This window comes from Equus caballus, chromosome 5 (genome assembly GCF_041296265.1).
Source record: "Equus caballus isolate H_3958 breed thoroughbred chromosome 5, TB-T2T, whole genome shotgun sequence".
Lineage (NCBI taxonomy): Eukaryota > Metazoa > Chordata > Mammalia > Perissodactyla > Equidae > Equus > Equus caballus.
In genome coordinates this window covers 59009326-59131221 of record NC_091688.1, presented here as the reverse complement: position 1 = coordinate 59131221, position 121896 = coordinate 59009326, and the positions used below count along the sequence as shown (strand labels likewise).

Genomic DNA, 121896 nt, shown 5'->3' with positions numbered 1-121896 from the left:
TTGGAAGGTGGGGCCAGTCCCCTATGTGATTGTTTGAGAAGCACAAGTCTTCTGCAGCTGATAAGCCCTAGCACCCACAGGGCCACACACACCATCAACACAGTCCTGCCCCATGTGCATGCCCCAACTGCCTGAAGCAGACCCAGTTGCCCCCACTGCAGAGGCCCTACACCCTCCACCAACACCCCACACACTCCACCCACTCTTCACATATGCCCTGTCCTGCTGAGGTCAACCCACTTGCCAGGCTGCAGAGGATCCAGGCACTGAGCATATGCAGGCTCACACTTTGCCTGAGGGCTTGATCTTGGGTGAGACCAGTCCCTAGGGTAGGCTGCCTGCCATAGCTGAGCTGGATTAAATCAGTGCTCTAGTGGGTGGGGCAGACCCTGGGCTAACAGACCAGTGGAAGAACTCCAACGGTGTCTGCACGCCTATACTAGGTCACAATAATGGTTGCCACCAATGTCTCACTCCCTGGGGAGGTCTCATCTCTCACCGAGATGCACAAGAGACTATCAGGTGAGTCTGTTTTCACCAAAGGACTGTTCATCTTTCTTTCTGGTGATTTTAGGTTGCTTTCCAAAACAGGTGAATTTGTGTGTGGGCCCAGTAAGAGCTGGCTTTTTCCCCCCTTACGTCCAATTGCTTTTTTGGGGATATTCTCCATTGTTATTAAGAGCCAGAAAAGCCAGATGTTATGACACTTGTCTTGGTTGTGCTGAGTCCAAAAGATGCTTATAGCAGTAACACTCCCCTGCTCAGGTCCCCCACTCCTCTAGGGAAGCCTATGTACCTTAGGATTGTTCCTGGCCAGCCATGAAGCACTGTGCCTTGGGAAGGTGGCTCTTTTTCTCTTCAGAAAGGAATTTCTTCCTTTTCCACCTCAGTCAGGACTGTCCCTTGCTTCAGAGTTTTTTTTTTGATCCAGTTTTCAGTTCTCTCTCAGGGGGTAATTGTTCCAAGAGTAATTGTAAATTTGTTGTGTCTGTGGGAGGAGGTGAGTTCAGAGTCGGCCTACACCGCCATCTTGCGTAATATATCATTTTAAATAGAGTATAAAAACCTTATAACAGCCCTCCTGGCCTTTGTGATATTGTTGTCATATAATTTACATCTTCATATTATTAACCCTATAATATTATTTTTTCCTTTAAACATGTACTTATCTTTTAAAGAAATTTAAATAATGATCCAAAATCTTTTACTATGCGTGGGATTACCATTTCTAGTGCTCTTCTTTCTTTCATGTATATCTAGATTTGTATTTGGCATCATTTTGCTTCTGCTAATAGGGCAGATCTGTTGGTGATAAATTCTTTCAGACTGTGACTGTTGATGTTGTGAAAGTCTATATTTTCCTTTCATTTTTGAAAGATATTTTTCTGACTTAAGAATTCTGTGTTGATAGTTTTTTTTTTTCTTTCAGTACTTTAAAGATGATGGTCCACTGCCTTCTGGCTTGAAGTGATTTTTCCAATAATAATCTGCTGTCATTCTTATCTTTGCTCTTCTCTGTATTATGTATTGTTTTCTATGGCTGCTTTTAAGATTTTTCCCTTTGCTACTGGTTTTAAACAATTTCATTATGATATGTCCTTGTTCAGTTATCATCATGTTTCTTATGCTTGGGTTCACTGGGCTTTTTGGATCTGTAGGTTTATAGTTTTAATCATATTGTATACTTTCTGGCCATTATATCTTCAAGTATTTTTTTTTCTGTACCTTCTGCCTTCAGGAGTTCAGTTACATATATATTTTGGATCTTGAAGTTGTTTCACAAATCAATCATCTACTCTTCATTTTTTTTAGTCTTTTTTTCTCTGTATATTTTATTTAGAATACTTTGTGTTGCTGTCAACTTCACTACTCTTTTTCTTTGCAACATCTTATCTGTTGTCAACCCATTTTAATGTATTTTTCATCACAAAAATTGCTGTTTTCATCTTTAGAAGTTCAATTTGGGCCTTTTATATCTCCAACTCCCTACATGCTTAATATTTCCTCTAATCGCTTGACTATATGGAAATTAGTTATAATATCTTTTTTCCAACTTTATTTATTGAGGAATAACTGACAAAGACAATTGTATATATTAAAAGTGTCCAATGTGATGACTTGATATATATATATACATATAGAGTAATTACCAAAATCAAGATAATTAATACATCCATCTTCTAACATAGTTAACTTTTTTCCTGTAACAAGAATGCTTAACATATACTCTTAGCAACTTTCAAGTACACAATATTGTATTGTTAACTATAGTCCTCACATTGTACATGAGATCCTCAGCACTTACTCTTCTTATAATTGAAAGTTTATACCCTTTGGCCTGCATATTCTCATTTCCTTCTATCTCCAACTCCTGGCAACTGCCATTTGATTCCCTGTTTCTGTGAAATTAGCTTTTTTTTTTCTTTTTCGATTCTATGTATAGGTGATACCATACAGTGTTTGTCTTTGTCTGGCTTATTTCACTTAGCATAATGCCCTCCAGGTTCATCCACATTATTGCAAAAGGCAGGATTTTTTCTATTTTATGGCTGAATAATATTCCCCATATATATATATATACATATATATCTCACCTCTTCTTTATCCATTCATCTGTTGATCAACATTTAGGTTGTTTCTATATCTTGGCTATCATGAATAATGCTGCCATGAACATGGGAGTACCGATATCTCTTTGAGATACTGATTTTATTTCCTTTGGACATATACCCGGAAGTAGGATTACTGGATCATATGGCAGTTCTATTTTAATTTTTTGAGAAACTACCACACCATTTTCCATAAAGGCTGTACCAATTTACATTTCCACCAACAGTGTATGAGGGTTCCCTTTTCTCCCTCCTTGCCAACATTTTTGCTCTTGTCTTTTGGGTATAGTCTTTCTTACAGGTATGAGGTGATATCTCATTGTGGTTTTGATTTGCTTTTCCCTAGCGATTAGTGATACTGAGCACCTTTTCATATATCTGTTGACCATCTGTATGTCATCTTTGGAAAAATGTCTCTTCAGGTCATTTGTACATTTTTAAATTGGATTACTTGCTTTCTTGCTATTGAGCTGTATGAGCTCTTTAAATATATATTGAATATTTACCCCTTATCAGATAGAGGGTTTCCAAATATTTTTCTCCTGTTCTGTAGGTTACCTTTTCAATTTATTAATTTTTATTTTTGTTTTTGCTTTGCAAAAGCTTTAAATTTGATGTAGTTCCACTTATCTATTTTAGCTTTTATTGCCTGTGCTTTTGGAGTCAAATCCAAAAGATTATTGCCAAGACTCATGTCAACAGGGTTTCCTCTATGTTTTCTTCTAGAAATCCTATTTTGAGTCTTACATTTAATTTTTAATCCATTCCAAGTTAATTTTTGTGAGTGGTATAAAATAGAGGTCCACTTTCATTTCTTTGCATGTAGCTCTCCCATTTTCCCAACACCATTTATTGAAGAGACTATCCTTTCTCTGAAGGGTCCTTGGCACCCTTGTCAAAGAATAGTTGACCATATATGCATGGGTTTATCTCTGGACTCTCTGTTCTGTTCCATTGGTCTATGTGCCTCTATATGCTGGTACCATATTGTTTTGATTACTATATCTTTGTAACATAGTTTGAAATCAGGAAGTGTGATGCATCTAGTTTTGTTCATCTTTCTCAAGATTGCTTTAGCTACTCAGGGTGTTTTGTAGTTCCATAAAAATTTTAGGACTATTTCTATTTCTGTGAAAAATTCCATTGAAATTTTAATAGAGATTGCATTGAATCTGTATATTGCTTTGGGTGGTGTGGACATTTTAACAATATTGTTTCTTCCAATTCATGGACATGGGATATCTTTCCATTTATTTTGTGACTTCCTCAATTTATTTCATCAATGTCTTATAGTTTTCAGTGTACAGGTCTTTCACCTCCTTGGTTAAATTTATTCCTAAGTATTTTATTGCTTTTGATGCTATTTTAATGGGTATTGCTTTCTTAATTTCTCTTTTAGATAGTTGATTTTTAGTGTATAGAAACAAACTGACTTTTTTATGTTGATTTTTATCCTGCAACTTTACTAAGTTCATTTATTAGTTCTAACAGTTTTTGGGTGGAGTCTTTAGGGTTTTCTATATATAAGATCATAAGATCATCCACAAACAGAGATAATTTTATTTCTTCTTTTCCAATTTGGATAATTTTATTTCTTCTTCTTGCCTAATTGCCCTGGCTAGGACTTCCAGTACTATGTTCAGTTGAAGTGTTAATAGTGGGCATCCAGGTCTTGTTCTTGATCTTAGAGGAAAGGCTTTTAACTTTTCACCATTTGAGTATGATGTCAGCTGTGGGCTTGTCATATATGGACTTTATTATGTTGGGGGACATTCCCCTGTACCTAACTTATTGAGAGTTTTTATCATGAAAGGACATTGAATTTTGTTGAATATTTTGTCTGCTTTTATTGAGATGATCATCTGATTTTTATCCTTTATTTTGTTAATATGATATATCACATTGATTGATTTGCTTATGTTGAACTATCCTTGCATCCTGGGGGTAAATCCCACTTGATCATGGTGTGTGATCCTTTTAATGTGTTCTTGAATTTGGTTTGCTGGTATTTTGTTGAGGATTTTTGCATCTATGTTCATCAATGATATTCTCCTGTAATTTTCTTCTCTTGTAGTGTCCTTGGCTTAGGTTGGTGTGGCTTCCGTATCAGGGTAATGCTGGCCTTGTAAAATGAATTTGGAAGCCAATTATTTGGGAAGAGCTTGAGAGGGATTGGTATTAATTCTTCTTTAAATATTTTGTAGAATTCACCAATGAAGCCATTTGGTCCCGGGTTTTTATTGTTGGGATACTTTTGATTACTGATTCCATTTCCTTACTTGTTACTGACCCCTTAAGATTTTCTATTACTTCATGATTCAATGTTGGTAGATTGTATGTTTCTAGGAATTTATTGATTTCTTCTAGGTGATCTAATTTGTTAGTGTTTAATTGTTCATAGTAGTCTCTTATGATCCTTTGTATTTCTGCTTTCAGTAGTGATGTCTCCTCTTTCATTTCCAATTTTATTTTAGTCATCTCTCTTTTTTTTTGGTGAGTCTAGCTAAGGGTTTGTCAGTTTTCTTTATATTTTCCAAAAAAAATCTAGTCTCTATTTCATATATTTATGCTCTAATCTTTATTTTTTTCTTTCTGCTAATTTTGGGCTTAGTTTGTTCTTCATTTTCTAGTTCCTTGAGGTATAATTGTAGGTTGTTTGTTTGATTTCTTTCTTTTTTCTTAATGTAGGCATTTATCACTTAAACTTTCCTTTTAGAACTGTTTTTGCTGTATGCCAGCAGTTTTGGTATGCTGTGTTTCTATTTTCATTTATTTCAAGATACTTTTTGTTTCTCCTTTGACTCATTGGTAGTTCTTTCTCCAGCCAGTAAGTTGTAGTTTTCTTGTTTGTTTCCTATCTCTCTGGGATTATTTTCCTTTCTTTCCTAATGTCCAATGTTTGTAGAACCATTATTTCATATATTTTGTTCTGTTTATAGTAATTTTAGGTGGGAGAGTAAATCTGCACCAGAAATGAAAGTTCAATCTGTCTGGATTATTTTAACAATATGAGATCATACGCATGAGAGTTTCTTTGAAAAGAAAATCATTTCCCAAATGTATGATATTTTTTATAGTTCTTCTGTAATAGTCCAAGTATATATCAGTTACCTATTATGTATATATATATATGTTTCCAAGGGTTTGGACTTTTTTCTGAGGGCAATAGGAAATTCGTATTAAACTTTTAGCATATTACTTTTGTTACAGTGAGGCAAATGGGTTGAAAGAGGTAAAACTGAGTTATAGTTATGGAGATGGAGAAAAGTGTATGTTGGTTCCCAAAATTGAATAATTATTTATTCATGCACTCCCTCAGCCATTTATGCATTCAACAAATATAATGACTACCTACTCTACGTACTAGGCATTGTGACTAAATATTTGTTAAATAAATGGTGAATTATTATAAATTAACTATCATTTATTAAGCCCTTATTATCTTCTAGACACTGTGTTAAGTGCTTTACATAAACACTGACATTGCCTTTAAATAGGTAATGAGGCTGAGGAGAGCTCTACCAAGCCAATGTCATGCAACTAGTAAATGACAGAGCCAGGATTTGATCTCAGATCCGTTTGACAACCTGTCAGATTTGGCCATTTATCTAAATGACTATTATTTCACACATGTAGATTTTATTTATTATTTTTTAAGTCCAAAGAAAAAACAGTAAAATATTTTGAACTAATTAAGAACTTTTTGGTTTTAATTAGCAACACATATGCCAGTTGCCCTGGATTTCCATAAAGAAGTGGCCTCTGCTTTGTAAATGAGCAATAATTTTATGTATCTCTAAATGAGCATTTAGGTAAAATTTGGGGCACTAAAGCCCCAAATAAATTTTCATTCCCGAGACTGACTTAGATGATGTTAAGGGTTTTTTGTTTTGTTTTTCTCCTTCTATGTATAGCCTTTGTCAATATTTATGTTTAAATATTTATGTTTAATAAATATTGACAAAGGATATATTTAAAAGGGTAATTTTATTTTGAAATAGGAGAGAGGAAAATTCATGCTGAAATAATGTCAGAGTTTCCAGAGGAAGATGTTGTGAAATTGTTTGTCTAAACACGTTTTATTTGAGGTTCAGTATGAATTTTCAGTAGATGTTTTTCAGATAAGAAAGCAGTAATTCAAACGCAATTATATAAACAAGAAGATCAGAGAGGAATTATCCCGAAGGGTATAAAATGAACAAGAGCGTTTAGTCTGGGTCATTACAGCATCAGCTCACCAATGCAAAGTAAGGTAGGTGTCTGCACTGAGAAAGCTTTGTGAAATGAAATGTTCTTATTCTAATTTTTTTTTATTTTCACCACTTTAGCATTTATTAAAAAATGGCAAATGCTGAATGATAATTTACTTCAATGGATTTTTAAAATTTTAATTATTGCTCCAAAATTGTTCAATGGTGAGTGAAGGTGAGTGAACTACAAAACGGAAGGATAAGAAAAAATTCCATTGACTTAAAGGAAGAGGAACAACTGGTCAATTTCCTAATAAAGGCTGATTGATATTCATGGCCTTCTCTTCCCATTTACATTTATATTTAAATATTTTTATCAATTGAATAATCTGTGTATTAAATCCTGTCAACTACAAATGACTGTCTTTGATGATAATATACTTCTGGGAAAACGTAGAGTAAGTTCAGTTTTGAGTACCTGCAGGGATAATTTACTCTGTATTATTTTAGTTATTGAACAGCTAAACCTCATTGGATAGTGTCCAATGCACACACCTGCCTCATAGTACATTTTGCTCTCTAGAAAAATATATTGCTTTCGTGAAGTTCCTGGATTGTTCATAGGGTAGGCAGTTGATTCTTCTCACAGTATAGAAAGGGATTTGGAGAGAAAAGATTGGCAAAGGAAATTGGCAGAGAAGAGAGAAATGTGTTTATAAGAATGAAGGCAGTGAGAGCAAAAAGAATAAGGAAAAATGTTTGAAGTCTAAACATATATGGTCATGCCACTAAAAAAGGCGTCTCTCATTATTTGGAGACTGAAATCATGCCTTCTGTGTTCAGGTGCTCAACAAATCATTTATGATGATTTTAAAAGAGGCAGTTAGGTTGCAGAGATGAGAATCCAAGTGACAATAAAGGAGGAGTTGGGGCAGATCATATAGGGAGGTGTTAACCGGCAGTGATTTATGTGGTGTTACATTGTTACGTATTCTTTCTTCTGTAGCATTCCAAGTACTTCATGTGTATATTTTAGTCTTTTTATGATTTTAGGAAGGAGCATATGGCAAAATGAACGCACAAAGATATTAAATTGCTCAGTTACCCAACTTCAATGAAACCTGGAAGTAGAATTCTAACTCACTAACTCTTGGATCAGGGATCTGGCACTAATTTACCACATAGAATCACAGAGTATCTGTGTTGAAAAGACTTTCCTGATCCTCTTCTGGTTCTAAGATTTCCTTTTATAGATGAGAAAATTGACATCCGGAAAGATTCTGTGGGTGACGTTTTACTGTTTGCAATAAAGGAGAAAGAATAATCCTTACTTTATATACACAAAGTTATAGAACTACTGTTGCTGATAATTCAGCACTTTAAATTTTTGCTTTTGTTAGAGTTTTATACTTATAAGAGGAACTTTGAAAACATATAGAATGTCCATAATGAATATGACAATAATGGGTAAAAGTTCCAAAACAGTTATTCATCCTACAATTTAAAAAATGGTCAGGTGTACTTGTCTCTTTCTGTTTTGCAGGTGGGGAAATCAGGCCCAGACAGATTAAGTATCTCAGACAATTTCTCATAGATCTATGGGAGATCTTGAAATAGAATTCTGTTCCTTAACTCCAGGACCAATATTCTCACCACTAGGTCACCACACACCTATTTTATGTAGAATCGTAGAGCTAAAAGTTAAAATATGTGAAGTAAATTATTTCCTATGGCAAAAACTCAGTAGCTGGCTGGCTAGACAGGCAAGAACCATGTGATCATGACAGGTGAGTATTTTATATCATTTACTCAGTTGCTATTTTTAAGATCCTGCAGAGGATCCTATAAATCTGTAATGAAAATAATGAAACCAACTCTATACCATAGAGGGAACTCTCATTTGTGAAGCACTTGGGAAAACCAGACTCCATGAGCAAGGAATTCTTATATGTTCCCTCCCTTATTGAATTACCAAAAAACATCTAAGGAACGCTTGAATACGCAACATTTTATTTAAAAGAGTTCACTAGAAAACCGTTCTTAATGGGTTAGTTCACTTCCTTGTCTATGCAGAAGAAATCTTTGATAATTGTGGGTCTCACAGTCATAATTTGGACTCAGAGCACTGAGAACAATATACATTTTTATTACTAGTGTTCATGCTATCTTCTCCATTAGACTGTCAGCCCTCGAGACCAAGGACCACAGCTTATCCATTTTGTACCACTTGGTGCCTGGTTCAAATGCTCAGTATATGTTTACCTAATTTATCTGTCATTCTTATTTTAGGAATAGGAGACTGGTTGGAATTACTACTAATCTCTTGAAACTGACATTTAAAATAAATCTCTGGTATCATGTTAGATGTGGTTTTCTTTTTCTTGTAAGTTGATTGAAGACAAAGTTCTGGTTAACTGAGGCTGAGTCTGAAATTTCGGTTGATGGAGGTTTTAGTGTATGTAGTTTAAAGATGTTAATGGGATATAATTGATAGATTTGAGAAAATCTTGATACATTTTTGATGGTTGAGTAAAAATGTTTAGTGAATTATAATTTATTTAATAGGGCAAGCAAACAATTTTGTGTTCAAAGATAACACTAGTCCATTAAGATGTATATTTCCTTTTCTGACGATGATAATTGAGAAGGAAAAAAATCCAAGTATACCTAGTTAACTGTACAATATCTGTAAGATGAAAAAATCTTAATCTTTGAAGTGATCAACTTAGATCCAAAAGTCTGAAACTTGATTACCTTCTCTCAGTAGCAGAACTAAAATAAAGATGTCATAACATTATCCAGCTCATTACAATGTCCAATTGATATTGAACAAACTCTCCATCAGACAGGCTCTATTGAGATACATGTTTTCCTTGTGCCTGAGGCACAGTGGACACTCTGATGTCTTCCAGGCAGCCAAAACTTATTTCAATTTCCTGGCTAACCCACAATGGATCTGTCATCCTTGATAGTATTACACCCATTGTGTCAACCTGTATTTTTTGCTTCTATAATCTTTTTAAGACAATGAGTTCCATACATCTTCTGAGTAAAGTAATTTTTTATTTGTCCAACTCTACCTCTTTCAACCTTAAAGGGATATCCTAAGGGTTGAGAAAGGGGGTTTCTAGATTTCCGGGTTAGCTGCTTAGCACAAGTGGTAATTTTAGTCGATCTTTTCTGGACTTTCTCTAGCTTCATCTTGTCTTCCTTAACAAGCAATGGGTAGAAGTATGTGCAAGATTATTTGCATTGAGATGGTACTAAAGTTTGATTATGCATTTTCCTCATTTCTTTGCCCTTTCTGATTATAACCAGTTTGTTGGCCTTTTAAACTACTGAACCAATGTTTCCAAGAAACTACAGTTCTGAGAGAGCCCCTACTGAAGCCTAACTGTTAACTCACTTCTTATAATCAGAGGAGCAGGTAACTGGATTGTTTCCATTGAACGAATTATTTTACCCTTAGTTGACACCTATGTCTCTGTCACTTTTCTGTTGTGGTGCTTCAGGCTTACCATTTCACTGCCCAGAGGAGCTAAGTGGCACTTGCAAGCAGGACCTTCACGAAGTGAGCTCCTACACCAGGGGGTATGTGGATAATAGCCACATTTAAGTGTATAAAGGAAGGTTATTGAGAGTGTTAACTGTATAAAAACACCTAATATAGGATCTAGGACAAACTAGGCATTCAATAAATATATATGTGTGTGTGTGTGTATATGATTTATCTCTTTCCAAATTTCCCTTCTGACTGTCCTAGAGGATACATGTAATAGATAATTTAATTTTATCTTTGATTTAGCATGACTGCTATCTTCCTGATGTCCATGGTTTTTGGCCTTGCATGTGGGCAGACAATGTCTTTTTGTATTCCAACTGAGTACATGATGCATGTCGAAAGGAAAGAGTGTGCTTATTGCCTCACCATCAACACCACCATCTGTGCTGGATATTGTATGACACGGGTATGTAGTTCATCTCACTTCTTTTAGCTGTAAATTAGCTAAACCTAGACTTAGTCCATTTCTATTAAGAAAGGAAATGAGATAAATCACAACCTCATTTCCCAAACATAGAGTTTGGGAAACTCTACCTTAGAGGTAGAGTGCACAGGTTACAATATTACATGGATCTACTCAGCACAATGGGTAACAGATAATTTTATGACAGTTTTACTTCCAAAATGTATTTAAACCATATCTTGTTCCCATGATCAAGGATAAAAGAGAGGAGGGTGTCACTTTTTTCTCTATGGGATTCGGTGTGGATGTGCTGAGCTGGTAATGGGGAACGGGACTAAGGAATCCTTCCCCAGGCCTATTTGTGACAAAGGAGTGTAAGTGAATTAATTTTGATCTGTTTCTGTTATCTATACGTTTCCTAAAGTCCTATCACATTGTGCTCCTTTTTCTGTTCTTTCTTCAGGATATCAATGGCAAGCTGTTTCTTCCCAAATATGCTCTGTCCCAGGATGTTTGTACATATAGAGACTTCATGTACAAGACTGTAGAAATACCAGGATGCCCAGACCATGTTACTCCTTATTTCTCCTACCCTGTAGCTGTGAGCTGTAAGTGTGGCAAATGTAATACTGACTATAGTGACTGCATACATGAAGCCATCAAGGCAAACTACTGCACCAAACCTCAGAAGTCCTATGTGGTGGAATTTTCTATCTAACTTCAATAGTGATGTAATTTGCAATTTGGTTAAATGTGTTCACCTGGAATACAACTAATAAAATATCAACCTATTTCACAACACCTTATGTACATTTTGAGTATTGTTTCATCCATAACCATAGCCATACGTTAGAGAGAGCTTAGGGGCTTTAGAAGAAAAGATGAATGAAAGAGCTCATATGAAAGATGGTTTCCACACGAAAGGGCAGAATGCAGATAAAATGGAGAAGAGGGGCATGAAATACTAATGAAAGCCAGCCTTGAGCAAGCTCTCTTAACAGAGGATCATGAGGTTTGTCCTGACATAGACAGTGAATGTGTGAATGTTACAGAGTTGTAAGGAAAGGGTAGTGTGATCAGAAGCTGAAAGAACATATACCATCAGGGTACTGGCAACACCTCCTTCCAAAGGCTAGAAGCAGTACTGGAGTGGAGGTGGAGAGAAAGGAATATGTGAAGCCTGCAATATAGTATTTTATCCTCATCATTCAAATGCACAGGATAAAACTTCATCAAACCTCAGTAAACAGTATATTTTACTCTAAGAACTATTCTCTTTAATTTAATTACTCTGGTGGGCCAACTGACTTATGAAAGTTATACCCTGAAAGCCGAGAAAAGAGGCCACCGGTCATTTTACATGTGGAAGTCTAAATCCTTTGTAGTCTTTCAAGTAATAGGAGACACTTCATAGCATTTATACCAAAAGCATCTTGTGCTGTTTTGGCTTTTGAGGTCATGAAAAATTAGTATCATTATGAAAAATTTTAGGGATGGGAGAAAGCACTTTGGGATTCAATAGAATACCATCACCTTAGAGTCTAATCTAAACCGTCATCAATATTGAAATACTGTTTTCCAGTAAATGTGCTTGGTAAGCAGCTGTTTATTTTTCTTTTCCTTCCTTAGATACTCTTTCATGAGAGTTTGGTTTCAACAGATGCATAACGTGAGACAGACCTAGTGCCTTGCAGACTTGACCTCAAAAGGACAATTTATCCTGTATTTGTCCATTTCTCTCCATCCACTCTGCTACAAGCAGGGTGAAAATTCTGTATTTGTCCATTTCTCTCCATCCGCTCTGCTACAAGCAGGGCCAGTTGGCTTTTCTGTACCCCACAGTCACTGGTTGCATTCAGCTGGGCATCTTGTAAATGTCTGCATGCTGATAGTGCCTGGGGGGATGGTGAGGTGCTGTAGATGAATTCGGATCAAGCCCATGCTCTGCCAATGGGGAAGGAACAGTTGTACATTTACATCTATATTATTTTTACCTTAATATCTCATGTTGATATTAGCATGATCTCTAAATATTAATCTGAGGCTTTGGGTTCTCATTATCACTTGATAATATGGACACTTAAAGCTGCAGGATTATAACATCCCCTCTGAAGACTACTCAAATATAGATCTTTGATTAATGAGTAAAAAGTCTAATGTTCAAACCTAACTGGCACTAATCACATGTGACTTTCATGGAACGTGAAAAATATTTTCCAAGGACTTGAACTATAGGAAGACTGAGAGATTTAGGGAGTCCTCTTTTAAATAGTCCAGCTCAGAAGATATTATTTAATGGGCGTCCTCAACCTGCCGAGAGGAGAGTAGAACTGGACATGGGTGTGGTGGGCCCGTATCATCATGGAGCACAGAAGCCTAGAGAGGGTGCATCAGAGACAACTTGTTTCCTCACACAGAAGGCAATCCATTGGGAATAGACGCATATGTAAATTGTATTAAACTGTTCTTGAAAGTGGAGTTGTCCAAGACAAGGAATCCTAAAGAAGGAATTTAGGGATTGGAATGACCAACAATTTGCTTCAACTAGACCCAGAAACTTGGGTATATGGAAATGCTGTTATGGAGGGTATGGATGTTCTTTGGGTTTAAAAGAGGGAGAATGAATAGAGAGCTTAGAAGTGGAAAAGTGAAAAATCATTGCTTGTGTAGTAAGAGAAAGACAGAAACTTAGGAACACCTTCTGAAGTGGTCTTTAGACCTAAAGTTTAAAGGAGTCAGTTTTTGGCAGAGGAAGTTTGAGACTCTGTGCTTTAAAAAAAAAGTCCTCCTGGTTCTTCATGTGATTCTATAATATAAAGAGTTATTTCATAACCAAATGGATTTGGGATCAGTGCAGCAGCAGTGTCTGCTTGTCTAATGGCCAGACTCTGGGAGCAAGTGACTGTGCTGGGACGGGGGGGTATATCGGCAGGTAACAGCATGATGCTTCCTGATAATAGGACATTCAAGTAATAAAACTTCTCTTTTATGTAGGACACTGCCCCTCCCTCCCCCTTTTTGAGCAGCAAGTTTGAGAGCAATAAAAATTATTTTATCGAGGTGACTTCCACTCTAACTCTATTGTTCAATGTTCCCTTCTTCCCTACCCTCTCATCTCTCCTGGATAATTCCTACTTATCTTTTAAAAAGACTCTGTCTCACTTTCTCTCCTTCTGTTATCCTCCTTCCACCTGCTATTTTTGCCTGCCTAGCATCCATGTCCCTTCTTTGGGTAGCTGCACTTTGACTTTCCATTGGGGCTTCTCTCCACTCCTATTTTCAATTCAAATGGTTTGAGTGGGGCTGATGGAGGTGAGTGCCCTACTTAGGCTCAACCAAACCTGTCTGATTTAGTGATGGGCATGTGACCCAATCTCTTCCAATAGGAATCAGTCCCAGGGCTTTTATTGTAACTATTGGACAATGAGGAGTGCATGACCTATTGAGGTTCTTAAGCTGATAGAATGTGAGCCTAGAGCCACTGCTGGCCATCTTTGGCGTCTCCTGGAAACAGCCAACCTGAGAATTAAGCCAACCCAGAAGAGAGCAAGAGGAGTGAGAAGGGGAGAAAGACCTATTGATACCATTTGAGCCTAATTTGAAGCCAGCATCAACCCTTAAAGAAATCATAACTTTCCTTTTCTGCTTAAACTAGTTAGAGTTAGGTTTCTGACACTTGGAACTGAAAAGTACTGACTGATTTAACATAATTCCTACTAGTTTCAAAAGATGCTCCTGATCCCATTCCCCAATTCCTCCAGAACCTTGCTGTTCCCTCTTGTGTCTTCTCTTTCTTCCTCTTTATTGACTCTTTCTCCTCAGTATGAAGCATCCTTCAATCTCTCCTCATCTTAAAAAAAAATGTAAAAGCAACAACAAGCAAACAACCTCTCTTGACCCCGTGCAACCTTCTATTTATTTGCCCCTCTCTCCTTGAATTCTTATTCCAGGTTCTTTGTGAAAGAGCCCTATCTTAGTCTCTTCAGGCTGCTATAGCGAAATACCACAGACTGGGTAGCTTATAAACAACAGAAATCTGTTTCTCACAGCTCTGAACGCTGGGAAGTTCAAGATCATGGTGCCAGCATGGTTGTATTCTGGTGAGAGCCCCTTTCCTGGTTCACGGCCAGCTACTTCTTGTTGTGTCCTTGCTTGGTGAAAAGGACAAGGGATCTCTGTGGTGGGCTCTCTTTTATAAAAACGCTAGTCCAATTTATGAGGGCTCCACCCTCATGACCTAGGCGTGTCCCAAAGGCCCTTCCTCCTAATGCCATCACATTGGACATTAGGATTTCAATGCATTAATTTTAGGGGCACACAAATATTCAGACCACAGCAAGCCCCCTACACTATTTACTTCCTCACTTCTCATTCTCTTCTCAACCCACTATGATTCGACTTTCATTTCTATCTTCCCTTGAAACTGTTTTCAGTAAGGTTAACAATGACTTGCTAATGGTCCAATATACAGGACACTTTTTAGTCCTGATCTTTCTTGACCACTCTGCTTCCCTAGAGGGCCCCATGGAGGTCACATATCTAGATTCACAACATAATACATCCACGGCATTTATAATCAGTCCTAATGAGACTGAAGTCAATATGGTCTCCTTTCATGCCTTTTCTTTTTATCCTTCTCCTCTAAGATGACTCAAAATCTATGCTATGGTCTTTCGTAGGCAACAGTAATGTAGTTCAGGACTGTACTTGCTTCTGGGAATGCTTGGTGCTGTGGGAGTGAAGATTGTAAACCTTGTGAAAGCAGGGCTAGTGCTGTGATAATCTTGTGTATCCTATTGACCCTTTAGACACTGTTAAATGTAGATCATATGAGAAACTTGGGTTTGTATTAATTCAACCTTGGATGTCCTAACGAATTACACCCATTTCAGTAAAAGAGAGTTTAGATGGCAGCTGTTGAAGGAATGCAAGCCGCCAAGAGAGGCCCTCCTGTCTGAGATTAAGAAATGGATGGGGAGTAAAGAATTGTTTTGGGCTTTTAACTTACTAGAGTAGAGGATTCTAATTTTTTGAACTTTGATTTCTCACTGAGGTCTTAACATGTGAGGTGGCTCATACTGTTCGAATCTGGGCACTACTACGTTTATGTCGCAGATTGAGGAGCTGTAGTTCTAGTCCAGATTTCTTTCCTGAGCTGTAGGGCCATGTAGCCAGTGCCTGTTTATATTTCCTCTTGAATGTTTTGTAGTCATCTCTAACTTGCCTCGTCACTACAATCTGCTTTTCCTCCTGTGCGCCCCTATCTTCCAGCTGCCAAGAAACCTGAGAATGATTCTGGGTTCCTCTTTCCCTCAATTTCTCTTACATCTGTCTACTTCTTGGTAGGATTTCCAGTACATTATTTAGAAATCCTCATGACCCTGGCCTTTGTCCTCCAATCATTGTTCAGACTGAAGCTAAGTGATCTTTAAAATGTTCAAATTTGATTTTGTAACTCACTGTTTATAATTTTCCCAGTGACCTCTGCACAAAGATAAGACTACTCAGTACAGTGTAACAAGGCCTTCTATCTCCTCAGTTCTTGACATGCTTTCTTTGAATGTTTCCACGCTTCCTCTGTTTCAGGGTCTTCTTGCATATTGTTCCCTGGTAATCCTCTTTTCTTCTCTACCCCTATTACTTTTTACCTAGCTAATTTGTACAGGTTCTCCAGGATTCAGTTTAGATACAAAATTCAGGAAACCTCTCTCCCCTGACCATCCTCCCCAAGGTTGAGTGGGTCCGCTCCAGGTTAATGACTATCACAACACTCATCTCATGGTAATTACACCTGCCTGCTTTTCTCTACTCTAAGCTCGTTGAGGGCAGAGACTTGTTCATCTTAGCATATCATTATTCTTATAGTTTTTTCAAATGGACAAAATAGTAGCTCCAAAACTAAGTAAAAAACAGTTCTAATGTTAGAATGGGTTACATCTTAGAAGGCAGAGCAGACCCAGAGGAAAATATAGGGACTCTGGCTATGGCTATTGATATCAAGTCTTTGAATTAAAAAAGAATTGGGAAATATATCAAAAGCTATTCATTAATTCAACAAGTGAATGTGTTCCAACAGGTGTTTGGTATCATGCAGAAGTATTTCAGTTATGTATGATTATGCGTGTTTGATTTATAATTAAAAAAAAACTCTTTATAAACATAATTATAACCATGGGTATTATTCATTAGTTGCTAGGCGTGCTAAGCACTTGGTTGGTTATTTCTTTTAATTTAAATTTCTTCTATTTAAGGAAAACCATTATAAATTATACAGAAAAAACACAAATACTAAAACTTTGCAGAGGTTTCTGGCACATTCGCTAAAAACTTTTAAGAAATCGGTGTAGATTTTGCTTTGCAACATTCCAGACATAGCACTTCTATTCTTCATGTTTTCCATGCCCCCAGGAAATAGTCATCCAAACAGTGGGTTCCAAAAATCTATTTAGCCTTCGTTGTTATAATGAGGATACCACCAAAATGATTAATAACAACATTTTCCATCGGTGTAGTCTTTTTATCTTTCAAAGGATACCTATATACAATACCTTACAGGTACATTTTATAGGAAAAAATAGAGTTATATTGAAAACAAGTAGGAACTTTTTGTCCTTCTTAAAATACACCTTAACACAAATTTGATTTTGATGAGCCCAAACTAAGACAATGTAGTTAATTGGCTAGCTTCAAGGGCCCATGAGTGCTCCCTCCTAGGGGTGAGGAAAGTGGTTGCTGAAATTGAGGGGATGGTGGTCAATGGGGAGGGCAAGGGAACAGTGAATCAGGAAAGTTGAGGTGTACCTTCTGAATTCCCAATGGCTGCCCTCGGGGCCATGGAAACCACATTTTACCCATGACATGGAGGGTGCCTCTTCCTTTTAATATTTGATAAACTTACTTCAGAGTGGAAAATATGCTATCTCCTTCACTACTATCTTCCCACGAGCCTCATTCTCACCAAGCCAAAACTATTAGTGCTGCTCACAGGGGAAAGGAGAGCAACCATTGTTGATGACTGCATGGGGGACTACGCTGGACCCTGTGTCAGTGTGCAATTTTACAAATTGTACCATGGATAACAAATGAGCTATTCTGGGGAAGAGAGGTATAATTTGGGTGAAACAAAATTAACTGAAATATAACTCTATATAATGAAAGTCCTTAAGGTGTTGCTTTTAAGTCCAGTTCTCAATAGTAACATTATCAGAGGGTTATTGCTCTTGCCTTTTTTTCACCATATTGTTTGGGTTGACTGGTGGTCGGACATAGATAAGTTGAGAGAAGGTGTGTATAAAGATATAATAGGATTTTAAGATAAATCAAACAAACAATTCCAGTACATAGAAAATTTAATTTGAAATAAAATATTTCATCAAGAAGTTTTAATTCAGCGCCTTGGCACCAGATGCTTAAGAAAATGTTTTGGTCAGATCTCAGATTAGTTCAGGTAAACAGAAATAACCAAAAATTTATATATAGGTATGTGTGTGTATATATATATATATATACACACACATACCTATATATATACACACACATACCTATATGTATACATATATTCAAGTTACATATGTATATAGATTCAAGATATATATGGATTTAATATACATATAGATTCAAGATATATATAAATCTACTCTCACGCTGGGGTGAAATTCTCCAATTTTACTCATTGCACATATCTTGGAAAAATTACTCCCCAAAGGGGTACTTTAATCATATATGGAACAGATCTCTATTTTTCCACTTCTAACTATCATAGTCTTCTTTAAAGTTGTTAATTCAGGTATAAAATGAAACTCACTCTTGTTGAATTAGAGATGATTCCGAGCTGGAAGAAACCTGAGTATGCACTTGGGCCTGTTTCCTGTCTTCAGGCAGACAGATACACTAAAGCCGCCAAGAGAGATGGACAGTTTGTTTGTTGCAGTTATATTTTTCAATTACCAGGTACATGCATCTATTTCATGAAGTGATTGTCTTGGAATAACCTTTTCACTAGCTACAGAACACAGGAAAGTAGCCATGCACAATTAAATGTTTAGATTGCTTCCAATCTGACTTTTTGTCTGGAAAAGCTTCCTCCAAAGTTAGTAGCAGTAGCAAGCATGGCAGAAGGAAAAATGTGGTTCTCTATGGGAGGGAGGCTATTTCACATGGTTAAGTCTTTTCAGCAAAATGTTTTGTAAAAGTTTCTTGGGAGCACACAATTCCCTTTAGTGCATACCCAAAGACTTTTATTCTCATATGTGTACAAACTCACTTGGGGGTCTCCAAAGTCCTTTGTACTTTCACATTTTTTTTGGCTTTTTAAGATGTAATAAAAAAATCCGCCATGATTTACTAAAAGTACCAAATGTTAAAAATTGACAAATATGTCAATTTAGATCCTAAATTTGAGTTTACATACCTACAATGAAGCATCAAGACCATAAAAGAACATGAAAACTTTATTTTTATAGGGGACTTCACAGGAAGAACATACTTCTGTTGTGTGTGTCTACGTATTTTTGTTTCTGTAGCTTATCTCTGTTGTGTGCACGCAAGAAGGAGAAGGTTGTTTTATTCGTTTATTTTGGTTTGGCCAAGGATGCTCATGATAGAATATTTGAATTATGAAGAATTTTGTTTTATTTATTTTAAGTGGTGAAAACTGTAGTTCTTAATCTATGAAGAAGAATTCTCTAGGTCAATAAATAAGAAAAATACAAAAAATTAGGAAAATACGTAAACTCAAGTTATGAGGTATTTCAAAGATACAGTGCCAGTGAAAATTCTCTTTCCCACAATTTGCAACTGCCAGAGCTCTTGCTTTAGTCTTTTTATCCTTACATTTGGAGAAACACAGCCAAGTCTGAGATAAAAGCCCTTTTGTGGACGTGGAGGTTGCAGTAGTTCAGAGGAAAGTCAGAAAAGGAAAGTAATAAAGCAATATTTAAATGTCTTTATATAAGAACAAAAATATTTCTTTAAAAACTGTTAAAATACTTTTTTAAATCCTAAAAACACTCGCTTTTATAGGGCACATGATTGTCTGTGTGGCCACTGTTTCCAGAGGGAGGTTTCTTGTTTTTAAATAGTAGGAAAGTATGACATTCAAATTAGATTTTCCATGCTATATTTAGTTTTAGAGATGTGTTTAGTTCTAAAACTGTCATTTATTGTATTCTGGGGAGAGTATGTATATAAAAAAATCCCAGGAAACCCTTTCACCCAACTCAGACACAGTCAATTTTAACACCGCACCACGATCTCTCACTTCCTGTAGCTTATTGCTTCTGTTAACTAGAAATCCCCAAATTCTCTGTATCTAAATTGCCATGGCTAGAGTCTGAGAAAACGACCTGTTATCACTTTTTCTGAATAGCCAAGTTTTTAAAGTTTATCAAAGCTTTTTGATGTTTTTCTCAGAGTTCAATAGGTTGTTCTCTCACATTACAAGAATCAGGAATTCCCAGCAAGCAGACTTCATTATATATAATGCATATACCAGGAACACGCAGATCACACTTGATTAGGCTCCTAGTCAACATACACGGGCATTCACTCAAGGGGTAAACCAGTAATGAGCCAGACATACACACATGTGCAAATGTACAACCGACAGCAAATTATTTTAGATCCTACGTCCTCTGAATATTAAAAATGAGCCAGGAGGCAGCTCCTGTGACATTTGTAATGAAAACTCTAGATTGTAATTTTCATGGAGAAGTAGCTTCATATCACATCTCGTGAGTTTCGTATCGCACAGCAAAGGACCATGCTGAAGATCATGCCCAGGATCTGAAACACAAGGAGCCACCTGTTAATGATGTTCAAATGCTAACAACTGATAAAAAGGTCAGCAAACTGCTTGGGTATTTATCTAACTCACATTAGACAAATAACTCATTTGTCTCAAGTTAATGAATAATTATAACCAATAATTACTGGTTATAAATGGCATATCTGCTACTTAATTATAGGCTCATGGTTAAAGACTTCCATATTAACTCTGCTTAAAGTGCATTCCTATTTTATTTTTGTTAAAAAGTAATGCAGCTCTGCTTTAAGAAAAGGGCTCTATTTCTAGGTTAGAGAATAGTTCTTAAAATTTTTAAAAGACTAATACATTACTGGTTTTGGAATTTTATATTTCAGGTTAATTCTAGGTCTCTTCTATATATTTACTTTGAAAAATACATTTATAACCACTAGTTGTTTAAATATGCTTGTGGTCTAAATAATTTTCTATTGCTGGAAAAGCTTTGAATTTTTGCATCAGTGACTACATATTAAAAAGTGGAACATTTCTTCAATCCCAGTCCATTTTTAAGTGCAAATGATGCTTACTATTTAACTCAATAGTTTTACCAAAGCATAAACTGAGGCGTTTGAGCTATGGTATTTCTGACATCTTCTGCCTCTTGGATACTTCTTTGAGAAGCCAAATACTTGGCAAAATCAATAGCCACTTATATGGTTTGAGTAGAAGGATGCCAAAAGATCCTTCTTGTCCTCAATCATTTCCCCTACAATTCTGCAGAGCCTGTGGAATGCTATCTGTGGGTGCAATGTTTACAAACTATTGTCAATGTCTGTTTACAGAAATCAGTATCATAACCCTGGTTCTCTCCTCACTCCCATCCTACATCAGACTAGGATCTGTAAATGCTAAACTAAGAAAAGTAGGAATGATCGGTTATTTCGGAGGGAAGGGGCAGACTTAAGCAAGGGAAATAGGCACGAGCAGGACTCCAAGCTTCTAGATGACAGAACTAGGTGTCCGTGTGTGGCAGGGGAGACACCTAATGGACATTTGGTTAACTGATTACACTGTGCAACTCTTACCTTAAGAAGAAAAGACTTAAAGAAGAAACTCTCGAGGTGCTGATTCAAGATGGCCAACAGAGGGCATCCCCCTTGACCGTGGTTGTAAGGTTGGATGCAACCCCTACTTCATCCTGGTTGTACTCTCAAGGGATCCCATTAGAAAGAAAGTTTTTCAGCCTCATTCTGCCACTGTCATGAGTCAGGCAGGGGTGACCACTTCTAGGACGCTCATCCATTGAGATCATAGAATTAAGAGGGTCTAGTGATACCTCTGTTAGGCAGGCAATTTTCAAATCTTCTGCCTCAGAATGGCAATTGGGATAGCCCCAGAGCAGGTGGGGAGGGCCTCAGAGATGTCTCTGGCTTGAAAGATCCTCAGCATAGTATTTTCACCCGCTGCCCCACCTCTCTGTGCTCTACATACAGAAAAGAGGAAAGATGCTTGTGTGTCCCCTGGGAGCTGACAATTCACTGATTTCCTCTCAATTCCCATTGTGCCTGCCTTACCTTAGGCCATGAATTAATCTATATAGAGGGCTAGAGGGTAGGTACTATATTAGCATTAGCTATTATCACTTAACTCCTGGACAATGGAAATCACCTTTTTACTGGCCTATCTGACTCCAATCTTGCTTCCTTCCACCTTTATCTCCACACTGCACCACAGGTCCTTCTAACCCTCAATGTCTCCCCCTATCTTAAGAATGAAGCCCAGACTCTCAAAAAGACACACAAAGACCTCAAATACGTGGACCCTCACCCCTGATCCAGCGTCATCTCTTGCTACTCCTACCGTACCCTCTGCCCCTATCAATTCTTGCCCCCTCTTCTTTTGTACTTGAGGAGTACCGAGCCACCTGCAGGTGCCTGGATGCACTACGCTTCACACTTTCACACACGCTATTCCGTTTGCCTGGATTCTGGGTTTGGGAACACAGACTACATAGACCGCTAGCACTTATTGAGTGCTATGTTCCAGACACTTTATAAGAATTAATTCCTAATAATATTTTATATGTATTACTCCATTTAATCTTCACAACAATCTTATGAGGTTGGTACATTAAAATCCTCATTTTATAGATGAGGGAATTGAGGCATAGAGAAATTAAGACACTTTCGCATGATCCCAGGGCTTGTAAGCAGTGGAGCTAGGACTTGAATCCAGACAGTGCGAGGCCAGAGCTTGCACTATAATCACTACCCTATGCTGCCTATGCAAATCACAGGTGAGAGAGATTCGCCTGATATGTCACTTCAAGTCTCTAACAGTAGGAAGAGACCTAGAATTGACAATCACTTGTCCAGTTTAAACTTGGTGGCCTCAAAATGGGAAGTTATTGCAATGATAAACTGAAGGTCATAATTAGGTTAAAGTTGAAGCTTGTATCATATTTTAGAGAACTAAGTACTGATGTATCTAATTAGCTTTGTTCTTAGAAGATGTCCCGTCAACAAATGTCTTACTCTTTCATGAGAAATTTCTCCTAAGACACTGCCATATCACACTTGAAGAGAAATAAGATGCAGACATTCAAGGCTTCTTAGAGGGCAAAAAAGGTAAATTCTGGTAAAAAAGGTAAATTTCTCACCGTGAAACCTGCAATTCCAATACCGACAATTCCGATGAGCTGGAGCTTAACACTGATTGTGGTCTCAATTTCATTAATGCAATTCTGTTTTGGGGGAAAAAAAAGTCAGGAATAACAACTGATAGTATGTATGAATCACTGCCCCGACCCTTCTCTACAGATCATCTTGTGAGAGTTAATCCATGTCAGCTTCTGCTCACATCTAAACCATTCCCTTAGATAGTATCACTTTGACAACTTTAAAGCAAAAATGCAGTTTTGGGAAAAAATACAAGCCTTTCCTTTCGGTGGAATTTTCTTATTTAGGCCAATGGCTGCTTCAGAGCCCTGAAACCTGGCTGGAGAAAGCTATTCTGGGACCTGATGCATTTAAAAATTGAGGGCCTCCTCTTACTTTCAGCAAATAAAAATAAGTAAAATATCCCCCAAATAACAGCCCCTTGCTTTTGTATTGTCATTTATAGTTTAAAAGACTTTCCACATATTTGATCCAATTTACTATGCAAGCTAGGGCTTAAGCAGTAAAACTCTAAAAAGCCTGTACGGCTTCAAATGAAACAAAGAAAAGCCAAGTTTCTTTGTGGCTCGGCTGAGGGGATCCCTATCCTTCCATCTGTGCCTCAGAGAGACCTGTGCAAGGCAGATTCAAAGAACCTTCATACAGGGGGGAAAATTGGGCAGGGAGCAGAAGAGATCACTTGCTTTAGTTTCTCTAGCTTCTATTTGGAGTCCTCTTAAGACAGAGGTATGCTCTCAACCCAGTTTTGTCCCTAGGCTGTCTGGCTTACCACTGGTCAGCTCCCTCTGATGCCTGCAGAAGCTATATGAAACCCTAGTCTCCTGTCTCCTATTGTACTCCATGCTTTCAACAAACATTTCTTGAGTATCTGCCTGGCATCAGCCACTGGAATGGCATAGTGGATATGGAGATAATAGACGTGGTTTCCTGTGCCCTCAGGGGCTCCTGGTTTAGAAAAGGACACAGACCCACAAGACATAATTACAGTACATTCTGGTAAAAGTTTGAGATCCCCTGCTCTAGATAGTGGCTCCCTTACTCACTGGAGAAAATGAAAGTCGACTTATAGAAATTCTTCTAACTTTCCTCTCCTTCACCTATAAACTTACATGCTCCATTCATTCCGTGCCAGGCACTGCTGTATGGTGTGGGCAGGCACAGCGAACAAGGCGGCACCGCCCCTTACTTCTTTCTCTCTCATCAAAGCCAAAGAAGTGCCCTTCTCTGTTGAACGTTAACCCCTTCACTGGCTCTGAGTCTCACTCCTTCGCATCTCCTCAGGAGGCTGTGCTGTCAGTTACCTTCTTTCCTTCCTACACATTCAGCCTCTCCTCCTCTATTGACATTTCCACTCATTGTATAACACCATGCTCACGATCTTCAGTCTAGAACAAAAAATTTCCCCTCAAATTCTGTCCTCCTCTAGCTCTGCCCACATCCCGTCCTTTTTTTCACAGCCAAATTCTTTTCGTGAAAAACAAACTAACAAAACATGTGTTGGTTTACTTAGTTGTAAAAGGAATATGTGCTTATTGTTGAAATTTGAAAAACTGATGTTAAAAAGAAGAAAATAAGAAAGATTTGTATGCCTACCAGTAAAGATAATTACTAACATCGTTGGTGCATTCTTAAACACAAACACACTCACACACTCAGTTCATTATTTATATACAACTGTGTGCTCTTTTAACTTAACATTACAACTTCAAAAATATCCCCTTTCAATAAAAATTCTTTGAAATTGTGACTCAATGGCTGTAAAACATTTCATCATAAGATAGGACATAATTTATTTAGATAATCCTCTATTGTTACATATTAATGGCCTATCCAGTATTTTGTTCTTACGAATAACACTGTAATGAATACCATTGCACAAATATCTCTGTCCACATCTCTGATTTCTTTTCTTTAAAATAAATTTGAAGGGCCAGCCCTGTGGTGCAGCGGTTAAGTGTGCACGTTTTGCTTCGGCGGCCCGGGGTTCGCCGGTTTGGATCCCGGGTGCAGACATGGCACCACTTGACAAGCCATGCTGTGACAGGCATCCCACATATAAAGTAGAGGAAGATGGGCACGGATGTTAGCTCAGGGCTAGTCTTCCTCAGCAAAAAGAGGAGGATTGGCGGCAGTTAGCTCAGAGCTAATCTTCCTCAAAAAAAAAAATAAATAAATAAAATAAATTTGAGAAGTGGACTTTCTGGATCAAAGGGCATGAACATACTTAACCCACTACTCTTGCGTAGTTATACTCACCTATAAAAATTTTGTACCAATTTCTCTGAAAATGCTCATTTCACATCATTTTTGCCAACACTGCATATTATTATTAAGAAAAAAAACCTTGGCCAGTTTCATAGGTGAAACAATGGCATCTCTTGATTTTAACTTGCTATTATTTTCTAACACTACCATTAATTGCCTACACTTTTTATGTGTTTAATAATTTGGATTTTGTCTTTTCTGAACTCTCTTTTCCACTCCTTCTCCTAAAGCCTAACTCCTTGAAAGGGCACCTTCCCTCCTGACGTCTCGTTTCACGCAGCACGCGCTCTGTCCTCACTCTGTCCCTGGTGCCAAGTCAGCGGGCACTTTTTTAAAAGCTCAGTCCTGTTAGCTTTTCAGTACTTATTTTTGTGGACCTTCTTCCAAGAAACAAACCATCACGTTTTCTGCTTCTGAGCCATTGCTTACGCTGTTCCCTCTGCAGGCAAGACTCCTCTACCTCTCCCTCCCACTGCTGGCGGGGTTACTTCTCATGCTTGAAGATTTAGCTGATTCATCACTACTCCAGTCAGCCTTCCCGATCTCTCCAGCCTCTGGCCTCACCTCAGCGCCCCTCTGCGCTTTCATAGCACCTGGCACACTGTGCAAACCTCCACTGCTGCGCTTTATCCATTTCTGGGTTCACCTCTCCCATCAGACTGCAAGTTCCTTGAGAGTAGGGCCTTCTTGCGACGCATCTTTGTATCTGCAGTGCCTGGTGTAGGGTAGGCAGTGGATAAATGTCGAACTGACCTCACTGGCAGCACGTGGCCCTGGTGGCCATTCCCTCCTCCCCCATGGTTCCCTGCATGTGTGTCTGGCTACTTCTCCTAGTTTTTTTATTTAGCAACTCTTCCTCCGCCCATCCTTAAATGTTTTTGTTACCCAGAGTTCTGTCCTAGACCTTCTTTTCTTCCAAACCTAATGGATCAAATCATATCTACAGCTGTAAGATTCCCATAAAGTACCGATGCCCAAACCTCTTTCCTGAGCCACAAACCAGATTTTCTAACTGCCTGCTAGACGTCCCCCTTGGAAGTTTCACTGGCTCCTCAAAATCACCATGTTAAACATTTAACTCACTTTCTTTTCTCCAAAATTTGCTTCTTCTTCTCTATTCCTCAGCTTGATAAATGATACCATCATCTATCCAGATAGTGAAGCCAGAAACCCAGTAGACCCTACCTCTTCTCTCAGATCTAACTGGTCACCGGGTCCTGAAGATTATGCTTTCTGAGTGGGCTTCTCCTCTGTATTCCTGCCACCTGGCCCACCTTGTCACCAGTTAACATCTCCTGGCTGACAATGAGAACAGTAGCCTTCCCAACTGGTCTCCTTGGCTCCAGGTTACTCGTCTACCGTGAATCCTCCCCACTGCACTGCAGCGGGCTCAGTGAAACGCAGATCCCACCTCAGACTCCACCTTCAATGGTTTCCTAAGCATAGAGTGCGAAGCCTAGACTTTTGGCTTTGCAAGTGTATTCAAGACCCTTCACGAACAGGTCCCTCCTCTTCAAAGGACTCATCTCTGACTTGTGGGGGCTTTCAGCTGCTCCCCGCTGCTGGCACTTCCCTGGATACAACCACATTTTCTTGCCTCCACACCTTTGCCCTTTCCCCTCTACCTGGAATACTCATTCCTCTCTCATTTGCTCACTGAACTCCTGTGAATCCTTCAAAATTCATCCTAAGAATTACGTCAGGGGAGCCTCCCATGAGCCCTCAAATCCTATGCCTCTGGCTGAGTCTGCCACGCTCCCTCTAGTGCAGCCTCTACTCATGTGCTACCATGTGGTGTAATGGCTCTCTTGCATGTCTCCCTAGCCAGATGGTGAGTACTTTGAGGGCACTGGCTGTGTCTTAGTCATTTCATCCAACTCAGAAGGACTCAATAAGCATTCACTGGGTGATTCATGACCGGGGCTGGAAGTAAAATTTCATCCATTCCTTCACAGATGAATGCCTAGAAGTCTCACTGTCACTGCCCCCACATTCTCACACGCCCCCCCTCCTTTCCCACATCGTACTTATGCTTTCCCCAACTGCTTCACTCAAACTGCGTGGAAACGTCACTAAAGATCTTCTAAGCACCAAATCCAACAAATTACTTCCAGCCTTCATTTCCTTGTTCTCTTCCCAGCATTGACTTTATGGACAAACCATCCCCTCCCTTGCCTCCCAGGTGCGGCTGTCTTCAGACTCTCCCTGACTTGCCTCCTCCTTCACAGTTTCGCTCTGGCTTCTTGTCCCCAGTTTACCCCTTACATGACAGTGTGTCCAGCCCACCTCTTTCCTTATTCTACACATTTGCTCTGGGTCTTCCATCCACTCCGATAGCTTCAGCTACAACTAGTATGCTGGGATTCCTACACCTGTGTCCTCAACTCAGATTTCCTGTCAGTCCCACAGGCTCCAAAAGTGCAGAGCTGACCCGAACTGAAGCTTTCATCTGCCCCCAGATCTGCTCCTTTCCCTATACTGACCTCTCTTGGTGAGTGCAGCCCCTACCCACCCACTCTGCTTAAGCAGAAGCGTGAAGTCTTAGCGTCCTCTCTTTCACTCCCCACTCCACACCCAGTAAGTCGCCTGGGCCCGCTGCTTCCACCCGCAATCACCTCTGAATCATCACTTCCTCCCACTCCTCACCGTTTATGACTTGCTGTAGCCCCTCATCCTTTCTTACCAGGGTGGCCACAAGTGTCACCTAAGCGGCCTCCCACCATTAGTCTCAGCCTTCTAGTCCACCTGTCACAACCAGCCGCCTGAGTACTCTTTCTACAATGCAAGACTCATTCTGTTAAGCCTCTGCTAAAAGCAAGGGCTTCTCCAAGCTTCCAGGTGTGAAATCATGCCTTTGCCTGCCTCTCCAAAAACGTCTCTCACCATCCCTCTGACGCCCTGTTCTCCTGCAGTCCTGGAGTTTCATACGGCCATGCCTCTGTTCCAGCTGCTTTCTGGGCCTGGAATGACCTTCCTTTGTCAAAACTCAGCTCAAGGATTCCATCCTCCGTGAAGCTTTCCTAACTCCACGGTGTCTCCAGTGTTCCTAGACAGACCAGGTACAGAACCGTCTCCCCTGACTGGTGTGTGAGGCCACTGAAGCAGGGATCGTGTGTATTTGTCCTTAGAGTTTTCAGAAGCTGGCATAGTGCCCGACACACTGCACTTAATAAATGAAGCATTTATCAGTGCCGTGACTCCCATGGACAGATGTGGGGCAACAGTCTGGGGGGTTGTTTTGCACACCTCTGGTCCTGGTGAGTTTAATTAGTGCCATAGCATTTGCATCACTACCCAGCACAGCATCATCCCCCAGGGTAGCAGGAGACTGGGACTCAGCATCGCTTTGCTTATTTTCCAAAGAATAAAGCTGAGGCACAGAAGCCACTGCGAGAAGGCCTCCTAGAATCATACCACCCCGAGGGCAAGAACCATCTTCTACTAGAGGCAGGAGAGGAACCCTGGTAGAGAAACCTACCTTGTGCCCTAGAAGCTCCTTTGGGCATGTGGGCTGGACTTGTTCAGAGCTTTCTTTTCCACAGCACTGAAACTAGAGAGTCAGAAAAAAGCTTTTAGGACACAGGAGGGAGAAGCAGCAGCTACAAGTCTGAGCACCACTGCTAAGGACTGGGGGTGCAGACACACCAAGCAGCTACGAGGCCCCGTCACTGCAACTCAAACCACCATTCTGGAAAGAGAGTGAAGAGTCACATAATCATGCCAGCAAAACAAGATAATGACTTCTCTACAGTTGTCTGTTTTATGATAGGAAGTGACTCAAGGCAACCCAAACAATGCAAGATGCTAATTGACAGTGTCTGTATAAATTGCTGTTTTTTAGACAGGAGTTGGCCCTTTAGACTCTTGCAGCCTGAGAGTAATTTAACGGGCCCACTAGCTAAAGTTTTCTGAGCTTCAGGAAGGGCTCATTAACTGGGGACAGTCTGGGACGGAGAGAAGTGGCCACAGCAAACCCCAGGGGCTAAAAGACCAGGGCTTGAAGGCTGGCCAGCACCCAGGTGTCCTGCCCTGGGGCTAGCCCTTCAAAGACAAAGCAACCTGTGTGCTGCTCAATGTCCTCGGGGCACCTTCCAGGACACTCCTGTGACAGACAAGAACTGGCTACCTGAAAACACTGGCCCAGGAGTCTGCAGCTACTTCTGCACATCACGATGGCGTAGAAACAGGACGATCTTGCCCGGTCCCTCTCCTCCTAGCCTTCCTTGAGTAACTGTGGGTAGCTCTGAGCACTGCACTGACAGCACATTCGCACAGGACGTGCCAGGAGAAAGGGGGTGTCCGTCTCATGCGCCCCTTCATTTTACAAATGAGGGAGCTGAGTATCAGGGAGGCAAGGAACTTGCTCAGGGTCACAAAGCTGTTCAGCGGCAGAGCTGCAGCTAGAAAGGAGCTTTTCTGGCTGAAAGGTCATGGTTGTTTCTGTTCCACCACAGTGCCGCCATTTGAGAAGCCTGATATTTATTTGGGCAGCTTTCTCAGTGTTCTTGTGTGTGCTCTTTTGTCTCTTTGGGGCACATATCCTGACTTCCTCTTGCAAACTCTGTGTGAGGCCTCTTTCTCTTCTGGCTTCTACACCTAATGCAAACCATGGCTCCGATGGTTGAAATACAGTGCTGCTGCTTGGCTTTGCTGAATTTATTCCTATTTTTTAGTCCAGATAACTAGAGAGAACCTGGCTCACGCATAATCTTCAGAAGATGCGATGTTAAGGAAGAAGTAAGGTTACTCACTGTTGAGTGGAAGGTGACGAGAGTCCCGTTCCCCTTCTCCCTGTCTCTAAGGTAACCGTTATACGCCTCCTCATACATGGTCTGGACGTGTCGTATAGCCTGAAACAATAGCAGGAAGACCACGAGGCCAGTGAGTGGGGAGGTTTCCAATGCTCTCCTTTCATCAAGAAAACCCCTTCTTCCCTACCTTCAAGAATACATCCTTCCATACGTTATCTGTATTTTAAGATAATTCTGCATATGGAACAGATGACAGATTCTGGAGTTTCTAAGACACATTTGAAGATGGAAGGATAGACTAACCAAGAACAATTTTCAGAGACTAGAAAGATTTCTTAGGGTGGAGTTTCTCAAATATGAACGGACACCAGCACCAAGGGGACCCCAGATTCCTGGGCCCCACCCAGGGGATTCTGATGCACAGCCAGGGTAGGGATCTGTGCATTCTTGGTTCCCCACTGGTGAAAAGTACTCAAGTCTCATCATGACATGGTTTAAAAGGCGTGCATGGCCAAGGAAAACTGCTTCAGCATTCAAATAGCATATAAGACTTAGGGAATGCTTTTTCTAGTATAAAGGTGTGTGACCCCAAATTCATAGAGATCTCAAAAGACATAAGATCTAATCCCTCTGACCTACAAATACAACCAGCTACTTTGGAAAAATTCCAAAGGAGGTGATCTTTACTTCTTCTACATGTTTATCACTTTTTTAATCTATAATAAATTCTTAAACACAATATTGACCATACATGAATTTACGTGCAATGCAGTAAACTTAAGATTCCATTCTTCCTGCTTTTCCTTTTCACTCAGTGTGTTTTAACCTTCTAAAAAGGCCACTTCCTCTGTGGGTTCTCCTGATAACCTATTCTGGACACCTACAATTTGAGCACAAATCGAAATAAACTGGCTTCAGCAGCACACAGCAGGTCAGCGTCAGTCTCTGAGGACGACGTGGTCTCTGCCCAGGCCAGCCCTGAGGACAAACGATAGTCTAACCAGAGAGGAGAATGCATGTTCTTCCCATCCCTCTTTCTCACGTCTACAGTCAAACCCCTACCCCATTTCAAATGGGATAATCTTAAAGTAGAGATTTTTTTTTTTTTTTATCATAGACCCCTTTATAAATCTAACGAAAGCTATGAACTATCTCCTCAGAAAAATGTCTGCACGTATATGCATGCACACTCAAACACACATATGCTCAGTTCCTTAACAATACTTCTGGGTTACAAAGTTCTGTGTAAATGATAATTGGGGGCGTTATTTGGTTTTATAATATCATTATGGGTATCAATAGTCTCATATCCTTTGCCATAAAGAGAATACTTTAGCCGCCATAGAAAGAAACTGTAAGTAATTTTTACTTACTACATCCTTGCCTATAAAAGCGAATACTCCAGTGGTTACTTCAGCAGCAAATATCACCAGTAGGCAGGTGAAAAACTATGGAGGAGAGAAAATATTAACTTCATTAATTTAATACCTTTTCAATTTATTTAGCCTGATTCTAGTTCCATTTGAAAAACATCAGGCAAGGTAATTAACTTGAACTGATCTAGTAGGAAGCACTTGCCCCTCAGTCTCCTTGTAGTTCATTCATTCATTTATCCACTGATCAATCCATTCAGCAATGGTTTATTGATCATTACTCTGTGCCAGGCACTGTCCTAGGCGCTGGGTAGACAGTGGTGAATAAGAAAAGATCTCAATGTCTCTCCTATCATGGCCCTCATCTTACAAAGGGAAAGATATGACAAATGAGTAAAGCAATCAAAAAGTGAGTAAGATAAGTTCAGATAGTGACACAGAAATCCCACCACCTAAACAGTGCCTGGCTCCTATGTGCTTAATGAAAACGTGATAAACAAAAAAGTTTCTAGACAGACAGAGAATATGACCAGGAGGGAGAGAAAGACTGGTGGGGCCTGGGCCTGGAGAAGGTGGCACTTGAGACCGTGTGGCCTGGAAGGGCTTCTCTGAGGAGGGGGTAGCAGAGGTGAGGGGAGGCCTTCTGGACAGATGTCTGTCTCACTCTCTTGGGTCTGGTCTGATCAAACTAAGGTCAGTGATAGACAAGAGAGAGATGCTCAGCAACAGGGGAAAGAGAGAAAGAATGGAGGGCTGAGGAAATGAGTTAGAAAGTTTATGTAACAGAAGAAGCAATCAGACAAAGCGGTCGCAGGTAAACAATCAAGGATTGCAACAAGGAACGAGAGGCTGCCTAATAAAATTGCTGTTTCTGACTCCTCATGGAGAAATAGAAAAACTTTCTGTCTTCCTGGCCCTCTTCTTCCTTCTCCTTCTTTCTCTTAGGTCACACTGGTACTGGATGTATAGCAGTTAACTGAAATTATTTCTTTTCTCTCTCTTTTTTTTAAACAGAGGTTGCTCGTTAAAATAAACCACAAGAAGGGTGTTTAGTTAAGTTATGGATCTCAAACAGCAATGCTGTTCTTGTAGATAATAGCACTTCCCTGCCTATAGGAAGTTTTTAGCTGCTTCACTCACTGTGAAATATTATTTTTTAAAGAACAATCATAATTGCTCCTAAGAATTATTAGGCACTTCCTCTCAAAACATCTTCACACTAATGACCTCACTTTTTTCACGTTCCCTATGAGGCAGGGACAAAGGTAATATTATTCTTATGCAAGAAATGGAGAAACCGAGACTCAGGGAGAGGATGTGCGTGCCAAGGTCTCAGCCGGCGGAGGAGCTGGCGCTGGAGGCCGGACAGCCGGCTCCCTTGAGGACAGTACCCTCCCCCGACTCCCCACTTACAGATCCGAGCACACACTGCGACTCCCGCGTGGCTCCGCAGCACCCGAAGAAGCCCACGGCCATCATCAGGGCCCCTGCTCCAACCAGCACATAGAGCCCTGCGGGGAAGAGGGCCAAGGAGATGCTGACCACCGCGAGCAGGCGCTGTCCGCCCAGCATCAGGGCGGCTCCAGGCGTCCCACGCACAGAGTATTCAGTGTTAATAACAGAACGGGTACTTCTTGTTGAATGCTTGCTGCGCGCTTCATACACCTGACTTAACCTGCCCAAGGATCCTGAGAGGTAGGGGCTGCTGGTATCTCCAGCGAACAAAGAAAGCCTGTGCTTGCAGAGGTGAAGGGACACGCTCTCCCTAACAGGGCCAGCAAGGCCTGGAAACCCCGTCTGTCCTGTTCCCACAGCTCACGCGCTTCATCCTCTCCATACGCTATCAGATTTCTGCCACCTCTGTAAAGTGGGTATTACTACCTTTCACATGAAATTGATGAAATGGCGTCCAGGGGTGGTCAGGAGCCAGTGCCAGAACTGGGGCACAAACCCAGGCCTTCCTAGGAGGTCCCTGGCCTCCCCTGGCCCTCTGGAATTAATGGCTGTCTCCCTCTTGTGAGAGGCCTTGAGGACAAAGTGTCTGGGAGAGAAAGGGGGCTGATGATCTATCTGCCCAGGCACAGATGGGGAAGCAGGGAGAGGGTGGGACAGGAGAGCAAGGCTTTGGAGAGGCATGGAGGACTCAGCATAAGGCAATAAGGTTTCGTGTGAATTATAAACTTTAGGGGGCAACACCCTATACAATGGAAACACAGGAGGTAGTAAGTGTTACAAGAGAACAGCCAATGAACGGAGGCGATAAGGTAATATACAGCAAATAATGTTATTGTTAATATAACATGAGCCACATTTATTAAGGGCTTATTTTCTCCAGGCACTGTTCTAAGCTCCTGGCACAGATTTATTTATCTAATCTTCATGAAGCAGGTACCATTATTATCTCCCTTTTTCAGACAGAGGAAATGGGCATCAAAAGGTTAAGCAATGTGCCCAAGATCAGAGAGCTGGGATAAAAATACCTGTCTGCCTCTACAGCCAGCTCAGCGCTGTCACCCTATCCCGCCTCGCCAGCAACGAGAGCAGCCTGAATCCAGGTGATAATTTCACTTACTGCCCAAGTCAAGCCACAGGCACAGTTGTTCTCACAGAGGAAGAAAAGGGCTGAAATGTTCTTGATCTAAGAGAAATAAAGCCAAGCCTTTTCTTATTTCCTTTTCTAATGGTGAGATAAGTTAGAACATAATACGGGCCTGGCACTTGCTTAAATAATGCTGATCACCTCTATTTTATTTTTTGCATTTTGTTTACATGAGTCACCTGGAAACCACTCCCATTTACCCAGAGGGTGGGGAGCAGGCGTCCCACCTCTGGGGAAACCCTGAGCCTGGTCTGCAGGGTGCCTCCGGGGCCTCTCTGGGGCACTGAGGGTGGTTTGTGGGCAGATCTGTCTGCTCCCTGACACAGACAAAGCCACAGGCCAGGCTGCGCGGCTTCCTGCACGGCCCAGCCGTTCTCAGGGCCTTTCAGGGCCGGGGAAGCCCTGCTGCTCTACAGGCCTGAGGCAGGTACTTCTCTATTTCCTGCTGTTCCAGCTCTGACACTTCCTCCCTTTCCCTTTTCTCTGAAAGAATAAGTTCATGGAGAATGGATGTGGTAATGAGAGAAATGATGCCATATTAAAAAATAACACTATTGTTGGCCCCACTGCTGAAACAGTGAAACTGTTTAGCAGCTGAAACTGCTAAAACTTATTGTTTTAAAAAATTTCTTTATTTTTCAAAGCTCTTTCATTTCCATCATCTCATTGGCTCCTCAAAACAACCTCATTAGATAAGGCAAGTGTTATATTTCTGTTTTACTAGTAGGGTCAGAAAGGCAGGATGGCTCCAGGCAGGACACACAGGCTTGGCGCCCCGAATCCCCTCCCACACTCCTATTTGACCGCCCCGCTGAAACAGGCCACAGGGCCAACATCAACAGCTTATTCAATTCCCTCACAGAACGCCTCATGGGGTGACCACCTTATTCTACTGATTTCCCACTTACGACGTTCATTGCCTCCCCTGCTACATGAGGCAGGACGCAGATTCTGCTTGGAGTCACAGCCCAGGGTCTGGGCCCGCTTGCATCCTTATCCATCCTCCATTCCAGCCACGTGAACTGACCTGGTCTGCTCTTTCCCATTTTGTGTCTTTGCAGGTTCTCATATATCTTTCTCTGTAGATGTTAAGTCCACAAACAAACTTTATTCATCCGACCTAGAATATGCCCAGCACAAGACAGAATTCTTGACCAGTTGGTTGGATGAGCGGATAAAGAGACAGCAAATCAAATCTGAAGTTCTGGGCTGGCTGGCTGCCTTCGCCCATCCTTGCTTAGAGATGCATGGTGGGAATGCATCTCAACCAACATCCGAGAAGCCACCACAGGGCTGGGTTCTCCCAAAGTCAGGAGATGAGAGCAGAATGCGTGCCCTGAGAAAGGGCTCCTAAGAGTCCGGAATGTAGGAGAAAAGGGTGCTCTTAAGGAGGCTGGGGGCCAGTGGACAGAGGCAAGGGGCCCGAGGACTGAGCTGCTCTGCACTGCGAACAAGATCACTAAGTGCCTGGGGCAACAATCCTTGCCCTTCAGAAATAACAAACCCCTCAAGAAAATTTGCTTATTTGTACAATATTCCATTCTTAGGCTATCAGAATCCCAGAGCTCACAGCAAAAACACCCTGGAACTGCCCTGGGAGCTCCACCACCTGAGGCTTCACCCCAGCAGACCCCTCTTTGTGTCCATGTGGGCCACGTGACTCCTTGGGTCTGCTGAATCCAATCCCAAATCTGGTGGTTGTACTCTGCACAACATAAGGCCACCTGTGGCTTCCAAGGATACTGTATCCTTTTTCTGATCTGACCCTCAAAAAATAGTTGTGGAATGAATAAATTAACTGGTAGTCACATTTTAATTCCAAGGTTTCTGTAGAGCCCTCTCTCTCCCACAACAGCCTGTCTGACAAGTGCATGACCTATTTCCCAGATCCCCCCATGCTTTCTGAGTCCTATTTCCCTTGATTTAAAAAAGAGAAAACACTTTGAAATTACATTTTTATCATGAATAGCTGGGTCTTTTGATGCCAGTGATCTCTAGGTGACATGCTACTGCCAATTCCCTGACAATTCCATCACTTGTTTCTTAGGCTTCAGATTGTTCTTTTTAGGCTAGAAGCATCATTTAGTTAACTCAGAATGGAGACAGTGACCTCCTAAAAGCCTTGTCTGCATCAACTCATTTCAAAATGGCTCCTCCTTGTAGAGACTGGATAATGGCATGCTCATCAATTTCAGTGGCTTTTTGGCAGCAGATGGTTTTACATACCCAGCTAATGACCATTTTTCATCTAAGAATATTTTTCTCTGCCTCTGTGCCATTCTCCCTCCCTCTCAGCTTGCTCTCGATGCACATAATTATATTTACATCTAGGATGTTGGATGGGACTCAGTTTATGGGGAAGGTTAGGACTTGGTTCTTGCTAAATAACAACAGCTGTCAGCTATTGAACGCTGTTCTAAGAGCCTAACATGTATCAGTCATGGGGTCACTCAGCACTAACAGCAGCAACTGCCACTTCCTGATGGCTCAGCCTGCTGTGTGCAGCATCGTCTCAGGAACCCGCCCCCTGAGAAGCCTCAACGCTAACAACTGTCCTCTCCTTCTGACTGTGGCCTCTGAACCACTCCCTTGTCTTCCCCTCTTGGATTCTCCCAAATACTCATGCCTCTCGCAGGCTGACTCCTCCCCCAGCATGCCCTGGTTACAGTATTAACTACAGCTACTATTTACAGAGGGCTCGTTACACAACAGGTACTGTACTTAAGCACATCTGTATGTTGTCATCTCCTAGTCACATCAACTCTAGGAGCTATGTGGAACTAGTATTCCTATTTCACAGCTGAGGAATCCGAGACAGAGAAATCAGGTAATTTACCTGGGATGGCACAGCTAGTAAGGGGCAAAACTGGAACTGAACCCAGGGGGGCTACCCCAAAGTGCACACGCAAAGCCCTATGCTGCACTTTCAGTGGGAACTGAGAAGAACGGTGACTCTCTTAGCTAGAAATCCGCTAATTTTGCAATTTATAAACAGCAGAAGCGTTCTTTTTCTTCTGTCTTGTGAAAAGTGCTTGAGGGGTCTATCATTGATGATTTCTAGGTTTTCCTTTGAAAGTCAGGGCTGGGAGTCAGAAATCCAGGCCTGCCACCTCTGGCTTTAGGTAAATCCTCTTATTCCTCAGTTTTGTTATCTGCAATATGGAAGTAATTATCTGTTTTAACTTCTTGTAAAAACGCTTTGGAGAAATTGTCTCAACAATGTAAGCCAAAGCACATCTCCGTTCTGCAGCCACCATGATTCTCAGGTAGCTGAAAACCAAATGAAAACCAAGCAGTAAAAAAATATTACCAGAGTGAGTCAGATTTTTGAAAAAGGCAAGCCGGCCCCTCAACGTTCAGCACTGGAATGCTTTCCTTACACATCACATCTCGCCCCAATCAAAGCCAGGCTCCGCAACTCAGAATTCAACAGGGAGTGACAGTTACGGTCAGCCTGGGATCCTGGTGGCCATGTGGCTGCTGTTTGTGTGGGCAACCCCTTCACGGAGAAAACCTGCTCACGTCCTCTGCTCACAGACATGACCTCATGTGCTCAGGCACATGGCGTCTGTCCGGCCGTCCAAAGGCTGAGGGGATGGCTCCCTACTCAGCGCTCCTGCAAAGAAGACCCCTGTAGTGTCTGCCCTTCTAGAGGCAGCCCCAGAGACAGACACTAACAGGAAGTCAGAAAGGCAGGCTGGTGGAATTTGGAAAACGCTGGGGGCTTCTCCCAAGAGTTCACTGAAGGTGAAAGTGGCGAGGGTCTAGGAAGCACCAAGTTACTCGAGCCTTTCTCACGCCAGCTCCACTCTTGCCAAGCTCTCCTTTCTCCACATTAGCAACCAGTGGACACACACACCCTGATCGGCCTCCAGGCCTTGGCCTGGACTCAGGGGTCCTTGAGAAGAGGTGGCAGCAGCAGTCGCTCCCTGTCCTCATTTCCACTCCCCTCACGCTGGATCCTCTCCACCCTGTCCCCGGGCTGTGAAGTCATGTCCAGATCTTTATCACAGAAAGGAATCCTCTCTCCACCACCGAGGAGGAAGAACCAAAGATCCCAGAAAGGAAAGCATCCTCCAAAGGATGGAAAGATTTCTGCTACAAAGTGTGGCAGTCATCTGTCCAGGGGCAGGGGGCTGGAGCAGATGTCTTCCTGAGGTCCTCTCAGAGCCACTGGAATGTGCCAAGCCTATTCACCAACACTCTTTTACAAAGAGATGATAAGAGTTTAATGGGCTGGTTGCTCGGGAACCTACTCTGAAAAGAAAACACCCAGATCAGTGAATGGTACCCTGTGACATGCAGTGAGATTTTCCCAAAACTGGGCCTGCTTCCTTTTTAAAGTCCTATGAGTATGCAATACAAGTCCATAAATGGTATCCTGGAGTATTTTTCTCCTCGTTTTATCACTAGAGAGCAGATATCTTTTCTATTTGGAAAATTATTTATCAAGGAAAGAAATATAAATTTCTATGAACATGTATATTGCTCTATTTATATTATAAGAAATATTTGAGGGGCTGGCCTCGTGGCCGAGTGGTTAAGTTCGCGCTCCGCTGCAGGCAGCCCAGTGTTTCGTTGGTTCGAATCCTGGGTGCGGACATGGCACTGCTCATCAAACCACGCTGAGGCAGCGTCCCACATGCCACAACTAGAAGGACCCACAACGAAGAATATACAACTATGTACTGGGGGGCTTTGGGGAGAAAAAGGAAAAAAATAAAATCTTTAAAAAAAAAAAAAAGAAATATTTGAAGTGGAGTAAAGGTCCCTGACTTCACATGGACTTTTTCTTGTTGCCACTATCCAGAGAGACAGCACAGAAAACAGACGAGCATAGGCCTGGTGTTGGCAGACCCGGGTTGCGGGCCCCATCATGAAGAGCTGGGAAACCAAAGCTGCCTGCCGGTCCTGCATTGCTTCACCCTCTGGTCCTCAGTTTCCTTATTCTCCTTAGTCCCAAGATTCTACGATAACCTACTTCTTTGGACTTCAAGCACTGACCATCAGCATCTTCACCACTAGCCACTTCAGTGCTGACTTGGAGAGGGGAGGTGTGCTGGAGGAAGGGGAACTAAGGGTGGGCAAAGCCAAACCCATGCCCCAGGCCACCAAGAACAAGCAAGAAGGGTTCAGGCCCTGCTGTGTGGACTGTTGTTTTCCCTACTCAGAATTCACTTCTTCTTCTTTTCTCTCAGAGAAATGAACCTCCTCCACTCTCAGTCCTTGTGGTCTGAGAGGGCCGACTGCCCTCCACTCCAAGGCAGATGGAAAGGCCAGGCTTCAGCCAACAAGCCCGTGCCTCGCAGCTGGCCACAATGACTGGTTTGGGAGCCGGCACTGGACCCAAGATTGCCTATGAGAGTGAGGCTCGGAACTTTGGTTGGATCTGGTGGAATGAAAGAAGCATGGACTTCTGTTGCCAGGGCTCCTTGGGAGATGGCACCTAGAGCCGTGGGTAGCCATTTATCACATCTAGAGGAAACTTGCCCAAGAATGGAGCCAAAGGAAAGCAGAGCTGAGAGATGGCTACGGACGAGACTCCGACCACATCACTTGCATCCCTGAGACCAGTACTAATCCTGGACTTTCAGCTATGTGAGTCAAGAAATTTCTTTTTTCCTTAAGGCAGTTTGAGTCAGGTTTCTGTGATTTTTCAATTAAAACGTCCTGACAGATCTGTCCATAAAGATATCACATTTCTTGCCTTTTGGGCAGTTCATATGGCTTTAGTTTAGATTAGGAAATAGGACCAGGAATGTTCGTGTGGAGCTGGTTCACCCTCCTGTTCAACACAGGAATCTCCTGAATTGATAAACACCCCATTCTGATTTTCGCCACATTAGTGCTTAAATACCAATGCAGGAGAGAGTCCACTTTCATCAGTGGCAGTCTGCTCAGCTTCTTGGACTTATCAAATCATTAAAAAGGTTTTCTTATGTTGGACTCAAATCTACACCTGTGAAATTGCTATTAGTGCTTTGTTTCTGGAGTGACGCGGACAGAAGCTGTCCCGGGACCGGCTTCTACCTTCAGCTCTGCATACGTGCCCCTCTCTGACTGAGCAGGGTCCCTTCTTCTGTAACTCAGGTTTCCCTCTGAAAATCACTTCTAGGCTTGATTCTGTCACTAGTATCTTTTTTGTTTTGATTCCTTCTGTCCCTGAGTTCAATTATATTTAATAATAATATTTAAAAATGCTTAATAATGTTTCTTGTCTTTCTGTTCCTTTCTTCACAATTCCTACTACAACCACCATGAGTTATGCCCTTATTTCTTCAGGCCCAACTATATCAATAATCTAGCACATTCCTTTCTGTCCTGTGACTCCCCTCTCATTCCACAGCTGCCTTAATAGTTTCTTTAAAATGCAGTGAAAATCAGACCCTCCCCCAAGCCCTAAATTATCCTTCTACTGGTTACCAAATTAACTAACCCTGACATTCAGGTCCTCTATACTAATCCTCCCTCCCTCCCCAACATTCCTAATCCTAATTCCCATCATGCCCCAACCCTTTATGCTCCATAAGAGTCCTCTGCCTGGCCTGGGCTTGCTCATCACTGTCCAGTACGCATGCCTTGTGCAGTCTTGCCCTGCAACCTCCGCAGGCCCCATTCTTCCTCTTCTCCATTGATTACAGTCTGGTCTTTCTCTAACTCAAATCCTTCCTGCCTCAACCAGTTTAGAATGACCCCTGATGCACCCACTGCAAAGATCACTTAGTTAACATTTAGTGACACTAGTCTATTATAATTTAAACGGTTAAGTCTATGAGTCTTTTCAAATAGATTGCAAGTTACATGTGTTCTCTTACTTTTCTTTTCTTTTTTTTTTTTTTTCAGGAAGATTAGCCCTGAGCTAACATCTGCTGCCAATTCTCCTCTTTTTGCTGAGGAAGTCTGGCCCTGAGCTAACATCCGTGCCCGTCTTCCTCTACTTTATATGTTGGACGCCCACTACAGCATGGCTTGCCAAGCGATGCCATGTCCACACTAGGGATCCGAACTGGTGAACCCTGGGCCGCCGAAGTGGAATGTGTGAACTTAACCGCTGTGCCACCGGGCCCACCCCTCTCATACTTCTTTATGTGACCTCAGAGTCCTGGCCTGTAAATGCGGGCTGATGTATTTATGGATAAATTATATTTTTTTCCCAAATGGAGGAGCCTACAAAAAAAAAAAAAAAATGAAAAGAATAGAGGCTCCCCTGTTTGAATGCATAACTATGTTTGTATAAAACCAAATATTTGATGGAATCCAAACAAGAAAATAAGCATGGAGAGATTTTCAGATAGCCAGATGTTTATTATCATTGAAAGGGAGACAGCCTCTCTTACATGCTTTTCACATAACCCAGGTCTTCATGGTCTTTTAAAATGGTTTTTCTTTAGTATTGCTGAAAATTTCCAGTTCAAGCTCAGAAATGACATTATAGAGATTTAAATCTTTCAGCCTCAAACCTGGTGGTGAGGTGGGTAGGTGGCTGGGTTTTAGCCTGTAGTTATTGTCAAACAACTTGAAGGAGAATGTCTGACTGTAACTGAGCTGGTTGATGTTTTCCCATGTTTGGTTCTAACTAAGGGTGGACTCCTCCCCATCTATCTCTGGGCACAAATGCAGCTTCTGAGAGCAAGTCCTGAGAGTCGCATCTGAGGAAGATGAGATAAATAGGCTTCCGGTGCCAAGCCAATAGCGTGTGAAGAATAGATAGACTGGAGGCTAATACCTTGAAGGTCAACATGCCTGAATTTCAGGAGCAAAAAACTCCAATGTTTTATTGGAGCTGACCTTATGTTAGGACATCAAGTAACTACTGAATTCAGAATAAGGAGAGAAAATAACGTTCACCTTGAGCATCCGTTGTAAATGTTGGGAGGAGCTAGGTTAAGAAGACTCCCCTAAAAGAGTAGCAGGAACAATGAGCCACAACTGCCACCCACAAGGGAAAGGATGGTAGCTGCTTTCCATATATTTGCCAAGTCACGCATAAGGCTCTCCCTAACTCAGTCTATCTGAAACGTACCCTCCTCCAAGGCCCCATTCAAGCACCCCTCCACCTTGAGGCTCCGCTTACCAGCCCCCAGTGTTCTCTCTCACTTCCTAATTTAGTGGTTCTGTCTGTACCACTCATTAGCACTTAATATATGCTTGTGATTGTTGTCTGCTGGTTATTATTGAACATTTCCTCACTATTTATGTCCAGAGAAGCAAAACTCCCATTAAAAAGGGATTAAACCTTTGCTGTGGTTAATCCAGTGGGCATTGAATTGTGACTAGGCTAAAATAGAGTTAGAAATCACAGGGGATCATTATGAAATAAGCAGTTCCTGGAATATCAGTCAATGAAGGAAGATGCATTCCTTCTCCCACCCTCCACTGACTATGCCTGTGCGCCACCTGGCATGGGTTCGCAGACTCCTGGAGGCGGTCCAGGACGAAGGCAGGCTGAGGTTTGCCCTGAGACACTCAGGGCATGCTCTAGGATGGGACAATGCTTCTGAAGTTTTCAGAGCCAGCAGTTCCTCGAGGCAGAATATGCTAACTGTGTGTGTTAGCTTTTGGATAGATGGGTGTGTATCACCTGGAAACCGTGTGGGCAGAAAAGAGCATTTCAGTGTTTTAAGTACAGTGGCAGATTCCTCTGCTTCTTCCTTGTAACAAACTCCAATTTTATCCAAGTGTCAGAGGCCCTCTGGGGAGCCTGGGCCTCTCCCCAGGCCAGAGTGACTCGGTTAGTCAGAGAGCCGGCATAGTAATTCTCTTCTTGGCTATGATTGGTTTAGGCATGAACACAATGCAATTCTGGCCCACAAGCTGCAAGGGGAAGTGGTTGGGGGACTTTTGACAAAGGTTTTATTCATTTCTAAAAGGGTCACATAAGGTGAAACTTCCTTTTTTCTCCTTAGGATATTGTTGCATGAGGATGGAGTCACTGCAACTATCCTGCAACCCTGAAGGGTTGTGTTCGAGGGTGTCCTGAGGATGGTGAGTAGAGAGATGGAAAGAACCTGGGTCCTTGATGACTGTCAAGCCCTGAACTAATTCTGAAGATTCCCCATCTCCATACTTTTTTTACCACATCTCATCAATTTTGAGATATATATATATTTACATTTTAACATTTCTGAAGTTAGGATGCATATTTTATGGTATGTCATAGTTAAATTTTTTCTTTTCTTAGTGGAGCTTAAAGTAATTGGGTGTTTTACAAAAGACTGCATCTAAGATTTGGTGAAATGTGGAATGTCCTTATCATTATCCATATTTTAGCAGGCTTTTCCTCTGAGAGCATCCTCACTGACACGGCAGCTCTCCCCACAGGAGGGAGCAGTGTGGGAAGGGCATTTGGAAGAGGAGGTGACACAGCTGTGGGCGGCCCTTCCTGAGGACGTGCCTGGCTCTGAGTGGAGCTGGACTCCGGGTCCCTCCTGGGAAGTAGACTCTGCTTGTCTTGGGATTTGGAGCAAATGACCTGCACAGGACTCTGCTCCTCCTCAAGCCCAGAGGTCGCCACCGGCAAGTGAAGCGTACTCCAGGGCTGGCGGGGATCTTGAAACAGCCAGTCACATAGGGCTATCTCCTCTACCGATAGTGGCCTTACATGGAGAATGAGAAAAGGCCACAGAAGAGGACTAGAAGTAGACCAGAGGGAAATAAACCAGGGGAAAACACCCAGCCCCTACTTACCACATTGTCTCAGAACTAAAGGCACACCCACCCACACCCTCACCCTTTCCTGCAGCTGGTGGGAGGCGGGCTACTGCCCCTCCCCCACCGAGGCCTGTTCCCAGGGCAGCCCTGCCCTCCTCCCCTGCCCTCCACAGTCACAGAGGGACTGGGATTAGCACCTCCAAACCTTGAGATGTCTGTTCATTTGGGATTATGTTTCTCTCATAGACAATTTAAAATACAAATCAAAAAATAAATCCCTGACTTGACAGGGGGCCCTGTCACCCCTGATGGATGAGTGAACAACAGACTTTTTGGTCATACCTACTTCCCTCAGGGGGCAAAGGAGGGTTTTCTGATTCTTTGGAAAGGAATTGTAGTTACATTCTGGGCTTCCTTTCTTGAAGTGGCTGAAAGAAGTACAAGTCCTCCCACACCAGTCTTCCTAGATTTTGGAGAGCAGGGGATGCACCATGTGAGGGGCGGGCAGGGTAGGGTGGGGCCCTCTTTCTCGCCTTGATCACATACCCGCCCCTCAGGGCCGGGTGGAGTCCACAGGGCTCAGGGTTTGCTTCTACTCTTTGGCCCCGTCCCTCCCTCCCGCAGAAGTCCAGGTGCAGGTTCTGCTCTCAGCCTCTGGGGCGGCCCTAGCTAAAGCTTGCAGAAGCTGGGGTCACTCACCCATGTAGAAATACTCTGGGGATTTGTCCTCTGATGAGAAATCCTTCATGGTGCCACCGAACCGAAACCATAGTCCAAAAGCAATCACGGCCGACCCTGCCAGCTGAAAGGTAAAGCACACGGCCTTTACAACAAATGGAAACCCCACGGCTTTTACGACGAATAGAAGGGGAAAGTGTGCGCATAACCCAGGAGTGGGCTGGGGGCACAGGATGCTGAGGCTGGAAGAGGACCTCTCTTTAGAAATCAGCTCGCCGACCCTTCACGTTTCTCTAGGAAGATGAAATGATCTGCTGAAAGCCCCCAAGGCACCTGACATGATATTAGACCTGGGGTTTCCTGATTCCAAGCCCAGGGTTGTTCCCATTCTGCTGGGCGGCCCTGTGGTTATGGGGCATACACAGCATAGCTCGGGAGGCATCTCAAAAAGAACGTTCCAGTAACAGTCCCCATAAAAGGCATCTGCCCCTGCCTTATTGTCCTTTGCTGGGCACTTTGGACCTCCTCACCAACACCACAATGAAAGGGGACTGTGTTTCAGCCGCCGGGTCACCGAGAGCAAGATGAACTCCAAGACCCTGGGGAAACCCACTTTTCTAAACAGGAAGGACACACACCAACCTCAGGACCCACCCACACTTTATGAGTGTGCCGTGCCCAGTGAGAAAGCTGTTTCAGAGGCATCTAGAACGCTTTCTGCCCCCAGGCCTCCACGGTCACTGCTGGGCCCGGGGATGGTTTAGCAAGCAGGAGGGAGCCTGCCTGTTTTTTTTTTTTTTTGGTTGCTATTTTGAGTTTCCATGGAAAGTGAGAAAGGAAAAAATAATTTTCTGAAAAAGCATGGTCTGTGTGCTGTGCGGCTCATGGAGAGGCTGAGCGGCTGGCGCAGACAGTGGCTGGGCAGGCTGGCAGCTGGGAGAGTGATCGCTTGCTTCCTCTCGGCCACTCTGGGGCCTCTTGTGAGGCTCCACACCAAAGCTGGAAGCCCCTTCTGCCACTGCAGGACTGTCACAACTGCCCGCCAGCAGGCTCCAGCCATGGCATCCTCTCTCTCCACAAACAGCCATCTCCAATTTCACTCAACAGATATTCACTGGGTACCTTCTGGACTCCAGACACTACGGGAAAGTAAGCCGAGATGTCAAAACAGCCTCCAGGTTCTGCCAAGCCATCCAGTGAGTGTGGGGCTGCCCGAGCCCATCACCAGCTTAGATGAACAGCTTAGAGGCTGTCCCTGCCCCAACAGGGAAGAGCAGACACAGGTGCTGGCAACGGGAAGACAGAAGCACACAGCTCAGAGAAGTGGAGGTTCTATGAGGAAACAATGACACCAAAGTCAGGGTCAGGCCTGAGCCCTTTGTACATAGCATCCTTCTATCTGTGGGGCTATTTGTAAAGGACCAGCATTACCTTTTGGGGCGATCTGGCTGAATTTAAGTGAGGACTTTAGCCTTCTCTGCCCTCTGTGCCCCCAAGGGCACTGCCTCTGTGGGGGCTGTGGCACGACTTCAGTGAAGGCTGGAGGAACAGAGTTACACCAGCTGGACTCTAATGTGGAATCACTAAAAGTTTCCAGTACTTAGAGGGAAGCACTAATTGGATAATGTGAGGGACAGCTAACGGAACCAGGCCCAACCAGCTTTAAATGACTTTTGCATTTTTAAAAAGGGTAGCATGGCATGGAAAAATATTGAAAGAAGTCATGCTAAAAATTAACAATATTTATCTTTGAAGGGTGCGATTACAGGTGGCTTTTTTATTTTCACTATATTGTCTAAGTTTTCTGTATTAAGCATGTATTACTCTTATAAGTTTAAAAACATTGTATAAGCATTATATGGTAGTTCATCAGTTCAATCCAAGAAAATGGGGGAGAGTTTTCTTGGGCCGTGCTTTAGTTTGGGAGGAAACCAGCTTTGAGGTCATTGCTGTTTCTGGGGCAGGAAAGAGAGTGATGCCCTTGGGAAAACACCAGCCTAGGAGTGCCGGGGGGCCGCCTGGAGCAGATGTGCCCAGCGAAGCCTCACAGGCTGCTCTGCCCAGCCCGCCTCCGCGGCGACTTGATGGAAAGACAGTTTCCAAATACAAAGCAAAATCTATTGACAGAGGCATCAGGCCAAGGCCTGCAGCCACTGAGCAGCCACCAGGCAGACTGTGGAGGAGGTGACTGGTCCCAGGGACACCCTACCATGTGGCCACATTTTGGCATCTCTGTCCACAAACTCTAATTTATAGCTGTCTGGGATCATCTTCCCAGACGGAATACATTTGTCCACTTCTGGAACACATGTGTTTGATGCATAATGGAAAATTAAAAGAGAGGTTGCAATTTAAAGCCATGGGGCAAGGAGAAAAAATCTGCATTTGCTCATCCACGCCCCCCAACCCAAGCCACACGGGTTTCCTCCTAGGTCAAGGAAACTGTGGCTCAGCCGAACGTCATCGCGTGCGGAGGGAATCCTCCCAGCATGCAGCTGCTGGCTGTGTCAGGAACACCGTGGGCGAGGAGCCGGTGAGCCCCGAGGTTACTGATGACGAGAGTGATCATGGCTGTGGAAAGCGGCATCGACAGAGACCATGTAGCTCTTTGGTCCTTTCAAATTCACCATTCTAGTAAGGCTCTTGAAATACTCTGGACTTTGGTTGATCTACCACACACCAGAACTCGCTTGAAAAAATTCACACCAATTCCAGTCCAGTCAGGAACAAAGTGAGCAAGTCTAGTGACATTAAACCCTGTTATCCTGTGCGTCCTATACCTGGGAAGAGGTGTCTCACTGAGTGAGCCGAGGGGAGGCTTCAGGCCCCTCCAACCCGAATTTGTAACCCTTCTAGACCAAACCCCCTCCTCTTTTTAATCTGAGCCACTCTGTTGCATTTAGACGTAACACTGCACTTCTGCCAACGGTAGACCAAATAAGGATCAAGAGCTCTCCCTTTTCGTCCCTTTCCTTCTCTTGCCCCCGCCATCATCCCCTTTCCCTTTTTCTCTGTCTGTCAGGGAATCAACTGGGATCCCGGAGGTGCAGTGCTAAGCACTAGGGAAACAACGACAAGGAAGACAGGACTCACAGTCTAACACGCAAGATAACTCGTAAACTAATAAATGCAATACGTGCAGGAAGTGTGCTCAGGGGAAGAGCATCACATCGCCCAGAGATCAAAGTGCCACAGCCGGTGTACAGCGGAAGACACTCCATTTAGATTTACATCTTTGAAGAATGAGTTAGAAGTCACGGAGCACGGAGGGTCTGGAGGGAGGAGTGAATGCCAGGCAGAGGGAACAGCGCAGGTAAGGGCTTTGCTTTCCTACCTGGAACACTGTATTGGGGAGAGAGAGCCGGCTATCGGAGGTCAGAGTCTGGGGCTTAAAAGGCGAGTTGGGGCAGACCGTGGCTCGTTGCTTCCACTGAGTTTGCTACTATTTTGAAAAGCCCGTGGGAGGCCCTTGAGGAGAGGCCAGATGCGAGCTACTCATTTTGATGAGAAAAGTCAGGAGCATGAGGGCTGCCCGACCCCAGAAACAGGGAGGAGCCAAAGACAAAGACCTGAGTGGCTGAAGGCCAGAGTCGGAATGCCAGGGAGTGGATGCAGTGAGGACCACAAAGGATCCACTCTACTGACTGAAGAACTTGGCTGAGGGCTGCCCTGCTTCCAGGATAGTACGAATCCCCATGCCTTTGGAATAAGTATCACTAGAAATACTGTTGCTTTTCCAGGAATGGACTTTTTCAGACAACAGCATGAGTTGGGCTTTGATGTTAATCATTTAATAAACATTTATTGAGCGCCTATTGTGAGCCAGGAGCCAAGGACTCATACATAAGGAAGATCCAGTTCCTTCTCCAGAGGATCTCAGCGGCTCACGGAGAAGCTGATCCCCACTGGGCAGTCCAGGAGGGACATTAACCCTGCAGGTAAGAATTCAATTCCAGAACCAGCCCACGAGAAGATGCCGGATATCATCATTCTTTGTGATGATTTTTTTTTTCTGAGTACCAGTTTTGTGTTAGGCACCCAGAGAATGTGAAAAAACAGGATTTTGAGGGCAGAAGTGTGTCCATTATTTAAAAAGAGGAAAGAATTAAAATAGAAAAAAAAAAGATAGCAGTGAAAGGCACAGACGACTTATAAGTTCGCGTCATTAAATAGGGGCTCACCAGATACAATTATATTATGCACTTTCACAGGCAAATTATACCAACAGCCAACCATATTCCAGAGAGTTGGTAGGATACAAAGTTGCAAATTGTAAGCATATGTCTTTAGAAAAGACAGTTTGTGTTGGAAAACTGAAGTAACAGAAGAGAGGACTATGGATGTGATAAGAAAGCATTTAAAGCAAAGTGCATGGACAAAAAGTTTCCTTTAAGTAAAGGCTATCTGCCAAAAACAAGTTATTTAGCATAGCATGAGGCAGAACTTGTTACTGAATTTCAATTTTATTTTACTGTATTTATTTATACTTTCCTGGGATTGCTGGTGCAATGTTCTATCTTGAGGACATATTTTTTCACTTAAAAAAAAAAAGATTTCATGCATCACAAACATGTTTCTTGGGAAGGCACTAAGTTGGAGGGAGGGCAGTGCTGAGATGCAAAGCTCACTCTCCAGACCTGGGTCCTCCAGTTGCACAGCTCCGCCGCCCCCAGGGGAGGCAAGCCAACCCTGATCACAAAGAGCAAATATATGCTACTCTGCTATCTGATGACTAAACCCAGCAGAAAGCCCCCTTACTGGGTAAAAAGCATCACTCGGGGGAGCTCTCAGGTAGCACATGTGCTTTTACCTAGATGGGAGACACAATTAATTGTCCTCAGATGCCTAGCCACACAGTTTCAATTCCTTCGCCCACCTGGGGGCCTCTGCTCTTGCTACTTCCTTAGCTAAGAAAGCTCTCCCCCCGCAACCCTCCCCCCAACTCACACCCACTCACAGCTGTCAGCTCTGATGTCACTTCTCTGGGAAGCCTACCGTGGCCTCAGTATGTACCTTCCTTCATGTCTCGTGTAACTATTTCTGTTTAAACATTTCTGTAATATTTTTAAAAATTAAGGCCTCAACTGTGTGAGGGCAGGAACAGGGTCTATGTTGCTGTGTCCCAAGCACCTGCCCTCTGCCTTGCAGAGCAGGTTCCCAAAAGACATCTGTCTAATGAGCAAATGGAAGGCCTTCACGAAGGTGCACTTTAGGCCCGTGCTATGGACCGAATTGTGTCCTCTCCACCCAATTCATATGTTGAACCTTAACCTCCAATGTATTTGGAGGTGGGGCCTTTGGGAAGTGATTAGGTTTAGAGGAGGTCATGAGAATGAGGCCCTCACGATGGGATTCCCTTAAAAGAGACACCAGAGAGTTCCTCTCTCTCTCTCTCTGCCATGTGAGGACACAGTGAGAAGGCAGCTGTCTGCAAGCCATGAAGAGAGCTCTCACCAGGAACCAAACTGGCCGACACCTTGATCTTGACTTTCCAGGCTCCAGAACTGTGAGAAATAAACTCCTGTTGTGTAAGCCACCCATTTTTTTTTATGGCAACCTGACCTAAGACAGACTGACAGGACCAACTTTGAACAACTTCCCTCACAGCCCTCCAAGGGAATACTTCGAGAAGTTCTACAAATCTTCTTCAACTTCTGATGGGGTGACGTCCCAGTAAATCCATCGTAAGTTGAAAATACAGTAAGTCGAAGATGCATTTAATACACCTAATCGACCGAACACCATAGCTTAGCCTGGCCTACTTTAAACATGCTCAGAACACTTAGACTAGCCTATAGTTGGGCAAAATCATCTAACACAAAGCCTATTTTACAATAAAGTGTTGACTATCTCATGTAATTTATTGAACACTGCACTAAAAGTGAAAACAGAATGGTTGTCTGGGTACAGCATGGTCGTAAGTTTATCGGTTGTTCACCCTCGTGATCATGTGGCTGAGAGGAAGCTGCGCTCGCTGCCACTGCCCAGCATCACGAGAGAGCATGGCACTGCATATCATTAGCCCTGGACAGGATCAAAATCCCAAATTCGAAGTATGGTTTCCACTGAATGCTTATGGCTTTCGCATCATCGTAAAGTCAAAAAATTGTAAGGTGAACCATCACAAGTCCAGGACTGTCTGTATTTTCAAATTCATCTGCACTGTGATGAATATACCGGGAAACACTGTGCAGACACCTCAGGAGGCACAATGTGAGCACACTGTTGAAAGATTCAGCAAAACACTTTCCCACAGAAAAACAAAACAAGAGTATGTAGTATCAGTTCTGTTTTCCTAAGCCTGCAGGGATGTGTGCTGTGCATCGTGCACAGACACAAAGAACAAACTTATACAAGCCCTTTACAGGCAGCATATGAATATGAACATTTAATACTATTATAGCAACACACACACACACACACACACTATACTCAAATGAACTAAATCAATTCTGTGTTCTCACTTCCCCAGGGTGAACACCATGTGTACAAACAGCCCAGCTCATTTGCAGTTCTCTTCTTTGGGATGAAGTCACACGAAGTTGGAAATAACACTTCAACCCTAGAGTTTTCATTAAAAGCTTTTAAGCTAATACTTGCTCTTGGTGGCAATTCCCATCCTAGATGGAATCAGGTAACGAGCACTCACAATTCTTGATCTGATCGCAAACCGTATTATCATGCCATAAGGGTAATGGAGTTCCATCCTTTTAGCAGGCAAAAGTCAAAGCACATTTGCTTTGGAAGATGATACTCATTTTCTCAAAGAGAAAAGCTAGCGCCCAAGATTTTCATCCTATTATGCCGTGAAAGCAAGGCAAGGATTCAGATGGCACTTTCTCAAAATCAAGGATTTTGTCAGAAGAAATAGAAGAGCCAAATGCCATATGACATCCATGCGAAGCTACCTCCGAGGAACCCTGCTGCCCTTGCCTCAACATCAGGACCAGGTGAGGTGGAATTGGGAGGCAGGAGCACGGCAGCATCTGATGGATGGCTGTTAGTTTGGAAATCCACTGGTTAGATGCCATTGTTTCTGACTTCTCCTATTATTTTCCTCATAATGATTTCATAAGAACAAGCTCATGGTAAGAAATTTCTGAAAGACTTCCTTCGGGTAAGGATACATTTTAAAATCAATCAATGCTTAATTCTCTGCACTGATGGAAGGGTTCTGCAATCCATGACAGAATCAGGAGTGTTCTCTTCATCTCTGGAAAGAACACTGGGCTATATTTTTGCGCCAAATGCACCTTCCTCTGTTTGTTTAGGTTGTTGTAAAGTTAACTTGTGTGGGTCAACTGACATTGTTGGGAGGCAGCAGAGAAGTGCTGGGGGAGACAAGCTCAGGGGACGGAAACTGACCCGGGATGAAAAGCTTGCTGTGATGGTAAAGCAGATATAACACAGAGGGTGGAAAGTAGGTTGTATTTATTCAGTGGTTATACATATTTTCTCTAAAGAAATACAGGCAAAAGGAGGAGGAGAGGAGAGATCAGCAGGAATTAGGAGAAGGACGATGGCTGTACAGTTTTCTTTAGACAGCAAAACAAATGTCCTGGACTACTGGCTGATGATTCCAGCAAGCAGACGGCTTCACCAAGCAAAGGCCAAATACATCCAGGCCTAAAACCCAATCCACCAAGTCACTGACGTGAATTAAACCCAATGTCTGCCTTACCTCGCCTCAAGGACATTTCCAGGAGGACAATAATGGTCTTTTCTATGTTCTCTGGACTTCCTCCTCGCAGCCTCCAGCTGGCTCTTACTCTAGGCTCACCCTCTGAATAAACACTTACCTCGAGGGCTACAATGACTCCTGTGACATCTTGTCTACATCAAGCTTTATATAAGCAAAGACAGGACAATAAACAATATTTATTTTACAGCCTAATATTTCTCAAGGTAGTTTGAGAGAACCACTCTTGAGCAGATAAACAGGATTCTTAAATATCAATCAATAATAATGATCTTCACCCAGTTTTAGTTGTTACAGAGAGACCATGGGAGGAAAAAATGTTTCAGGTGGAACTCAGGTTAGACTAGAACCAGCCCAAATGCTTTATTTATTTAAAAGTTAGCTTGGGTGGAATCCAGTAGAAATCATGAAAGTCTAGCTTGGTGTTCTAGAGAGATTTTTCTCGATAGCAGTTTGACCAGAAGTCGTTTGTGGTCATGAAGGCAGGCAGCACTGGGCCATTTACCGGGGATGGACAGGGATGCACACACAGGGAGACCAACAGGGCTTTCTGGATGAGTGGCAGCAGATTCCAAGGCACCTGGTCCTGCTCACTGGGGGCTTTGCGGTCCATGGCCAAGTCCCTTGACCCAGTTTATAAGCTGACTCTCTCTCAATCACCATTATGATGGGGAGGGCAGGGCTTGGCACACACTTTGGGATATTTGCCAACTGTTCTTGTAGAAAATTTTACCTCTTCTGAGTATTCAGACTCAGACAATGAATAATGATGTCCTTAGACAGGATAATAACAGAAACATCCATGTGTATAGCACTGCGGTGTCACAGAGTCATAGCAGATAAAAACAGAGGGTTCTGGGCATCCTGGATTTGAATCAGGCTCTGCTCCTCACTAGTCTGTGATCTTGGGCAAGTCACTTGAGCTCGCTAATCCTCAGTTTCCTCAGCTGCAAAGTGCAGGTAAAAACAGTGCCTCCCTAAGAGATTAAATGAGTTCCCATTACACACTTCGAACAGGGAGTGCCCTGCCCGGCACTTAGTGTTAATATTGTGGTAGACTTGCTAACGTTACATTCAAACTGAAAACTGAATCCTACTCAAGATAGGAAACACCACTCCCATGGTACCAATAACTCGTCCTCTGCTGCCTTCCTCTACTAATTTTTATTTAGCACTACTTTCCTTCCCTGACAGCCGGAATTCCCTGGAGTTTTCTAAACCTTCTATACTAGATACGTCAGTGCCCTTTTCCAGAAACTATGTTCCTCCCTCTCTTTAGTTTCAGTTTTTATAAGACCCAATAAGAGAAAAACAGGAAAAGATGATTTACGAGAGAAAGAATAGCTATATTCAGGCAAGGCTATCCAACAGAACTTTCTCCAATGATGTTAATGTAAAATGTTCTGGCCAGTGCTGTAGCCACTAGCCACCTAAGGCTGTTGAGCACTTGAAATGTGGCTAGTGCAAGTTAGGAGCTGAGCATTAGATTTCTTTTCATATTAATTAATTTAAATCTGAATAGCCACATGAGATTAGCAGCGTAGCCACCGTACTGGAGAGTGCAGGTCTAGAATTCACATGCTCATCATAGCTTCAACCCCCTCTCCCTGTCCATCTGCAGCCTTGGATTCCGAGGCCACACACAGAAACCCAGATCCGCCACGGGCTAGCCCTGAGTCCCCGGGCAAGTTTCTTAAACTCTGCACCTCTGTTTCCTCATGTTAAAAGAGCTGTTATTTCAGAGGGTCATGGTGAGGATTAAAGGAGTTAATATACAAAAGGTACTTAGGAAAGCAGCTGGCACACAGCTTATATTTATATAATGTTCATTACCCTTCAAGATTTTCCTACTGAAATTAGGTTCAAAAACTGTCTCTTAATACATAGCCTTTCTCAATTCCCGTCTTGCTTCCTCCGCCTTAAACTGATCAGTAGTGCTCTTAGCCTCTCTCCGACTTCTCCCTTATGCCGGCCTGATTTACCTGTCTTTTTGTACCTGCATTTCTGGAATGCATCAAGACTAAATCCAACACTGGATGTAATCTCCCTGGTCACAGATGTCACATTTTCCAAGCCAGTAATGTTTCTTATACTTTATACTCCACATGCCCTAATACCTTAATATACGGAAAGGAACATTTAATTAAAATTAGTTTCAAATCAGAAGACCTGGGTGTGAATCCTGGCTCTGCTCCTCCCTAAATCCTTGATCTCAGACATACTACCTACTGTGCCTGACTTTCAGCTCCCGCATCTGTAAAATGGGAATGATTACGTTATTTCATGGGATTGTTGTGATTCATGATCAAATGGGATAATGCATGTGAGAGTATTTTGTAAACTAAACCATTATATGAATATTAATTAGCATTATTATTTTTGTTCCCAATTAAATCCAAAGAGGATGAAAAAAGCAAGCCAAGGTAACCCTTACTCATCTGTAAGATGTGTTCCCAGCCCATCTGGTGTTCTCATTTTACCGGCCTCTTTCTCAATTCCTTCTCCTTAATTCCTTAGCAACCATGACGTGACCGGTCTCGGTGGTCAGTATAGCATCACTTGCTTTCGGAGAACAGCCCTGTTGTGAGATTAACTGTGAATAATAAAGTAGGGGATGGAGGTTATGTTCTCTTGTCACACATGACTGGAGACCCAAAGACACTGCATGAATGCTCTAGAATAACACAGTGAAACACAATGGACAATGAACAGGTGGCTGCCTGGTAATACTATAAACCATCAAATCTTAATGTAAAAAAAAAGGTCTTAAGACAATAATGGTAAAGTGGTCACTGGAATGAAGAGAACTGCCGCAAGGAAGCCAGGGGAGCAGGCCAAGAGGAAGGGCACTCTCTGCTCCATTCAGAAACCAGAGCCACCGGGGGTCTTCGACCTCTTCAGGCCTCATCAAAACCAGTGGTTCCCTAGACCAGCAACATCAGTGTCACCAGGGGCTTGTTACAACTGCAGACCCACTGAATCAGAGGATATATCTGAGCAAGATTCTGGGTGATTTGTACGCACATTAGAGTCGGAGAGGCACTGATCCCCAAAGGCCTCCCACTGCACCCACAGGCCTCCCTGTGGAAGCTCAGCAGCCGGGCAGGTAACAAACAGATGGCTCCTGCACTGGGGTCAGTGCACACAGCCCTGTTAACTGGAGCCATCCTGTGATGCTGAACCTCTTCCAGGTGCTGAGGACGGAAGGAGGCCACCAGCAGGACACTGTCCCCGCCTGCAAGGAGCAAAGACACCAGAGAGGAAGCAAACCACAATCAAAGGCCAAATGGAGCACTTAGTAAAGGCGCGAGTGCCTCAAGGCCAAGGACTGTGTCTTACTGGTTTTGAAAGCCCAGCGTGTGGCAGGGGGCCGGGACGTAGCAGGTGGTCAGCACATGTTTGCTGAGTGACTGACTGCAGAGGAGGGAACCTCCCCTTTGACTCCTTGTCCTTCATAAGCTACGAGACTCCTGCTGCTGTGCTTGGTTGGTTGGGCCTAGGACACCTACTGCCCACTTCTCCTTACTTTTACGAACCTTTTGGATTCTGGATTCTTCTTGCACTTCTAGTGTTTAAACACGACTACTACTAATATCTTCTGTTATTGAGTATTTACCACCCACATGTACCATACTTACTACTTTACACACATGAACTCATTATCCGCACAAAGATCATAGATTGATGTTGGTACTTGATCACGTCCATTTTACAGATGAGAAAACTGAGGCTCGAAGAGGTTAAACAACTTGCCCAAGGTCCCCTAGTTGGTAAATAGTACAGCCAGGAATAAACCCAGGCAGTGCGATGCCAGTATCCACCTTCTAGGCTTTGAATCCCTGTATTTGAATTGCCACGCTGCAGACTGTCTGCAGACTGGCCCCTGTCACAGACTCCTAGTCCCTCCCAGTCCACACTGGCGGAGGCTGGCCCCTCTCGTCCACACTGCAGGAGGCTGGCCACTGCTGCTCTCTTCCCACCTTGACAGAAATCAGAAATGAAGACTATCCTACAAGAAGGCCAAGGAAATCCCTATCTGCTTTCTGGGGTGGTCTAGCTTTTGGGTGAACCTGGAGGAATACTTTCTTCAGGGATTTATTTTTTCCTGAGGAAGATTGTCACTGAGCTAAGATCTGTGCCAATCTTCCTCTATTTGATATGGAATGCCACCACAGCATGGCTTCATGAGCGATGCTAGGTCTGCTCCCGGGATCCAAACTGCAAACCTCAGGCTGCCAAAGCAGAGCCCATGAAACTAAGCACTACGCCAGGCTGGCGCCTTCAGCTCTTTTTTTTTAACCAATCTTTCTCATAGATCTGAAGTTACTGTTTGAGGTAAGTTTGGGAAAGAGAGGCAGGCAACCTTGGTCAGCTTCTGTGGAGTCAAACATCTTTCACTCCAAAGCCCAGGAGACACTGTCTTTCCTAAAAGCACTTGTCAGACATCGCCAAGTGAAACCCCAAGGCTGCATTAATCATGGCGAGAAGGAAAGGAGAACAACTTCAAACAAGCCATATATGGCATCTGACTTTCTACAATGAACAGTCCTGCTTCCTGTTGGTCGGTAGCCCTGAGCAGCTCATACAGCACAATGATAGGAAAACGCTGAGCACACGACAATAAGCCAAGGCATAAACAGCGCCCAAGGTTTTCTTTAAACCAACAGATGCGGCTTGGTGGACTGTGGTGTGTTATTTATATTGCTATGCAACGGAGGGAAAAAATAAAGGTGCTTTCAGTGAAAGGCAGGGACTCTGCCATGCTATCTGACTGTGGTGTCAGACACCACAGTCAATTCAGACGCCACAGATGCTGGGAGGGGCTTCATGTTAGACACCAACCATGATAACAGAAATTAACTTAGTGGGGTTCACGGCTAGGCTTTACTTTTGTTTCTGAATATGGTGAATACAGTCGGCGGCCCTGGGCCAGGGAGTGCTGTGCCGGCTCAGGCAGGATCCAGTGGATGTTTATAAGATCAGGAGCGCAGCCCAGGGAAACTTCAACCAAGTTGCCAGGAGGTTGCAAATCCACTTGTCAAACTGCGGATCACAAAACATACCCCACCCCCGCCTCCGTGCCAGCCTTCTGGTGAGTTCCTGACAGGAAAGGAAGTGCTGCCACAGAGAGGGACCTTATACCTTAGAAGGGCAGGCACGCCAGCATCGAAGGGTGTGTGTAAATACCACGCTTGAAGTCACAGCGACAGCCGATCCCTCCAGGAAAACGTCCCCCACCCTCTGCCCCTTCCCCACACTTCCCAGAAACCCCTCCAATCAGGAAAAACAACTTCAGAAACCAGGGCAGGGCTTTTCTGGAATCTGGTTCCCTCAGTTACAGTCAAGGTAGATATCTGGATAATTTATCCCAAACAACTGCTTTCCCCTAAATCATTAGGTACCCGTCTCAGGGCGCCCCTTTCCCTTTGGTCATGTATGTACAGACGTGGGAAGGCTGCCTGCAACTGCCGCTCTTCCAAGACCCTGGGTTCCCACCCACCAAGGAACTGGGAGAGAGGAAGGCCCCACCTTCCCCTGCTGGGCTCAATCTGTGTGAACAATCGAAAGGTAATGAGCAGGAAGAGATAGGCTCAGTCCTCCAGATAAAGTTGATAACTGATCACCTGTGCAAATCAGGAAGGCCATTTGTACCAAGTTCTCTAAACTGCAGACTCATCAATTCACTGCACGGCTATTTACCAGTGCCTCCTACATGCTGGGCACTGTTCTAGGCACTAGGGCACAGCTGTGAACAAAACAGAAAAGAATTCCTTCTCTCAGTGTTCTCAGTTCTAGTGGGGAAAATCCGCAAGTACAAACTGGGAAGATAACGTGCAGTTATCCTAAATGAAGACAAGCTGCTAGTCACTTGGCAAACATCTACACTATTCCCCAACACTGTGGGCCTCAGAAAAGAGAGCTAACTTTTACTGAATGCTTCCTATGTGCCAGTCACTGAATGATAATATTTTCTTTTTTTCACTTTTCTTTTTGGAGGAAGATTAGCCCTGAGCTAACATCTGCCACCAATCCTCCTCTTTTTTGCAGAGGAAGACTGGCCCTGAGCTAAGATCTGTGTCCATCTTCCTCTACTTTATATGTGGGACGCCTGTGACAGCATGGCTTGACAAGCAGTGCGTAGGTCTGCACCCAGGATCCGAACCGGCAAACCCCGGGCCACTGAAGCAGGACGTGTGACTTAACTGCTGTGCCACCAGGCCCAATAACATTTTCTGAGCACTTACTATGGACTAGGCTCAGAGGAAGGTGAGGTCAGATACTTCATGTATTTCCTCTTAATCCTATCAACAACTCTATTACCCCAACTGTACAGATGAGAAGACAGGCCTAGAAGTAAGGGGAACTTGCTCAAGCACACCCTCTTGGGATCTCTGCACTTAAGCCTGACCCTTTCATCAGACAGTGTCACACTCACCCTTGCTCTGTTCCTACGCTGGTGGGCAGTGTGTCACCCCCTCACCTTGTCTACCTCCATTCTACCAATCCTTTGAGGTTCAGCTTAAACATCCCCTCCTTCAGGAGAACTGTCCTGACTCCTCACTGTGGCTCTGACCCTTTCTCTGAACGCCTTAATTAGATCCTGTGTATCAAAGGTCACGCCTAAGCCCAGTGGTTAAGACATGGTAGACACTCAAACTTCGCTTTGTTCCTACTTCCCTTCCTGACTGTCTTTATGGTCAGAGGTGTGAAATTTGCCACTCGATTATACACTGTCTTATTTGTTTGTTGTTGTTCTATATGCATTGGACTTGTTTCCTCAACTAGATTAGCAGCTTAAGGAACAGTGCTTTATATTTATAAATTACATATGTTGATATATGTATAAGTTATCTTTATATCTTTCAATACTTGCTTGATAATTGTTTGAGTGGTTCTCAACTGCAGCATGCATCAGAATTACCTGGAGGGCTTGCTAAAATAGATCACTGAGTCCCTCCCCCAGAGTTTTCTGATTCAGCAGGCCCGGAAGGGGGCTGAGAACATGCATTTCTGACCCGTTCCCAGAAGGTACTGATGCTGCTGGTCCAGGAGCCACACTTTGAGAAACAGTGGTTAGAAGTTTAACGTATCACAGTGCTTAGGAGCATGTAGGCTGAGTCTGAGTCCCACCGCTGCCACTCACGGGCTGTGTGATCTTGGGCATGTTAACCTATTTGAGCTTGTTTCCTCATCTGTGAAAAATGAGGATAATAACAGTACGCACATCAGAATTGTTGTGAGGATTAAATGCAATAATGAATGCAATGTGCTTAGCACTATCCTTGACACACTGAAAGGATTCAGTAAATGCTTCTATTATCCCTGGAAAGGCTGGCACAACAGCAGGCCTAAGTACGCACTGAACCCAGCCTCAGAATTCCTTCTCAGGCTGATAGAAAACTTCTTTTGAATTTGTAAGCAGAGAGAGTGAAGGGTGTCACTGAAGCATGACATCTATAATTAACAGCTTTTGAAATTAAGCCAGACTATTAAAAAGCACAACATAAAGGGCCTTTAGAAATGCCCCCGCCTCTGCCCCCTGAGTATGCTGGCTGTAAATGCCCAGGTGGACAAAAAACAAGTGTATTTTTAAAATGCAGGGGCTGTCTTCGGGGTACCTCCTTCACATCTTCCCCTGCTGAGGGATGCTGAGGATGGTATCTTGGCCTCTGAGAGCTTGTTGTTGCTGGAGTCACTCAGGCATCTGGGCTAATGGGTTAGCAGACACAAGCAGAGCCCATCATTCAATAATTAATTAGCTGCAGTCACGGGAAGACAAACTCCCTGGAGCAGTCAGGACAACCACCACCCTCCTCAATTCTAGTTTCAAAGCACCCAGGCCCCTGCTGCTCCCTCCCAGCACCAAGAGCCTCTCCCCCCAAAGCAAGATCTCTATTTCCCCTCAGGGTCTATCTGAGCAGATACACTGGCTGACATTCTCTTGAGAAAGCCCAAGAGGGAATACACAGACAAGAGAATTTTCAGACCTTGTCTTACAGTGCTCCAGGGCGAGAGGCAGGGGATCCAGGGATCCATGGATGGTGTGGCACTAACCTCGTCCCCGTAATATAGGAGACAAGGGTCATGGCCCTTATCTCTCTGTAAACCACTAATCCCGGGAATGTGGTGCGTTCAACGCAAAGTTGAATGAGATCATTTCTGGGAGCATTAGTATGTAGCAGAGGCTGCCGGCTGGTTGTAGGGAGAAGCTGCTACCTTTGGAAGCCCCTCTCTTCCACTCCTCCCTTTCACAGAAGAGCACCACCACCTCCCCCCATCCAGTGGTACCCTCCCCTAATTCCCAGAAAAAGAACGACCCTCCGCCCCCCACCCCCAGCCCCGAAACACACACACGTACACCATTTTTACTCCTACCCGCAATTTCCTAAACAAAACCATCACAGCCAAGTGGTGTCTCCACACACTCCGGTTGGGGTACCATCCCTAGCGGCCCGGCGCAGGGGGTTCACTCCCAACGCCCTGGCCAGGCCCTGGCTCCAGCGTAAAGGCAGAGCGAGAAGGGGTGTGTGCACGGGAGGCTGGCGGGGAGCCGACCGCTCAGGAGGTGAGGAGAGGCTGCTGTCCCCGCACCTGGAGTCACCACCAGCTGCCAGATGAAGACGAAGGCAAGAGGTTCCTCAAAGGGAAGAGCCACAAGGTGTCTGCCCTCTTCTCACCATTGCTCGTTGCTCAGTCTCTCACTCTTTCCGTTCTCTCCCCTCCATCCCTCTCCTCCCTCTTTGTCTGCTGCCTTCTCACCTCCGCCTTTTGGAACACCCTGCCTTCTGGAGCCCGGCTCGGACGCCGCAGCGGTTAGCTCCCCGGGGGACTCCGGCCCCGCGCCCCGGCCCGGCCCCCTCCCCTGCCCGACCCTCTCGGCTCCGGGTCTTACCCAGAAGAGCAGGTTGAAGCCGAGCAGCAGGTACTTGATGCACCGCAGGCCCCCGCGGAAGCGCCCCATGCTGCGGCCCCGGCGGCGGGATCTCGAGTCCCCGGGCCCGCGCTCGGAGCGCCGGGAGCGGCGGGAGCCGGCGGGGAGGGGGCGGAGCGCGAGGGCTGTGGGCGGGGCCTGCGGGGGGCGGGGCGGCAGCCTGGCAGCCGGTCGAAAGAGAGCGGGTCGGGGGTACTCTGAGCGGAGAGGCTGGCGAGGGGTGGGGGCGTAGCGGGAGTGGAGACCCAGCTGCCAGAAGGAGAACGTCGCCCGCTCTCCCCCCGGGACGAGGGACCGCCTCCCTTCCTCCGGATGCAGGGCGACGCGCCCCACTCCCGGTGGTTATCCGAGCATCCGCGAGGAAGGAGCGTCCGCTGGGGACCCGAGACCCATTTAATCAGCGCCCTGTGCAGAGGCTCATTTGAGGCCTGTGGTGATGGCTGAGATTTAGGACGAGGCCCCAGTGGCTAAGGGAACCTAGGAAGGGGGCCTCGGGTAGAAGAGATAAGTAGGACCTGAGGCGGCCCTGACTCTGGCAGTACCCGTCTCGGGGCACGCGGGCCGGGGCGCCCGGTCCAGGGCTGTGGTTCCTTGGCGCCGTCCGAGCGCACAGGCGGCGGAGGCCGCTTCTAGGGGACCTTCCCTCGGCCCCTCCCGCGCTCCTCCGAGGACTCTTACCTTAATAGGCAAGACCCTGGAGAAGGCGCGGGATGCGGCTGCCCTGCGCCCTGACGGCTGCTCCCCATCCTGCTCGTCCTGGCCAGCAGATGGGGAGTCAGACTCCCCGGCTTCTGCTGGATTCGACTGATGAAGGGAGGGCTTGGAAAGGAATCCGAATCCTCGGGGGGATTAATTGTGATGTGGAGACAGGAGAAAAGGTGGCAGGTTTTGTGTTGCTTTGTTTATTAAGTTAGGCTGCTGGCGGGGAAACCAGACTCCCACTCCTATTGACTAAGTGTCTACAATATGTGGTGCCAGACAGTATGGGGGCGAAAGAAAGTGTAAAATCCAAGGAGCCTATGCATTAATTCAGCAAAACTTTAAGTGTCTATTCTAGGCCAGACATAGTAGCAAGCCCTAGGGACTCAACCATGCGGAGACAGCCAAACCTAGTAGCACCGTCTTCTGATGGTAGACACAGATCTGTAAGCAAGTAATTATCGCAAGGTGAAGAGGTTGGGTAAGATTCGGGCCAGCACGGCCTGGCCTCACTGCACTGGGCAGGAAATGCTTTGCTGAGGAGAGTGGGCCTGATCTGGTCTTGAAAAAGGAGTCTGAGCAGAGAGGAAGGGCAGTCCAGGCAGATGGAAAAGCATGTGCAAAAGCAGAGGGCTGGAGAGAACAAGGCCTCCTGGGGAACCAAGTGGAGCAGAGAGGGAGGTGGGTCAGAAAGGTGGTGGGCACAGCTTTCAGTCAGCAGACGAAAATGCACAACTGTCCTCCGGCCTCGGTTTCCTCATCTGCAACATGGAGATATGGTACCCACTTCAAAGAGTTGTGAAGATTAATGAGTTAATATTTGTACAGTGCCTGGAACAGTGCCTGGCACAGAATAAGTCCTATAAAATGGTTGGCTCTTATTGTATTGCACTCAGTCAGGTGACCAGTTTCTACCATATTGCCATCTTTGCCTACATCTGTGTCGTTGGACTTTTGTTTGAATACCTGGTGAATTTTATTTATGAAAATGAGTAGAAGACAGAAAAATGAAAGTGCTGACTCTGATAATAAGCATAAGTCTTAAACAGTGAAATAGAGACAAAGACAGAAGTCATTAGGTAGACAGAAAAAGGCAAATCTTTAGCTTCAATCAAATACTTATTGTTCTACAGCTACCATCTCTGATCTATTATAAAGGAAAAGAACTAGATTAAAGAGTAGTGTCTAGTACACAGTAGGTATTCAATAAATCTCTGAGCTGAATCAACAATGATATTATACCTTAAATATATTGTTGAACTTTATGTCTCTAAGACAAAATACATTTAGAGATCGTACATTTTATACTCTCTGGGAACAGAGCCCCTATTATAACATATAAATTTATTATTCCTTCACACGGTTTTGGCACACAGATGGTTGCCTGCCTAGCATAACAGATTTAGATTTTGAGTATAGACTTCCTCAGCTCCAGGATCGACAAAGTCGTGTCTTAGGGGAGTTGACCCTTGACAGGACTAGGGAGTCCTAAGTGATAACACATTTCCAAGAGTAGATTATTATACCAAGGTAGAGGATGACATCAAATGACGTAATAAGGAAGTTAGCCTTTAAACTAGACGTTATGCAAAGTCATAGACAGGATCGAAGCAGGGGGTAAGATGGTTAGATTTCTATTTTTAGAATGGTCAAGCTGGGGCAACATTGAGGATGGTTTGACGTTAAGTCTTGAGACTAATTAAGAGACTGTTACAGCAGTTCAGGTAAGAAATGAGAACCTGGACTAAGGTAGTGGCTGTGGGTATAGGAAGGAGGCTCAGATTTGAGAGATGTTCAGACTGTCAGATAAAAGATCAAGACAGAGTAGATATGAGGAATAGAAGGAGAAAGAGAGGAAAGGATGACTCCTGGGTTTCTTACTTGGGTAGCTGGGCAGATCATGGAACCATTAACAGAGATAGAGGGTATAGAAGATGAAGCAAGTTTGGGGGAGAATGTTACACATACTTTAGATGGGCTCCTCCATCACCCAATCCTACATCCATTTAGAGGGTAGGAAAGCAAAGTACTCGCTTCCTGATTTCCTTTGCAGCTGGGGGGCGGGCCATATGACACAGTTCTGATTAATGGGATTGTGTGGAAGTCTGCTGGGAGGCTTCTGGAAAATCTGAAATTGTCTTGATAAAATGTTCAATTGACACTGGCATTGCTCCCTTCCCTTTTTTCCTGTCTCCAACTCAGACATGATGACTAGAGCTGCAGAACATTTTGTGACTGTGAGGAAAGGCCAAAAGAATTGCAGACCTGCCAGCCAGGAGATTGTTGAACTACCGAACCAATGCCAGCGGCCACCTACCTCCAGATTTCTTGTTATGAAAGAAAAATAGCCCTTGTTTTGTTTGACTTTTATATTTTGTTACTGTAGCTGATGATATTTCTGACATGGGAAGACAATAAATTCATATTTGGATCTGTTGAGTTTTAGATCTGATGGAAAATCCAGATGGAGTGGTCCAGGAGACAGATGGAAATATGATTGGGATTCTGGAGAGAGGTTCGGGCTGTAAGTTTAGGTTAAAGATGCATCAGTAAATGGTGATAATAGAAACCAGTGGTCTTCAAACTTTTGCCCACACATCCCCTAAAAGAATTATGAAAAAATATATTCTCCCTTGCACATTTTCCCCAATATTTTATTGTGAATATTTTCAAATGTAAAGTTGAAATAATTGAGCAGTGAACACCATATCGCACCACCTAGATTCTACTATAAACCTTTTGCTTTAGTTACATTACTTATCGCTACATCTGTCCATTTGTCAATCGATCTTATTTTTTTATGCATTTCCAAATAAATTTTAGACATCAACACATTTCACCTCTAAACTCTTCAGCATGCATAACATTAACTAGAGTTCAAATATTTGTTTATAGTTTTTCTTTTTTTCTGAGATAAAATTTACCTCAATGAAATGTACACATTTTAAGCATACTGTTTAATGATTTTTGAGAAATGCTTTTGCCTTTCTAGCCCCAAACCCAATTAAGGTATACAACATTACTGTCACCCGAGAAAGTTCCTTTGTTCCCTTTCCCAGTCAATCCATGCCCCGACCTTCCTAGAGACAACCACTGTTCTGCTTTTTTTTCAGTATAGATTAATTTCGTCTCTTCTATAATGTCATATAAATGGAATTGTACAGTATTTACCCTCACACATTTTTAAGTTGACATACAAAATCCTCTATTATAAATTTGAACGTTTGCAAAATATGTCACTTCTGATGTATTTTAAATATTGACATTTTAAAAGAAAATTATCACATCACTCATTTGAATGCATCCAGTAGAAACTAAGTGCCAGTGTGATCTGCCACCCACCATTATTCATTTAAAGAAATACGTGGACAAGATCCTCTTTAACAGGGTGAGAGTTTTACATCTTTCCCTTTTCTCCGTGAGCTTGTATTTCCATTCCACTCTTCCCATGAAATGTAATCCTAAAGTAACGTATTTATATGCTTAAGAAATTTTTCTTGAATGTCCTTTTATGCTTATCTGAACAAATATTACTATATATTTATTAAAATAAATTACATTTTTCCTCCTGAGACCATAAGGCTCTAAGTGTTAATTAATTTCTTCTAGATTGAGTTATCATTAAAATAATTCTTAGTACACAATTGAGTAAAATAACAAATATAGTTTAAATAAACATTCATGAAACATAAAAGTAAAATATTACTGAAAATGCATCTGTTAATGAGATTGGTGGGGTTGGAATTTTTTCCTACCAGCTCATGTATCTGTGAATGGAGGCTCCTTATTCCTGGAACAGCATAGGGCTCAGCATAAATTCCCTCAATAGTTTTCACTGCTTTGATATTAATGCTCAGAAACTTTGTTTAGACAAATAAGTAGATGAGGATGGAAGAAGTTATTACAGCCAATCAATTCTTTAAACCCGTTCTGAATTATATGCCATAATTTACATACTGATCTATCATCAAAAACTATTTCTAATGATCAATCAGCTGATAACTCTATTTGGTCTTTCTTCAATTTATTGACGAGAGTTGGAACGCTTCTAACTTGTAAGAGCCTTTATTACCCATATTATAGTCATTCCCTATATAATAGTCATTCTAGGTAGTCTCAGTACCTACAGCAATGTTTCAAGTTGCTGGCCCAGAGACTTTTACATAAACTGTGGAGGAATGTACCATAATCAGACTTAGGATGAGCGAGAGGTAGCTTGTGAAGGAAGACACCTTGATCCCAGGCATATTCTCAGGCAGATTGATTCTAGGAAGGAATAGACATGGAAATTGAGGATCTGGAAACTGATCGTCTTAAAACTATTCATGTTGGAGTACCTGCTGGAAAGATTTCTTACATTGCCAGAGACACATGGCTGCTTTAAGCCCTAAGAATGGATAGCATGATCAGGGAGACTGTGAAAAGTGTTGAGAACAGAAACTTTAAGACAACAACACTTTAAGTGGGCAGCGGAGATGTAACACTCAAAGGAGAATGGGAAGAAATGACCAGAGAGGAAGAGAAAAATCAGAAGAAAGTGATGTCACAGAGGCAGAGGGAGGAGTTTCTGAGAAGAGGGAATGGCCACAGTGCAAACAGCTCAGCAATAACAGGTAAGATGCCAGTTCGTTAGATTTGGTAACATGGTAATTTAGGACACTGACAAGCTGGGTCAGGGCTGTTTCAGAAGAGTGGTGGGGCTGTGTGTGGAAGGCAGACTGCAGTTGAGGAGCAAATGGGCAGCGGGGAGCGCTCGCACAGTAGCTGCTCTTTCAGGAAGTGGAGCTGTAGGAGTGGTGGAGCGAGATGCGGGAAGCAAGTTTTCTTTGTTCTTTCCTTCCTTCCTTACTGGGAAAGATATGGACGTGTTTGTAGTTCTTGGAGAAGGTGTCTGTAGAAAGAGAGGTTGAGAAAGAAGAAAAGTAAGAGCAGAGTCTCTGAAGAAATAGAAAGGGGCTGAGAGCCAGAACACTGATTGACATGTGGAGGAGAAATTAGGCAAGGATGTGATGCGGGGTCGGTGAGCCGAGGAGTCGAAAGAAAGATTTCTTAGACTCTTAAGATCTGGCAGTAGTGCTCTTTTATTTAGAGAATAGTGTAGCATGGGGACAGGACCCATGGGCAGGCAGAGCTCCTGCTGCTGCCCCGAGTTGTGGGTTAGGGCTAAATTTAAGGCATAGGTATGTGAGTCATCTCTTTACGAAGACAAAGGAAAGAACATGAAAAAAAGTTAAAATGGTATCAGTTCAGGTGGGGTCTGGTCATTGGGTGATTCCATGACTTTTAGACAAGAATCAAATCGGATTAAGTAAAGGTCAGAAGCCACCACCCTAAATCAGTTACATGAGATTGCCAGACAGCAACCAACTTAAGTTCTTGCCTTCCCCATTAAGAGTTTCTAGGGATAAGGTCATCTCTCTTCTTCTTCCTGGTACAGAGAGGGAGGCACCTTTTACAGATAGAGATTTACCTTACAAATGTAAATGTGTCCCAACAAGGGCAAGTTCCATTCCCCAGAGCCTCCTTCCCTGTCCCAGTTTATCAAAAGCAATCAGCCCCAAACAATCCCGATGCCAAAGAGACATATCCTGGGGTGGCCAATTTCAGGTCCCTACAAGGTCATCCCCCCTTCCTTCACAAGTGCAAATGTCTCTCAAAAGGGCAAGCAAAATTCCAGTCCTCGGAGCCTGCTTCTCATCTGCAGTTTTAAAAGTAACCAGCCTAAAATCCTCATCAGATGGAGTGGTAGAAAAATCTTGTATTCAGTATCTCATAATGCCAATATTTGAACTGTCGGTGATCTGATTTTGCTGCCTGTAGAATTTTCTGCCTGTTGATTTAAGTGCCTTGCTTATTGTCTGTATTGTGTGATTTCTTTCTTTTTTCTTTTCTTACTGTAAGCTGCTCATTTTCCTTGGAAAATTGTGGAAATTCTTTGAGTCCTCAGTGGAGGTTTTGTTCCTCAGGGAGGATTTACTTTGACTTCTGCAGATCATTTAAGGCACTGCCACAGAGTATTAATTCAGACGACAAACCATTTAAAGGCTGGCTTTTCAAGTTCCCAGGGGAGATTCTGCCCTCCCCAGCTCCAAGATCAAAACACGTGCATTCCTTGTTGTTCCCTTTGGCACGATGGCTTTGTGTCCTGTCTTCTCCTACCTTGAGGGCGAAGCCCTAGGGAGGGGGCACCAGGTTTGAGCGGGGACTCCTGATAGACTCCTTACCTTAGTGGGCTTGACTTTGTGAACCCCAAGCCTTTGCAGCTGTTGAAACAGAAACTCAGGGCCAAAGGAGGCCTTGGCACCTGCTCACTTCCCAGGTTCTTGCTTTCACTTCAATTTGACCTTTGTTGATTCTCTTCCTTTTTGTGCTAGCTAAGCAATGTGTTTTTAAAAAGATGCTTATGTATTTTATCCAGTTTTAGTTTCCGTGAGGAAGGTGGTGCAGGATATCGTCTGCCCTACTGCTGGAAAAAGAAGCCTGGTGCCCCTGATGTCGGAACTTTGGTTTTGATAAGCAGGTCACGAGCAGTTTTTTGACTCATTGTACAGCTGGGTTTGCAGCATATTGATCCTGTTGCTATGCAGTTGTTGCTGGAAAATAGTCTGTGGGCTCAGGGTTTCTAAACCAACCATTTCTCGGATGCCCAGAGAAGGAAGGCAGGCGAGGCCCTTGGTTCGCTGATTACAAACCATCTCCATGGTCACAGGTTGCTGGGCTCTCTTCTTACCATGTTTCCCCAGCAGCATTCAGGCGGCTCCAGCTTCCTTCCTTTCATCATTTGTCAGGAGAGGAAGGAGTGTGTACCTTCTGATGCAGACATGGATGAAGCAAGAGAGGGGAATATGAAACAGGAGAAAGGAGCAAACTCAAAGGATTATTGATTGTTTCCATAGGACCCTATGGAAAAAGTTACAAAATAATAATCTGGCGTAATTTTAATGTGACTTTCCTTATTGTTTCTAAGTTGCAGCAGAGGCCCCAAAGACTGAGAGCAAAATCATTGGTGCTTAAGGATATTTACATTCTAAAGCGAGGTGCACGATGGTCTGCATTAGTAAGGCTCTGTAGAGAAACAAACAATAGGATCTATGCGTACACATATTATAAGGAATTGGCTTGTGTGATTGTGGAGGCTGAGAAGTCCCAAGATCTGCAGTCCGCGTGCTGGACACCCAGGAGAGACAATGGTGTAGTTCAGTCCAAGCTCAAGATCCAAGAAGAGCTGATTTTTCAGTTGGAATCTGAAGGCAGAAAAAGACCAATGTCCCACCTCAAGGCAGTCAGGCAGGAGGAGGTCTCTCTTATTCAGCCTTTTTGTTCTATTCTGATCTTCAACTGATTGGATGAGGTCCACCCACTTCAGGGAGGGCCATCTGCCTTACTCAGTCTACCAATTCAAATGTTAATCTCATCCGGAAACCCCCTCACAGACACACCCGGGATAATGTTTGGCTAAATGTCTAGGCATCCTGTGGCCCAGTCAAGTTGACACATAAAATTAACATCACACTGTCTATGCAGGACTTGCAAAGGGATTCAGTGAAACCTGGTTCTGCCAGCCAAGGGCCTTCCCTATCACCTTGGCTTTATAGGACAAGGCTAAGGGTACAGTGACAGATTGAAGAGAGAGGGTCAGTCTCACCCCACCAGGGGAGGGGGTGCTTCCCTCCCCAACTTCAAGCCATCTGAGAGAGGCTTCCAGAAAACCCTTGGAGGGCTTGACATATGTCCCCTGGAGTTTGGGGAACAGAGGAACTGGCACTTGACTTGTGTCTGGCACTGTCTCTGCCTGGCAGCAGAGGACAGATGGGCTACAATGCAAATGGCAGGACAATGATCCAAGTATTTCCTGTGGACCGGACATGGGCCCTTAGGAGTGACCTGGGCTTAGGGTGTCCTAAAAGTGACCTGTCCGAGAGGTGTCCCCAGCAGAGGGGTCGACTGTTGGAGCTTGATAGATAGAGAGGGAGTGTGTTTAATGGGGTGATGGAAGGGGGACTAACCCAAGAGTTAGCCTGTCCTATTCAGGGAGTGCCAAGGAGTTGGGTGTGGCTAGAGATGGAGTGTGTGTTTAGGGTAGGGGGTGGCTGGGAGGAAAGTGGGGAGATAAGGGGTGGATAAAATGGCATATGGGGCCAAATTGTGAAGGACCCTGTCTCTTTCTTTCTACTAAGTTATTGGTCCCTTATTTTGTGGGGAGCAGGAGAATGACGTGATCAGATTTGTGTTTTACCAAAAAAAGCACTGGACAGAGAGAAGGACACATTCATCCAGCAACGGTAGCAGGACCCGATGCACAAGGACCACACATGCCCTCTGGTCTCGGGAAGCCTGCTGTAGAGGAGAACGTGTCTACCCACACGTTGTATTTCCAGGAGGCCACTGCTGAGTCCTCAGTGAGAAGGCCCAAGTGCTCCAAGTGCAGTGGGAGCTCGAAGCGAGAGTCCTTTGGGCTGCGGGAGTCGGGGAAGGCGTCAAGAGGGGTGGCATCGGAGGGCCGGGTCTTGAACGATTAGTGTGATTTGGAGGCAGAGATGGTGGTGGGACAAACATCGGCGTGAGCAGCGTGTGTGTGGAATGAATTGTTCCCTTAGGCCAGAGTACAGGGTGTGGGAAGGGTGCTTAGTGGGAGCCAAGGGCAGGCCTTGAAGCTTGTCCCCAGGGGGCGGTGCCACCAGGGAATACAGGGGTGAATTTTGGTGGTATGTGACGGACATTTTAAAGTTTATCGGTTAGGCGTTTATATTAATGTATATTGAAAATATTTAAACAATAATGATAATATTGCTTACGATGAGGCAAAGTAGAGAAAATGAGGCAATTTAATCAATATTCAGGAAGTAATAATAGGGAGGTGCACAGACATGACAAAAATCATCAAGGAAATGTGGAGCTGACTAAAATTCAGGGAAATTGAGTAAGGAGTCGAGAATGATTTAGGAGGGTGGGTAGCTTGTGTTTGGAGTGATGCTTCAGTAGAAAGATCAGGCTGGAGCTGGCGTAAAATAGATTAAATTGGAGAAAGATCTGAGCTGGAGAGACCAGTAAGGAAACGACTGTAATGTCCTGGTGGTAAGAGTTTCCTCTTTAAGGAACCAGAGCTGCTTTTCCTTCACACATTCCCATATTTGCTCAAGCTCGTATTGTAAATTCATCAGCTTGCTTCACATGGAAGCAACACATGCTGTTGGAAATGGCCACAGTCTCTCTCCTACTGCCTTTCTGCAAAATAGATATCGCTTGGTTTTGACTGTGGTGTTTTGAAGATTTGACACATTGGACATCACAGTTCATCTCTGAGCTTCTTTCCTTAGAATCAATGCCACTCTTTCTTTCTTTCTTTTTTTTTTTTTGGTGAGGAAGATTGGCCCTGAGCTAACATCTGTGCCCATCCTCCTCTGTTTTGTATGTGGGATGCCTCCACAACATGGCTTGGTGAGTGGTGTGTGGGTCTGTTCCTGGGATCCAAACCCATGAACTTGGGCCGCTGAAGTGGAGTGCGCAAACGTAACCACTATGCCACGGGCCAGCCCCTCCATACCACTCTTTTTGCACTGAAAAGTTTTCATCTAAATACAATGGAGAAGTTTTCTGTGACAAATGGGGGGAAAATCAGACTTTCAGAAACTGTCAGGTCAATGCCTCTAAACTGTACAAAGAACCTTGAGCCCTATTCCAATGAAACAAAAGAGCAGAGAGGCGAGCGAAGACTTCCCGTTGCACCCCAATGTCCAACCTTTGTGCAATTTTTCTCTTCAGTCCTTTTGCAATATCTACTGTCTTCGAAGCCTTGTGGCTTTCTTAAGATACTGCAACCCATATTTGAAATGTTCTTCTGATTAGAAATTACATGTTGAATTAGCATATGTTGAGCAAACTTTTCCTGTCCAGGCAGGAAACCACAATATTCTGTCAACGGATAGATGTTCAGGAGCAGGAGAAGTGGCTCTGGGCCCTCCTGGGGGCTCCCTGCCTACAAATCTGCCAGCAGATCCAATGCGTTATTCTCCTAGCCTTTTGTTCTGCGCATCTAGACTCCCGTCTATAGGTAACACTTATCCCTTCCTTCATCCTCCCAAAGCAGGGGAGCACTTGAGTCAGCTTTCATGCCTGGATGCGTTTGTTTATACATAACTATTGGTGGAATGAATAAATTCCTTCTCAGTTTCCTCTGCCCCTTCTCACCAAGCTTGGTGGCTTATTTATTTAGTGGTTACCTTATCTCTCTGAATGCTACAGATGAGTCAGAGAATGAGGCCTGCAGGAGGGTTATATGACGTGTGACCTGATACGAGGTGCCATCTGGCAGTTCATTTCTCTACTTCCCACCCACTTGACATGATGCTGTCTGAGTTTGTTTCCTAGGCAAAGCCACAGGGAAATCCACTTTGTCCTTAATGATCCTCCAGCCTTTCTTTCAGAATCCATAGTAGACATCTGCTTTTTTTTTTTTTTGGTCAAGAATCCCTTCCCACTTCCTTGGGACTGTCACCCCAATTTCCTTGTGATTTTCCTTTGGGGAACACTCCTCCGGCTTGGAAGCTGTCTTACCAAGAGACTGTCAGTCTAGGTGTGTTGTCTTATGGCCAAAACATGAGCATGTGACCCTCGCTGGGCCCATCACAGTCTGTCTCTGGGGCATTGGCATCTTGAGAGGAGCGCAAGGACTGGGAAGCGGTTGGGCAGATTCATTCTGACGGTGGCGACCGTCTCTCAGTCCCCACCACTTGCATCTGTGGAGCTTCCTTTGTTCCTGTTCTTCTCAAGGCCCAGCTGTTCAGACTTGCCTTTGATGCTACAGCATCTGCTTCCAATAAATTCGTTTTTTTCTGAAGTAAGCCAGACTCTCACTATTGTTGATGATCAAAGATCCTTGCAAAGGCCACCTTCTGCTCCCTTTTCTCAGTGTGCTTCTCGCTCCTCCCCTGCTGACAACTCTACAGTGGCTTCACGTATCTGTTAGACTAAGACCCCGATCCCAGTCACAGCCTGCAGGTCCCCCCGGGCCAGCCCTTGGTGGCCCTCCTCCCCCCCTTCTCCATCACTCTTGCCTCCTTCCCTCCTTGAGTGTTCCACTCGCTCTCAGGTGGGGATGTCGCGTGCTCTGCCCTCTGCCTGCAGAGCTCTCGGAGTTGGCCTGCCTGTGCTCTTCCCAACCCTTGGCTGGGTTACTGGTTAGGGGACCTCTTAATGCACCTGGTACTTTCCCATCGTAACACTTATCTCAGTTTGTAATTGCATAGCTATCTGTGGTTTATCTGATCATTGTCTCCTTCACTAGATGATAAGCTCCTCGAAGGTGGGAGCCATGTTTTCATTCCTGACTGTATTCAGCACCCGCTACATGGTAATAGTCCAAAACATTTTTGTGGAATGAATACATAAAAAAATGTGCCATCTGACCTTGTCAGACTGCCTGAGATATGAACTGTGCTCCCAGTCTTCCTCGATTCAGGATTTCTGAGCTTCATCTGTTCTCTTTAGGGCTCTGATCTGCACCGGGCCACACGGCTGGCACGGTTTAATCAAACCATAAATACCATCTCTGCTAACAAGCTTCCCTGCAGCTCTTCTTTCTCTGACCTTCCACCATACTCTAGCCTAATGTCCACCTTATACCACCCGATTATATTCTGCTACGGAGGCGCATTTCCCAGGAGGATTGTTACATCCTTGAGGGCAGGAACCAGGGGTGTGAAGACTAATTCTTATTCTGGTTCTGAGCCTGAGCAGCTGGGCGGACATCAGCTAATTCATTCAATCTCATTAACCTTAGTTTCCCTCATCTTTAAAATGGGGATAATATCTGTTCCACTGTATCATACATGGTGGTGGCGAGGATGTGAAGAGATAATGAATGTCAAGCACTTGGGAAAACTGCTAAATGGAGAGAAAGTCTAAGAAATATTTATCATTACCTTATACCTTTCTCATATCCATTATAATACTTGGTCTTTTATAGGCACTCTCTAAATACCATAATGCCTTCGTCTACCTTATTTCATCCAGTAAGTGAAATAAGATGTACTACTAGTTACCACTGGCTACCTACCCAGAGCTAAGGGCTTCACATATGGTACCTCACGGAATCCTCACTAGGCATCTCATGATGGACACTGGTTTTCCTCATTTGACTGAAGAGAAAACTAATGCTAGGAGAGGTTAAGCAACTTATTCAAGGTCATGCAGCTTACAAACTGGGAACTGGGATTCAGATCTGAGCCCACTGACTCCAAGACCAGTGCTTTTCACTGGGACCACAGGGGTCACACCCTGCTTAGGTGGTCATACTGATGAGGATTTTAGGCCAGTTAATTTTAAAACTGCAGATGAGAAGCAGGCTCCGAGGAGCAGAGTTTGCTTGCCCTTTGAGAGACATTTGCATTTGTGAAGGAAATCTTCATGCCTCCCCCTCTGCACCAGGAGGAAGGCAGGATGGCCTTATCTCTGGAAACTCTTAATGGGGAAGGCAAGGACTTAAGTTGGTTACTGTCTGGCAACCTCACGTAACTGATTTAGGGTGGTGGCTTCTGGCCTTTACTTAATCCAATCTGATCCTTATCTAAAAGTTGTGGGACCACCCAATGGCCAGATCCCACCTGCACTGATACCATTTTAACTCTTTTACATATTCTTTCCTTCGTCTTGTAAAGAGATAACTCACATACCTATGCCTTAAATTTAGCCTTACTCTCCACCCATGTGGGCAGCAGCAGTAGCAGGGGCAGCAGCAGCACCTCCTCCTGCCCGTGGGCCCTGTCCCCACGCAGCAGCCTGACTGCCCATGGGTCCTGTCCCCATGCTACACTATTCTCTAAATAAAAGAGCACTACTGCCAGATCTTGAGAGTCCAAGAAATCTTTCTTTCGACTCCTCGGCTCACCAACCTCGCATCAATACTCTGCTAAGTGACGACCACGCTCTGGGCCCCGTGTTGGCTGACTGACACACTGCCTTTCATTTAATGTTTACACCATCATCACCACTTCACAAATGAGGAAGCAGGAGCTTAGAGGGGGAACCTGAACTTTCGCTCCTGGGGAGGATACAAAAAGTTGCCACAGGCCACCACCACATCTGCTGCTATAACGCAATGACTGGAAGAAAACTGGATAAATTGTAAAAATCATATATTGAAAGACAATGGAGAGCAGTGGAAGCGATGAGAAGAGAAGGACAAGCTTTTCCTAGGTCAGCTGATCCCTATTTGTTTTCTTCCCTGGGGACATTCCCCTATTCTGAGCTTGGGTGCGGTCTTGACCTGAGCCAGCAGAGACTCCACCGAGGGAAAGAGGAGACACGGAGGTTGTGGCCATCTCGAGGGGCTGGCACGACAGACCAGAGGGGAAACCAGAGGAGCCCTAATTTCCACACAGGACATTTGCTGAGCTCTGAGGAAGCTGATAAGAAGGCTCACTAACCCGGGATGGAACACTCACTAAATCTGGATTAGAGCTGCCTGCATCACAGGCCAGTTTTGTTTTAAGTTTCTTTGGGGCCCAAGGGATCATTTCCACTTCTTACTTTCGGTAGCTGCATTCCTCTGCACCAGTCGTGTGTAGGTTTTCTGTGGCGAGTATTTTTTTTTTTGCAGACATTGCTGCCCCCTGCTGTCAGAGAGTGGCCTTGCAAGGGCTTGGAGCCTGCCCTTAGCATCTTCTGTCCTGGTACTTGTTCCCTCAAGAATCAGGGAGAGAGACCTGATGATCAATTCCAAAGTCTGAGATTTTCTCTCACTGCTCCTCCATCCCTGAGTATTAACTGCTTAGATTGGTGGATGCCCGTGGCTATCAGGTCCTCATCTGTAAAATGGGGTCAATGGGGTCAATGGTGTCCATGCTACAGTACATTAAGCAAGGCAATATATGAAGTTCTTAAAATGGCCTGGCATGCAGTTGGTGCTTGGTAAATAGTAAGAGTAGTGGTGGCAATCCTTGTTAAGGCTGCCCCAGACCCTCCTCAAAGCAGGCAGCCCTGGGGGTCTCTCTCAGTGGCGGGGAGAGCTGCTCTGACTCCTAATGTTCTGGAGCGCTCAGACATCCTCAGCTCTCCTCACCATAGGACGCCAGGGACCAGAAGCTTGCTGTCTAAAACCGAGGAAGGGGAGAGGAAGAAGAAGGGCTGGGTTGGGGCTGGGCGGGTGCCAGGCAGTCCCCCTAAATTCAGCTTCCTCTGTTAACTGGTTAGTGTTGGCAATTCCGAAGCCTCAGGGCTGTGGGAACTGAGGTTGCTAAAACCATCTCTGAAAAGCTGCCTTTCTGAAGGTTGCATCCTGGACCCCTCTTAGCAGATGAAACCTCTGACCTCCCTTGGACGGAGGCGCTCTGACTTAATGGATCTAATGGTGGACAGTGGGTAGATATTCCAAAGTAGGTCTTGACTTGGTGAACTGCTTTTCTGCCTCGCTGTGTGGGTCCCATGTGGGGGGTGCTGGGGAGTCGTGGGTGTGGGTGATGGCAGCTGGCCTGCGGGCTTCCTGGTGCCAGATTCCTCGGGAGAGGCCACCTTGCCCTGGGTCTCAGTTGCCCAGCTTTGCGGGGAGCTCAGACCTTTGGAGTTTGTGGCTTTAGCTCTGGATTGCACTCCTTCCCTGTTTTCCAGTTTCCCCAGCTCTCAGGTTCCCATGTTACCAGCACCCCTAGCAACAGCAGTCTCACAGATGTTTCATTCCTGGCAACAAAGAAGACTTCCCATCACTCCTCCTTTGAAAGCACACACTATCCCTTGGGCGCCCCTCTGCCTTCTCCCAGATCTTGGCACCGCTCTCCATGGGCCTGCCTACGGTCCTCTCTCTCCCAGTGTGCTTTGCCTCAGCTCTGGCTTGAGTGGATGCAGCTGGCTGCAAAGCCCCTGGACTTCTTTCTCTGGGTCCCAAACTTCCCACCACACAGGGATGCAGCTCGCAGCAGCCTGCAGTGATGGATCAGAGTCTGAGGCATTCCAGATGACCTGGGCATTCCTGGGCAGCCCACAGACTCAGTAGCACCCTGCCAACTCTGAGCCACCCTTTATTTACTGTCCCCTCAGTATTATGACTCTATGACTTCTTGATTTCTACCTTCTTGCGTAGACTCAGGTTTGGGCCTTGTGATTTTGTTCTGTTCTAGGGTTTCAGATAAAAAAATACAAGATGTCCAGTTAAATTTAAATTTCAGATAGACAAGGAATCTTTTTTTTAAGTTTGAGTGTGGCCCATATATTGCATGAACATATTTATGCTAAAAAAAGATTCTTCGTTTATCTGAAATTGGAGTTAACTGGGTGCCCTTATTTTCGTTCGCTAAATCTGGCAACCGTGTTCTGGCTGCCGCATCACGCGCCTCCCTGAGCTCAGGGACTTGCCGGGGGAGGCTCCTCCCCCGAAGCAGGGACGTCGCGCCACCCTTGGATTAGGAGATTGACCACTGACGACTTGACGACTTCTTCCGCAGACTGGGAGCTCCTTGAAGGCAGGACTTGCGCCGCCCTCCTCCCTCTCCGGCTCTTCGGATGCTCTGGGTGAGCCCTGCCTTGTGTGCAGGGCCGAGGCTCTGCACTTTGTGGACAATTTGGGCGCGGGGCTCCTTTTCCTGAAGAGTTACCATCAGGGCTAAACCAGCACGTGTCCTGCCTGCTGGAGGGATCACATTTCCTGAAACAACAGTGGGCTGGTGTGAGGCGGGGAAACCCGGAGGGGAAATTGCCATAAGCACGGGTCTGTGACGTCTGCCGGGCTGGGGATTTGCCCCGAGCGAAGTGGGCTTCCTCTGGGTGCCTCATGTCATTTTGCAGGACACAGAGTTTCATTTTACATTTTTCTGCCGCATGCGGTGTAGGATAAAGGTCAGGCCTGGACTCTGTTCTCTGCCTGCTGGCCTTTCAACTTCCTGGCTTGCGCTTCGTCTCAGAACAGGGGCCAACTCCTTTGTTATGAGGATGAGAGGAAATAATTTGACCAGGATCTGGCTCTTTTGACTCTCAGTCCAGTGCTCAGCACCAGGCTGTCTTTCTGGGGTGCTGGGGAGGGGACGCAAAGGAGGACGACCTGAGGCAGGAGGTTTACCCACGCCCTGAGCACTGGCGGCAATGACTGATTGTTGCTTCTCTTTTCAGCGGAGGTGACAGAAAGTGTCAAAGCCAACTATTCACTGGAGGCAAAGTCTGAACACTTCAAATGAGATTTAGTGACTCATCCGTGGGCAGGCCAGGGCTCTGAGAATCCCTGCAGGTTATACACTGACAGTCCAGCTAATCTTAGGAAGAGGGACAAGGTAATCTTCTGGTGTTTGTGTTTTGATGTTTCCCCTTTTCTCCTCCTTACAGGAAAAATAAGTTTTATCCTTGGGTTGTAAAGCCAAGGAGGCCTCTGGAAGGCTGTGATTAGTGAGTGACAATGTCAAGGTCTGAATGCTATTGATAGATAGCCTTTGGGCTCCAGCAACCCCCTTCCCTTTTCCATCCCCTGCCCTTTGATGTCTCATTTCCAGGAACCTGTGCCAAGGTGCAGACCACACCAACGCGGGTTCTCTTAGAGGCACAGAGGTTACCCCTTGATGGGGTGCATCTGAAAGGGGGTGTCTTTCTTTAAAAGCAAAGAGCCTTTTCTGCTTTATCCTGAGCTCTCCTTAGTAACGCCCCCACCCCACATTGTTATCATCCTTTTTGCTGCATTTCAAATCCCTAAGTACCCCTTGGAATCCTCTGTTGGGACTCGCCTGGTTCCTCTGGGGCGCGGGTGGGGAAGAAGGGGGGGCTACTCCTGCCCCTTGGTATTTCCAAACGGCAGCCCCTTCCCTTGGGCTCTTTTCCGCTTTCCCCCACCTCTTGCCCACCTGGCAGTTCTTAGGGAGTGATTAATGGTGTTGTCTCCTCTCATCACGTTGCCAGAGGGGAGAAGGTGCAGAGGCTGAATGAAAGAGAGAGGGGCTGGGTCTGGGGGTGGGGGGCTTGTCTCTCTGGAGGGGCCCAGCTCTTTTGTAATACCTTGAATTTCATGCGGGGATCCCTCTGTGGTCAATACAGTAAGTTTTTAATGAAAAAGAATGTATCAGAAAGGACTGTGCTGGCATTGATGCTGTAGTGTGAGAAGAGCACTTTATTCTTTAACAAGACATAAAAAGAACTTACCACAACAGTGACAATATTAAAATAAAGAATTTATGTTTATTAGCCATCTTAAAGATAAGTTGCATACCAGGAGAAGATATTTGGGGGGTATATAACTTGCAAAGAATCAGTATCAAGATCGTATATACAGATCTACAGTTCAATAGAGAGAACAAACAACTCTAGAAAAACGGATAAATGACATGAACAGGGGTTTCACGGAAAAAGAAATATATGTAGCTAATAAACACATGAAGAGGTATTCACCTGTTTAGTTATCAAGGAAAAATCAGACAATGAGTTAACATTTTTCTGTTTAATTGACAAAAATTACAAAGTGTGTTCCTATAGGGAACTGGAAAAAATGTAGACATTCACTCATTTATTCAAAAAAAAATTGGTCCAACCCTGCTTTGCACTAGGCACTCTTTTAGGTGGTCAGGATATAGCAGTGAACAAAAAGACAAAAATGCCAGTTCTTGTGGTGGCTTACATTCTCCTGGGAGGAGATGGGCAATGAACAATAAATGTAATGATTAACTAGTGATACAGTATGCCAGAAGGGGAGATACAGAGGAGGGCCAGGACGATTGAGCATGATGGTGGGGCTGGTGGAGTAATTTTCAATTTAAATGGAGTAAGTCAAGGTATACCTCATGGAGAAAGTGACATTTGAGAAGGATTTGAAGGGTGTGAGGGAGTGAATTATGCAAATGCCTGAGGGAATTGCATTCCAGGCAGAGGCGACAGCCAGTGTAAGAGCCCTGAGGTGAGAGATCCACAGGATTTCTGATACCTTGTGGATGGAATGTAACTTAATGCAACCTCTTGGAAAAACAATTTAGCATTATCTTGTAAATTTGGACAGCAATTCTACTCCTAAGTATATACCTAAAAGACACTGTTTTAGATTTGGCCTACAGGAAATGTACAAGAATCTTCATGGCAGCAATGTTCACAATAGCAAAAGAATTAACTCAAATGTCCTGGCATAGGGTTTTAAACCATATTGTGTAGACATATGTTCCAGTTATCTATTGCTGTGTAACAAATCGTCCTCAAACTTAGTGGCTTAAAACAATGAGAACCATTTTCTTATCTTTCATAGTTTCTGTGGGTCAGAAATTTGGGCAGGTCATGGAAGGGATGGCTTGTCTCTTCTCCACAATATCTGGGGACTCAGCTGGGAAGACTTGAAGAATGCGGATGACTCAACACTTGGAGTCTAGAATCATCTGGAGATATCAGGAGTCACATGGTTTGTTGTTGATGCTGGCTATTGGCTAGGATCTCACCTGGGTTCTTTGCCAGAAAACCTACCTATGGCCTCTCCATGTCATCTCTCCATGTGGGATAGTTTGGACTTTCTCACAGCATGGTGGCTGGGTTCCAAGATCACGTGCCCCTGAAGAGCAAGGCAGCAGTGCATGGAATTTTTATGATTTAGCCTTGGAAATTACAGTGTCACTTCTGTCTCACTATATTCGTGGAGGCAGACACAAAGGTGTACCTAGGTTCAAGGGGGAAAGGACATAGACACTGCCACTCAATGGGAAGAATATCAAGATAACATTGTAAGAAAAGCATGTAGGGGCCTGGCCTAGTGGCATAGTGGTTAATTTTGCATGCTCCGCTTCAGCAGCCTGAGTTTGTCAGTTTGGATCCCAGGCACAGATCCACACATGGCTCATCAAGTCATGCTGGCATCCCACATACAAAATAGAGGAAGATTGGCACAGATATTAGCTCAGGGCCAATCTTCCTCAAGCAAACAGAGAAAGATTGGCAACAGATGTTAGCTCAGGGCCAATCTTCCTCACCAAAAAAAAAAAAAAAATAGGGCACCTGTAGGATGGGAGATATTGTGACTATTTTTGAAAACTACAACCTGCCACAGTCCACCCTCTGGCCACAACAACTCACATCCCTCTCATACGCAAAATATAGTCATCAACTCCCCCAAGACTTCCAACTTTATCTTATATGGCATCAGCTTGAAGTCCAGGATCTCACCATTTAAATCAGGCTGCAAAGTGAATGAGGCTACTCAGGTGTGGTCCTCAAGGACCAACTTGAGTATATTCCTCTTGATCTGAAGAACTATGAACTACAGAGGCAAGTTCTCTGTTCCTCATATAGCCAACATATAATGGTGGGTTAGACATGAGCACCAGACCCTTCAATTCATAAAGAGGAGAATAGGAGGCATATAGTAGTCATCAATCCACAGCAATTCTGAAATCTATCTGGGCTCATATTGCTAGTTTGTTCCATAATTAAGGCTCAGTTCTACTCTCTGGGAGTTGTTCTGTTTGTCTCTTGGTTCTCTTCTCTAGGATCTTGGGATTTTGGTTTTGCTTTCTGAGTCATTCTTCTTTTTACATATAAAACAGCTCATGTTTACGGCTGAGTGATTTTCCAAGTTTATCTTCTGCTTGTAAAAGTTTGGGGGTCCAAAGCCCTCTTCATTTTGTAGTGTCTGTCCCCCTCAATCTCAACTGGCTTAACTCTTTAAAAACTTTGTAGGCTTTTTATGTATCAATTTATAATCTACTCCATTAATCAAAAGCCACATCCACAATGATCTTTGAGATGAGGCCTTCTCTGCCTTGGGCTCCCAGTGAGGCTGCTGTGCAACAATGCCTTTAAGATTTTAGAAAGCTCTATTTTTTATCAGAGGATCTGCAAGGCAGGACCTTCAAATCCTTATAAGGGAGGAAGCATTTTGGAATAGCAGAGTAAAATCAGTCAACTCCTCCTGTAAAAGCAACCAGTGCCCTGGAAAAAATTGCCGTAATCAGTTTTTCAGAACTCTGGAAATTAACAAAAATCTTGTAACAATTAGAGGAGTGTCTAATCAAGAAGGCATCTTGGCAAGAACAGTAAGCCTTGTGGTATTTTAACTTGCCCTGTTGCCATTCACTCTCCCCAGCTCTGCGGTAGTCCTGAAAACCAGCAGCCTTGGAATTATAGTACCTATGAAAACCAGCAGCCTAGCAGCCACTGGAGGAGGCAGAATGGGTTTGGGGTGCCCCAGGAAGCCCCAACCCCATCAGTAGAGAATTGTCATTATTTGACTTGTCTGGCAGCTCCCTGGAAGAGTCCCATTCATGGGGACTTTATCTTTATTTGCCTGACTCAAAGTTCACTCAGTGAGGAAAGCCCTATCCTTAGGATGTTTGTCGGAAACAATCAACTGCAATTGTTTAACATCAAGTTACTTGAGACAGTGATACCACTTGGGACAAGAAGCTGACCAAAAAACTTAAAAGGAAAATTTGAGGAAAGAGTTGTCCACAGGGAGCTTTATAAAGCTTCAAAACATTTCTGTGGATCTAGGAGTCCATGTACGTGTGTAGAGATGTGCATATACACAAGAAACACCTGAGAAGGCCCTAATCTCTCACCTCTGGCTGACGTTGAAGCTCTGCACGCAGGAAGTGAGGGTTAAGGCAGGGTTATAAACTGTCAGTGAATTGGCGATGTGTTCCAACACATCCAGAGCCCTTGGCAAAGGATGAGAGACTAATGGCTTCAAGGCATCTAAAGAAATCTCTGTCTAATCATTAGCTAACCACTAAACTGAGTAGAGATTTTAGTGGCTGCACATGAAAAGGATTATAGAATTTAAAGAATTAGTCTGGGAAACAAACAGCAGCACTTAGTCCACTAAGCTCTCAAACAATAGCAGCAACAACAAACCTGAGGGGGTGGGAGGAGGGCATGGGAGAGCCTGATTTCCAGAGATGCTACATTGTAGTATTTAAAATGCCTGGTTTCAACAAAAATTTAGAAGATCCACAAACAAACAGGAAAATATGGCCCCACACAGAAAAAAAGCAGTTAATAGAAACTCTTCCAGAGCAAGTCCACATGTTCCATATTTTAAACAAATAGCTGATTTTATATATATATATATTTTCAATAAATATATATTCAAAGAAGTAAATATGTTTAAAAAACTAAAATAGATGTATTCAAAGAACTAAAGGAAGCCATGTCTGAAGAATTAAAGGAAAATATGGCAGCAATGTCTCACCAAATAGAGAATATCAATAAGAAACAAAAATGAGAGGCCTAGAGGTAAAGTTTGGTGTTGTCACTGCTTTAGCGGCCCAAGTTCATTTTTTGGTCACAGAACCACACCACCCATCTGTCAGTTGCCATGCTCTGGTGGCAGCTCACATAGAAGGACTAGAATGACTTACAACTAGGATATACAGCCATGCACTGGGGCTTTGGGGAGAAAAAAAAGAAGGATTAATGGTAACAGATGTTAGCTCAGGGCAAATATTTTCCTGCAAAAAAAAAAAAAGAATGGCAATTATAGCCATCATGGTCATAAAAAAAAGAGACAGAAATGATAAAAAGGGACCAAATAGAAATTCTGGAGTTGGAAAGTACAAGTGAAATGAAAGTCAGTAGAGAGTCTCAACAGCAGAGATGAGCTGGCAGAAGAAAGAATCAGTAAACTTGAAGATTGATTGACTGGGATTATTCAGTCTGAAGAACAGAGGAAAAAAATAATGAAGAAAAATGAATAGAACCTCAGAGACTTGTGGGTCTCCATCAAGGGTACCAACATGTGCATAATGGGAATCACAGAGGGAAGAGAGAGAAAGGAGCAGAAAGAATATTGAATAATGAAAAAATAATGAAAACTCCAAGAAGTTGATCATCTACCCATCCAAGAAGCTCAACAAACTCCAAGGAGGATAAATTCAAAGAGATGTACACACTTCATGGTCAAATTGTTGAGAGCCGAAGACAAAGAGAAAATATGAAAATCAGCAAGAAAAAAACAACTCATCATGTAAAGTCTTCCTCAATAAGATTAACAGCTGACTTCACATCAGAAACCATGGAGGTCAGAAGGGAGTGAAATGACATATCAAAGCACTGAGTTAGAGTGTCAACCAAGAATTTTATAATAAGAAAAACTGTCCTTCAAAAATGAAGAATAAATTATGATATTCCAAGATAAACGAAAAAGTTAATGAAAAAATTACTCACCAGGAGAACTTCCCTACAAGAAGTACTAAAGGGAATCCTTCAAGCTGAAATAAGAGGACACTCATCAATAACTTGAATCCATATCAAGAAATAAAGAGCATTGTTAAAGGTGACTACATAGGTAAATATAAAAGACAGTATAAATGTATTTTTGTTTGTAACCCTTTTCTTTTCCTATCTGATTTAAGAGAAATGTGTAAAGCAATAATTATAAAGCTGTGATGATGGGTTTACAATGTATAAAGATGTAATTTGTAGACAATAACAGCACAAAGGAGGGGAAGCAAATAAAACTGTATTAAAGCAAAGTTTTATAGTGTTGAAATTAAATTAGTATTAATCCAAATGAGATTGTTTTAGTTAAAATGTTAATTATAATCCTCAAGGCAACCACTAAGAAAATAACTAAAAAAATAGTGAAGGAAACAACAAGGGAATTAAAATGGTACACTAGAAAACACTCATTTGATGTAAAAGAAGGCATTGATGAGGGAATGAAGGAAAAAATCCCATAAGACATAGAAAACGAATAGCAAAATGGAAAGCGTAAATTCTACTTTATCAGTAAATGTAAATGAACACTCCAATCAAAGGCAGAGATAGGCAGATGGATACAAGCATGATCCAAATACATACGATCTACAAGAGAAAAACTTTAAACTCAATGACACAAATAGGTTGAAAGTAAAAGGCTGGAAAAAGATATACCATGTAAACAGTAAGCTAAAAAGAGCTGGAGAAGTTATGCTGATATCAGACAAAATAGACTTTAAGACAAAAATTGTTACTAGAGATAAAGACATTTTATAATGATAAAAGAATCGATCCATCAGGAAGAGATAAAAATTACAAACATATGTGAACCTAGATAAAGAAAAAACTGAAAAAATTAAAGGGAGAAATAGACAATTCAACAATAATAGTTGGAGACTTCAATACCATACTTTCAATAATGGATAGACCAATTAAGCAGAAGAGTGACAAGGAAAAAGAAGAGTTGAACAAGACTGTAAACCAACTTAATCTAATAGACACCTGTAGAACACACCACCCAGCAAGAGCAGAATACACAATCTTGTCAAGTGCCCATGGAACATTCTCTAAGATAGGCCATATAATAAACTTCAATAAATTTAATAAGATTGAAATAATATAAAATCTGTTGTCTGGCCACAATGGAATTAAATTAGAAGTGAATAACAGAAGCAAATTTGGGAAACATAAATATATGGAAATTAAACAACATATTTTTAAATAACCAATAAGTCAGAGAAGAAATCACAAGAGAAATTAGAAAATGCTTTGAATGAAAATGAAAACAGAACATACCAAAACTTATGGGATATGATGGAAACTTAGGGGTACATTTTTAGCTGTAAACACTTATTTTAAAAAAACCAAAGATCTCAAATTAATAACATAAACTTCTACCTAAAGAAGCTAGAAAAAGAAAAGCAATCTAAACCCAAAGTTAGCAGAAGGAAGGAAATAATAAATATTAGAGCAGATGTAAATGAAATAGGGAATAGAACAACAATAGAGAAAACTAATGAAACCAAAAGTTGGCTGTTTGAAAAGATCAACAAAATTGACAAACTTTTAGCTAGACTAAGAAAAAAAAAGAAGATTCAAATTTCTAAAATCAGGAATGAAAGAGGGGACATCACTACTGACCTTACAGGAATAAAAAAGATTTAAAGGAATGCTCTGAACAACTGTATGCCAACAAGTTAGATAACAGAGATGAAACGGAAAAATTCCTAGAAAGACACAACTACTGAAACGGACTCAAGAATAAATAGAAAATCTGAATAGACCTATAACAACTAAAAAGAATGAATTGGTAATTTAAAAATATCTCACAAAGAAAAGCCCAGGCCCAGATGGCTTAAATGGTGAATTCTACTAAATATTTAAAGAATTAATACTACTATTTCACAAACTATTAAAAATATTAGAAGAGAAAGGAACACTACCCAATTCATACCATGAGGCCAGTATTATCCTGACACCAAAACCAAAGACATCACCAGAAAAGAAAACCACAGACCAAGATCCTTTGTGAATATAGATACAGAAATCCTCAACAAAATGCTAGCAAACTAAACCTAGAAACATATAAAAAGAATAACACACCATGATCAAGTAGGATTTGTCCCAGGAATTCAAGGTTGATTCAACATATGAAAAATCAATGAGGTACACCATATTAATGGACTTAAGGGCAAAGATTACATGATCATCTTTAAAGATGCAGAAAAATATTTGATGAATGTTTTTCATGATAAAACACCCACAGCTTGATCACCCTTTCATGATAAAAAAATCCACAACTAACATGACAATAGTGAAAGACTGAAATTGTTCCCCATGTGATCAGGAACAAGACAGTGATCTTCACTCTTTCCACTTCTGCTTGATATTGTACTGGAGGTTCTAGGCAGAGCAATTAGACAAGAGAAGAAATAAAGGTATCCAGATTATATTGTAAAGAACTCTTACAATTCAACAATAAAAAGATAACCCAATTTAAAAAAAGGTCAAAGGATTTGAATACCCATTTCTCCCAAAAAGATATGCAAATGGCCAATACGCACATGAAAAGATACTCAAAATCATTAGTCATTAGGGAAATGCAAATCCAAGTACAATGAAATACCATGTCATGCCTGTTAGAATGTCTAAAATAAAAAAAGACAGACAATAACAAGTGTTGACGAGAATGTAGAGAAACTGGAACCCTCATACATTGTTAGTAGAAATGTAAAATGGTGCAGCCACTTTGGCAAATGGCTTGGCATTCCTCAAAAAGTTAGATGTCGAGTTATCATATGACTAAGCAATTTCACTGCTAGGTATATATCCAAGAGAAGTGAAAATATATGTCCACACCAAAACCTGTATGTGAATGTTCATAGCAGCACTATCAGTAGTAGCCCCAAAGTGGGAACAACCCAAATATCCATCAACTGATGAATGGATAAATAAAATGTGGTATATCCATACAATGGAGCATTATTCGACAATAAAAAGGAATAAGGTACTGATACGTGCTACAATATGGACAGACCTTGAAAACATTAAGTGAAAGAAGCCAGTCACAAAAAACTGCATCTTGTATGATTCCATGTATGTGAAATGTCCAGAATAGGTAAATCCATAGAGACAGGGAGTAGATTAGTGGCTACCATGGGCTGGAAGGAGGGGGAGATGGGGAATGCCTACTGATGGATATGGGGTTTCATTTTGGGGTAATGAAAATGTGGTAAAATTAGTAGTGGTGATGGTTGCACAACCTTGTGAATAGATTAAAAACCTTGTAAATAGATAAGCATTGTATGCTTTAAAATGGTGAATTTTATGGTATAGAAATTATACTTCAATTAAATTATGTGAAAAGAAGAATCGGGGCTGGCCAGGTGGCATAGGGGTTAAGTTTGTTCATTCTGCTTTGACGGCCTGGGATTCACGGGGTCAGATCCCGGCTGTGGACCTACACACCACTTATCAAGCCACGGTGTGGCAGGCGTCCCACATACAAAATAGAGGAAGATTGGCACAGATGTTAGTTCAGCAACAGTCTTCCTCAAGCAAAAAGAGGAAGATTGGCAACAGATGTTAGCTCAGGGCCAATCTTCCTCCTAAATGAATAAATAAATAAATAGAAGAATCAGGGCAAATCTAAAATGAAATGCACTAAGTTAAATGCGAGGTGTGTAGGCAAGCCACTTTCACAATGAGGGGTCCAGAATCTGGTGCTTTGTCACGTCACCACAGTCATGCCCTAAGTTAATTTTGTCAAGCAGCCTGCTTTTTCTTTCACAGGGTCACGTTAACACAATTTGACACATTTCAAGATAGGTGAGGTAAGCATATGACCATTATCACCATTACCAATATTACTTTTCTTTCCAAAGCCTTTTTTACCCAGCTTGAGTGTAAGTCTCCTGGGGGCAGGCGCAGAGACTTTATGCTTGCTATTGCATCTCCAGTGCCTAGTACAGTATCTGGTACCTGGGAGGGACTGAACAAAGGTTTGGGGGTGAAAAAAAGTATTCTTAGAAGGCCTTTTGTCTATTTAGAGCTGAGTTTCTCAAACTCAGCACCACTGATGTTTTGGGCCCAATAATTCTTTATTGTCGTGGGCTGTCCTGTGCATCGTAGGAAGTGTAGTGTATTCTTGGCTGCTACCCACTAGATGCCAGTAGCATACCCCAGTTGTGACAACCAAAAACATCTCTAAACATTGCCACATGTCCCCTGGGGATAAAAAAGTCTCCAGTGGAGAACCATTGGTCAAGATGCACCATTTTGGATCTTCCTGAAGTTTCTGGGCTTTTTTTCTTATTTTAAAGATTGGCACCTGAGCTAATATCTGATGCTAATCTTCTTCTTCTTTTCCTTTTCTTCTTCTTCTCCCCAAAGCCCCCAGTACATAGTTGTATATTCTAGTTGTAGGTCCTTCTGGTTGTGCTGTGTGGGATGCCATCTCAGCATGGCCTGATGAGCGGTACCATGTCTGCGCCCAGGATCTGAACCAGCAAAACCCTGGGCTGCTGAAGTGGAGCATGTGAACTTAACCACTTGGCCACGGGGCTGGCCTCAGGATCTTCCTGAAGTTTTAACAAAAGATCTTATAGCCCCATCCTAGATTTGACGCATTTCTTGATATGACAATTGTTGACTCTGGAGAGGTTGGGAATGAAAAAGTTTTATTTTCAAATTTTACGTAGCTGTGTTGCAACATGCAGATTTAGAAGTGAACACCTAAGTGTTAAATTTCTAAAAAGAAAAGTAGGCATTTGGGATCCATCTGAGAAGACAGAATGCACTCCTTCATTTCTTCATTTTACTCATTCTTTCAGCCAACATCTTTTGAGTACCTGCTATGTGCTGGGCTTTTCTAAACTCTGGTTATTCATAGGTGGGCAAACCTGCCCTGATAAAGCTTATAATCTGGTGAGAGGCAAGCATTAAATAAAATTAGTTAACATGTAAATACAGTCTTGTGCCACATAACGATGTTTTGGTCAATGATGGGACCACATATATGATGGTGGTCTCATAAGATTAGTACCCTATAGCCTCAGTGTGTAGTAGGCTAGACCATCTAGGTTTGCGTAAGTGTACTGTATGATTTCACAGTGATGAAGTTGTCCAATGATGCATTTCTCAGAAAGCAGCCCTCTTGCTGGGGCGAGCCCTGATGGTCTAGTGGTTAAGATTTGGCACTCTCACTGCCTGGCCTGGGTTTGATTCCTGGTCAGGGAACCACACCATCTGTCTGTTGGTTGTCATACTGTAGCGGTTACATGTTGCTGTGATGCTGAAAGCTATGCCACCTGTATTTCCAATACCAGCAGGGACAGGTTTCAGGTTTCAGCGGAGCTTCCAGACTAAGACAGACTAGGAAGAAGGACCTGGCCACCCACTTCCAAAAAAATTGGCCATGAAAACCCTGTGAATAGCAGTGGAGCATTGTCTGATATAGCACCAGAGGAGAGAGGATGGTGCCAAAAGACTCGCAGGGTTCTGCTCCGCTGTACACAGGGTTGCTAGGAGTTGGAATCAACTGGACATTGTGAACAACAACAAATCTGTGATGTTAAGGGCTGCACGACTGTATATAATTATAAATCCTGACAAGTACATGGAAGGAAAAGGGCATGACGTTATGAGAGCATAACAGGATGGGCAGAGTTGAGAGTAGGTGATCAGGAAGGCCTCTCTAAGGAAGGGACATGTTAGCCAAGGCCAAGATGGGGAAGAAGTCAGCCAGGTGAAGAATGGAATGAAGTGCATTCTAGGCAGAGGGAACAGCATGTGCAAACCTGCAATGGAGAAAATGATAATAATGAAAACACAAAGTGCTTACTATATGCCAGGCATTCTTAAAAATTAATCCTTGCAACAGTCCTGTGAGGTAGATACTGTTATTATGGGTTTTTTTCTTTCAGAATTGGAAACCAAGGCGTGGAGAGCTTAAGTAAGCTGCCCAAGGTCACTCAGCTAGTGAATGGTGGAGCTGGGAGTCTCACCCGGCAGGAGGCCAGCGAGGCTGGAGCTGGTGGGTGAGGACCAGAATGGCAGGAGATCGAGCCACGTGGAGGGTCTGGGTCACGTCCAGCCTTGCAGGCCATGGAAAAGGCATTGAATTTTATCCTATGTGCCATGAGAAATCGTTGAAAAGATTTGAGCAGGATAGTGCATGACTTAATGTGTGCGTGAAAAAGCCTGTGATGAACTTTGTTCTTTTAAAAATAAAATCATTATAATTTATGATTGTGAAACCTACATGTTCATTTGGAAAACACAGAAAAGCATAAAATCGAAAACCAAAATCACCTCTAATCCCACCCTCCGAAGAAAACAGGTAATCACTGTTTTAACCTTGGAATACAGTAACCTTGTCGTATAGTTTTCCAATCATTGATAAATATTTGTATTATAGCATAATTGCAACAATTGCCCTATACATTTTGTCTTGTCAAGCAGCACTTAAGAAAAATATAGTGTCACGCTGTAGTTTTGTTCCAAGGTTTTGCAAGAAGAAGTGGACATTGGTTGGGGGGAGAACCTGAGGAGTGGGGTGGGAGGAGGGAAAGCAGCCCGCTGTGTTCCAGGGCACTTCGCCCCGCAGGAAGATGGGTGGTGTCTGGGGCACGGGTTTTGGTTGTCACTGTGGAGGGCTGCGTTTGAGCCATGTGAGCTCGCTGCAGATTCCAGTTTCTCCGAGTCCTCCAAGGACCAGACTAGAGCCAACACCGCTTCTTCCCCTGCAGGCCTCAGCCACAAAGAACCAGCCATCCTGGCCAACTCAGAATGTGGAGACATCGTCCTTCTGTGCTGTTCCATGCACATTTCTCCTCCTCATCTTCCCTTCTGCCTTGACTGGATCATAATTCTGACGTGAGAGGATGAGTACGTTGTATGCTTGGCCTATCCCAACTGTTCATAATTACAATACACCACCAATTTTGTATCAGGCAAAGCACTTTTTATATGCATCCTTTAAATTAATCCTACCTACAGTCCTCTGAGGGGAGTCATATTAGCTCTTTTACTGATGGAGAAATGGAAGTTCAGAGAAGTAACAACAGCTAGAAAGTGGCAGAGCCAGTTGACCTTGAGTACGTCAGACCCCAAATTGCATGCGTTTAATCCCTTCTTACAGCCTATGTCCCCTTAAAACTCTCTATCATCAATCCACTTTGTTGGTGGTAGTAGTTTACTCTCCACCTGACCCTAGGATTGGGCTGGGCTGAGGTACAAGCACAGGTTGTTGGTGAGGCCAACCAGCCCTAAAGCCAGGGGTATTTAAGATGTGCAAACAGTGGGTAGGTGCTTGGAGGGCAGATAGTCAAATGCCAGGAACGCAGGCTGAAGAGCTACCATGCAGATCCATTAGGGAGAGAAAGCTGGTTTGGGGGAAGCAGGACCACCTCCCGTGATAAGATCAGGGCTGAAAGTCTGAATCCTCATACCCGTCAGGGCCTCCACCACAGCTGGATCAGGTTAGAGTAACTTCCCCAAAGCAGCTGGGAAAATTCCCAGGATGCCAGGCCGCCAGGCAGTGTTCTGTTCCTGGGGAGAGCCGACCCTGCCGCTTCTCCCTCCCTCCCATTCATGGAAAAGTACAGGCAGTGCTGGTGCCCCGCAAGCCTTCAGGCAAATGCCTGGCTGCCCTCTGGACTCACAACTGCAAGCTCTGACTGGTTTGTCCTTGGTCCAGGGCTGGAGGAAAATAGTTTCCAAAAAAAGCAGTTTAAAAAAATGTGGAAAATATCCACAAGCCCAGTGTCTGCACAGAGTGGGAGTGGGAGGCCTTGTAGATGGGCTTGCAGCCGAGGATTCCACAGTCCTCTTTGCGAAGAGGCAGGGAAGGAATGTGAAACCCTACCACCCGGAGGCGGAGAAATGCACAGTATGCCTTTCACTTTCTGCCCGCTCTGGGAAGGGGTCAGGGACGTGGGTCATGCTGGGAAGTCACAGCTTCCTGAGAGGCTGCCTCAGACAGGAGTGGTTGGTTCACCAGGTGGGTGAGTCCAGACACCTGATCTGTTATCTTCCACATCTGAGTGAAGTCATGGAAGATAATGAATATGTGGATAAAGAGAACAGATTTGTGGTTACCAGAGGGAAAGGGGGTTGGAGGGTGGGCAAAAGGGGTAAAGGGGTGCATATTTATGGTGATGGATAAAAATTACACTACTAGGGGTGAGCACAATGAATGTAGTCAGGAATTGATAAACAATAATGTACAGCCCAAATTATACAATGTTAAAAACCATTAATCCCAATAAAATTACTTGGGAAAAAAAAGATGCCTGGTCTCATCACCCAGATGCTCAGTGGAGACATGGAATTTGCGTCTATTTCCTCATGGATGCTGGGGCAGCCCGAGCCCCCCACTCTCCCACTCCCAAGCTCGCCTACTCTTTATCATCTCCCTCCCTTCCTACCTTATTTAGTGAGTCACAGTTTTACATGAGATCTCATCTGACACGCAGCAAACGAGCAAGTGAGGTACAGAAGGTAGATATTACTGGAACTAATGTACAAAAGAGGACACTAAGGTTCAGGGAGGGGAGTTGTCTGCCTAGGGCTGCATAGACCTCAGTTTTCTGTGAATCCAGTGTCCTCACTGCTAGGCCATATCATGCCCCACAACCTTGTACCTTAGACACTCTGGGAGTCCCTGCTGCTGTTATCTCAGAAGCGGGAAATTCTAGGGAGCGATCAGGAGCCCGACATTTTGTGGCACTGGGCCTGGTCCATAGTTGGCTTATTGATTGTGTGAAAGAATGAACGTGTGACCTTGGGCAAGTCACTTCACATCTCTCTGCCTCAGTTTCTTCATCTGCACTGTGGAGTGGGATAACCTCTGATTAGCCTCAGTTTCTTCATTTGCACAATGCAGATGTGGAGTGGCATAACCTCTAAGCCCTTCCCGTTCCGAAGTTTTGAGGGGCTATACTTCCTGATCAAACCCAAATTCCCAGCCCCTGCCCAGGAAGCCATCACCTTCTTCCCAGTCCATTCAGCCATGTTTTCCAGCAGAGACTCTCTGCTGTGACCCTTCCTGACACCTGCCTTGCCCTGGTGAAGCAGGCAAGTGCAGGGTGTGCAAGCCCAAGTCCTGCTTCTGCCTCGGCATCTTGACACAGCGCCCCGGACGGGTTGCTCACACCAGACCCTTTGCAAGTGTCTTTGATCCCCTGCATGGCCCAGCCCTGGGAGGGCAGAGTGAGGCTGGGGTTTGGGTGAGAAAGTGAAAGATGTAAGTGAAATTCATGTGTCTAGGAAAATAAAGGTCTCAGTGTCGGGGGTGGGGGTGTGAGGCATTTAGCTGAGAAGCAGTGTAAGGGGGTGAGGTTTTTGACCAGGACAGAGGCAAATACTCTGTCACTCTGGGTCAAATGTCTTCTGGATCTACATTGAGTGTTTGGGGTGGGGGGTGTATTTCTTCTTTGTGATCCTAGATGGCTGGGTGTTCCTTGATTGGACTAATGCTATGGGGCATAGAAAAGGCAGGTGAGGGGCTCTGACAAGGGTCAGGGAGCTGAGTCCCTGAAGCATCCGGGTGTGCTAAAGGGGGCCGGAGGTCTTGTTTTTCACACCCTGTGCGTAGCTGAGCATCGTCTGGAGATTCTGTCAACATGGCTCCTCACTTGCCTGGCCTGCGCTGGTCCGGTGGTGCTGCTGGTGTGGGGAGAGCATGTAGAAGCTGACTTGGGAATGGGAGAATTGGCACGGGGATAAGGGTGGGGCTGCATTTCTGTCTGGGCTGGAATGGCCTACTTGTGTGTGTGTGGAGATGGTGGAGAGGGGTGGAGGGTGGTGGTGTGGCTCCAGGCTTCCCCAGCCCAGCCACCATGTTTGAAATCCAGTTTATTGAATTTACAGTAAAGGTTTTATGGGGCTTTCCTGGAAGCTTCTCATTATGGAAATTCTTGTGCTAGCAGTTTGGTGGCTGGTGTCTGGTTTGCTTGGGAGAGATTGAGTCAGGCCCTGTCTTGATGGAAATTTCCTCTGCCTGGGTCACTCGAGGGGAGCAGGCTGGGGGCCTGAGTGGGCCTGCTGGGTTCTTGGAGGGGACAGTTGTCTTGCAGCTTGGTCTTGAATGGGCCCCCACTTGTTTCCCATCTCTCCATCCTCTGTGGGTTCCAGACATCTCCTCAGGAGAAGCTGTGGTGAAAAAGTCATCCCAGTTATTAAAGCCATTTTCATTATTTTCCACATGTTTGAAAAGCATGAGGTGCTGGTTCACTCAGCAAAAACAAGCCAACTCCACAAAAGTGGATTTGCTGATTATAAATAGCAGGAACACACAACACACAAGGCCATGTCTGGATTGAGAGTCCTTTGGTCCCGGCATGAAGTGCCACCAGCTGGCCTTTAGAAGTTTCTTTGTCTGGCTTTTCCAGCATCCTCTTGGACCCCCACTTTGCACCTTACTCACCACGAGGCTCACATCTGACCCCAGGACACCCGATATCATGGGGAGAAGAGCAGGAGCTCTGGCTCCAGGAGCTTTGAAAAGGCCTAGAAGCCCAGTTTATGAATGTGGGTGGTTCTGTCCTGCCGAGGCCCTGAAATGGAGACTGAGTCACAAGTCACCAACCTCCCTTTGGCTGTTGAGGAGACTGTTAGGTCCTGTAGTGCTGGGTTGTGAGTCCTTTCCCATGAGCCTTTTTGTTAAGCATTTATGTCACTGGTGTTCTCTTTCTTTAAAACATGGGGCCATTCATAAAACAGAACATGTTGCTTGGGGTTTGAATGACAATTGTGAAAATCGGTTCATTGTTAAGGTTTCTCTGGTCACCGATGTGTGTCCCTTTGTATGAGGATGTGGAGGAAGACTGCAGCTGTGTCACTTCCCTGGGAGCGAATGCAGTTCCTCGCCAGTGCTAGTGGACGGCCCCCTTTCTGATGGTTCCAGGCATCCAAGCACGGTCTGTGCTGCCCATCACCAGAGAGGCCAGCTGTGGCTTTCATTGACCTCTCGGAAGGGTGGTTGGCTGGATCATCTCTAAGCGTCCTGACCTGAGGTTCGAGGGGGAAGCCAGTTGGAGTGGACAAGCATCAGCTGTGGCATCCAACAGACCTGGGTTCAAACCCCGATTCTCCCATGCACTTAGTTTCCTTCTCTGCAGAAAAGAAGATGATAATATCAAGGCTGTTTTGAGGAATAAATGAACGCACCTGGAACTTGGATGGCGGCTTACTGTTGTTCCCTCCTCTTCATTTTAAGTGAATTGTGTACTCAGGGTATGGGCTCTATGCTGTAAATAATCCTGTATTTTAAAATTAGCAACCACTTAGCTTCATCCAGTATGTGATATATATGCACATGAGTATTTGTATCTTGTTTTGATTTCTCCCCACTGTCTGTATTTCTAACGTGTACATCTGGGTAAGTGTGGCTGTTCTGCATGACAGAGCCCTGAGAGGCTCTGAGCCTCACTGAGCACAATTATCTGTCTCAGGGTGATGATGACGACACTAACACCTGTCTTACATCTACGGTTTCATTTGCCTTTCACAGTAACCCTGGGAGGGAGGAAAGACTAGTGAATGTGAACGGCCGTCATGGATGAGACATTGCCCATCAGCTGGGGTAGCAGCAGGACCAGGCCTAGAGCACAGGCCCACCTTGTGGACAAAGCTGAGGACTTCCCAGGCCAGCCCTCTCTCTGCCTCCCCCCAACTCCTCCCAGACAATCTTTTCTTAATGTGCTCCTGAACCCCTTTTTCTGGGCTTGGCTTGAGTTCTGGTAATTAAATTAGACGGCTAATTTTCCACGTGGGCTCTAAGCAGCATAATCTAAAAGACAAGGAAGCCTTTTCCTTGGACCCTCCAGGCCTGGGTGTCTGGGGCAGCCGAGGGTTGAGTCACCTGCAGAGTCTGTGCCCTGGGGCAGCAGAGCACTGGGCCCTGAGGCCAGAGCAGGACAGAGGACACGGCCATTTGTCTAGGGATCTGCAGGCTAACTGGCTTTGGACAGTAATGGTCAGCTGGTCAGTCCTCTTTTCTCCCTAAATTAATCAATGTGTTGGTTCATTCATGCCCCTGGCCCGCGTGGCCATTATAGTCAGGGCTTTGTGAGGTCTAGGAAGGTGAGATCCTCCCTGGCCTTGAGGATTTGCAGCCTGGTGGATGAGTCAACTAGACAATGGAAATAGAGAAGTGGGAGCAGCAGAGAGTAATCTAAAGGCTGAGAGAAAGAAAAAGACACATGGCAAAACCAGGGTTTAATCCTGGCCCAGTGTGGGAAGCAGGGGTTCAGCTACTGCGGAGTCCCATGTACGAAGTAAAAGGGCCCGGCCTTGGGTCGCTGTCGGGGGAAAGGCGAGGTGACTCTGGGTAGATTCAAGGCCTTCATTTTTGCATGAGTCTGGCCCCTGATTGGACAGAGCATCTGCCCTAAGTGTAACTAACCCTTAGGCCCGCCAGTGACATGGCTTGTTTGAAGGGATGAGCCAGGCAAAGTGAGCTTCCCCTCAAAGTGTTCTGAACCAGAAAACACTGAGAGAATGAGAGAACCGTGGGACCTGCTGCTGCAAGGTCACGACACAGGAAGGAGGGTAGCCAGGACAGACACATGGAAGCCAGCCTTCAGGAGGGGCGGGTGCTCTGGTAAGCAGGCGCTGTGAGGTGGTGAAAAGCTGCAAAGAGAACAGGGAATCAGAGAGCCTCAGCTGTGAGAAACAAGGGGAAGTCAAATCATGTTAATGGTGGAGCATTAGATGGAAGATGTACAAACTTGCTGTTGAAGGCCCCCGGGTGGCTGCAGATCCAGAACCAGCCTCCGGGCTGCTCCTGCCCCAATGCCAGGCTGCTCAGCTTCTCTGGGTTCCTGTGTCCGTGCATCTGTCAAGAAACCCCCATGACGAGAGGGAACAGTGGTCAGTCTCATCTCATGCAAACAGAAGATATATTAACCCAACTAACGTCTTAGAGACCTGGAGAATGAGGATCAGTGGAATGTCCACATGGACACACACACACATACACATGCTCGTGGGTGCACACATGTGTATCTTAACTGAAACGTATTTGCAGACTCACTTGCAATATGGGAGTTCCATGAGTGTGGAGCAGCAGGGCCGCGGTGGGGCCGAGTGGCGGGACGTGCACGGGGTCAGTGAGGCAAGCGGAGCGGCCCCTCCCAGATAGTCCAGTTGGAGGAACTACTGGGTCACGGTGGTAGAAACTGCTAATTTTAGTCTTCAGGATGTGGATGTCATTTAAAGTCAAACTATTTCCTAATACTTGTGCCCAGAAAATGATTTTTTGGAGAATGTTAATCCTGTTCTCTGTCTCCGACATGGGCAGTGCAATGCTGTCCCAGGGCAGAGGACATGTGGCCAGAACAGTGCTGTCCTCAGAGGCCATTTCTGGGTGGTGTTTACCTTGTCTGCCCGGAGACCCTCCACTATGGCTGACTCTTCATCGTACTTCTTCGAAGACCTTTAACGTGTCATCTGTTCATATCCTTTGGCACTCATCACCTACAATTTTGTTTATTGCCCTTAGAAGTTTGTGTTTGTGTTGGGGGTTTTTGGCTTCCTTTGCTTCCCTGAACCCTGGATCTGGGGTCAGTAGCTCCCGCTCTGGTACTCTGTGCTGTGTGACCTTTGGCAAGCCACGAACATCTCTGAACCTGCATTTCCTTATCTGTAAAGTGGGAATAATGACATCCAACCAGCCTATCTTAAAGGGACAGGGGTCAAATGCCAATGTTTGAGAAAGCTTTATAAACTCTGAATTATGGTACTAGGTGTAATTGATATTATTTTTTTCTTTTGAAGACCATGGTTTATAGTTTTTAATGGCTCTCCACAACCTCAACCCCAACAAAATTAGCACACGGATGAGCAAACAGGAGGGGCTCAATAAATAATTGTTGAATGTGATCACTGTTTTCATCCCCACAAACTCCTTATTAATGCCTATCTGGTGCTGCACAGAAAACCCACTCTCCTGCAATGCTGCCAGATGAGCGTGGACACATGCACAACCACGGGGAGGCATCAGAAAGTTACGTAACCTGCCAGTGGAGAATAAACATCGGTTACACGTAAAAGTTAAGTGCATTTCAGAGGTTAGAAAAAGTGATGAGTGAATAATTGAGGTAAGAAAGTAGCTGGTGGGAACAGCTTTAAGATATAGACTGAGGCAGGGTGGGGTGGGGGAAATGGCTTTTATGTGATTAATCTAAGAAGACCTTGCAGAGGAAGTGGGTTTCCAGGAGTAGCTAGACTGGAGGAAGGGATGAGCTCGGTGAAGAGGTGGCCGGGGAACATTCCAGGCACAGGAGCGTTGCTTCTGCAGGCTGAGGTGCCAAGGTACCTTCAGGGTGGTTCACTCCTTTTGACAGCTTGGAATGGCTGGAGGGGTGTGTGTGTGTGTAGATGGTAGTGCAGGAGGAGGACAAGGGACAGACCATGAGGACAGTGAGGGTGGGAGAGAGGAAAGGAGGGACTTGGGAGTAGTGAAGAAAATGTGAGATTGATAAACTTTAGGTGGGAGATGTTTCAGAGGAACCTCATAAAGAGATTTCTTTACACTGTGTACAGTAAAGATGTCCCCAGCTTCTATGTTTGGATTCAGAACCTAGCCATGGGGCTAAATTAAGATTAGAGGAAGGGATAAGGTTAGGGGTGAAGGCAGAGTAAAGAACCCAGGTCCCAGGATCCATGTGGTAATCTACAGACCTCACTAGAATTTGGTCAAGACTTGGCCAATTGGCCCAACAGCTTTCCTTTTGAAGGTTTACCATTGAAATTGAGCTTTTATTTACTTGTTGCTCACTGTGGAGAACTACTGTTGAAACCCCCAAGTTCTCGTTTATTCTAATCCTGAGAAGTGAGCAATATGATCTGGCAGGCATCATGATGTTGGTCTGGAGTTCTGAATGTGCACATCCCCTTCAAGTGAGGAGGAGGACCGGGCCTTCCCTTGTCCAAGCCAACAATCCAGACGTGATCTCATCAGGGCCATTCCCTAGAGGGAGGTGGGTGGCACAGGACCATTTGATCCCATTTCCAGAAGCAAAATTGAGGCCCTGAGCAGTGAGAGGGGGTTAGTAAGGACGGTTGCAGAACTGAGAACAAATTGGGCTTTGGCACAGAGCTGTTGTCGTCCAGTACAGTTAATGGATGTGTGGTGTGTGTGTGTGTGTGTGTGTGTGTGTGTGAGGTGTAGGTTCCTCTCTGGTCCTCCTAAATCTTCAAAAGGGACATCAGAGATCACATAGTTTAAAAACAGACCTCATTTCCTGATAAAGAACGTGTGACATTGGGAGAATTACATAATCTTTGTAAGTCCAACGTCCTCATCTGTAAATAGGGAATAATGATAATTCTACCTCGTACCACTGTTGTGATGGGTCACCGAGGTCTGTAATGGGTCTAAATCTCAGGATCCAATTTCTGACCCTTAGCTGAACACATGAGCCACCTGACCACAATGCCCACAATGCCTGACCCACCATTTCTGCCCACTGTTCTTGATACACACATCTAGCACGACTTGTCTGACTTCCTCAATAAGGCTGAAACCACGAGAGAGAGCGACCATGTCTTATTCACATATCTCCCTAGCGTCTATCATGGTATTTAGCATGTAGTGGGAATTCAACCAATATTTGTTGAACAAATGAGGAAGGAGGATAACGGAACATTTAAATCCATGCTGCTCTACGCAGCCCTGAAGGGTGGTGAGCACTTGTTCCTCCCGCTAGAGGGCACTCTCTCCGTGTTCTTCGCTGGAAGCCAAGCGAAGTGTGGCTCCACTGCAGACAACCTCTTGCTAAGCTACAGTCCTGTTGTCTGGCAGAGCCTGAGGGTGCTCCGTGAGCTGTGCTGTCCAAAGGCCCCTAGGCTTGTCAGGCTCTTGTCATTTGCTTTAGATGTATCCTTCCTTTCTCTATCCCTCTCTCACCTCCGGCTCCCCCTGGATGTCCACAACCTTCAACTGTGGCAAATTCTGATCTTTCCTTACTTCTTTTAGTGGTAGTCAACAAAATGTTAGTATCTTGAGCTAAGACTAATTAATTACAAGTTCTGAGGGTATCATCCTCCTATTGACATAGCTGCATCTTAACAATTGCTTTTAATGCCTTTGAGTGACATGTTATGTGTTCTGGTGGTGGGCATAGTTTGGTGGTGGTGGGGATGCCCTCAGAGCCCCTCAAATCACACCACGCGGTGGCCTGCCTCTGAGTGCACAGCCCTGTCTGATGTGCTAAGGCACACATCTGTCAGCATACTGCTCACAACACACCTCATGTATGGATGTAGTGGCCCCCTCTGAAAGTTAGTGTTCGGCTTTGAACTGGTTTGTACTGCATTTTTTAGAAGATGTAAAAGTAATGCATTCTTCAGCTTCATTAATAAAATTTCTTCTTTAAGGAAAGTTTCAGAGTGCTCTGTGTTGTGAAACTACACATTTTAAAGACAATGGGAATTATCTGAGGCTAATATCAAAAGGAGGGTGATCAGAATGGTGAAGGTTCTGGGAAAACTGTGCCATTTGAGGGTCAGATGAAGAACTGGGGGCTGTGTAGCCGTGTAGGAAGTGTTTTCAATACCCAGGAAGCTCCCAGGCCTTCTTTTGTAGTGCTGAATTTGGGGAGTGGGGTAAGAGAGAAAACAACAGAAAATAAAAAAGCTAGAGAGGCTAAGATCATCCACAATGGTTGTGCAGTCAGAGGGCAGGTGGGGGTGGGGCACTGTGGGAGAACTGCCGTCTGCTTGCAGGCTAGTTGGGAATGGTTAAAAGAGGGAGCATTTTGGGGGTCTCAGGACTGAGTAGGAGATCAAAAGAGAACTATGGAGACAGACAATTGTGAGAAGTTGTCTGTAGTTTATTATTTGATTGCCTTTTAATAATCTTTGAGAAATTCCAGGACATTCTTGAATTGCATCTTCACTCATTCTTGGTCGTTAGACTGTTTTACTTGAATACTTGGAGACGTTACTGAGCCAGGAGCACAGGAACTCCAGGATTCAATGGGTTAAGTGAGGAAGCATTTTCTAACAACCAGTCAAGAAGAGGCTGGGCTCCTTCGTGATGTGGTGGGACACAGTGCATTTGCATGAGCAGCGGTCACGGGTGCTATGTAGAGGTATTCTGCCCTGAGTGGAAGGTTGCAATGGTTTCTAGAATTACTTTTGATTCTGAAAGTCTATAACTTCATGAGAATGACAAATTTCTGGGCAAGTTTGAGGGGCCCACCTTCTTACCTGTCCTCCCACAGTCTGATGTGGAGTCCCTGAAAAGTTGGGAATGTACAAGGAGATGGTAGGCCTCCAACTTATGCTGGACAGTTCTTTTCTGGCAGCTGATTTAGCTCGAGGAAACGTTGGTTCCCAAAAAGACCATTGAAGAATCATCCCGTATTACCGTGCATACAATCACAACAGTTAAATAAAATTGCAAGTGGTCGGCTCCACAAACATCTGCTGCAGGCATTCCACAGCCAGGTGCAGTCCTGGAAGCTGGGGGCACAAGTAGCGCTGAGACACAGCCCCGTTCTTGAGGAGTCCATCTTCTGTGGGGAGGGTCATGTAAGGCGATGGCTACGTCCACATCCCAGGCCTGCACAGAAGTATGTACAAGAGAGGTGATGGGAGGTGAGGAAAAGCCTTGGTGAGGACGTCATTCTTGGGCAAGTTTTAAAGAGTGACCAAGGGTTGATCAAGGAAGCAAGGGAAGGGAAAGGAGGGCATTCCAGGCAGACGAGCCCCATGGGCCAAGGAGCAGGTATGTGAGGCTGCACGATGTGTTAGGGCAGCTGGGGCCAGGGAGGGGGAGGCGGGGCTGGAGCTTGAAAGTCTAGTCATAAAGTTGGTGACATGAGACTGTAGAGTTATGAAGGCCTTTCTCTTCCGTGCCGAGGAGATTTAGCTTTATCCTATAGGGATTTTGGATCCCACAGGCATTTTAATCTTATCACTTTTTGGTGAGCAAACGGAGGATGGATTGGAGAGGTGTGATTGAGTGTGTACACATATGAGTGCATACGTACAGATGTACATGGTCCAGACGAAGTTAGTTGACAGGCCGGGGCTACGGGGGCCTCCCCAGCAGACCCTCACAACCTGCTTCTAAACCATGTTTCTATCCTCGAGCTGTTTCACTTGCTTCTCATGGAATAAAAAACCATTTAGATCAATTCTCTCATTTGACAGAGGAAGAAACTGAAGTCCTGAGTGGGACTGTCCTTGCCCAATGTCACACAGCCAGGACATGGCAGATCCTTTGGTTTCTTGGCTCTTAATCCACTGCCCTGTTCATGATGTCATCCTGCCTTCTGAGAAGCTCCAATACCCACACAGCAAAGTTGGAGCTCTGGAGAATGACAAATAAAGCTTTGACAATCTGGACTCAGCCACCTTTCCTTCCCAGGTAGGTCCCCACTGCATGCCCGGGGGTACCTCTGTGCCTCACTTTAGAAGCTCCTGATTCTCCTCTTCCTGAAGAGCTCCTCCTCCTTCTTTAAGCTCCAGGGCGAATGTCACCTCACATTTGAAGCAGTCTGTTACCTCCTTGACCCCCCTGGGCAGAACCAATCGTGTTTCCTTTCTGCACAGCCCCTCATGTGGCAGGTTTACAAGACTCCTGCCCCACGAGTCTTCAAGCTCCTTGAAGGAAGGCATCATTTCTATCTGGTTCCTGCTTGTAGCTCCAATGCCTAGCATGGTACCTGGCACAGAGCAGATGTCACAAAATGTTTGTTGAATGACTAAATTGATGAATGTATGAATCAAGAGTCTGACCCTGCCTCCCTCTGTGTGGAGCTATTGTTAGGTTCTCAGGGCTCTAACAGAGCACACGGTTTCCTTGTTTTACAGCAGCTGATGCTGCTCTGCTAAGAAGAAATGCGTTAGGGATGGAAAGCTTTCTATGTGTTTCTTTTTTCTAAAGCGAAGTGAAGGTGATGACCCTGGGTTCTTTGTTCCTTTGTAATTCCTCTGTATTACGTTGACCCCAGGAAATTAACTTCCCTTGGACACTTTCAGCCTGGGAGATATTTTTTTTGAGCTAGTAAGAGCTAAACCTTTTCTTACAGTTTAGATTTGTTTTGGGTACTTTGGGGAGAAAAATTCTCTTGCTCTTTTTTTCTAAAAAAAGTCTTCCTTCTCGCTCTCAAATTCCATGCTTGTTTAATCTTGTTTAAACAATTAGATTCACCCTAAGGAAGCCAAAAATGGAGCCATTTTGGGGAGGGAGCTGGGGGCGAGCACTCCCGCCCAGCCAGCTTTTCTTCTCTCTTCCAGAGCCTTTCCCGTGGTGTTCTTCTGCCAGCTGGTTAACACCTTGTGATGAAGCACCAGGCGGTGCAGGTCCAAGGATTAGCTCTTTCCAGATGGAGAGTTCATGTTCTTTGTTTAAGGGAGAACTATTTACATTTTTTTTGCATTTGATTAAAACTCCTGGGCCTGGTCCAGGCAAAGCTGTGAGAGGGTGACCCTGAGGCCTGGGTGGACCGCATGTGAAAGAGCTCTGGCCTCTCTTTTGGGGAGACAGCAGGGTTTGGCCTGGGCAGAAGGGACCCTTTTCGTTGTAGGTGTGAAGACACCTCTTTCTCTGGCTTCATTCTTGCCTGAGCCTCAGCTCCCTGGGGCTTTCTTGGGGGCCTGTTTTTGGCTGTTGTCAGCTGGTGGCTCTGGGCAGGGGCTTACACACAGCCTTGAAGCCAAGTGGTATAAAGCAGGGACAGAAGCATCCTCCTGGGGCTCAGGGAGGTCTGAGGGCAGAGATGCTGTGGAGTAGCAACCCTCTGGAAGCTGAAATTCAGAGTGATGGCAGGGGAAGGGGAAGGAGCAGTATTTGTGGATCACCTTTCGAGTGTGAGTAATGGGGCTAAGCATATAAAAACGTATGTTCCTTTAGTCCTGGTGATAGCTGCTAACATGTACTGAGCCCTACCTCACGCCAGGCTTATTGCGTACATGATTACATTTAGTCCTCAGAATGTTCCACCCGTGGAGTGCTTACTATCGTTTCTGTTTCACTGATGGGAAAACTGAAGCTCGGAGAGGTCGGGTCAGTTAAAGAAGTTGCCCAGAGGTGGGTGGGAACCAGACCTAGCTCAGGATCCTCTTCCATGGTCCCTGTCATGGAGTCCACCCAGGCGGGAGGCTGGGGCCTTGAGAATCCTGAGAGTTTTTTCAGAATGCCATAAAATATGATCTATTGAATTCCCTCAAATGAGCAATGAACAGTTTCCCCAGCAAACAAATGATCGTATTATAGCACGAACACAAGCAGCCAGGGCCATGAGAAAGCAAGCTGTTGAAAGAAGCATGCGTGTTGGTTTCTGAGTTTTCTCATTAGCAGTTTCTACTCATTCATTTATTTTGTCTTATGCTAGTTCTGGCTAACAGGCAAGCGGTAACAGGCACCGAGGGCGGAACAAAAATTTATGGGAGAAATGCCTACAATCGAGAAAAGTCTATATGTTCACATTTTTTCAGTGCATTGGGAAAACTGCTAATAATTGATTTAAGCAGTCCACCCCCGAGGCGTGCCTCCAGATCACCAGCCTTCACAGAAGCGTGGATTCTGAGCCACACTGAGCATGGAGGGTGGATGCAGGTGTGTGGGGGAGGGCGCATCCCAAAGCATGAATCTGTTCTTTCGAGCTCTGGAAGATGTTACCTACCATTTTACAGTCAGGCAATTCACTTTCCACATCCTTTTTGCTTAGGTTACTACCAAAATGATTTGAAGTGCTCAGACTCACTGATGGGCTGTGAACTTGGCCTGAGTGTGCTAGAGTAGGGATGGGGGTGCCGAAGGTGCTATTTTTTTTGCCTGGAATTTTAGAAACAGTTGGGGATAATGCCATAAGTGGACCATTGCCATCCAGAAATCACCTGATTGATTATCTTTTTCTTGGAAGTTCTGCAACAGGCTCACAGACCATCATTTTCCCCAACTTTCCAACATTCTCTCTGAGAGAAAAGAAGAGCACTCTGGTGCATCTTCCCGTCATCATTCCTTGCTAGGGCCTGAAGGTGTGAGTAGCACCCAGTCCCGCAGTGTTCAGAAGGGTTGGAGCTCTCTCTGCTTTTGCTGCACTAACTGTTATTGCGTCCGAGATCGGCTCTACTAACAAAATCTCAGGAGGACCTCTGGTCAACCCCTCATTTTGATTTTTGATCATTTTGATTGTAAGGGTGGGTGGATGGGTTGGGTGGGGGAATGATATCGAGGCAACAACAATGCCAATATGTTTCTCCAACTCACCTCTATTTCTAGTCTCTGCAGTGAACAGGTACTGGGCCTCAGATGATAAAACACTAATGAAATGATTGTTACACTTTGCACTTGTAAAAAAAACAAATGTTAAATAACAACAACAATAAGAGTGATATGATTTTGGTTTAGGGCTGAGGCCTCAGGATTTCAGAGAGATGGAGCACATATGGAATACATTCGTAGCTCTGTATAATGCCCTATAAAGTGATTGGGTTCAGATGAGAAACATTTGTCAGCAAAGTTCCCATTACTGGGTGTGGTGGGGTCTGGCCTGGGCTCTTACTTGAGGGGCTGCCTTAGGAGACACGAGGCTATTGTTAGCTGCGGTAGTGGGAAATGTTCTGCAGGGAATTCTCCTTATCTTCATGTAAGCTCCAAGCCAAAAAATGGTTGAACCGGCTTCAATGGCTCATTTCAGTCTGTTATGCAGAAGGTGTGATGGATCAAACAGGAAATGCTAAGCATTTAGCAGGAGACCTGCTTAAGTCATAGGCCACGAGAATTTCAGATTTCCAGTTCATCCTCTTAAGGCCCTCACTGTTGTGGTAGCAGTAATGGGAGGTTCACTTGGGTGAATTTGCTATAGGTTTTGGTCATCTGGAAGACTACGTATGATGAGTTCCAACATTATTGATGGTTGTTTTTAGTAAATTGTCCTGCTGTTGGGGTACAGTGGATATAATAACAAAGCCCCTGCCCTTCCAGTATTTGCGCTGGGCACCCCTTTCATGATAAGATAAACCAACGTATGACTACATTTTTGTTCTCGAAAATAGGAAGCCGAAGGTTTTCCCAGGGGCTTTGTCCCTGGAGTTTCCTGCCCCCTGTGGTTTGGCTGCCTCACTCGGGTGCCTTAGTGGTCTACTGTTTTTAGCCAATTTCCTTGCTTCTATTTTGATATCATTGCTACCAGTCATTGTTCCACGTTCTAGTGGAAATTTTACAAATATTTAAAATAAGATTGAGTTAGAGGTTGATCAAATAGAGATCTTTGCCATACTTAGGGAGCATTTCTAACATATGTGAAATATTTACAAATCCAAAGTTAATTCTAAGCAGATTTCTCCTTTGTGACTTCAATCATTTTTTTTAGTTTTGTTTTATAAAACTCAATTTTTGCCAGAACTTATCAGGAGTATGGGTAGATAAAGAGCTTCAAGGAGCCTGGAGGCGAAGGGTACTGGGAGTGGAGGCTGAAGAAGGAGGAACAGTGGGAAAATGGGCAATGGATAGGGGGGAGATGTCCAGATGGATGATGTAGCAGCCATTAGTATCATCAGAAAATCATGATCACTAAGTGCCCTTGTATGCCACTAATAGAGATATGGGGATGACTGATATGCCCAAATCTCGGAACAGAGGCAGGTAAGCTAGTGTTTCTCATCTAATCAAAACAGGAGGTCTTCCTGGAGCAGACAGGGCATTTGGAATGATGGGTAGAAAGAATGCTGGCTGAGCAAAATGGCAAGAGCTGGCCTTGCCCTTGGCGTAGCCTGTGTGGGCTGCTGGTCTTGTCCTATTCACTTTTTCTATTTTTACTATCTTTGTCAGTCCTGCATCTAGTTCAAATATTTCAAAGCTGTAGGAGAATTTTAGAGAGATGTGCTAACTTCTAGGAAGGCAAGTTCTGCCTCCACAGTTTAAACCATCTCCTCTCTACAGACTCTGATCTTCACTCCTGCCTGAGTCCCACCTATGCATTTCACTGTTGGACTACTCCAAATGTGTGTCCATTGGTACCTCGCATTTAAAGTGTGTAAAATATAATTTTCTTATCATTCCTCTTTTTTTCCCTCTCCTGACATCCCATTTTACTTTGAAATGCATTCCACATTTTTTCCTATGATTTTTATTCCTATCAGCACCACCACAATCCTCTTTCAGGACCAAATTACATCATGACTATTGTACCAGCATGGCCATATTTCCCATCACTCTGCCCTCACATTCTCTCTTCTCCTATGTGATGATGCTAGAATGGCCACCCATATGGAGTCCAGGTTAATAAATATTGACTGAGTGATTAATATGTGCACAAGGCCTGGCATTTACAGACCCCCAATAAACCTGTCCTGAATTATACTAAATTTAAATACTTTTAAGATGCATACAATCTCTTTCAAGAAGACAAATACAAAGTCATAAAACAGAAATAACTGAACAAGGAAGGGGGAGGAAAATATTTGTATAAGAGAAGAATATGGAGAAGAACTTTCCAGGTGGTATGAGATAGTGGACTATGTATTGATGGAAGATCCAGGAGTCATTGCTCATCAGTGATGGATTAGCAATAAGTACAATCCTGAACTTACTATTTATAGGATCTTGGGCAAGTCCTTAACTATCTCTGGGCCTGTGTTTTCTCGATTTCAAGGTGATAATTAAAAACTAGACCAGCACCATGGTCCCTTCTAGGGGACAATTCTTTGATCATTTTGTTGACTTTTGGTCATTTTCCAACTCTGCCCAAGGTCTCAGGGTTGAGGTAATGACTGATAATTTAGTTCTGAAATAAGTAACTCGGTAAGTTATTTGTGAATATGAGCCTTTGAGACAACAAACACCACAACAGGCCTGCCAACGTACGTTGAGCCAACAGACAGAGGCACGTGAGTGATATACTCCTGGAGGACTTCAATGTGCATCGCCATTCTTCCTGGTTTGGAATGATGCTAATGATTGTGGCTGTCCACCAAGATGGGCGTGTCTGCAAGTTCCCCATCCTGGCATAGGACTTAGCTACCACCCCCCTGCTCCTGTAAGAGTTCACTTTACTCTTTAGTCTCAAAGCCCAAACTTCTGCCACAGTCGTTGTTTATAATGGTCTGAGCAGTGCTTCCAAAGGCCCAGGCACCACACCGTGCTGGACCATTAGATAAAGCTCAGGACGTTCAATAGTTAATGTCCAAACTATGTGGGATGCAGAGAGACTGCTCTCACCCTGGACAGAGGCTTCTGAGAATCTGGTTCCAGAGTATACATTAACGCAAATGTCAGAAGAGAAATTATGAGATCAAAACAGGTCCAACTTTAAATATTACTTAGTGGTGTTTTATTGGCTAATGTTCAGCACATGGCTTCATTTCCCTGCTTATTAAAATGTCAAAATATTAGTTTTGAGGAGCAGCACTACGGCCTGGGAATGACCTCAGGAAAAATGTATCGTACGTCATCTAATTCTTCCTAAACCTGGGAAGGCTTCTTGTCATCAAGGATAATAAAGTTGGTCAGCCTAACAAGTCTAGGAAAAGATTAATTTGGGTCCAAGGATGAAATTAATAAAGGTAAATCGTTCACCATATGCATTCTTTGTTCTTCCAGCCAAGCTAATATGTTCTCAGCATCTCTCTCTCCATGCAACTTTTTATTCCTTCACCTCTATCAGCGTTTGACTTTTCCCTGTAATGATCTTTACCCTTTCTCTGTAAAATTGTGTCATAGGAGTCCTCCCAAACTCATTCCTTCTAGAAGATTTCCATTATCAAGATATCCAATTGGAGGATAAAACAGTTGCGTGATAGTGGGCACAACACTTAATCCCTGTGCCTCATCATTTTTTTAATCTTTGAAATGTCCAGCTCTAAGAGCTAAGGCTCAAAGTGTGGAATCCTGTAGGCATTCGCTCTCTTTGTAAGAACTAGATTGCCGATTCAGATAGAAAGAGAACAGAAAGAGATCTGTGGTTCTGTTTGAATAGAAACAAAGCATAGAAAACACATTTCATCCCTCTGTGCAAAGTTGATTTTCCTCCTCTTCAGATAAATGTTATCTACCCCCTTCCTGACATCCACCCTGTAGAGACAGAGTCATTTCTGATTCTTCCTGTGCCTATGGGCCCCCTACCCGTTTAAGGTCATCGTATTCTGAATCTTATTATTAGATTGAACCATACGAAATTGTCTTTTTTTTTTGTACATCAAAAAATGCTCTAATACTGGCAATTTCATATGGTCAACCTAATACAAAAGTCTTTGTTGAAGCTATTCCCTCAGTCTTGCCGTTCTTGTCAAAACCCTTTGACCAGCTGAGAAGCTTCTCCTCCTCTTCCAAGGCTTCGCTCAGGTATGAGCTTTATCTGCAGTTTGCCCCGATCTTTGAACTCTCACAGTACTTCATGTGCTTCCTACACTTCCCTGTGCTCCACGAGGTCAGGTGCCAGTAGGAAATAGATGGCACATTCAAGCTGGGAAATTCAGGAGAGCTTAATGAGGGTACCACTTAGAAAGATGTGGTCAGAATGAAGGGAAACAAGAAGGGATGTTGAAGCATCCAGGGCCAATGACACCAGGGAGCCATTCCACACACCCCTGGCCTGAAGAAGCAGGGGGTAGGAGGGGATCGCTGCCACCCAGAGAGAGCCACAGGGGCCCCAGGAGAGGACTACATTTAGGAGACGTGGCCTTCAGTAGGGAAATGCAGCCACTTCCAGTCTGTATGCCAGCAGGGAGGAGGTTGGGGAATAAACACCAGTCCTTTCTTTCTTCCTGTCTGGCCATCTTGGCTTCTGCTTCCCATTTGCCAAATTGAATCAGAAACCAGAAGGCAAGAAGCCTATTGTCCTTCCAGGTCAACTTCCTGGGGCAGGGGGCAGGGTGGAGGGTTTCTGAGGAGGTCAGAGATGCTTCTGTGTCAGGAATGGCCTGGAGGAGAGCTGGTGACCTCACTGCCAACTTTTGTTTATCGTAAATTTGCATTTGCATCTTGAAGAAGGAGGAAAATCTGAAAGAATTAGACAGTTTGTGAGGGAGGCAGGAACCTCGAGAATGGTTTTAGAGAGATAATTCACATCACCACTTTTTTTTTAAGTTAGACAATATTTCAAACATCAAAAAGCACAACAATCATGTACCAGACACCTGATACACCCATCCACAGATTTAAGTGATTGTTAACATTTTACCATATTTATTTCAGATACTTATTTAAAGAAATAAAATATTAGAGATTCAGCTCTCGCCATCTCCCCCAAATCCCATTACCCTCTCTTCTCACAAGTAACTGCTTTCCCGAGAGTGTCGCTTCTCCATGCTTTTGTTACACATTCATAAGCAACGTGCATTGTCTTGTACGCTTAAGTGTATATAAGTGGCATCCTATTGTGTATATCTTTTATAACTTGTTTTTTTACTCAGCTGTATATTTTTAAGATTTATCCATGTTAATACAGCCTAGTTCGTGCACTGTAACAACTGCTCATTGTGTAACCACTCTGTAATTTGTTTACCCAGGCCTATATTGATGGATACGTAGGTTGTTCCTGGTCTTTTTTCCTTTTTTTGCTATTAAAAATAATGCTACATTAAATACCTTTGTACTTGTGTACTGTGCAAGAGCACCTCTGAGATATATATATATATATATATATATTGAGAAGTGGAATTGGGGGTCACGGGGAATGTGCATCTTTGACCTTACTAACAGTGCTGTTATCCTCCAAATTGGTTGTACCAGTTTACAAAGTTATGGACCAGAAGGCAAGGGCATGTGAGGACGACCATGAGTCTTCCCTTAGTCTGGGTCTGGCGGAGCAATGAAAATCTCTGCTTCCGGGTCCTTTGCTGTTATTTACAACCTTGGTCCCAAAGGGAGAGGGAGAGGAAGGTCAATGTTTGCCTGTGACAGCTTATCTTCCTTGGAGAGCCCTTTGGGAGAAGAAAGTCTGTTTTATGTGCTTGGGATGGGAGGGGGCTGAGAGAATAACAGTGAGAACTATTTTCTGAGTGCTTACTGTGTGACAGGCACTTTTATGTAATTAATTTGTTTATTATCATAAATATTAAAATTATTTTGTTATTATATTATAAACCTTAAAATTATAATTTGTTATTTTTAGCTTTTTAAATTAAGAAATATAACACACATACAGAAATATATATACCAAAAATAAATGTGTGCAATAAATTATAACAAAGCAATACTTGTGTGACCCCATTCAATTCAAGAAAGAGAACACTGTCCTCACCTCTTTCATGCCCACCCTTCTGTCTCCAGTCTAGAAACTTCCTCAAAGTTAACCATTATTTGACTTCTAATACTATAGTTTTGCCTGGTTTTGGAGGTTCTCTAACTAGAACTATGCAGTAATTTTTCTTTTGTGTCTGATTTCTGTGGTTCATTCATGTTGTTAAATGTACGCAGAGTTTATAAATTTCATTGCTCTATAGTATTACATTATATACATATACCATAATTTATTCATACATTTTTACTGTTGATGGACATTTGGATTGTTTTCAGTTTTGGATATTACAAAGGCAGTTACTATGAACATTCTTGACTCCATCTCTTGGTGCCCATGGCTGTATGAATGTCTTTCACATTTTTCTATTGGGTTGCATAATTTTTCTTATTAATGTATAAGAATTCTTTATACCTTCTGAATGCAAACCTTTTGTCATTTACATAAATTGCCAATACCTTCTACTTTTGTGACTTGCCTTTGTATTCTCTTAATTGTGTCTTTTGGTGAACACAAGTTCTTAATTTTAATGTATCCCATTTTATCAATCTTTTTCTTTAACGATTGATGCATTTTTTTACCTCTTGTTTAGGAAACATGTCCTTCCTCACAGTCATGAAAACATTCTCTATATTAATATCCAGAATCTTTACTTTGCCTTTCACATTTAAAGCTACAATGTTGGAATTGATTTTTGTGTATGGGGATCAGAGTTCAGTTTATTTTTTCCATGTAAGTATCTAATCAACTCAGTACCATTTATTAAAAATATCATATTTTTCCTACTTCTCTGTAGTGCCACCTTTGTCACAAATCAAGTATCCCCTTATATGTGGATTTTGGAAATTGCTTTTTTTTTTTTTGGTGACGTTGAGTGGTCCTGAGCAACATCTGTGCCAATCTTCTTCTATTTTGTATATGGGCCACCACCACAGCATGGCTTGATGAGTGGTGTAGGTTTGCGTATGGGATCTGAACCCATGAACCTGGGCTGCTGAAGCACGGCGCGCCAAACTTAACCACTATGCCACCAGCTGGCCCCTGGAAATTGCTATTTTACTTAATTGGTCTGTCTATCCTTGCACAAAAACCACTATCTTAATTTTTGTGGTTTTAGAATAAGTTTGATATCTGGAGAAAATTTCTTCTTTGGTTGTCTTTGTCAAGAGTGTCTTGGTTATCCTTGGCCTTTGTATTTTCATACCTATTTTAGAATTAGCTTGTTAAGTTCCACCAAAAAAACAGTGCCTACTGGAATTTTTGCTGGAACTGTGTCGAATCTACACATCAGTTACAGAGAACTGATAACTCCGCCCTATCCAACTCGTGAAGCATCCTTCCATTTACTTAGATCTTCTTCACCTTGGCTCAATGATCATTTATATTTTTTTCTCTTTGAAAGGTTCACACATTTTTCATTAGAATAATTTCTAGGTATCTGATATTTTTAATGGTTTTATAAATGGCATCTTTTAAAACCTGAAATTTAGTTTATAAACAGTAAAATGTATAGATTTTAAGCATGCAATTAGATGGATTCTAACAATTGTATACTCCCATGTATAAGATATAGAACATTTCCATCACCCCTGAAAGATCCCTTTTCTCCCTTTGAGTCAATCTTTGCCCCTTCCCACACCAGGAGTAACCACTATTCTATTGCACCGATTTCTTTCACCATAGATTAGTTTTTCTTGTTCAAAATGTCATGTAAATGGAATAACACAGCACGTACTCTGTCGTGTCTGGCTGCTTTAACTCAGCAATACCAATGCTGGTATTGTCATTCCTTTTAATTCGAGTCATTCCAGTGAGTGTATTGGTATCTTACTGTGGTTTCAATTTTATTTCTTTGATGACTAATGATCTTGAGCATCTTTTCATGAACTTATTGGGCATTTATATACCATCATTTATCAAGTACCTGTTCAAGTCTCTAAATGGATTATCTTTTTATTATTAAGTTGTAAGTGTGTTGAAAAAATATATTCTTATGTATTCTTGATATAAGTCATTTGTCAGATATATATACTAGGAAATTTTCTTCCAGTATGTCTTGCTTTTCGTTTTCTTAGTAGTGTCTTTCAATGTGCAAAAGTTTGAAATTTTGCTAAAGTTCATTTACCAATTTTTGTCTTTTATGGTCACTACTTTCTGGGTCCTGTCTAAGAAACTGTTATCTACCCAAAGATTGTAAAGATTTTTTCCTATGTTGTCCTCCAAAAGCTTTATAGTTTTAGTTTTATGCTTGGGTATATGATCCATCTAAAACTAATTTTTATGCAGGCGTTGAGGTTTTTTTCCAGACATGGATATATGCAGTTTTCCAGCATCATTGTCAAAAGAAGACTTTCTTTATCCATTCATTTGCTTTGGCACCTTGGTAAAATATTAATTGATCATATAGTATGTGTCTATTTTTGGACTTGGTTTATTCCATTGATCTATTTGTATATCTTCATGCCACTACCACATTGTCTTGATTATGTAGCTTTATAATGTCTTAAAATCAGGTAGAGTAAGTTCTCCAAGCTTGTTATTTTTCAAGAATGTTTTGGCTATTTACAGTTCCCTGTAAATTTTAGAATCAGCTTGTCAATTTCTATAAAAAAGTCTTCAAGGATTTTAACGGTATTGTGTTGAATATATGGATCAATTTAAGAAAAATCATCATCTTAAAAATATTGAGTCTTCCCAACCACGAACATTGTATATCTCTCCATTTATTTAGATCTTTATTACTTTCTTTCAGCAATGTATAATCCAAATATGTCTTCAAATTTACCCCGAGTACATGTTTTTTGATGCCATTGTAAATCATATTTTGAAATTTCATTTTCCATTTGTTTTGCTACAATATAGAAATACAACAGATTTTCATATATTGGCTTTATTTATTAGTTATCTATTGTGTAACAAATTACCCCAAAACTTAGCAGCTGAAAAAAACAGGCATTTATAATCTCACTATTTCTGAGGGTCAGGAATCCAGGAATGATTTACTTGGGTAATCTGGCTCAGAGTCTGTCATGAGTTGTGGTCAACTGTTGACCAAGGCTGTAGTCAACCAAAAGTTCAGCTGGGGCTAGATGATCTTCCAAAGTCATTCACGTGGCTGTTGGCAGGAGGCTTCAGTTCCTCACTACATAGGTCTCACTATAATGTTGTGCATAACATGGCAGCTGGATTTTCCCTGAGTGAATAATCTGAGACAGAGAGCAAGAGAGAGCACCCAAGACAGAGAATGCAGTATAACCTAATCTCAGAAGTGATATACTATCACTTCCACCATATGCTACTGATTATACAGACAAACCTTAGTGCAGTGTGGAAAAGGACTACACAGGATGTGAATACCAGGAAGTGTGAATCATTGGGGAACATCTTGGAGTCTGGTTACCACAGTCTGTCCTCCAGCCCCTGAGAATTCATATGCCCTACATATGCAAAATATAGTCATCCCCTCCCAAGGCCTACAAAAGTTTCAACCCATTATAGCATCATCTCCAAGTTCAGAATATCATCTTCTAAAGCAGATCCAGGTTCTCAGGCATAGTTCCTTAGGTACAGCTCCATGAGTATAGTTCCTCTCAATCTATAGAACTATGAACTAAGGAAACAAGTTCTCTATCCCCTACCCACTCAACATATATGTTAGCACGGCAGAGGATAACCAGTATAGACATTCCTGTTCAAAAGTAGGGAAACTGAGGTGCAAAGGAGTCACTGGTTCATAGCAATTCTGGAACCCAGCCAGATAAATGTAAATTCTTTGATTAGGACTCAGTCCTACTTTTGCCTAGAAATGACTTTCCGTAGTTCTTGGTTCTGTTCCCTGTACTCTTAGTCTACATTTAGAATCATCTTTCTTTTTTCATGAAAGGTATCATGTATCTGTAGCTGAGTGGTTCTCTCAGTCTGTTTCTCGCTCATAAATTTTGGGGGTTCAAAGGCCTCTTTTCATTTTGTGCTGTTTCTGTCACTTTCAGTCCAAATGGGTCATATAATTCTTTCAAACTTAGAAGTCCCTCTGTGAATCTTATTGGGGTTTGCTCCATGAGACAATCCACATATGCAAATCTCTTTGATATAAAGCCTCTCTACATTGGGCTTCTGCTGAGATGGCTGAGGGACAAAGCCCTTAAGCTTCTTAGGACCCCTATTATTTTATTTATACGTGCTGTGAGGCAAAATTATAAACTCTTTAGAGGGTCTTTTGTCTGACTGAAAGTACTCTGAAGAACTACCTTTTAACTTTCTGGTCTTAACAAAAGATTTTACAGTTACACCCATGGCTTCACCTCTAGAATATTGTTTCCTGAGAGTGTCCTGGATTTAGTCTTTGCTTGGGAGCAATTTCTTAAGTTTGGTATTGTTTGCCATCTGGGGAACCTCAGAATCTTCAAAACAAGAAAGTCCCATCTTCGTTTGGTTTAACAGTCCTTCCTGTAGCTAACCTCTCTCCTCTCACTTTTTACTATAAGCAGTAACAAGAAACCGGTGGCACCTTCCATAATCTGGATAGAAAACTGCTTAGCTAAATTACGCAGTACATTAGGTACATTTTCTACTTTTCACATTACTTCGGGAAAGAGTGTTGATAAACTTTCTGTTATGTCATTACAAGGATCCCCTTTCTTTCAACAAGATTTTCCTCATTTTCCTTTAAGACCTCACCAGCAAACTTCTCAATGTCTAACAGTCTATTTAAGACAATATAAGCTTTCATAAATGCTCTTTTTAAAATCCTTACAGCCATTCCAGCTTTGCTCACTGACTAATTCCAACACCATTCCTACATTTTATGATTTTGTTATGGCAGTGTTCCATTTACGGGTACCAAAATTTGCATCAATTAAACCGCTAGAAGATACATATTTTTAGGTCTTCTTGGGGCACCCTAACACACCAAGGGAGAGGAAATATAGGAGAAGTGCCTTGGCATCCACTGCTTCTTTCAATGGAATGCATCTGGCTCCATCTTGAGTCCCTAAATTAGTGGGAGTCAGATCTGCAAAACTCTAGGGGCCTTGGGAACAGTTAATAATTAACACATAGAGAAGAATCTAGATCAGTGCTAAACGTTTAAGAAAATAAACACACACGCAGATGCACATACACCCAGAAAACCTAGACTGACCTCATTTTGCAAATGAGGAAGCTACAGTTAAGAAGGGTAAAGCGACTTGCCTAAGGTCACATGGCCGATTAGGGGTGAAAAAGGGACTAAAACCAGTTCTTCGAACTCTTTATCCAGTGTTCTTTCCAGGTACCATATGGTCTTAGGTTCCCATCATGTTCCTTGGCTCCAAGAAAGCATCTCCTACCTGAGAATTCTCAGTGGCAGTGTGTGAGAAGAAAACAAAGGGAAGGACCTCAGGACTTTCTGCAGAATATTCATTGTTTCCGTGCTCTGCAGCAATTCGGCTAACTAATGCTGGGACAACTAAAGCTGCTCATGGGAGCCTTTCCATTGGGATTCTGAAGATATGAGAACTTCATTGTGACAAATTCAGGGGTCGAAGAGTAGAGGATTATCCCTAGCTCCTCCTCTTGTCTCTGCTTTTGTTTCAGGAGTGATGACGCAGGGATCTTTAAGGATAGTTTTCATTTTTTTGGTTACTTTTTTCTTTGGAAATAAAGTTTTCAGCACATGTTAAAAAAGCTAGATTTTGAATAATTTGGATCACCTGCTTCTATGAATGGTCATGAATAAAAATCAGCCAATGAACTCTTCTGAGGTCCTGATGCATATTTCTAGCTGTCTGCTGGATGCTGGCCCACAGATACCTCCAGTTCAACATGTTGCTAACTCAACTCATTATCTTTCTCTCTCAACCTGCTCTGCCTTCTGTATTTTTAAAAATCTTAGTTAAAGACCTTATTATCACTCAGTAGGAAAACTTCAGATTTTTCCATTTTCCTCAGACCAAATTCTTTAAAATCTAACCCAGAGAATATTTCTTGAATATGCCCTTTTCTCTCCATCCCTACTGCTACTGCCCTACTTTAAGTTCCCGTTCATTCATTCATTCATTCACCGATGAATGGCATTGCACACTTATACTACGTCAGGCATTCTGCTCTGTGCTGGGATACAAAGGTGAGCAAGACAGGGTACCTGTTGACAAGGAACTTATCTGTATGTGGGGGGTGAGGAAGAAGACAAAAACAAAGAATGTCAGTAAAATGTGGTATGTTTTACATATATCATTTCTCTCCCAGCTATGACAATGGATCCTGACCGCTCTCTGCCTTTCTTCTCTCCCTCCTGATCCATTCTCTTCATTGCTATTAGAATTATCTTTCTAAAATATAGATTTGGTCATGATTATAAGCATCTCTGTCTTCTTGTTGGTTAAAAAATGAAGACCATAGTCCCCAGGATATTGTCCCTTCACAAGCTGGCCCAAATCTGCTTCTTCACCGTTCCTTGCTCTCTAGCATTGAACCCTATACTTTAGCCACATTAGACCATGAGTAGATCTCCAAACACTCCTCATGTAGTCTTACATTTCTGTGTCTTTTATTTCTTTCCAGTTCGTTTTGCCTTGAATGCCCTTCATATCTCATTCATCACCTGTCACTTACTCATCTTCAAACTGACTCATCGCTTAAGACATACCTTCCTTCCTCAACTTCCCTACCCTGAGGCAGAATTAATTACATCCTCCTTTTGATATACCACGATTGTAGAATTTATTTCATTGCATTATAGTTAATTCATAGCTTAAATATTAAGTTCCCTCCCAACACCTAGCACAGTGCTAAATGTATATTTGTTGAATGATTGCAAAAAAAGTATAAAGTATTTAAAATATACAGTACACCATTGTAAACATTGTAAAGGGTGTTTTTACTTTTACTGGTAATATATTGTGAAAAAGTAAGCAGAGTCCCCAAGTGCTTGGCTAGGGTAATCAAAATTCCTGCATGTGGAAATCAAGAGAAGTTTCCAGGTCTGTTTTTCATCTCCTCTCTTTCATGTAAAGTTTGGGGATGTGAGTTGGGACATTTCTATTAGGCTATCCTGAGTTTCCAAAATGTAAGATGGGAGTAAATGACCCATCAGAGAAGTAAATTGTGGTAAGAGTATTCCTCAGGGATGCTGGAGGTCAGGATTAAGTCCCACTTTCACTTCACTGATGTGACTGAAGTTCTTTCACAATCCGTCTCGTGGAGCCGGTGGTGAGGTATATGTGATGTGTGTGTGGCAATACTTGGAGATAGTTTAAAACCTTAGACATGAAATGACCTAGACATGATTCACCAGTCGCTGTCAGTGCATCTCCCGAACAACTTTATGAGTAAGTGGCAAGATATCTGGGCCTAAGCGCTTTTTCCTACCAAACCCTGCCTTGAGAATGCAAACAAGATGCTTCAGAAAAGAATCTGCCACACATCCAATTGGATGAAGATTTCTCATACATTTGGGAAAAATCACAGAGAATTTTCAGCGCTTATTGCAGATTAATCCCAGAATTTCATTTCATGGAATGTCCACTATTTCAAAACATTTCCCACAGGGAATCCTATCAATGGATAGGAAGTCTCCAGAAGGTTACAGATAAGGGATGGAATTTTTTCCTTCTTTTTTTAAAGCTAAATCTCCAAGAACTAGCCACATGGTCCCGAGGCCTGGTTTTCATGTTTTCAGCATGTTTTCAGGCTCGTCGAACGTTGGAGCTGGAAGGGACTCGAGCGAACATGTGGTTCAGCCCCCTCACTTGACAAATGGCGTCAGGGAGGTTAATAGCTTTTTAAGGTCACATATTTTGTTGGGGTGGAGCTGGGACAAGGACCCAGGTCTCCTAAATCTCAGCCTTGGGATCTTTCCTCTATCCCGTTAGCCACTTGTATGAGATGAGTGGAGAAGTTTTCAAGGATAAATATAGGACTAAATATTTAGAGTACGGACATGTCCGACTGTTTTCTTGAGACCTGAACCTCACCCTAGGCCAGCTTTCAGAGGTAGCCCTGTAGGAGGCTTGCATTGTCAGCTGTCATCTTGGACCTGCTCTTAGAGGACCTGTGGATGTTGATACTCATGACAGATGAATATTTAACTTAGATTTTGGGGGTTAGTTAATTCAATGAACTTAACTGGTATCTGCTTTATCCTCCCACTACTATCAGGAGCCTCTATCCCATCTTCCACATACAGCCTCCTTGGGCCCTACCTCCTATCCTCTGTGATCCAGTCCTGCTCTCTTCTCTTTCTATCCAGTTCAGCCTCACTCCCACTCAGGACACTTTTGCTTCCCCTCTCTGAGACTCTTCCTCTGAGTCCAGTAGAACTCTTGTTCTATTGAGAACAAACTCCTCCATAACTTTTCCCTAAAGCTTTCTTTCTGCATCCTTAGCACAACAGACACTTGCTTGTTCCCTGGATACTGCCTCTAAAACTTTCCTCAGCGGAGATTTTCCTTCTCCCACTCCCAATGGCTCGCAGATGGAGAAGGGTGAGGAGAGTGGGCTCCTTCATTTTCCTCCAAATTATGCCCATTAGTCTTCTTTTGACTCTCCCAATCCTTTTACTATTATTTAAAAAATTCTTACTGGCTCATCCAAGCTTCCTCAAGGAGTCTACTTCATCCAAGCCTTTTCTTCTCCCTTTAAATCTTGAACAATAGTTCTACTTCCTCAGGCTTTGTAGATGGCTCCATGCCCTTCTTTCAGAGATAGTTGATGCTTCTCCAACTTTCTGTCTCAAAATTTCAGTGTATCTTTCCCTATATTTTTGTTCTTTCCTCCTATTTCAGAGAAAGAAGTTAAAACTTCAAGGCCAATTTCCCCACGGTTCTTGGATTCTGGCCCAGTTTGCCTGCTCCAGGTCATCAAGACCCACATCTCTAATTGCATCCCTTGGCATTTCCTTTTCACTGGCTGCAACTTTTCCTCTCGCATCTGCATCAGAATAATCTAAAGTATTTCAAAAACACAATCTCTTACGTCCTTTCCTAAAGAGTGCTGTCCAGTTAGTACTATGTCTGTAGGTTGGGAATCAGGACATGGCAGAAATGAGCCCTCTGCTTCAGGGTCTCTCACAGACTGTGGAGCATTGGCTGGGGCTGATGTCCACATCAAGGCTCAGTCAGGAAAGAATCTGCTTCCAAGCGCATTCATGTGATTGTTGGAAGTGCTCAGTTCCTCATGGGCTGTTGGTCTGAGGGCCTTAGTTCCTCACCAGTTGTTGGCTGGAGGCTGCCCTCAGTTCCTTGCCATGTTGGCCTCTGTGGGGTAGCTCATAACATCGTAGCTTGCTTTATCAGAGTGACCAAGTCGAGAAGAACCAGAGGAACAGAGAGTGCAAGTACGATCAAATCAGTCTTTTATAACCTAGTTTCAGACACGACATCCCACCACTTGCACTGTGTTCTCTTTTTTAGAAGTGAATCACTAATCCAGCCCATACATGAGGGGAGAGGATCAAATAGCATGAGAATATCAATAGGGCAGATCATTGGGAAGCTTTCAGAAGCTGACTATCAGATACCCCAACGCCAAAGCTTTCCCTCAAACCTGTTACTCCCCATTAAAGGTGTCAACCTGTTTTTCTCTTTATATTTACCACTCACTTACTTAAGAGAGGGGTCTAAATTGGTGGCCTTCATCTTCGGCCTTGTATTCACTCCTTAAGGCTTCCATTTTCACCCCTCTGCATAGCTGTTTTCTATGCTGTTGAAAGTGAACTCCTGATTGCCAAGTCCTTTTTTCCTCCTCCTCTACCAGGTCCTCTCTTCAGCATCTCATCATCCTGCTTTCTTAAGATTCTCTCCTTCTTGGCCTCCATGATACACTGCTTTCATGGATCCTCAAATTTCTCTGCTCATTTCTTCTCTGTTCCTCTTCTGACTTTTGACCCCCAATTTTGACCCATTATTACGCTAAATTGGACATCATAATTTTGTATTTGAATAGGACGTATTATCTGAGAGAGACTGAGAAGTTTTGAGACCCCTAGGCCTCTTTGTCTCCAAACAGTGTAAGAAAAAGAAAAAATGAATATGCTTTAAAAATGCATGTTTTCACCTGTTGAAGTCATGAGAAGCCTAAGGAGAAGCAATGACTAAATGCAACGTGGTATCCTGGATGGGATCTCGGAACAGAAAAAAGGCATTTGGTAAAGACTGGAGAAATCTGAATGGAGTATGAACTTTAGTCAACAATAATTAATCAGTATTGGTTCATTAATTGTGTCAAATGGACTATACCAACATAAGACGTTAAAAATGAAGAACTTGGGTGTGGGGTATATGGAAACTTTATTCACAATTTTTCTGTAAATTAAAAAATATTATTAAAAAACTTTTATTTTAGGGGGTGAGCCTGGTGGTGTAGTGGCTAAATTCTCATGCTCTGCTTTGGCAGCCTGGGGTTTGCAGGTTCAGGTCCTGGGTGCAGACCTACACACTGCTTGTCAAGCCATGCTGTGGTGGTGCCCCGTATACAAAATAGAGGAAGATTAGCACAGATGTTAGCTCAGGGAGAATCTTCCTCACTGAAAAAAGAAATTTATTTTTAGGAAGGCACCCTATCAAGCTCTGCTTTTCCCACATAAAGGTCACACTAGTATTATGCACATTTATACTTATGTCTTATGTCTCTACAAAATTCTACCTTCAGGTTTGCACTCACCTTTCTACCTCCTGAAAACTAAGCCCAGGACCCTGCATACTCTACAAGCTATTGTTGAATGAATGAGTGAGTGAATGAGTGAATGAT

The 121896-nt window shown here is 43.5% G+C and overlaps 2 protein-coding genes and 2 long non-coding RNA genes across 8 annotated transcripts; 3 read left to right on the top strand and 1 right to left on the bottom strand.

Moving 5' to 3' along the window:
* Positions 1-6808: 6808 nt before the first annotated feature.
* On the top strand, positions 6809-11565 carry TSHB (thyroid stimulating hormone subunit beta). Of its 2 annotated transcripts, XM_014739995.3 has the most exons (3): positions 6809-6861; positions 10605-10767; positions 11228-11565. In XM_014739995.3, the coding sequence occupies exons 2-3, from the start codon at positions 10606-10608 to the stop codon at positions 11480-11482; spliced, it is 417 nt and encodes a 138-aa protein (XP_014595481.1). In that variant the 5' UTR covers positions 6809-6861; position 10605; the 3' UTR covers positions 11483-11565. The 2 variants fall into 2 exon arrangements, with proteins under 2 accessions (XP_014595481.1, NP_001075960.1); NM_001082491.1 differs by lacking the exon at positions 6809-6861 and having other exon boundaries at positions 10604-10767; positions 11228-11503.
* A 6530-nt stretch (positions 11566-18095) lies between these two features.
* On the bottom strand, positions 18096-61898 carry TSPAN2 (tetraspanin 2). Of its 2 annotated transcripts, XM_070267183.1 has the most exons (9): positions 61097-61224; positions 45627-45836; positions 44526-44628; positions 32990-33087; positions 31577-31651; positions 30204-30302; positions 28931-29002; positions 23169-23252; positions 18096-20547 (listed from the first exon to the last, which is right to left on the bottom strand). In XM_070267183.1, the coding sequence occupies exons 3-9, from the start codon at positions 44572-44574 to the stop codon at positions 20482-20484; spliced, it is 543 nt and encodes a 180-aa protein (XP_070123284.1). In that variant the 5' UTR covers positions 44575-44628; positions 45627-45836; positions 61097-61224; the 3' UTR covers positions 18096-20481. The 2 variants fall into 2 exon arrangements, with proteins under 2 accessions (XP_070123284.1, XP_023497141.1); XM_023641373.2 differs by lacking the exon at positions 45627-45836 and having other exon boundaries at positions 61097-61898.
* LOC106783218 (uncharacterized) lies at positions 47548-64273 on the top strand. Of its 3 annotated transcripts, XR_001380871.3 has the most exons (7): positions 47548-47817; positions 48245-48442; positions 50000-50188; positions 50977-51138; positions 51219-51454; positions 58252-61126; positions 64037-64273. It is a non-coding gene; the product is annotated as an uncharacterized lncRNA (long non-coding RNA). The 3 variants fall into 3 exon arrangements; XR_011438750.1 differs by lacking the exons at positions 58252-61126; positions 64037-64273 and adding an exon at positions 51968-52396 and having other exon boundaries at positions 47681-47817; positions 49911-50188; XR_001380873.3 differs by lacking the exons at positions 58252-61126; positions 64037-64273 and adding an exon at positions 51968-54565 and having other exon boundaries at positions 47682-47817.
* A 2077-nt stretch (positions 64274-66350) lies between these two features.
* Positions 66351-90213, top strand: LOC102148692 (uncharacterized). Its single transcript, XR_011438749.1, has 3 exons — positions 66351-66447; positions 77930-78087; positions 89893-90213. It is a non-coding gene; the product is annotated as an uncharacterized lncRNA (long non-coding RNA).
* The last annotated feature ends 31683 nt before the right edge of the window (positions 90214-121896 follow it).

Coding starts and splice junctions, on each gene's coding strand:
- TSHB (XM_014739995.3), top strand. CDS start 10,606: ATGACTGCTATCTTCCTGATGTCCATGGTTTTTGGCCTTGCATGTGGG. Junction 10,768..11,227: donor CTGGATATTGTATGACACGG/GTATGTAGTTCA, acceptor TTCTTTCTTCAG/GATATCAATGGCAAGCTGTT.
- TSPAN2 (XM_023641373.2), bottom strand. CDS start 61,165: ATGGGGCGCTTCCGCGGGGGCCTGCGGTGCATCAAGTACCTGCTGCTC. Junction 44,629..61,096: donor GCTTCAACCTGCTCTTCTGG/GTAAGACCCGGA, acceptor TTTACCTTTCAG/CTGGCAGGGTCGGCCGTGAT. Junction 20,548..23,168: donor TTGGAATTGCAGGTTTCACG/GTGAGAAATTTA, acceptor CTTGTGTTTCAG/ATCCTGGGCATGATCTTCAG.